General features: G+C 40.3%; 1 protein-coding gene across 1 annotated transcript; it reads left to right on the forward strand.

Moving 5' to 3' along the window:
* Positions 1-64,408: 64,408 nt before the first annotated feature.
* Positions 64,409-120,579, forward strand: HTR2A (5-hydroxytryptamine receptor 2A; the record flags this gene model as incomplete). Its single annotated transcript, XM_079903083.1, has 3 exons — positions 64,409-64,820; positions 67,952-68,152; positions 119,076-120,579. 3 exons carry the CDS (start codon positions 64,409-64,411, stop codon positions 119,873-119,875), a joined length of 1,413 nt encoding a protein of 470 aa, XP_079759209.1. The 3' UTR covers positions 119,876-120,579.
* Positions 120,580-132,932: the final 12,353 nt, after the last annotated feature.

The raw sequence follows: 132,932 nt of genomic DNA on the forward strand, positions 1-132,932 counted from the left end.
GGGTAATGGGAAGGAGAAGTGGCTTCTAAGTTAGAAGAAACTATGTGGCTTTGGAGGGAGAAAAACAACTCTGGCACCTAAGGGGGAAGACAACCTTAGATCCTTACAAGTGTGGGGAGAGAAAAATGCTTACTATTATCCTTGTCTCCTAGATCTAGCGCCACAACTTGGCAAAGCAATCCTGTGATCTGCCTGAGTTAAGCAGCATCTAAGCTGGCAAGCTGGTCCTCTGCTGGGTTTATGGTCCCTGTACACATGCTATGGGAACAGGAAAACTCATGTAGGCATGACTATACACGAATTATTTTTCTGTACTCAATGCTACTGTCAACGGCTCCCATTGGGGACCTCCCCTCCATTTATGACAGACACATAGGCTGTCACAACCTGTGTCAATACGACTGATACAAATGCACATGTGTCCTCTGAAGCCCAAACAACCCAACAACCAGGTATAAGAAGCAAGTCTGTGACTACTTGGGGACACTATCTGTGGTGCTTAACCAAACCCAAGTAATAGTAAGCCAAACCAAGTTCAACGACAAATCCTGAACTGGAGTAACCCGTACCCTCTGGGTTATGTGTTTATATGGGAAGCAGAGTGGGCCATGGAAGGCCTGCCATTGAGATGGACCCTGTTTTCTGGCCCATCTGTTGCCCACTGTAATTATTGGCACTGACACTGGCTTGTTTTCTCTTTGCCGTAAAAGATGCTGTGCCCTTGGCCCCATGTTCCTCTCCTGAAGCACAACCCACTGCACACTGGGTTCGCTGCATTGCTGTGAGACTTGGGGGCAAGGAAATCAGTGCTACCATGTTGGTACTCTTGCTGTGTGCTGTGCTATGAATAATACTAATAACGGTCTCACTCAGATCACTGTCTACTTTGTTATTTATGTAGTTGTTGAATGTTTTAGTCCTTGCTGTTCATTATGGGCCTGAGGCTCTTCCCCAACAATAAATAATTGAGCAGAACATAATTATAATGAGCCAATAATGAATGCTAGAGAAAACAGGAGACTATTTAGAGAAAATATGAACTACATACTTGACAAGTTTAAAGGAAAGAGAAAACAAGTGAGGGAAAGTAAATATAATCCCAGTCCCTAAAAGGAGGTACAGAGGCACACATACTTGAAGCAGAAAAAGAATAGCAATGGCAGTCCAGGTTGACTAATCAATTTTAGAAAAAGGGGTCAAAATCCATAATTAAGAGTAATTTGTTTATAAATAAATCATAACAAACAATAGTAATGAAACCAGTGGTTAAATTAAAAACAGGGGTCTTGGTGAATGTTTTGACTTTATTCTCATAAAATATGAGGTCAATATGAAGATACCATGTCGATTAATGCCAATTAAGTATTCTGGAAAGGTTTTTAAGTATTGGATCAAAAATCATTCAATTTACAAGAAAGCAAAATAGATGGAAAAACAATAGGTCCAGGCATTCTGTATATTAAAAAAATCTAAGAGTTTGGAACAGCAGTATTGCTATACATTTAACAACCAGTTTTACAGAAAAGAAAACTGACCTGTAGTGCTTGCCTATTTCCATGGTGTAAATATCAATGACACGGCAAATTTCAAGCTGCCAACACATCGCTGATCAGATTTGGAAAAAAGATGGGCACAGCTGGCTCTTGTGAACTGGTATAAGCTGTCTCTGGCACACCACTGAATTAGGGGGCAATGGACCACATATCATATGAGTTTCAGTCATAAAAATAGACCCAAGAAGTTACTGTCTGTGGCAACAGTACAGCTTAGTGGCAAAAAGCTAGACTTTGGTGTTGGATATATGTGGGTCATAAACCCTCATCATTTACTATTGTGTGGTCATATGCACACAATAAAATTACAGTAGTCCCCTTGATCCACAGTTTCATTTTTCACAGCTTCCCATTTACGCAGGGTCAACCACAGTGGGAAAACATCAAATGGAAAATCTCAGAAATAATTCATGAGATTTAAATTGTACACTGTTCAGAGTAGCACGATGAAATCTTGCACTGTCCTGCTCTGTCCCGCCGTGGACGTTAATCATCCATTTGCCCTGCTTATCCTACCCAATAGTCACTCAGCAGCCATCCGGTTCTCAGACTGCCTGTCTAGGTATCGCAGCACTTGTGTTCAAGTAACATTTATTTTACTTAATAATGGCCCCAAAGCCCAAGAACGGTGATTCTGCCAATTGACATATGCCAAAGAGAAGCTATAACGTGCTTCCTATAAGTGAAAAGGTGAAAACTCTCAACTTAAAAAGGAAAGAAACAAAATCCTACGCTGAGGTTGCTAAGATCTACAGTAAGAAGCAATCTTCTAACTGTGAAATTGTGAAGGAAAAAAACTCATGCTGCAAAAGTTACGCCTCCAGTGTGTGACAAGTGCTTAGTTATGATGGAAAACGCGATAAACCTGCACAGTAAGATATTTTGAGGGAGAGATAAAGACTACATTCACGTAACTTTTATTATACTAAATATATTGTTATAATTGTTCTATTTATAATCAGTTATAATTGTTCTATTTATAATCAGTTACTGTCGTTAATCTCTTACTGTGCCAAATTTAGAAATTAAACTTTATCACAGGTATGTACATATAGGAAGAAACATAGTGTGTATATATATATATACACACTCACACATATATATGTATACACGTGTGTATATGTACATATACGTGTGTGTTTACAAGTATATATATGTATATATATGTACACATATATACACATTCACATATACCCCCTCATATATACATATATATACACATTCCTATATATACAGGGTTCAGTACTATGCATTGTTTCAGGCATCCACTGGAGGGGTCTTGGAATGTATCCCCTGCGGATAAGGGGGGACTATTGTATTTCAGTGTACTTAGATTTACTTTTTTATATACACAATGGGCATAAGAAGAGTATCCGCTCTAGATTATTATATAAGTATGTAATAATGCATGTAATCACTCGGCACAGGATCCAGCACATAGTATGAGGAGAAAACTTGACATGTTCAGCTATGGTTAGAATATGCCCAAACTCCTTAATACAACCCACAGGGTTCTTTCCAATCTAACTGGAAAACCACAGCCCTCAGCTTTCTTCCCCTTACATCCAGTGGCCAACTACAGTTCCCTGAACAGGCTGAGCAAATCCAGACTCTAGCTTGGCTTGTGCCATTCCCTCTGCCACTTTCCTCCTTAGTAAATATTTACTCATCCTTTAAGTTCCTGCTAAAATCTTTCACTCCTCTGTGAAGCTTTCCTTGACCAGTTCAATCTTTCCTCCTACAAAATTAATCACTCCCTTCTTTATGCTTCCTCATCACTTTGTTTGTACTTTTAATACGCATCACATCGTATCTTAATCATTTGCTTACATATCTGTCAACCCAACAATACCTTGCATATCATAATTATTTTGTACATGATTGTCTAGTACCTTGGGAGTAGGTTAGCATACTAATCTTTATATCCCAAGCCCCTAATACAGTGCTTGGCCTAGTGCCTCACATATTTTTGATGATTTATCGAATGAGTCCGAACAATAACTGAAGGGCTGGAATAAGGGAAGAAACCCAAACTGAGTTCCCTTAAGCAAAACCAGTATTTCTTAGAGAGTAATAAATTCAGACAGCTCGCTATATCCACTGGGGTCTAATTAGAACACAAAAACCGTACCAGTAATTTGAACAAGGACAATATTAATAGCAAGACTTGTTAACGGGGTAAAAGGTAGTTACTCACTGAAAGATGTAAAAGAAAACTTTAAGGTATAATAGGGTAGCAACTTCAGAATGCTGTTGCCACTGTTGTTAGGCTAAAAGAAGTGAATGAGCAACTTAGAAACTTAAAGAAGGGGGCTTCCCCCTGCAAGAGGGAGTTTCTGACATTTGAGAAGAAACTGGCAGCTGCAGAAACACATAGCCACTAATCAAGGTGAAGAAACAGGCTCCAGGCTACCTGCCAGCACCGTGGGAGGTAGACCCACTGAGCTCTGATCTGCATGCCATCACAGAAGAGAGGAAACAGAAAGAAAAAAAACGTCCTCCTTCCCTCTCTCATCTTGTTGTCCCTTCCACAGCACCACCTATTGGCAGAGCTTAACGTCAAGCCAGTTGGTAAAGGATAAATGCAGTCTGCAAAGTCCAGATCCATTACCAAACAGTAGGACAAAAAAGGGTAGGTTTAGAGATGAGAAGTAACCGATAGCCAGCACACTCCCCCAGACTGGAATAAGTGCTATGGAAACCAGGACAGCTCCTCAGATCTCAGGTGCTAGGAGCAGAGACTCAACGCCGGCAGCATTCTGCCTCTCCACCTCCCATCTTGCTCTCCTCTAAGCATCACCTTCATTCTATTGTACCTCTCAACCATGGATGGGCTCTTTCATGAGTCAGATCATGGACACTGTCATCATCCAGAACCATACTTTCCAAACCAAGACCCAAGTGGAGACTGAGAACTGGGGGGAAGGCTTCTCTTCAACTTCATTATAAATAAACTCTGAAGGAGTTTTGAGTCATGGTTGCCCCACCCCTGCTGCCTTCCTGAACGAGTCTCTGTGACCAAGAGGATGTACAACTCTTGTGCCTTATGTGACACACGCTCATTTCTGTAGGGAGGAAATAAGGGGCTATATGATTGTAGCTGCCATCAGAAGCACATGGGTGGCACAGAGAAGAAAGCAGAGCTCCCCCAAAAGAAAGGACAGAAGACAAAACAACAAATACCCACGACAAATACTTCAACAGTATCATTCTATGCCTCATTTTTCGCTCCTCCAGGCCACTGTTTAAGGCCCCGTTACAAAGCCCAGTCTGCAAATCTACTATCCAGTAAGACAATTCTGCTTCTACACAACCAGCTTGTTCACTGTGCTTGATATCTTCTGCTTCCATTTCAGCAATGACAGAAATAGATGACCGAGGGCTGGGGGTGGACACCATGATCAATCACCATGTGGTGGTTCATAATGGTTTAGTTTCATTGCTGCAGCTTCTTAACGCAGAGGGAAAGTAATTTGAAAGGCAAGTTAAAGTTTTAGACACAAGAGAAGATTGGTTTTAAATTTAAAAAGCTCCTTTATAGAGAACCAATAATGATCATGACCAAGGGGTTTTTATTCAAGGAGAGGACTATACACTGATATGGCACTTCATTTAGTGATTCCAATTTATTAATCTCATCTCTGATTAAAAAAACTTTCAAAATTGTTTTATTGAGCACCTGGACACCAGTTAGAAATGTGATTAATTCCCTTAAACTGTAATTATAGATTTAGTATGGTTGATTCCTTTGAATGTATTAAGCATCTAAAACAGCAAATAATAAAATTACAATGATTAAAAAATTTATAATACCTTTACATTAAAGCTAGTTATCAAAATGCTAAAATAAATGTTTAACTTCGTTTCTTATCAGCCTTGATTTGACACATTGCAAGTGCTATCTTTAGATGCTCTTAAGAGTTTCGTTCATCTTACCAGACACAATCAAGAAAAAGATCATAGCCACACAAATCAAGTTTGCAGATTCTAATTGTTGGCTAGGAAACTCTGGCTTGGGACCTTGGGTGTGACTGTAATGGCCACAGTGATTCACACAAGTGACACTGAGCATCATAAGCTGAGTCCTTTTATATAATAAAGGTTTTAAGTTTCATTTTTTAAAGTTGGTGCCTTTTTGGAAAATGATGTATTCTTAAGCTTTCGGATTTATTGGTCCCTAATTTTTGGCCTGTCACTATGATATATGAGCCTAGTCTACTGGCATTATTAAAAGTATATATTTTTACTAGATTTCTAAAAATTTTAATTACTAGAGCTATCTAAGGTTTAATCTCTATGAATACCTCACCTCTTGCACTGTTAGACTCAAGAGATGAGGCTGTTAGAGATTAGGCTACTTTATTGGAAACAAATTTTTGAAATCTCCATCTTCCTGACCAACAGGTCTGATTAACTTCTATACCTAATTTGCTGGTTATTTCATATGACCACAAATGCTAATCACACTACTTCCTGTTCTTCATAGAGCTCCTACTTTACACAGGATTTCTTTCCTGCTTACACAGATAGAAATAAGTGTGTGTGTGTACATGTGCACACACACACACACATATTTAATAGCAAAACCAAAATACCACATAGTAGTAATACTCCTTACTGTAAAACAATAAAATTTTAAAAAATACCCAAGTGTATCTGTGCTCCTTTTATATGACAACTACTTTTTGCACACTTAATGTTAAACTTTTTTATTTGGTGTGTTATAAATTCATGGTTTTTACAGATGCTAATTTCTAAGTATTATTATTGTTATTTTTTGAGTCCTCTTAAGCAGATCTACTCACTCTTTTTACTGCCCCTTACATCTCTCAAAGCATTCTTGCTTTCTGACAACAGGATATTCCATATATATCCTGATTTTTCTCCTGCCTTGAAGCAGCACATCAAGTACCTCCAGTGAGACATGACCCTTTTTATGTAGAGACAAAATTGGACATAGAACAAAATCTTGACACTAAGGATACACTATAGAAATGATCATGGGCAAAAGACAAAATGCTGTTGGACTTCTTTTTGAAGTGTCTAAACTAGGAACATGTATTTATTTTAAAAGTATGACTTCAAGCTAATTTTTCCCATTTACTGTATTATGTTTTTGTTCCCTTCTTTCCTTACAATATGCTATTTCATCAACCACTAGAATTTGCTCCTACAATGACCTAAGATCTCAATAGTTCAACAAAAAAACCCTCAAAAGAGTGAAAGTTTAAGATTCTGCATTGCTTATACATCCAAAGAATATTTACATATAACAAACTAGAAGTTGAGCTCTAAGAGTTTTTTAAGCAAAATATAATAGTGGGAAATCCATGTCTGTGGTCCTAGGTAATTACCACTCTTATTCTTCCTTCTTTGAAAAAAATGTAGGGCAGTAGAGGTTGGAGGACTAACTGAAGAGAAAAACATGAAACGTGGTCACAAAACAACTCAGCCAATTTCCTAAGAGTTCATGGATAATGGTGGTAGATAACTCATTACTACTCAAAGGAAATTTCTATGTACTTATATCACAAAAATATTTATTTCAAAATCATCTATTTGTTTACAGTAATTCCATGACTGTACTACTTCATTTTGTATTCTTGAACATAATAAAATTTGATTCAGGGAAGATGGTATCAGTGGCAGCTTAGTTTTTCAATCTTCTTAAATTTCACCACACAAAGCAGAAAGCAGCCAGGGCAGCAAAGAGATGATCAACATCTCCAACAAACTTAGGTGACAAAGTATCTTCATATGCCTCGCAGTATGGGCACGTGTGAACGAACTTTGAATAGCTACAAGATACACACAGCATCTGCATCAGAGGAAGCGTAAGAAAGAATTAGGTATCCTCTTTAGTCCTAAGGCTCCTAAAAGAGCCAACAGGAACTCACTGGAAATTTCCGAGGGCCAATGTGAGAAGAGCAGCTGGAACTCGTGAATTTTACGTAATCTAGTAGTGCATGAGAGTGAGGGCCCTTGCAGTAAGTTCTGAAGAGACTGGAGTAGTCTGTGCCCCATTGATTCAAAGCCAGCTGCCAAAGCTTCCTCCCAGGACAAAGCCCCACACTGAGTGTTAAGTGCTAGGAATAAAATCCAGGTGAGAAACGCAAGAACAATGGAGAGAGAGGCAAGAGGAGGCTCACATAAAAGCTGGACGTGAGAACAGGGCCATGGAGATCAAGAAGGTAAACCACCATACTTCTGTAACACTACACAAAGGAGTAGAAGAGTCAGCTGTAGACTGTAAAGTTAGAAACTTTATCTTGAACAGTAACTCCTAAAAGTTTAACAAAACTAATTTCATATAAAAATAAGCAATGGAAAAGGAGTGAGGTTAATCTCATAACAAGTTAATATAAGAAAAAGAAAAAATAAACAACATAATCTGTGGAACTGAGGTCAACATGATTATACACCACGAAGCGTTCTCTGAGGAATTTCCAAGTGACCTGAAGGGTATGTTCATTATATGGAAGACAATGAGTTTGTAGACTTTTAAAAAATTGTATATTTAAAAATAATAGAGGATTTGCACTTCCTCATAATTTTAAAGTTCTATCCAGTATTTGGTGTTAGAAAGAAAGAATATTCTCCTTATTTTATAACTGGGAAAACTGAGGCTCACAGAGAATGGACTTTTTCAGTATCATGTTGCTGAACTACCAGAATAAAAGCATGACATAAAGCCATCCTCAAAAACTATCTGAAAATTATGTTTTTCAAGATGAGCCAAATACTTTTAAAAATGATAAGACATAATAGATCAACATAAGTCCAAAGTGGAGAAACTCAAATGACGTGATAGGGGAGAATTTAGAAAAGAACACTAAACTAGAAGGAATAAAAGAAAAAGAAGTGGACGCTAAACACATAGAAGGTAAAAGGGAGAAAAAATTTTTTAAATCAAAAAGGAATTAAAGTAACAATGAGATACCACTACACACTATTAGAATGACGAAAATCCCAAACATGGACAACACCAGGTGCTACCAAGGATGTGGAGTAACAGGAACTCTCATTCTTTGTTGGTAGGAATACAAAATGGTACAGCCACTTTGGAAGAGTTTCTTACCAAGCTAAACATTTCCTACCATATGAGTCCAGCAGCTAAACCCCTCAGTATTTACTGAAACGAGTTAAAACCTTAAGTTCATACAAAAACCTGCATATGGATGTTTACAGCAGCTTTATTCATCATTGCCAAAACTTGGAAGCAACCTAGACGTAAGGCAAGTGGATACATCAACTGTGATATATCCAGACAATGAAATATTATTCGTCACTGAAAAGAATTGGGCTATAAAGCCATGAAAAGACATGGAAGAATCTTCTATGCATATTGCTAAGTGCAGTAAGCCAATCTGTAAAGGCTACGTACCGTGTAACAATCTGGCAAAGGCAAAAACATTGAGACAATACAAAGATCAGTGGTTTCTGGGGGTTAGTGGGGAGAAAGGGATAAATAGAACACAGAGGATTTTTAGGGCGGTATCCAGTGCCCTACAAGCGTATTCTACATGATACTACAAAAGTAGATACACGGCATCGTACATTTGTCAAAACCCATAGAATGTACAACAATGGAGCGAACTCTAACGTAAATGACGGACTTTTGGCGATGATGGTGTGTAAACGTAGGTTTACCGATCGCAATAAATGCATCACTCTGGTGTGGGGTGTTGAAGATTGGGAGAATGTGTGTGGGAGGGGCCGGGTGCTATATGGAACTCTGTCCTTTCTGCTCAGTTTTGCTCTGAACCTAAAACTATTCTAAAAAAATAAAGTCTACTAAACAGAGGTTTGAAGAAATAGGTAAAAAGGATTTGAGAGAGTGACAAATATTGAAAGTAAGCAGAGAAGATTCAATATACATAAATACGAGTGCTCAAAGAGAAAATCAGATTGAGGGAACAGAATATAAAAATTTACTTGATAAAATCAATTTGATTAAAAATATTTTTTCTTTAATTAGAAACATTAAAACCACAAATTGAAACCAAATATTGAAACAAAAGGTGTATCTGAGAAAATAGAAATTAACAACACCCAGAAAAATTCTAGCAAAGTAATGGAATTTAAGGGGAAAAAAACCTATGTCCAAGCAAAAAGACTATCTTATTTATAAAGGAAAGAAAGCAGTTTTTATCAGACTCTTCCAACAGCAATGCTTTATGCCGAAGGAAAATGGGGTGGCATTTAAGATATTAAGGAAAGCAAAAGCAAGTCAAGGATTTTATATCCAGTCTAACTTGCAAATATAATGACCACATCAAACTAATATCAACACACAAGAATTCAGTATTTTTCCCATGATTTTCCTGGGAAATCTACTAAAAAACAAGTTTCAGATAACTAAATATAACCAGTGAAACACTATCACAAAGAGGAGTTATGAACATTAAATATACACTTCACTGTAGAACTAGGGCTGGATGATGGTTAAAAGAGTGATAATACAGTATCTGTGGCTATATTCTGACAAAAATATCATGCAACTATTTTTTTTAATGGGGAAGAATAAGGAGAATGCATACATAAAGAAAGGTTACCTGTTTTTATCTTGGTGATGGTAATATCAGTGTGTAATTCTGAGTCTGCTGTGTAACTAACGTGAAATAAAGTAAATAAGCAATTAAGTGATATTGTAATTCAATCATCCCATGTCCGCGAGAGTCAGAATTCTTGGAAGAAAGAAGAGTCAGGTGTAAGATAGAAACTATTACATAGAAACACCGTACTCATAAATTTGACTTTGAAGTATCATTTCTCAGCATAAAATATTTTTATTGTTGTATCTTTTTTTCCTAACTCCACTGAAAAGGCTTAGAAACAGTGACCAACCCAGGAGCAGTGAGTACCCCCTCACACCAAGGTTATGGGCTTGAAAAACTATTTTCCACTAAGACACCAGGGACTCTTGGGGAATGACTGATTAGAGGTTTGGAACAGGAAATGTACAAGATGGGTCAGAACGTACCACCTACCAGAGAGCAGAGAAGCTGTCCAGGACTACTAGGGGCATGTGCAAAGGACTCGGGAGTAAACCTGAGGAGGCCTCCACAGCCAAAGAGGGCCAATTTGAGATTTAATAAGGATTATAACCGGTAACTACTGGGAAAGAAGTACAGCCACCCTGTCTTTCTAAGTCTAGTTATACTTAAGAATAATCAAATAGTAGAGGAGGGTAAGTTTCTTCTTATAGACGGTTACAACAAATGAAGAATGATAGATGGCATCACCTTGCAATCTCAGTGAAGGGCTGGATCTGAGCAGTGTGCAGCAGCGGCTGCTAACAACAACGGTAAAAATCACACACCACCATGAAATAGTCTTGCGAAAAATTCGTATCTGATTAAGCTTCTATATCCAGATACCGATATACGGGAAACAGAAAGCGCAGAGGAACACGCTAAGCCATATGCTGGGGATGCAATTAGCATAATTCAGAGTGAGAGAAACTCTACAGATCAAAGATCTGAGTTTCTTCAACACATTGCAAGGGAAAGTGGTGGTAGGGAAAGAAGGAAAACATGCACATTTAGGAGACCGTAAAGGGACTACACTATATTACGTAGGCACTATATATAAAAGAAAGAAGAGAGGGAGCGAGAGATGATGGGAGGAAGTTACAGGTTGCACACTTCGGGTGATAAAACAATAAAAGCAAAACAGTGATTGCATTAAAAGTCAGGACACTGGTTACTTTTAGAAGAAACAGAAGGGGCTACGAATGGAATGAGGAACTGCAAATATAGAGGTGCACGAAGCTTCTAAGGCAACCAGCAAAGCTCGATTTCTTCAAATGGGTAACTTACAAAGGTAGTTGCTTTGATTCATTGTTATACGTGTGTTACGCAATTCTTTGTTATATTTTATAATAAAGATGGTTTTTAAAAATTGAAAAAATACTTTAAATACTTTATATTTCAAGCCTGTCTTTGTTTATTAGTCTGAATTAATGAGCACGCATTTTAAATAAGAACTCCCCTTTCTGGAGTTACCCTTTTATTGGAAAACTACATTTACAGCTGTATCCACTCTTAGAACAGAAGAGGGCACAGAGCAGGGACTCAGGGCGTGGTTACAAAGCACAGTAAAATGTGCCCCCATTAGAATAAGAGACCCGGAAGTTGAAGAGCAAACAGGATACCCATGGAAAGATAAATATATCAAACCAATTTTGATTTTATACAAAACTAAAGTGTTTCTGGTGTTTCTCTCCACAGGATTGGAAATGTTCACATGACAGAGATCAGAATCAGAGCAGCCACCCTAACAATGCAGATACAATCATCCCAAGAACGAACAGTATCTTCCGAAGCAGCTGCACAGGGTGTAATTTTTATTTTTGAAATGAAGCGTAGCTTTACACTTGGCACAGAGTTCCATCAGACTAGCTTTGATTACAAGGAAGCTAACCTCTATAGATAAGAGACTTCCTTCCAAGGAGACAGGTGCCTACAAGAGTTGACCATGTTACAGTTATTTCAAGAGATCTGTGAGTCTACATGTTAGCAAGCAATGCTTATAGGCTGAAAGAATGTCATCCACATAAAACATTCTGACTGTTCAAAGATCAGTAATTGATTTTATGTTGAATAAAATTCAAATTATTTCAAAAACATTAATGAACTCAGCTTTCTCTCACATTTAGGAGATTTTCATGTATGTTTGACTCAATAAGCAGATTTTCCCCAGCTTTTAATCTTGAACAGTTTCAAAGCTACAGAGCAGTTGGAAGAACAGCACACGAACAACCATCTGCCCTTCATCTAGATTCACCAATTGTTAACATTACTGGCAATATAGTCCCATTCTCTCTCACTCTCTTGTGTGCTCACCTGTGATGTTGTTTCTAATATTTTCCTGGTCTATTTGAAGTAAATTGCAGACTTCACTTCTTCACCCCTAAGTACTCTAGCATCATTTCCTAAGATTAAAATTAAGGACATTCTCCTACAAAACCACAATATGACTCCCATACCTACTGAAGGGGGGAGGAGGAGAAAAGAGACACTATATTTAAATTTCACCGATACCCCCAAATATTTTTTTAACATCTTTATTGGAGTATAATTGCTTTACAATGGTGTGTTAGTTTCTGCTTTATAACAAAGTGAATCAGTTATCCATATACATAATGTTCCCATATCTCTTCCCTCTTGTGTCTCCCTCCCTCCCACCCTCCCTATCCCACCCCTCTAGGTGGGCACAAAGCACCGAGCTGATCTCCCTGTGCTATGTGGCTGCTTCCCACTAGCTATCTATTTTACATTTGGTAGTGTATATATGTCCATGCCACTCTCTCACTTTGGGTCCCAGCTTACCCTTCCCCCTCCCTGTGTCCTCAAGTCCATTCTCTAGTAGGTCTGTGTCTTTATTCCTGTCCTGCCCCTAGGTTCTTCATAACCATTTTTTAAATATATTCCATATACATGTGTTAGCATACGGTATTTGTTTTTCTCTTTCTGACTTACTTCACTCTGTATGACAGACTCTATGTCTATCCACCTCACTACAAATAACTCAATTTCATTTCTTTTTATGACTGAGTAATATTCCATTGTATATATGTGCCACATCTTCTTTATCCATTCATCTGTCGATGGACACATAGGTTGCTTCCATGTCCTGGCTGCAATGAACACTGTAATATCCTAAAATATTTTAGAAAGTTTAGGGTTTCTCTGACCCAGGGTCTAAACAAGATTCAGAGAATGAATTTAGTTGTTTTTCCTTGAGTCTCTTTTAATACAGAACTGTACCCTCTCTTTTTCTTATGGCATTGAGTTTTTGCCAGAGGCCAGGCCAGTGGTCTTGTAAAATATGTCATGTAATTAATTTGTCTGACTGATGAATCTATCAACTAAAAGATTCAGCTAATATATTTTTTGCAAAAAATGCTACAGGGGTGATATTGTATTATTATTTCATTGAATCAGGACACATAATACTCATTTGTCTCACCATAAGGAACACTAAATCTGATCACTTGGCTAAGTGAATCACAGGCATATGTCTCCATTGCAATAGCACATTAAAAGAATCATTCATCATGATGAAGTAGCATTTATCTCAGGATAGTTCAAATACACAAATCAATCGATATGCTATACCACATTAATAGAACCAAAGATAAAAAGCATATGATCACCTCAACTGATACAAAAAAAACATTTGGCAAAATAGAACATCCCTTCATGTTAAAAACACACAATAAATTGGGTACAGAAGGAACATTCCTCAGCATAATAAAGGCCATACACAACAACTCCACAGCTAACATTGTGTTCAATGGTGAAAAGTTAAAATCCTTTCCTCTAAGGTCAGGAATAGGACAAAGAATCCCACTTTTGCCATTTCTATTCAATATAGTACTGAAAATCCTACTCAGAACAGTTAGGCAAGAGAAAGAAATAAAACCCATTCACATCAGAAAGGAAAAGGTAAACTTACCTGTTTGTATCTGACTTGATATTATACAGAAAACCCTAAAGACTTCACTAAAAATGATATTGCTAGAATAAATGAATTCGGTAAAGTCTCTGGATACCAAATCAACATACAGAAATCAGTTGTGTTTCTATACACTAACAATGAACTATCTGAATGAGAAATTAAGGAAGCAATCCCATTTATAATAGCATCAAAATCAATAAAACACTTAGAAATAAGTTTAACCCAGGAGATGAAAGATCTGGACAACAAAAACTGTAAGCCACTGATGAAAAGAAGATTGAAGACACAAATAAATGGAAATATATCCCATGTTCTTGGATTGGAATGGCTGATACTGCAAAAATGTCCATACTACCCAAAGTTAACTACAGATTCAACACAATCCTTATCAACATCCCAATGGCACTGTCCACAGAAATAGAAAGACTTTTCTAAAATTTATTTGGAACCACAAAAGACGCTGAAGAGTCAAAGCAACTCTGAGAAAGAACAAAGCTGAACACATCACATTACCAGACTTTAAGCCTTATTACAGAGTGATTAAACAGTACTGTACTAGTATAAAACCAGGCACATAAGGCAGTGAAATACAGAGCCCAGACATAAACAATACATATATATGGTCAACTAATATTTGACAAGGGTGCCAGGATCACACCGTGGGGGAAAGGACAGAATCTTCAATAAATGGTGTTGAGAAAACTGGATATCCACATAAAAAAGAATAAAACTGGACCCCTATCTTATACCACTGACAAAAATTAATTCAAAACAGATCATAAACAACAAGGCCCTACTGTATAGCACAGGGAACTATATTCAATATCCTGTGATAAACGATAATGGAAAAGAATATGAAAAAGAATATATATATATGTATAACTGAGTTACTTTGCTGTACAGAAGAAATTAACACATTGTAAATCAACTATACTTCAATAAAATTTTAAAAATTAAAAAAAAAATAGATCAGAAACTTAAATCTAAGACCTGAAACTGCAAAACTGCTAGAAAACATAAGAGAAAATATTCTTGGCATTTGCCTTAGCAAAGATTTCTTGGAAAAGACACCAAAAGAACAAGCAACAAAAACTAAAATAAGTGAGACTAGATTAAACTAAAGAGCTTCTGTACAGCAAAGGAAACAATGAATTGAAAAGGCAACCTACAGACTGGGAGAAAACATTCACAAATCATACATGTGAGAAGGGGTTAATATTCAGAACTATAGAAATAACTCATAACTCAATAACAAAAAAGCAAATAATCCAATTAAAAAATAGGCAAAGAACCTGAACACATTTTTCCAAAGACGATATGCAAATGTCCAATACGTATATGAAAAGATGCTAAACATCACTAATCATCAGGAAAACACATATGGAAACCACAATGAGGGCTTCCCTGGTGGCGCAGTGGTTGAAAGTCCGCCTGCCAATGCAGGGGACAAAGGTTCGCGCCCCGGTCTGGGAAGATCCCACATGCCGCGGAGTGGCTGGGCCCGTGAGCCATGGCCGCTGAGCCTGTGCGTCCAGAGCCTGTGCTCTGCAATGGGAGAGCAATCATATCAGAGTCTATAAGATATAGCTTTCTTATAGCAATCCTACACCCAATAAAAGCTGCATTTAAAAAAAAAACCACAATGAGATATCACCTCATATCTGTTAAGATAGCTATTATCAAAAAGACAAGGGGTAAAAACTGCTAGTGAGGTTGTGGGGAAAAGAGAGCCCTTGTACACTGTTGATGAGAATATAAATTGGTTCAGCCACAGTGGAAACAGTATGGGAGGGTTCCTCAAAAAATTAAAAATTCAACTGTCATATGATCTGCTAATCCCACTCCTGGGTATACATTCAAAAGAATTGAAATCAGTATCTCAAAGAGATATCTGCATTCCCATATTAAATGCAGCATTACTCACAACAGCCAAGATACAAAAACTAAGTGTCCATCAAGAGATGAATGGATAAAGATGTAGTGTGTTTTTAGATATATAATTGAATATGAGTCAGCCATGAGAAAGAAGGAAATCCTGACAGTGGGACCATGTGGATGGTCCTTGAGGGCGTGATGCCAAGTGATGTAAGTCAGACAAGAAAGACAAATACTGTATTATTTCACTTATGTAAGGAATCTATTTTTAAAAAGCTGAACTCATAAAGTCTGTAGAATGGTGGTTACCAGGGGTTGGAGTTTCGGGGAAATACAAGGGATCATTAGGGTACAAACTTGGAACCAGTAAATAAGTTCTGAAGATCTAACACACAGCATCCTCCAAGTAGCAAGACACTACATCTTGTTCTCACCACAAAAGAAGAAATGATCATGTGACATGATAGAGGTGTTAGCATATGCTATGACGGAAATACAAATATATTAAATCAACACATTATACACGTTAAACCTACACGATGCTGTATGTCGATCATATCTCAATTTCTAAAAAATTCAAAATGGAAAAAAATAGTAGGCGATCTAAGGGACTATACTTCAAGACCATGTAAATTTCCTGTTCCCAACAACCCTAGCTCATTAGTTTAAAAATCTATTGATATTATTCTGCTGCAAGTGCCAAGAGAGTGATTTTCTAACTTTATTTTTCTTTATGCATTTATTTACCGACATATCATAATATTTTCTCAATCAATAGCTAGGATAACTACTGTAATGTGAGAGTACAAGTCCTCAGTAAGGTTAGAAGCCACCTTACCTAGGCAGACACTAGACATTAGGCTAGAAATCGTGTAAATGTTCCACTTCCCCCATACACCTCAGTGCACCACTGCAATTATTTTTCCTCTCAGAAGCTCTGCTGACAGCACTGCTGTCTGAATTTTTTGCAAAGATCTCATTATTAGATTTAATAGGGATAAACATAATTTCCTTTAAAAAACTAGAACCTCATTATTCCTGACAATTAGTATTAGGATTCTAGATATCTGTACGAAATACCTGAAAAAGAGGGCTTTGTCCAGACAGCGAAAACACTGAACAAATGATTGTACAAACCCCAACTCCATACATGCTGAGAACAACGAAATTTTAATATTTGCTGCTTAATTTGTCTTTATTTTCTTTAATTTCTGATATATTTAATGCAAAGACTACATGAGGTCATGTTGTTAAACTTTTGTACAAGGCCTGTTACTGTATAATTTGTGATTCCCTGGGCTTTTCTTGAAAATCAGCCACAAGTTGCTACAGGTGCAGAATTCAGCAGCTTGACCACTGCATTTAAGAAGAGAGACCAATTTCATTGCGAACGTAGTATGTAGAGTCTTCAACAGGCTAAGATACAAGGGCCTGACCTACTCATATTCGATGTCAAATCAAGAATTTGACCCAGCAGTTCAGTCTTGACCCTGTGATGTTCACAAAATCATCAGTTCAGACAGGGGTTTCATTCTTTAGAAATGTCTCCACAAAGGTGTATGACAAGGTTTCTGCTGTTGTTAAGATTTCAAGATTTACTACACTATCAAATCTGCCTGCATAAACAATGAGCCTCTCTTTTGCAATCTGGGATCACCTTCTCCAAGGGAGATAGATGGCAGGTATTTAAAATACAGCAGAAGAAGGGGCCTTCAAGATGGCAGAGGAGTAAGACGTGGAGATCACCTTCCTCCCCACAAACACATCAGAAATACATCTACACGTAGAACAACTCCTACACAACACCTGCTGAACACTCGCAGAAGACCTCAGACCTCCCAAAAGGCAAGAAAATCCCCACGTACCTGGGTAAGGCAAAAGCAAAAAGAAAAAAGAGACAAAAGAATAAGGATGGGACCTGCATCTCTGGGAGGGAGCTGTGAAGGAGGAAAACTTTCCACACACCAGGAAGCCCCTTCACTGGTGGAGATGGGGGGTGGGCAGGAGGAGAAGCTTCGGAGCCATGGAGGAGAGCGCAGCAACAGGGGTACGGAGAGCAAAGCAGAGAGACTCCCACACAGAGGATTGGTGCCGACCAGCACTCAACAGCCTGAGAGGCTTGTCTGCTCACCCGCCGGGGCAGACAGGGGCTGGGAGCTGAGGTTCAGGCTTCAGAGGTCAGATCCCAGGGAGAGGACTGGGGTTGGCTGCGTGAACACAGCCTGGAAGGGGCTAGGGCGCCACAGTTAGCCGGCAGGGAGTCCGGGGAAAAGTCTGGAACTGCCAAAGAGGCAAGAGACCATTGTTTCGGGGTGCACGAGGAGAGGGGATTCACAGCACCGCCTAAATGAGCTCCAGAGACAGGCGTGAGCTGCGGCTAACAGCGCCGACACCACAGACGGGCATGAAACACTAAGGCTGCTGCTGCAGCCACCAAGAACCCTGTGTGCAAGCACAGGTCACTGTCCACACCTCCCCTCCCGGGAGCCTGTGCACCCACCACTGCCAGGGTCCCGTGATCCAGGGACAACTTCCCCGGGAGAACGCACGGCACACCTCAGGCTGGTGCAACATCATGCTGGCCTCTGCCGCCACAGGCTCACCCCGCATTCCGTACCCCTCCCTCCCCCAGGCCTGAGTGAGCCAGAGCCCCCTAATCAGCTGCTCCTTTAACTTCCTCCTCTCTGGGCAGGGAACAGACGCCCTCAGGCGCCCTACACGCAGAGGCGGGGCCAAATCCAAAGCTGAACCCCAGGAGCTGTGTGAACAAAGAAGAGAAAGGGAAATCTCTCCCAGCAGCCTCAGAAGCAGCGGATTAAATCTCTACAATCAACTTGATGTACGCTGCATCTGTGGAATAGCTGAATACACAACGAATCATTCCAAAATTGAGGCTGTGGACTTTGGGAGCAACTGTAGACGCATGATTTCCTTCCTGCATCTAATTTGTTTCTGGTTTTATGTTTATCTTAGTTTAGTATTCAGAGCTTATTATCATTGGTAGATTTGTTTATTGATTTGGTTGCTCTCTTCCTTTTTTTATTTTATTGTTTTCATTTTTGTCCTTTTGTGAGTGTGTATGTGTATGCTTCTGTGTGTGATTTTGTCTGTATACCTTTGCTTTTACCATTTGTCCTAGGGTTCTGTCTGTCTTTGTTTTTTAGTATAATTTTTAGTGCTTGATATCATTGGTGGATTTGTTTTTTGGTTTGGCTGTGCTCCTTTCATTATTTTTTCATTTTTTTATTTTTTTATTTTTAATAATATTTATTTTAATAACTTTATTTTATCTTTTTTCTTTCTTTTTTTTCCTCCCTTTTCTTCTGAGCCATGTGGCTGACAAGGTCTCGGTGCTCTGGCCAGGTATCAGGCCTGAGCTTCTGAGGTGGGAGAGCTGAGTTCAGGACATGGGTCCACCAGAGACCTCCCAGCCCCACGTAATATCAAACGGCAACAGCTCTCCCAGAGATCTCCATCTCAACGCGAAGACCCAGCTCCACTCAACAACCAGCAAGCTACAGTGCAGGACACCCTATGCCAAACAACTAGCAAGACAGGAACACAACCCCACCCATTAACAGAGAGGCTGCCAAAATCATAATAAGTTCACAGACACCCCAAAATACACCACCAGATGTGGTCCTGCCCACAAGACAACATCCAGCCTCATCCAACAGAACACAGGCACCAGTCCCCCTCCATCAGGAAGCCTACACAACCCACCAAACAAAACTTACCCAGTGGCGGCAGATACCAAAAACAACGGGAACTACAAACATGCAGCCTACAAAAAAGAGACCCCAAAAACAGTAAGTTAAGCAAAATGAGAAGACAGAGAAGCACACAATAGATGAAGGAGCAAGGCAAAAACCCACGAGACTAAACACATGAAGAGGAAATAAGCAGTCTACCCAAAAAAGAATTCAGTGTAATTATAGTAAAGATGATCCAAAATCGTGGAAATAGAATGGAGAAACTACAAGAAACGTTTAACTAGGACCTAGAAGAACTAAAGAGCAAACAAACAATGATGAGCAACACAATAAATGAAATTAAAAATTCTCTAGAAGGAATCAATAGCAGAATAACTGAGGCAGAAGAACGGATGAGTGACCTGGAAGATAAAACAGTGGAAATAACTACCGCAGAGTAGAATGAAGAAAAAAGAATGAAAAGAATTGAGGACAGTCTCAGAGACCTCTGGGACGACATTAAATGCACCAACAGTTGAATTGAAGACAAAAAGAAAGGGACTGAGGAAATATTTGAAGAGATTACAGTTGAAAACTTGCCTAACATGGGAAAGGAAAGAGTCAAGTCCAGGAAGTGCAGAGAGTCCCATACAGGATAAATCCAAGGAGAAACATGCCAAGACACATAATAATCAAACTATCAAAAATTAAATACAAAGAAAAAATACTAAAAGCAGCAAGGGGAAAGCAACAAATAACATACAAGGGATTCCCCATAAGGTTAAGAGCTGATCTTCCAGCAGAAACTCTGCAAGCCGGAAGGGAGTGGCAGGACATATTTAAAGTGATGAAGGAGAAAAACCTACAACCAAGATTACTCTACCCAGCAAGGATGTCACTGCGATTCAATGGAGAGACTAACACCGTTAAAGGCAAGCAAAAGTTAAGAGAATTCTGCACCACCAAACCAACTCTCCAATAAATACTAAAGGAAGTTCTCTAGGAAGGAGATGAAAAAGAAGGAAAAGACCTACAAAAACAAACCCAAAACAACTCAGAAAATGGTAATAGGAACACACATATCAATAAGTACCTTAAATGTAAAAGAATTAAATGCTCCAACCAAAAGACAAAGACTGGCTGAATGGATACAAAAACAAGACCTCTATATATTCTGTCCATAAGAGACCCACTTCAGACCTATGGACACAGACAGACTGAAAGTGAGGGGATGGAAAAAGATATTCAATGCAAATGGAAATCAAAAGAAAGCTGGAGTAGCAATTCTCATACCAGACAAAATAGACTTTAAAATAAAGACTATTACAAGAGACAAAAATGAAACTACATAATGATCAAGGGGTCAATCCAAGAAGAAGAAGATATAACAATTGTAAATATTTATACACCCAACACAGGAGCACCTCAACACATAAGGCAAATGCTAACAGCCATAAAAGGAGAAATTAACAGTAACACGATCACAGTAGGGGAATTTAACACCCCACTTACACCAATGGACAGATCATCCAAAATGGAAACAAATAAGGAAATACAAGCTTTAAATGATACATTAAACAAGATGGACTTAATTGATATTTATAGGACATTCCATCCAAAAACAACAGAATACACTTTCTTCCCAAGTGCTCATGGAACATTTGCCAGGATAGATCACATCTTGGGTCACAAATCAAGCCTTGGTAAATTTAAGAAAACTGAAATCATATCAAGTATCTTTTCCAACCACAGTGCTATGAGACTAGATATCACTACAGGAAAAAAATCTGTAAAAAGTACAAACACATGGAGGCTAAACAATATGTTACTAAATAACCAAGAGATCACTGAAGAAATCAAAGAGGAAATCAAAAAATACGTAGAAACAAATGACGATGAAAACACGATGACCCAAAACCTGTGGGATGCAGCAAAAGCAGTTCTAAGAGGGAAGTTTAGAGCAATACAATCCTACCTCAAGAAACAAGAAACATCTCAAATAAACAACCTAAACTTACACCTAAAGCAATTAGAAAAAGAACAAAAACCCCCAAAGTTAGCAGAAGGAAAGAAATCATAAAGATCAGATCAGATATAAATGAAAAAAATGAAGGCAACAAGTGCAAAGATCAATAAAATTAAAAGCTGGTTCTTTGAGAAGATAAACAAAATTGATAAACCATTAGCCAGACTCATCAAGAAAAAATGGGAGAAGGCTAAAATCAGTAGAATTAGAAAAGAAAAAGAAGTAACATCTGCACTACAGAAATACAAAGGATCATGAGAGAATACTTCAAGCAACTATATGCCAATAAAATGGACAACCTGGAAGAAATGGACAAATTCTTAGAATAGTGCAACCTTCCAAGACTAAACCAGGAAGAAATGGAAAATATAAACAGACCAATCACAAGCACTGGAATTGAGAATCCGATTAAAAATTTTCCTAGCAACAAAAGCCCAGGACCAGATGGCTTCACAGGCGAATTCTATCAAACATTTAGTGAAGAGCTCACACCTATCCTTCTCAAACTATTCCAAAATAGAGCAGAGGGAGGAACACTCCCAAACTCATTCTACAAGGCCACCATCACCCTGATACCAAAACCAGACAAAAAATCACGAAAAAAGAAAACTACATGCCAATATCACCAATGAACATAGATGCAAAAATCCTCAACAAAATACTAGCAAACAGAATCCAACAGCACATTAAAAGGATCATACACCATGATCAAGTGGGATTTATCCCAGGGATGCAAGGATTCTTCTATATATGCAAACTAATCAGTGCCATACACCATATTAACAAATTGAAGAATAAAAACCATATGATCATCTCAACAGACACAGAAAAAGCTTTTGACAAAATTCAACACCGATTTACGATAAAAACTCTCCAGAAAGTGGGCTTAGAGGGAACCTACCTCAACATAATAAAGGCCATATACGACAAACCCACAGCAAACATCATTCTCAATGGTGAAAAACTGAAAGCATTTCCTCTAAGATCAGGAACAATACAAGGATGTCCACTCTCACCCCTATTATTCAACATAGTTTTGGAAGTCCTAGCCATGGCAATCTGAGAAGAAAAAGAAATAAAAGCAATACAAATTGGAAAAGAAGAAGTAAAACTAGTAAAACTGTCACTGTTTGCAGATAACATAATACTATACATAGAGAATCCTAAAGGTGCCACCAGAAAACTACTAGAGCTCATCAATGAAATTGGTAAAGTTGCAGGATATAAAATTAATGCACAGAAATCTCTTGCATTCCTATACACTAATGATGAAAAATCTGAAAGAGAAATTAAGGAAACACTCTCATTTACCATTGAAACAAAAAGAATAAAATACCTAGGAGTAAACCTACCTAGGGAGACAAAAGACCTATATGCAGAAAACTATAAGACACTGATGAAAGAAATTAAAGATACCATCAGATGGAGAGATATACCATGTTATTGGATTGGAAGAATCAATATTGTGAAAATGACTATATTACCCAGTGCAATCCCTATCAAATTACCAATGGCATTTTTCACAGAACTAGAACAAAAAATCTTAAAATTTGTATGGAGACACAAAAGACCCCAAAGAGCCAAAGCAACCTTGAGGGAAGAAAACAGAGCTGGAGGAATCAGACTCCCTGATTTCAGACTATTATACAAAGCTACAGTAATCAAAACAATATGGTACTGGCACAAAAATAGAAATATAGATCGATGGAACAGGATAGAAAGCCCACAGATAAACCCACACACATATGGTCACCTTATTTTTGATAAAGGGGGCAAGAATATACAATGGAGAAAAGACAGCCTCTTTAATAAGTGGTGCTGGGAAAACTGGACAGCTACATGTGAAAGAATGCAATTAGAACACTCCCTAACACCATACACAAAAATAAACTCAAAATGGATTAAAGACCTAAATGTAAGGCCAGACACTATCAAATTTAGAGAAAAACATAGGTGGAACACTATGACATAAATCACAGCAAGACCTACCTCCTAGAGAAATGGAAATAAAAATAAAAATAAACAAATGGGACCTAATGAAACTTCAAAGCTTTTGCACAGCAAAGGAAACCATAAACAAGACCAAAAGACAACCCTCAGAATGGGAGAAAATATTTGCACATGAAGCAACTGACAAAGGATTAATCTCCAAAATTTACAAGCAGCTCATGCAGCTCAATATCAATCAAACAAACAACCCAGTCCTAAAATGGGCAGAAGACCTAAATAGACATTTCTCCAAAGAAGATGTACAGATTGCCAACACACACATGAAAGAATGCTCAACATCATGAATCATTAGAGAAATGCAAATCAAAACTACAATGAGGTATCATCTCACACGGGTCAGAATGGCCATCATCAAAAAATCTACAAACAATAAATGCTGGAGAGGGTGTGGAGAAAAGGGAACACTCTTGCACTGCTGGTGGGAATGTAAATTGATACAGCCACTATGGAGAACAGTATGGAGGTTCCTTAAAAAACTAAAAATAGAACTACCATACGACCCAGCCATCCCACTACTGGGCATATACCCTGAGAAAACCATAATTCAAAAAGAGACATGTACCAAAATTTTCATTGCAGCTCTCTTTACAATAGCCAGGACATGGAAGCAACCTAAGTGTCCATCAACAGACGAATGGGTAAAGAAGATGTGGCACATATATACAATGGAATATTACTCAGCCATAAAAAGAAACTAAACTGAGTTATCTGTAGTGAGGTGGATGGACCTAGGGATTGTCATACAGAGTGAAGTAAGTCAGAAAGAGTAAAACAAATACTGTATATGCTAACATATATATGGAATCTTAAGAGAACAAAAAAATAGGTTCTGAAGAACGTAGGGGCAGAAGAGGAATAAAGACTCAGATGTAGAGAATGGACTTGAGGACACGGGGAGGGGGAAGGGTAAGCTGGGATGAAGTGAGAGAGTGGCATAGACATATATGCACTACCAAATATAAAACAGATAGCTAGTGGGAAGCAGCCGCATAGCACAGGGAGATCAGCTCAGTGCTTTGTGTCCACCTAGAGGGGTGGGATAGGGAGGGTAGGAGGGAGATACAAGAGGGAGGAGATATGGGGATATATTTTTATATATATATATATATATATATATATATATAGCTGATTCACTTTGTTATAAAGCAGAAACTAACACACCATTGTAAAGCAATTATACTCCGATAAAGCTGTAAATAAATAAATAAAATACAGCAGAAATCCAAGATTATAGTCAATAGGCCATAACAACCTTCTGGATTACACTGTGATTATTTTTATTGTTGTTCTAATCAAATTTGAAGAATAATAATGGAGTAAATGTTTACTTGTAGGAAACATTAATTTATAGGAATTATGAAAAGAAAGCTAATAAAAGCCAATAATCCTTGCAGGAAATTTAGGAATGAATCCTGAAGAAAAGCCAACTCCTAAAACAGGCAATGATTTGCGCTTTTTTCAGAAAATCAAAACAAACACTATCCTGATAGTAGGCTCTATATTTTTAAATAGATTTCCAAGTATGTTTCAACAGAATTCTTCTACATAAAAATCCAACTGTTGGGCTTCCCTGGTGGCACAGTGGTTGAGAGTCCACCTGCTGATGCAGGACACACGGGTTCGTGCCCCGGTCCTGGAAGATCCCACATGCTGCAGAGCAACTGGGCCCGTGAGCCATGGCCAGTGAACCTGTGCGTCCAGAGCCTATGCTCTGCAACGGGAGAGGCCACAACAATGAGAGGCCCGTGTACCACAAAAAAAAAAAAAAAAAAAAAATCCAACTGTTAATTACTAAGTCCACAAAATATGTAGATGTTTGCTTGCTAAAAGCAAAAAGCATTTGTTCTCGAAGTCTATTGCTTGAGTGACTGTAAATAAGTGTCATTCATTCAAGACTCTCTACCTAGCATTCAGCTTGGATTAGCAGGGTTCTTACATGAGGCTGTGTATCAGAATTATCTGGGGGACTTCCCTGGTGGCGCAGTGGTTAAGAATCCGCCTGCCAACGCAGGGGACACAGGTTCGAGCCCTGGTCCAGGAAGATCCCACATGCCGTGGAGCCACTAAGCCCATGCACCACAACTAGTGAGCCTGCGCTCTAGAGCCCGTGAGCCACAACTACTGAGTCTGCACGCCACAACTACTGAAGCCCGCGTGCCTGGAGCCTGTGCTCTGCGACTAGAGAAGCCACCACAATGAGAAGCCAGCTCACCACAAGGAAGATCATCCCCTACTTGCCGCAACTAGAGAAAGTGCATGCGCAGCAATGAAGACCCAGTGCAGCCGAAAATAAATTTTTTAAAATTACTAAAAAAAAAAAGAATTATCGAGGAAGATATTTTAAAGCACATGTGCTGGAACATACCCTCAGACACTCAGATTTACTGGAGATTTACTAGAGCCAAATATGTTCGTATTTTAAAAGCTCCCGCAAGATTCTGGCATGTACTGCCATTTGGAACTAGTCAGTGGAAAGAGTAAACATACATGGGTTCAAACAACTATTGCCTAACTAGTTATACAATGTTGAGAAAGATACTTAAAATCCTGAACATCCCTTCACTTGTATGTAATTGGGCCACACAGGCATGAAATGTAATCAAATATCATATTTCACTGTTTTACTATTTTCGTAGTTGTTTTAATTCTAAAAATCTGTACACATATTTAATGTTTTGTTTTCCTCCAAAACACTACTACTAAAGTCACAGTGAGTCTTAACAGTGAGTAACATCCTAGGGGGAGGAAGTAAAGTTTAGACCCAAAGGCAATGCCCCAAAGTTGATGTTCTATCAATGTTCTATCAGCTGAACTACTGTCTCTGCTACACGTCAGTACCAGGTAAGAAGGGCCTTAGAACCTTAAGAAAATTTTAGCTTTAAAAGTTAGGCCATTTGATCCCTGAGAATATGAATCTCTGTAGGAGTGACAGCTAAATCAGGGTAATCACATCCATTTATTTTGCACCATCCCAGAATGTAAACATGACCTTTCAAATCAAAGTACCCAGAATTTGTCCTAACCAAAATTCCAAGTCTCAAATTTAAGTTCTTATACATGTTCTGCCTCTCTTCATACCATCTTCAAAAGACATGTATGTTCTTGCTTCCTTTTCTTAATTGTCTCTTCTAAGATACCTTTTGGGTAAGCAACTAACCTTCATGTGCTTGGGACCATCACACATCAATACTCTTCATCTCATTTTACTGAGGAGGAAAACCTTTCTAACAGTAAAACTGAACACCTGCTGTAGGGGCTTCACTCCCACAATGTACCACTAGGGATTGTTGAATTATGACCTGTCTCAATATATTAGGCATCTCTAACAAAAACTTTACCTCTTTTCTATCTCCTTTGCATGAGTTATATTAATAAAGGATGTTAATTTTTTTTTTTTTCTTTTTGGCCATGCCGGGTGGCACATGGGATCTTAGTTTCTGACCAGGGATCAAACCCACGCCCCCTGCAGTGGAAGCGTGGAGTCTTAACTACTGGATGGCCAGGGAAGTCCCAAGGATGTTAAGTTTTCACGAAGGACAGAATATCACAAAGTACAGGGTAGGTAGATGATTCCACAGCAGAAATGTCGTTTCTTCTAGAATTTAATCTCCCTCTTATATATCCATGAGAGCTTCTATAATAATATAATAAATTAAAAAAATAAACCAGGGGGAAGGGCAAGATGCCAGCATAGGAAGACCCTGAGCTCACCTCCTCCCATTGACAGACTGAATCTGTACCTACATATAGAGCAACTCCTCCTGAAGACCTGAGGGCTGACTGGACAGCTACTGCACATGAAGGGACCACATAGCAACAGGTAGAAAAGACAGACATGGTATCCATGGGAAACCTACTCCAACCTGCAGTGGGAAGGGATATAACTGAGGGGCTTGAGCACCTGGGATATAGCAAAAAAAACACAAAAAAACAAAAACCCAGCTGTTTAAAAGGCACCTAGACTATATGGGAAGAAAGTCCATTTACTAAGCCTAGAGTTTCTGCCAGAAGATCAGGGAACTGCTGCAGCCCTCTGGAGGGTCAAGGGCACTGAGGAACATCACTGAGTCCCACCAGGACTCCTCCAAGCCCACACATTCTACTGAGTGGTTGTGGAGATTAAATGATATATATATATATATATATATATTTTTTTTTTTTTTTTGCAGTACGCGGGCCTCTCACTGTTGTGGCCTCTCCCGTTGCGGAGCACAGGCTCCAGACGCGCAGGCTCAGCGGCCATGGCTCACGGGCCCAGCTGCTCCGCAGCATGTGGGATCCTCCCGGAGCAGGGCACGAACCCGTGTCCCCTGCATCGGCAGGCGGACTCTCAACCACTGCGCCACCAAGGAAGCCCTAAATGATATACTTTTGTATGAAAGTATTAAGCTATTCTTTTTACAAGAAATTTTGGTTTGATAATTTCCTCTTACTCTTCTTTCCTTCCTTTCTATCCTTTTTGTTCTCCTCATTATCAGCTCCTCAAAGAGGAGAGGATAGCAAAGCCCACTGCTCCTCAAATAAGAGTTGCTGAAAGTAGGGTTAAAGGAGAGGTCCTTTGGACACATCCCCTGAATACAGCCTCCTATCAGCTTCCACTAGATGTGAAATCTTAGGCAGGTGGATGTCTCAGAACCTTTAGGGATGCCCGCTTTGCACAAGATTGACCAGACTTTAATCTAAAACATAAAATTGAAAATTACCGTTATCCTGACAGATCTCCTCTTGAAATCAAGACAGTACAGCTCTGCCAGTTCTCCTTGGTTCTTGGGATCTTACCGAACTGTTTCTCTGTGTTCCCGTGGTGAAAAATGGAGTTACTGGGATAATGCTTAGGCCTGAGAGGCAACCCAAGTAGACCCTCATACACATTTGCTTCCACACTTGAACAGCGGCTGAGTTTCTTTGGTCAAAATATACGTCTAACTGACTTGTGTGGCCTGGAGACAAATGTGAAAGAATGCTTCTGATTAACCAGGACTAATACCAGCAGTCTTTACTATGGTAAATAGTAAATACTGTGCTGATATGTCTACATGAGTTAGTTAGAAATGTCAGTCTTGCGCTATGAAAGTATTACCGTTGCTCGTCTTTCTCTTGGATGACACCTGCAGAGATAGCACCACTCAAGAATGCTTATGCATCCAGCTCAGATAATGAGCCCATTAACTGTCCCACCCTAACCCCATCAAAAATCAACACTGAGCAAAGACATAGGTAATTAACTCTCAGCCAAGAACACCAAATAGCTCAAAAGAACAAAGCCAAGTCATGAGGTCATGAAGGGTGTAAGACTGCAACCTAGCCTACAATCCAACAAGTAAGCCCTTAGCACTTAAATGCCTAGTAAATGGGAGCATCAGAGTTTTTAAATCAATCAAAATAAAATAGCTGGTAACTCTTGAGAGTTCTCAGCATCCATGCTAGATTTTGATAGTGAAATGATAAAACTTTTTACACTTCCTACTACCGTTCCACATCCCTACTAAACATCCTTCACTCGTAAGCATTGCATTCATTATCTAAAACAGAGATTGGCAAACTATGGTCTGCAGGCCAGACACCCATTTTAAAATAAAGTCTTATTGTAACACAGTCCTACCATTCATTTGTGTATTGTTTATGGTTGCTTTTGTGCTGTAACAGCAGAGTTGAGTAGTGGCAACAGAAATTGTATGACCTACCAGCCTAAAATATTTACGACCTGGCCCTTTAGGCAAAAAATTCTCAATCTTTAAATTCTCAGCAAAAGTTTCTGGTTCTGGGTAAGATGAAGTAAACACAGTTCTCACTGTCTCTTCCACTGAATTCAGTTTTAAAGCCTGGACAGAACGCACGAGCAAACTGTTGGGAAACTCTGTAAAGTAATGACAGGTAGATTGGGGTATAGACTACAACTCAAAGTAGTACCAGACCAGTGGTGAGTTTGCCATTTTCTCCCCTCTGTTTGGAATCCCCACCATTTGTCCCATATGTGAATGCAGCTATGGACATCCATGGTAGACCAGGATAACTAAAGCCCCGTATTTCTGGCAAAAAGACTGAAAAAGAAGATTCCCCAGGAAGCTGGAAAATACTGAAGAGCCTGAAGTGGTAAAGAAGCTTATGAAAGTGACCTCACAAAGTTGTTTACCGATTCCTGGGATACCCCCTGACCTGTGTACATATGGATAAGATCTTAATCAGAAAATAAAAGATTTTGAGAACTGAACTAAATGACCACCACCCAGATCCCAGACTGGCCACTGGCTGATGCACACATATATTATAAATACATTCAAATAACGCGGCAAAGGTTTTGAAAACTGAGTTAACGTCGGAACTACAGTGCACTGAAGGTCGTTTTAAACTTTCAACCTGAACCTAATCAGGCTGCTAAAACAAAAATATCAACATTCACCATAGGATTTAACAAGACCCAGAATCTCACAACCTGATATTCAAAATGTGTCAGATTTAATCCAAAATTATTGGGCATATGAAGAACCAGAAAATCCTCCAGCCCCATGTCACATGGGAAAGACAACCCACAGACATCAACACTGAGATGAGGTGGATGTTAGAACTACCTGACAAAGACTTTAAAGCAGCTGTTATAAAAATGCTCCAGCAAGCAATTGTAAACATTCTTGAAACAAGTGAAAAAATAGAACTACTGAACCTGAACGTCTGGAGCCTGTGCTCTGCAACAAGAGAGGCCGCGATAGTGAGAGGCCCATGCACCGCGATGAAGAGTGGCCCCCCCCGGGCTTCCCTTGTGGCGCAGTGGTTGACAGTCCGCCTGCCGATGCAGGAGACACGGGTTCGTGCCCCGCTCCGGGAGGATCCCACGTGCCGCGGAGCGGCTGGGCCCGTGAGCCATAGCCGCTGAGCCTGCGCGTCCGGAGCCTGTGCTCTGCAATGGGAGAGGCCACAACAGTGAGAGGCTGGCGTACTGCAAAAAAAAAAAAAAAAAGGAAAAAAGAAAAAGAGTGGCCCCCGCTTGCCGCAACTAGAGAAAGCCCTCACGTAGAAACGAAGACCCAACACAGCCAAAACAAAATTATTAAAAAAATATATTCTCAAGAAAAGTTGCTACTGATGATATCATAAAGATATTCCAAAGTCTGTCAGCTAAGTTCAAAAAACGTCTCTGAAAAAGAACAAAGGATTTGGGTGCATTTGCACCCTCATTCAAATATGTGGTTGCCCTCCCAAGGTGAATAGTTAGAAGGAGCAAAACTCTTTGAGTTATAAGTTCTAATGCGTTTTCTTTAAAATGCAGTCAATTTTATCTGTAGTCTTAATAAGTCTTACTGTTTACTCCAAGGTAAAATCATCGTATCTCTTACAAAGTATCAAACCCCAGATGCTCCGTTGATAATGGAAAAGAATGTGAGGTGGAAGAGAGAAGCCTGACGCCTGGACCTCATAACCATCCCGTTCACCCAGAGATCTACCTTCGGATTACTTACAGCTGCTTCAAGGAGGACTGCCACTCCTGTTTAATATTCTGGCCTAGGTCACAACATAGGACCCTTTTCTTCTATCCTCAAGCAAAACTGAGTTAATACTGAAACATTTACACAAGATTTTAGTTAAAATTTGGGAATAATTAAAAGGAAATGAGCCCTGGGAGTAACGTAAAACTACATCAGGGCTACTCAAACAGCGGAGCTGCACCAGCGTCACTTGGGTGTCTGTTACGAATGCAAATTCATGGACTCCCCGCCCCAGACTTACTGAGTCAGAAAATCTGGGGCTAGAGCCCAGGAATCCTTGTTTCAAGAAACTTAGATGTGATTCTTTTGTGAGTACAAGTTCAAGAATCACTGAACTTGATCATCTCTCGAGATTCTGATTCAGTTGGTTTATGATAATCCTTCGCAAACTTGGTCGCACAACAGAATCACCTGGGGAGTTTTACAATGCCTAACACCCAGACCTTACCACAAACCAATTAACTCAGAAACTCTGGGGCCTATGCCAGACATCGGTAGCTTTTAAAACTCCCCAGAGAATTCCAGTGTGCAGCCAAGCTCGAGAACCATTGGTCTAGAATATGGCGTGACCCAGACATCAGTATTTTTGTTTTGTTTTGCCACTTGGCTTGCGGGACCTTAGTTCCCCAACCAGGAATTGAACCTGGTTCAACTGAACCAGCAGTGAAAGTGCCAAGTCCTAACCACTGGACTGCCAGGGAATTCCCTGGACATCAGTTTTTTTTAAGAGCTCCCACATGATGCTAAGTGCAGCCTGAGTTGAGAACCAATGAACGATATGGTTTAAATACAAGATATATCATGTTCATTTCCAGAAAGGGGTCTTCTAAGTCATCTCACTGTCTGCCTTCACATGTCATGGGCCATGTTTTCCCCTGCATGCCAGGAATACCCACAAGCATACCTCGATGCTGAAAAATCCAAGGGAATAAGAATGAAGACAGTGATAGATTCCCTCTTCTACCTTTTCATGTGTGCCTTCCAAGTTCTAATGATTTGCCTTCCACAGATGGGTGATGTCAGGAGTATCACCCTCATTTTGAGAGACCCCACTTCTTACTCATAGGGAAGAGAACTTATCCCAAAGATATCAATAGAAATTATATCAGAATCTGCCTCAACGCAGTAACTTCAACATTTCAAAATGAGACACTTAGAATATTAGAAAAAACATTTCATGTTCTCTATATACATCAAACATAATGCAAATAAATATTTGAGCATCCAGGAGTAGAGAGGTAATTAAAGACATGCATCTACTACACATGTGAAAACTACTCTGTAGTTTATACTTTAACTGATTATAGACCCTATGGGAATCAAATACTTTTTTTCTTAGCCTTTTTTTTTTTAACATCTTTATTGAAGTATATTGCTTTACAACGTTGTGTTAGTTTCTGCTGTATAACAAAGTGAATCAGCTATATGTATACATATATTCCCATATCCCCTCCCTCTTACGTCTCCCTCCCCCTCTCCATATCCCACCCCCCTATGTGGTCACAAAGCACCGAGCTGATCTCCCTGTGCTATGCGGCTGCTTCCCACTTGCTATCTATTTTACATTTGGTAGTGTATATGCGTCAGTGCAACTCTCTCACTTCATCCCAGCTTACAATTCCCCCTCCCCATGTCCTCAAGTCCATTCTCTACATCTACGTCTTTATTCCTGTCCTGCCCCTATGTTCATCAGAACTTTTTTTTTTAGATTCCATATATATGTGTTAGCATACGGTACATGTCTTTCTCTTTCTGACTTACTTCACTCTGTATGACAGACTCTAGGTCCATCCACCTCACTACAACTCAATTTAGTTTCTACTGAATTAAATACTTTAAATATCAGTTCCCAAGTTTTCTGAGAGCTTTAGTTTCTAAAGAACAAATCTATCTCTGATGACATTCTGAACTACCAACAGGGAGAGACTACCATTTAATTGGCTTGTGTTTGAGATTTACACAGATCTTCATTTGAACCCAAATCTACCACTTACTAGCTATGTGATCTTGAACAAGTTAAGTCATCTATTTGAACTTTGATCTCATTTATAAAATGGGAATAATAATAATCCCTGTTCTGAAGGACCTTTGTGAGAATTTATGTATGTGATACACTGACAAATTGCTTAGCATATGATTTGTGGTCAACAATGGGTAGCTATTATTGTTTCCAGAATACCTGTGTCATTTCATGCCTCCATGACTTTGCCACACCATTTCCTCTGCCTGGAAAGTCTTTCCCTTTTGTCAACCTGGTTCATTCATTCATCTAGTATTTTTTGGACACTATGTGCTGGACCTTATTAGGCACTGAGGATAAATTAAGCAAACAGTCCATCCTTCATGTAAAGATAACCCAAATTGACAAGTGCTATGAACGAAAAAGTATAGAATAAAATTTAAGTGTATAAAGGGGACTTCTAGTCTGGGGGGTCATCACGAAAGAGTGTAGGGGTTAAAAGCATGGACTGTGAACTCTGCAATTCACTAGTTGTGCGACCTTGGGCAAGTTATTTCAGCCTTTGTGTTTCTGTTTCCGTAGTACTTAACACATAATGTTGTTGGGACAATTAAATGCTGTGCAATCAATGGAATACCTGCCACATAGCAAGTACTTAAGTCTTAATCTGGTGAAAAGCGTCTTAAGTGTTACCTGTTCTATGAGACTTTTCCTACTATTAGTGTATGGCACATAGTATAACCACAATAAATGTTTGTTGAAAGAATAAACTCCACATGTACCGCAAATAAGTCAGATGCTTGCATCCAGTTATATAAATAGTACTTCAGTTTAGCAAGGAAACATTCGTTTTGACATCTAGCTCAAGGTCTTCATTTTAACCTTCATATAATAACTGCTGATATGTTCCACTGGCATCCTCTCTGAGGGTTTCAAAGGGAAGTTAAGTTTCAACAGAAAATTCTTTGAGGATAGCCTTTCTAAGAGAATCTACTTGCAAATTAATTTTGTGCCTGTCCGTATTATCTTTCAATGTATAAAATTATATTTATCAATGCTTACTTAATTTGATTTTCTATGATGGGTATTATTATAATTCCCATTTTATAAAGGAATCAATTACAGCTCAGAGGCTAAGTAACACGTCCATATGCGTGGCTACTAAATGGCACAAACTCCCTCAAACATGTTTCTAAGTTTCATGATCTTTCACCTTCCTCCATTGCAGCTATAGAGCAAAAGACCCTTGTCATATTTAAACCCATGAACTTTTAGCAAATGATTACCAGCATCTCCTAAAAACTCCAAAGCCTACTCTGAAGTCTATCTTTATTGTACACAGATGTCAATGCTCCACTACAACCAAGCCCCCATATCATTAGATTATGTCTAGCAAATCAGCCTTGATATAACTATAATAAATAATTCTTAACATGTAAATTTAGTATGTGCAAGGCACCATGCCAAACACTTTACAGGCATTATCTCCTTTAATTCTCTCAACACCTCTATGAGGTAGCCAGTACCATTACCCTATTTCACAGATGAGTCATTTGGAGCTTACAAAGGTAAATCTAAGTGACAGAATTCAATTTCCACCTTACATTTATATAGTTTCAAACCTCTAATTTTTAGCCATTTTTTCCAGTCTTCTCAGCCTATCTGTGTTCTTGGTTATGGATATAATAGCCTCTTAGCTTTTCTCATTCCCAGTCTTCTCTGTTGCTTGGAATTGTAGTTCCCTGCTTCAAGGTTATTATTCTGTTTGTCATAAATTGCCTGTGAAATTTTTCCTCTAAGAGGGTCCCAGACTGGCTTTGAGAATCTCGGTATTAAATCTGTCAGTTCCCATTCCTAAAAAGTGTGTCTAGCAGGGATCTGGCCACAGGTGACTGAGATATAATTCCTAAGCTATGCCTCATACTCAGACCTCCACGAACCAAAAATACATCCTCACCATGACTGTCAAGCAGATAAACTCAAAATACCCAGAAATCAACTTGAATCGAGTCATGATGCCCCCCCGGGCATCACCTACAAGCTTGATGGAAATTGTACAGCTATTTTATCACCAGCATCACAACTGCTGGGGAAATGTGCTATTAGGTATTGAGTGTTTCAGATGGAGAGCCAGATACATGCATTACTGTGCGAGTTACCATACTGACAGTCTCAGAAGAATTTGCAGGCAGGAAACTATGTGTAACCTAACCTCAACAGAACACAGGTTGCTAAGAAATGGAGACTTTAAGGAAGGAGAGAGGAGGAACATAGCAGATATGTCTTGGCTAATCCAACATCCCCACCCTTTTTCACCTACTGAGACAGGATTGCTTAAAGACAGAACTATTGCTGGGGCCAGTCAGCAAGCAGACAAAGGAGCCACGCCGTGGCAAAGCTACATGTCATCAAAAACCTTCTCAGGAAGAACATAGCCAGGAATAAATAAGATCTGCGTTGTGCGTATCACTGAATTGTTACTGGAGTATTTAGTCTTAACGGTAGCACAAATTCTTGGAAATCGGGTAAATTTTTGCAGAGTAGGACATTAGAAACTACATGTGCTCTCAAATCCACAAAAGCCTCCATTTCTCTGGCAAGACACCAAATGACGCTTGAAGGATTACGCAGTAACAATGTCAAGAGTCTCCTCTGAAACAGCATGAGATAGGTACCATGCAGAAAACCAAAACTGGATCCCTATCTTACATCACTCATAAAAATTAACTGAAATGGATTAGAGACTTAAACACAATACTTGAAACTGTAAAACTCCCGCAAGAAAACATAGGGGAAAATCTCCCTGACATTGGCCTTGGCAATGATTTTTTGGATGTAACACTAAAAAACAGAAAAAGGCAAAGATGAGCAAGTGTGACTACATCGAACTAAAAAGCTTCTGCACAGCAAAAGAGACCATCAACAAAGTGAAAAGGCAACCTATGGAAAGGGAGAAAATATTTGCAAACCATATATATGGATAAGGGGGTAATATTCAAAATACAGAACTCATACAACTCAAAATATGAAATTAAAGTGGGCAAAGGAACTGAATGAAAAACATACAAATAGCCACCAGACATATGAAAAGATGCTCAACATCACTAACCATCAGGGAAATGCAAATCAAAACTGCAATGAGATATCACCTCACACCTATTAGAAGGGTTATCATCATAAAGACGAGATAATGTAACTACTGGCAAGGACACGGGGAAAAGGGAACACTTGTGCACTGTCGGCAAGAATGTAGGCTGGTTTAGCCACTATGGAAAACAGTATGGAGGTTCCTCAAACAATTAAACTAGAACTACCATATGACCTAGCAGTCCCACTTTTGGGTATATACCCAAAGGAAATGAAAACAGGATATCAAAAAGATATCTGCACTTCTCTGTTTATTCCAACATTATTTGCAGTAGCCAACATATGAAAACAACCTAAGTGCCTGTCAATGGATGAATGGACAAAGGTGTGGTACATTATACACAATGGAATATTATTTAATTCATGAGAAAAAAGGACATCCTTCCATTTGCAAAAACATGCAGGGCACTATGCTAAGTGAAAAAAGACAGACAGGAAGACAAATAAATACTGTATGATATCATTTATACGTGGAAGCTAAGAGAGCTGAACTTATAAAAACAGTATAATGGTAGTTACCAGAGGTTGGTGAGGGAGAATTGGGGAGAAGTTGGTCAAAGGGTACAAACATATACTTATAAGATGAATAATTCTGTATATCTAATACCCAGTATTGATTATAGCCAAGACTATTATATACTTTAAAGTTGCTAAGAGCCTAGATTAACTGTTCTCACCCCCAAAAAGAAATGGCAATTATGTGATGTGATGGAGGTGTTAGCTAACAGTGTGGTGATTACATTGCAATATACAAATGTATCAAACACATTATACACCTTAAATTTACACCATGTTCTATGCCAAGTATATCTCAATAATAAAAGAGAGGTACTCCATATAGGGGTTTAATATCCAGAGAACTTTGCAGGAGACCACAAGGAGGACACCTGTAGAATCGAGCACAGCTGAAGCACTCAGAGAACATGCTATTCCTAGGAAAGCTTATATGAAACAACTTGGATTTCAGCGATTGAATTTTTACTATTAGTGGAGCAAATGAGGGAAAAGATGAGCGCAAAATTGGTTGCCCTCAGGGAATAAAACAAGCAGTGTAAGGTCAGCCTTGAAGAACTAGTGATGAGACCAAGATGGCTTAGATCCTTATAAGTCAAATCCTTGGCAAGTGAGGCCCTTGGAAACTGCTTGGGGTCAGGGAGGATGCCAAGCCCCACAGTCTACTTCCACCGCAACAGTGTTGGTAGCAAGCTTCAAAACTATGACAAAGTAGGGACTAACGCCCAGCTCCTTTCAGACACAACTCATGCGGGGCAGATTCTAGATCCACCCTGGGGCTGTCCAGGACATTGGGAGGTGGTAATGCCCACCTACCTGTTTCAAATGTGATGAGAAGGAGTACACTGGAACAGACCAGGAACAAGGTAGTTTTCTTCTTGTGAAAGACATACAAAAGGCAGCCTGGACGGGGATTCTGCCCACCTGCTAATGTGACTGAGTTCAACTTAATACTCACTCATTTCAAAAAAATAAATAAATAAAACTCCATCTCCAGTCCTTCAAGCTCCCCAAGGTACTGGCTTACCCACAGGGCCACACACCTGCCCGGGTTGTAGCAGGAGAGCTGTACCCAAAGGCGAGAGCACAAACCTTCCTAGCATCTTAACTTTCTAGACTGAAGAAGGGCGCCTCATGGAGCTCCTTAGATCAGCCCTGCTCAGCCCTGAAGGAGCTGTGGAGGTACGCGGCAGGGCTTAAGACATGGAGCTGAATTCGGAATTTTCGTCAAAAGGAAAATCATGAAAAAACCAATCTATTTCTTTTAACATCTTTATTGGAGTATAATTGCTTTACAGGAGTGTGTCAGCTTCTGCTGTATAACAAAGTGAATCAGCTATACGTATACATATATCCCCATATCCCCTCCCTCTTGCATCTCCCTCCCCCCTCCCTACCCCACCCCTCTAGGTGGTCACAAAGCACCGAGCTGATCTCCCTGTGCATAGGCCCCTCTTCAAACAAATATATGTCCCTTATTCCCTACTCTGCACCAACGGACATGCTAAGGAGCAAGAGGTATTCTGCTTGGGGCTCGCAGGGGTAAGCAGGCTACGGTGAACAGCTGCAGTCCTCTGGATAATGGGGCAATCTTATACAGATGGAAGGACACATGCATGGCTGAGCACAAACCAAAAGAACAGATTTGTTTACTGGGGAATTCTGATTCATTTCTGTTACATGGTGTATGAGGTAGTTCTCTCCTCCAATTCCCCCGTCCCCCAAAAATACTTCCGGAAAAACTACCGAGTATGGGGTTTGGGGGCTGTTTGTGGAGGAGGGAGCAGGGAAGGTAGAGCACAGGAGGCAGCCACCCCGCAGCTGCGCGAGGTCCTTCCGTGGACCAGTGAGAAAATACCAGACAGGTCGCAGGCAGAGGGCGAGCTCACGTTGGTGCTGCCCTTAAGTTCAGGCATGTGCACAGACCCCGGGGGTGGGGGGCTCTCTACTTGCCTGAAAACCAAGGGGTCTCAGGAGAAAACACTGAGAAAAGTCAGAAGCTATTGTGCTTTTCTAGCTATCGCTGCCTAACAAACTATGCCCCAAACTCAGGGGTTTAAACCAACTGTCTCCATCTCCTAATTTCGTGGGTCAGGAATTTGGAGAAGGCCTGTCTGGGCAACTCTTCTTCACTGCGATGGTACCACTTTGGATCACTCAGTGGTAACTGGCTGGTGGCTGTCCTGGATAAAAGGTCCAAAATGTCTGTGCTCACATGCCTAGCAGGTGAGGGTTCCTCACCTTCTCCGCGTAATCTCAGAGTCTCCCGATGGGCCTTCCAGCAGAGCAGTTTGACGGTGTACACGTGGCCCAGGGCCCCATAAGTGAGCATTTTAAGAGACAATAAATGGAAACTCCGTGGCCAAGCCTGGAACTGCCTAAGTGTCACTTCCCCACGCTCTGCTGGTCAAGCCATCACAGGGCAGCCCACATTCAAGGAAAGAAGATGCACCTCCTAATGGGGCCATCTTTAATCTGCTACCAAAGAAAACAAGTTTAGTCTAAGGACAGTTAGGTGTTTTCCACGGAGAAGGATACTCTGAATACATATAATGTGTGCTACTCAGACTGCCCTACCAGCCAGATGTACACACTGATTTTTACGCAGGGGATCTGCAGAGCAGAATGGGCATGAAAGAACGTCTTCAGGGTGTTTATAGAAAACTGAGGAGACCGACAGCTCCACTTCAAGATAAAACATAACCCAGGTTGAAGGAGAGTGTCTTGTCAATGTCAGACGTGGAAGAAGCTGGGAGCCACCTGTACCCTGAGCCTCCCCTTCTGCATCACAGCCTGAGGCGGGCAGGGGACAGTCACCCCACATGGCCACCACATTCCCTCACACAGGTAAGGTGTCTTGCAACCCCAGGGCCTCAGAGAAAAGGGGATGAATTTGTGGGTGGAGAATGGGTCAGAGAATGCACTTCTAAGCATAGGACCATTGCTTAGAACCCCGTGACCTTGATCATCTCCTGAGCACACAGAAGCCAAGTTAGCACTCATGTGGGCTTGTACACATGGTATGAACAGAAGTAAGCCATTCCTAGAGAATAATGGTTTTCTTCCATATTTTGGCATTATTGCCAGTCTGTCTATTCAAATATCACAGTAAAATGTTGTTAGGGATATGGAGTTTCTTGTTCCAGTCAGGAGATTTTCTTTTATTTTCATGAGAATGTACCCTGGTGGGTTCCCAAGATGAATGTGGGTACCCTCACTAAGCACACACGGCCTGCTTCCATAGCTCCAGACTCAATTACTCTACGTACATCTCAGCATCATGACCGAAATCTGGGCACACGGCAGGCAGCATGACAGTACTGTTTCTTTTAGAGGTGGGTGGAAATAACCATCTGAGGGGAGAAACTAAAGGGAAAAAAAAATGTAACCAACATATTTTTCCACTAATTTCCTTTCTTAGTATATCCACCCCTATTCCACACAGAAATGGAAATCCTGTATGACAACCAGAACATTTTTCTTGATTACCTTTCTGATCTGATGACCTTGGCACTTTTAAAAACATGTCATTAGTTCACTGCATGATATAATATACTGTTAGGACTCCTGCAGATGCAGCTGACAGAAACGAAAATCAAACTACCTTAAGGAAAAAGAGGAAATTATTGGCTGAATTTTAAGGGAGGATACTCTCAAGCACAGATAGATCTGGAGGCTTGAGTGATGATCACACTTTCTCCACCTCTGGGCTTTGTTTGTCTCCACTTCTGTTTGTATATTTATCCCATTCTTTCCTATATGAGGCTTACAGGTTATTCCCGAAAAGCAAGAGACATTCTCTCTCCTATGATCTAGATTTAAAACCTCACAAGAGAGCTTCCCTGGTGGCGCAGTGGTTAAGAATCTGCCTGTCAACGCAGGGGACACGGGTTCGAGCCCTGGTCCGGGAAGATCCCACTTGCCGTGGAGCAACTAAGCCCGTGCGCCACAACTACTGAGCCTGCGCTCTAGAACCCACGAGCCACAACTACTGAGCGTGCGCACCTAGAGCCCACGCTCTGCAACAAGAGAAGCCACCGCAAGGAGAATCTCACGCACCTGCTTGCCGCAGCTAGAGAAAACCCGTGCACAGCAACAAAGACCCAACACAGCCAAAACTAAATAAATAAAATTTTTTTAAAGTAAAAGAAATAGGGCTTCCCTAGTGGCGCAGTGGTTGAGAGTCCGCCTGCCGATGCAGGGGACACGGGTTAGTGCCCCGGTCCGGGAAGATCCCACATGCCGCGGAGCGGCTGGGCCCGTGAGCCATGGCCGCTGAGCCTGCGCGTCCGGAGCCTGTGCTCCGCAACGGGAGAGGCCGTAACAGTGAGAGGCCCGCGTACCGCAAAAAACACGAAAAATAAAAATAAAACCTCACGAGATTCTAATTCAGTGTTCTTGGATCCATGTCACCCTCTAGAGCAAGCATAGAAGTGATAGAGATGGAGTCCCACAACCAGCCTGACTGGGTCCTGAGCTCACCCCAGAGGTCAGCAGGCAGTAAAACAGGTCCATCAGAACCCTAGGGTTAAGAGAGGGCAGTTCCCCCACTGAAAGATGGGTAATGGGCACACAAAAAAACACATGTCCATGTCACGTGATCAGTCCTGTGTTTGGTTAAACTGGAAAGCATGTGTTAAAAGAGATAGTGAAAGAAAACACTTTAAAAAAACTAACAGTTTACAATGCATATAAAATATAAATATTTTATTCTTTTCTATGCCGTTCTAATCTAATTTTATTTTGCTGTATTTTATTTTTATCCTATTCTAATCCCCATCTTATTCTACTATAAGTAAGGTATGTTTAATGCAGCTGCAACTATCTCTTCTCTCTTAGCACTTCCAGTGCCCTTGTTGTAGAATCATTACTATCCTCATACAAACATACTGCAACATTTTCCATCAGAAACAGGTTCCCCTCACCCCTCCTTATGCTCCAGCTATTGCATAGTTTCTCTGCTCCTTTTTATACTCCCCAAGCTTCTTACCACGGCCCACAGAGCCCTACGCAATCTGATCGCTGCCTATTTCTCCAACCTCATGTTTCTTTTTCCCTCACCTCTCATTCTGTTCTCTATCTATGCCAACCACACTTTCATCCCACTGACATCCCTGACACCCTTCTTTGTCAACAAGGCCATAAAACAGTATCTCTTTTGTAATTCTCAACATTGGCTGCTCTCTGGTCATCTTGGAAGACTTTCTTCTATTGGATTTCACAATACTTTTCTGTGCTGAGTTTCCTCCTATCTCAGTGGCCACTCCTCCTCAGTTCCCTTCTCCAGCTAGCCCTCCCCTTCTCTTAGTGACTTCTCTCCTCTGGAGCACCCCAGAGCTCGGTCATATCTCCTCTTCATCTCGATTTATTCCTTAGGCATTTTTTTCCAATCCCATGACTTCAAAGATCACGTAAATGCTGAGGACCCTCACATTTATACAACAGTCCTAATCTCAATTCCAGGCTCACATATTCAATTGCTTACTTACTATCTACGTTTGCGTGTCTAAGAAGCACCTCGACTGAACAAATTTAACTTTTGCCCTCCACCCCAAAATATGCTTCTCCCATAATCTTTCACTTATCAGTAAAAGGCAACTCCATCCTAGTTATTTGGGTCAAAAACGTCAGAGTTGCCCCTGACTCCTCTTTCTCTCACACCTCACATGCATGCCATCAGCAAGTCCCACTGGCTCTACCTACCTTCATAATATGTCCCAAATCCAATGACGCCTGACCATGTCCACCCATACCAGCCGGTTCATGCCTAGATTATTGCAACAACCTCCATCTGGACTTTCTTCTACTACTTTTGCTTCCTTCAGTCAGTTTCCACACAGCTCAAAGCATTCTTGTGTTCTTAAGCTTCAAGCTTCTTACCAGGACCTGCATATCTCCACATGATCTGCCAGTTGCCTATTTCTCCAACCTCATGTCCCACGACTCTTCCCCTCACCCCTCCACACTCTAGCTACACTGGACTTTTCGTTGTTCCCCAAATATCCCAAGTCAATCACACATCAAGGGGCTTCACATTTGCTTTTCCCTCTGCCTGCAAAGCTCTCCTGCCCCAGTTCTCATCAGAGCTGGATTCTCCTTGTTATTCAGCTCTTAACTCTAATATAACCTCCTCAGAAAGATCTTTCCTAAGAATACCATCTACAATACTCCTCACTCTTCACTCTCTATCCTCTAACACTGTACCATTGTTCTTTTGGGCACTTATCGTCACCTGGCCCAACATCACATACTAGCATGTATATGGTGATCTACCTTCCCAAATAAATGGAAGCTCTATACGGGAGAAACATAATTCCACCCTATTCACGTAAGTATACCCAACATCTAGAGCACTACCTGGGAAATGGAAGGCCCTTAAGAAATAGTTAATGGATGAGGAAAATGCCAGAAGCTGTTTAAGAAAAACGGGGGCAGGAGGGTAGGAATGAGGAACTGTCAGGGTAACTGGAACTGGAAAGAGGTTACAGAAAACATCCCTCTGTTCAATTAGAGTTTTTTTTTTTTTTTTTTTTTTTTAGCAGAGACAGAACATCTCTAACCTAATTACATTTGCAGGAATTGAACTGATTTTTAAATACTGTTAAAAATGCACAGCAAACACTGTAGAGAATGTCAAACTTCTGACACGAAAATGACAGTTGAAATTTGTCAGGAATATGTAATGAACATCTTCTGACAGAGTAGGCTATGATTAATAGACTGTATTTTAGAACTAATATGTTGAAGTAATGCATAAGGAACTTGCATTTGCATCAAGTTTCAAAGATTTACTAAGAATGTTATGTGGTAATTCTTCCTCATTTACTATTAAAGATTATTAATATCAATGATTTATTGATAGTTTAAACTTTAGCTCTTACAATCTAAAAGAAATATTCAGTCTATCACCTCGTGTCACTTCATATTTAATTTGTTCATTTATACACAGTTTTCGGACGGCCCAAGTATTGCTAAACTTAGCAACTGGCATCTCTTCTCAAAAATGGAACACATGAGGAGTAAGGTAATAGCTCTTAAAAACCTTAAGAGTCTATATAGTAACCATCTCCCAGAGTATCAGCCTATTCAAATTCCCTTTTCAGAGCCTCTGCTTCCACCATCCCAACTGAGTAGGTAATAAGCCATGGGGCTGCCGACCTCCCTACAGATAAAGAGAACAGAAGTGGACAATTGACCCCAAAATGGGCCATTCAGATGGTCTTTGCCTGTAATTCTGAGATGGTCTTCAAAAATTCCAGCAAGAGAACTTTCATTTCCAGGAATAAAGAATAGATGTATTTCTCCCTATTTCTTCCACTAAGCATAAATAAAAGCCCTAGATGTTACACATAAAATTAACATGAGACTCTGAAAGGTAGAAAGTGGGTGGCAGAATGACTAGGGTCCTTGAGACCCAATAGTGGAACACCACAGTTGTGAGTACCCTGGGTTTTATTTTAGTCTCATATAACCCAAACTGGGTGCTGGAGAATCAGCAACCTGGAAGCACCAACAGGGATAACCAAGAAATGCCTCAACCAGAGCCTCTCTCTAGCCAAAGGATCAGAAAAGCAACAGCCTAGGAAAATAGAAAATTTAGATAATAACCACTCTACTTCGCACACCACAAAATAAACTGTGCTCCCACCCAGCAAAGGCTGAGTGAAGAGACTATACTTCCACCCTAGCCAGGCGGTAGTGAGGCACTCTAAGGTGGTGCTAGAGAAGAATGAGTAGGTCTCTAGGACGTTTATCCTTACCTTAGTGTCAGTGGAAACCACACAGGAACCTGGACTTCTACCACACCTGCAGAAACAAGTTGCCCTCTCTCTCCCCTGATGAGGTGGTATCCTGGGAGGCCTAGCTGGAGAGGCAGGATGCTCACCACTACCTACTAAAAGGCCATCTCTCCCCACAGTAGAGCATATCCTGGCCCATAAAACAAACCTCAAGAGATTGTAAAGAATTAAAGCCATACCAAATCTGTTCTCTGACTACAGGGGATTCAAACTAGAAATAACAGAAAGATACCAAGGAAATCTGAACACTTGGAAACTAAACTGCATGCTTCTAAATAATCCATGGGTCCAAGAGGTTTATTGGATATAAAATGTAATTGAACTTAATTAAAATGAAAATACTGTATATTAAAAATTGAAGGAGGCAGTGAAAACAGCTCTGGGAGAGAAATTTACAGCATTAAAGGCATACGTTAGAAAAGTCTCAAGTCAATAAATGAAGCAAAGAAGTGAGAAATAAACCCAATGCAAAGAATGAAATACGAAATCAAGGGAAATGAAAAGAAAGAGATAAATCAATGAAACAAAGAGCTGATTCTTTGAGAAGAAAAAAACTGACAAACTAGCAAGAAAAAAAAGAGAAATAAGACAAATTACCAACATCAAGGATAAAACCCAGGATATAACTCAAACATTGTAGGTATCAAAAGAATAAATAGCTACCATGAATAATTCTAAACGCATACATTTGACAATTTAGATGAAATGGATCAATTCCTTGAAAAACACAAATTATCACAACTCAGCCAATAGCAAATAGTTAATTTTATAGCCCTATAACTATTAAGTAAATTGAGTTCTTTATTTTAAAACTCCTCAAAAAAGAAATCTTAGGGGCTTCCCTGGTGGCGCAGTGGTTGAGAGTCCACCTGCCAATGCAGGGGACAGGGGTTCATGCCCCGGTCTGGGAAGATCCCACATGCTGCGGAGCGGCTGGGCCCATGAGCCATGGCCGCTGAGCCTGCGCATCCAGAGCCTGTGCTCCGCAACGGGAGAGGCCACAACAGTGAGAGGCCCGTGTACTGGAGAAAAAAAAAAAAAAAAGAAATCAGCCCCAGATGTGTTCACTGCAGAACTCTACCAAACATTTAAATAATTAACATCAATATTATACAATCTACTCCAGAAATAGAAAAACATTTTCCATATTTTATAAAACTAGTATTACCCCAATACCAACACCATACAAAAACAGTACAAAAATGAAAAACTATAGATCAATATCCCTCATGAATATGACACAAATATTCTTAACCAAATATTAGCAAATACAGTCAGCAATATAAAAAGAATTAAACACCATTACCAAGTGGGGATTATTCCACGGCTGAAAGACTGATTTAAAATTAGAAAAAAATCAATGTAATTTCCTTTAACAGGCTAAAGAAGGAAAATCACAAGATCAGACCAGTGGATGCAGAAAAGGCATTTAACAAATTTCATGATTAAAAACTGTCAAAAAGTTGGAATGGAGGGAAATTTCCTCAACTTTATAAAGCACACCTACAAAACACCTACATCTAACATACTTCATGGTGAAAAACAGGATTAAGGCCAAGATGTCCACTTCTACCATCCTAACTCAACATAGTGTTAGAAGATCTACCCAGTGCAATAAGGCAAGAAACAGAAATAAAAGACATACAGATTGGATAGGAAGAAACAAAACTGTTCCAATTTGCAAATGACATGATCATCTATGCAGAAACTCCCAGTGCATCTCCAAAAACCAATCCTAGATAAAGAAATGAGTTTAGCAAGGTCACAGGATATGAAGATGCAAAAATAAGTTGTATTTTATATACTACCAATGAATAAAGGACACCAAATTCTAAAATGCAGTATCATTTACAATCACTCATAAAATATAAAATAATCAGATATAAATCTAACAAAACATGCACAGGACTTGTATGCTGAAATACAAAACACTGATGAAAGAAATCAAAGATCAAAATAAATGGAGAGATCTGACACATAGATAATGGAATAAAGAATTCAAAAGTAGTCCCACACCAACATGCTCAACATTTTTTTTTAACAAAGGTGCAAAATATTTCCATGAAGAAATAACCTTTTCAACAAATAGTAACTAGAGCAACTAGGCATCTATAGAGAAAAAAATAAAAAAGAACCTCTACCTAATCTCACAGCTTTACAAAAATTACTCAAAATTAATCACAGACAAATGTAAAATGTCAGACTATAAAAATTTTAGAAACAAAATAGAAAATCTTTGGGGTTTAGGGTTCAGTAAAGAGTTTTTAAACTAGACACTACAATCACAATCCGTGAAAGGAAATCTTTATAAATTTTATCTCATTAAAATCAAAAGTTTTGCTCTGTTAAAGATCTATTAAACATGAAAAGACAGGCTATGGAGTGAGAAAGTATTTGCAAGCCATGCATATAACAAAGGGACAGTATCTTTAATATACAAAGAACTGTCAAAACTCAATAAGAATTCTATTTGAAAATGGGCAAAAGATGTGAACAGACATTTCACTTAAGAGGGTATACAGTTGACAAGGAAGCACATGAGAAGATCTTCAATATCGTTAGGCATTAGAAATTAAAAACACAATGAGATATCGCTACATACCTATCATAATGGCTAAAATTAAAAAGTGACAGCACCAAGTGCTGGCAAGGATATGGAAAACCCAAACTACTCATGCATAGCTAGTGTGAATGTAGAATACTGCAGATACTTCAGATCATATTTTGGCAGATCTGTGAGACACATACTCCTGTGCCCTTCCAGTTCAAGTTCCTTTGGGCTTAAGCTAGTACAGGGGGGTTCTATTTCCTACTGCCAAACAATTTCTAAAGAAGACAGCCATGTTCACAATTACATCAACACTCAGAACCAAGTGGAATATTTTAAAAATGTGCGGGATACACCACAGGTACATACCTTATTGTTTTAGTTCCACCAGTGTACTAATTTTAAGGCTAATATAGTGTGACGTAGTAAATTTACATAAATGTTTATATTACCAGTATTGATTACAGTTGTAAACATGCACCTGCCCAGATTAATTAACCTATATAGTAACCTGTGATGTAACTATATAATGGCATTGAGATGTTCCATTTCAGTGGGAAAATCGTTTTTCCAGTAGTTGAACCAAGCTGTTTTGATTCTACCTCACTTTTCATCATTAAATTAGTTCATCTTCAATAATTAGAAAAACAAAAGAATATTTAAGAGAAACATGATTGTTTGGAGGATATCTGTTTTTCAAGCTGGATAGCATAAGTGGTAATCAATTTATTTATATTTATGTTACTGGGATGTGTGGACCATGAGTGAAACTTAATTTTTATGCTTGTATGCTTATGGTCATTCTTACGCTCTCCATGTGCCCACAAATAATCGCAAAAGGTGATTCTGATCCTGTCTTAGAAAGAAATGATTCCATTTAAGACGTAATCCTCTCAGAAGTGTTTTTCTCAGGTTTATTTAAAATAGCAATTATCCCTCCCTCTCATAAAATCCAGATTTACAAAAATTAGCCATAACTGTTTCAGAACCTATTTGTTATACATAGCGAGGAGCACTCACCCACCCAGGTATGCATTTATTTAACACGGTCGTGGTCCTCACCGTGTTACACATTGAGCTAGATCTATCAAATACAGCTAGTCCTTAAGACTCTCACAGACAATAAGGGTACCACATCTGCAGTGGGTCTGTGAACTGCACCTCAGGATTGTATCAGTACATGAGTAAGTATTCTGGGATGTGCAAAGGTAAGCAGCAAAAATTACTCCATTCAAAGTGAAACTAGTGTGGTTGTATTGATGAGTTTGTGTGTGAATCTAATCGCATTGACCTATCTCACAGCTTGTGGTATGACAGCTGAAGGTAAGCTGGAGCCTTTAGGGAAGTGTCATGAACTAGTTCTATCGAGATTAAAAACCTCAAACCAAAAAGCAATACAATATTTTAGAAATTAGAGACCTTGTACCATGACACTAGAAGTGCTTTTAAATAGGGAGATATGAACCAAAAATGTGTTATACTCACACAAGCTCTGAATACCAGGATAGAGCTTTGTTATATAGCTGCTGGTAAGAGAAGTCTAAACCCCAGAAATGTTCCCTTCAGGCAGCTTGACATTTTAACTCAGCAAATTACAAAACCATTATCCCTGACATTTTCTGTGAGTGGGACAAGCTTCCAACTTGCTTCTGCTCATGTGCAAATAAGGATTCAAATGGAACAGACATTTTAATAAGATGAACAATGCTATCTGAGAGTATCATACAAAGCACCTTCCTTTCTTACCTCATAAAAGTGCTTTGTTATGAAAGAGGATTAACAACTCTCATAATTATAATCCTAATTGTTCTGTTGACTGAGTGCCCATCACATGCCAGGTCCTCTACTTGGTACTCTCCAGGTGTCATCACATTTAATCCTCACAATAATCCTATGAGGTGGAAGAGGAAACGGAGGCTCAGAACGATTAAACTAGCCTAAGGTCACAACTGCCACCAAGAAAAGTCAAACATCTCATGAATGCTTAGAAAAAGGGAGGAGAAAGACAGTGACTGCCCCGGGAAGTGAGCGTGAGAGGTGATGGGTGAGCAAGTAGAACTTTTATTCTTATTTTCTATATCTACTGCTTTTTTTTTTTAAATGAGAATGGATTATTTTTATAATAAAAAAACTATTGAATTCCTTGATCTGATAAGACACCTGTTGTATGAAAACATCAGATCCCTTGAGTGCGGAAAACACAGTCGGCACTAAGTAATTACTAGACAAAACTGAATTGGGTTAAAATATTTTATTCTTCAAGAAAATGACAGGTAGGTGGGAAGCAGCTGCATCGCATGGGGAAATCAGCTCGGTACTTTGTGACCACCTAGAGGGGTGGTAGGGAGACGCAAGAGGGAGGGGATATGGGGATATATGTATACGTATAGCTGATTCACTTTGTTATACAGCAGAAACTAACACATCATTGTAAAGCAATTATACTCCAATAAAGATGTTAAAAAAAAAGAAAATGACAGCTAAAACCAGAAAATAATTAGCAAAGTATAAATAATGTGCTTGTCTAATATTTATAAAGTATCGTTAGGTTATACAAAAAAGTACATACTGTATAATTCTACTAATAAAATTTAATAAATGATAAAACTCATTTTTGCTGTTAGAAGTCAGGATACGGTTACACTTGGAGTGGATAGAGAGTGACTGAAAGGGAAAATAAAGTGGATTTCTTATATGCTGGAATTTTCTCTTTCTCAACCTAAGTTCTGGCCACATGGGTATGTTCATTTTAGGAAAAATTAATGAAGCTGCAGACTTACAATATGTGAACTTTACTGTAATCTATTATATAGCGATATAATGAGGATAAAATAAAATTAAAGCGTCCATAGCAAAATTAATAGCAGTTACTGCACAGTTTAAAATTTAAAAGCCAAGACATAATAAAATTTAAAATATATAGTCAAAGAAAATATGATGTAATAAAAAAAGAAAGAAAAATGGAGACATGGGTTAAGATTCCAACTCCAGCAGTGGCCTGTGAGATTAAACTTGGGCACATCTCTTGACTTCTGGGGGCATCTGTGTCACAGACTCTTAACTTCACCTCTCTCGCAGTTGTTGCCAGCATCATATAACAGGTATGCAAAGCATAATACTTGGCACATGGTTCCATAAGCATTCATTTCTCTTCCTTGGTTTTAGAACAAGATATGACTATAAGTTTCATACAAAAGCATCTGCTATTATTCTTAAATGTAGCAAGAGTTCATAACCAGTAGTATAACTCAACATCAATGTGGACAAGCATATTACAAAGGAATGCTCATGCCAGCTTAGAATTAGACAATTCCAGAGGATTTTTAAATATTTCCAATTTTACATGCTTTTCTAGGGTGAGAAAGCAAATGGTAGGTGGTGACGAACCTACCATGCCGACAGATATGGGTGTATAATGTGCTGTCTGAAAGAATACTGGCTGTGACACACTGTTTTTAACATACAGGAGCTGGGACCCTGACTCAGTGGGGTGTCACTAAAATAAGGGTCATTGAAGGAAGAAGTGATGAAACTCCAGGACCCAAATTCAAATGCAGCAGGAAAAAAAAAATGACCTGAGTATTGAAAGATTTTGCAATGCATGGCAATCAGTGCTAGCATGTTTCCATTTAAAAGGCAGACCATCGTCAGATTCGGTGAGAGCTGGCATATTGTTTGGCATGGTGCACTGACTGAACAGCTACTGTGTATGGAGTCTCTGGCCTCACCAGCCAGTTCTCATCTGGGCTCCAGAACGGGTGGACTTTGGAGAAGGTTGAGAGGAGCAAAGGTTGAACACAAAGACAAAGGAGCAAAACTTAAAATCACCCAGCATCATTCACGCAAAGAAGAGAAAAGTAGTGGACAATTCAACAACCATCTTTAATTGTCTTTGAGTTAAAAAAAATTAAGGATTTAGGGGGAAAATAACAAGTACATTGTCAACAAAAGCAAACATGCTGCATGTTTTTAGTGCCCTGCCTCTTGGTTCCATTACAGTTCTCCCAGGCAAAAATGATGCCTCCCCTACTGGCTTTATTTTGTTTTCAGAAAAGCACGTACAGTGTATAATCACACTGTAACTTCTGATTACAAAAATGAAAAATGCGCCTGGAAATGGAAGCCAAAAAGTAGAATGGAAAAGAAAGGGATGGTTGGGTGAATACATTTGTTTTATGTCCTCCAATCTCCCATGACATTCCTTGGCCAATAGAGTCCATTGTAAATGGCTCTAAACGTCATGGATCGTGACCAGCTCCCCAAACAGATACTAACAAAATTTGGGGGCAGTTATACAGTCATGAAAGATTGATCTATTACATGGCAGACTTCTGAATATCAAAAAGGATGACCAATAGTAAAATATTCTAACTTTGCTCTTTACCTTCAAACCTTTAAAAGTTTAAAGTCTCCCGAAAAGTGAATTGATGGCTCACAAAAGTGTGGTCAAGTCCATGGCTAAGAAATAACATGAAACGTCTGTTTACATGCCAAATTTTCACATGCTCTCTACTGTGGTGACAGAGGTGAGAAATGGAAGTTTCTGGCTTATTCTTAGAGTCGCTACCACAGAAAAATTAAATGAGACAATTGTGAGGTGATAGAGAATTAGTTATTCTGCAGTAGGAATCAGCAGACTTTTTTTTTTTTTCTGTGAAGGGCCAGATAAATGTGTTAGAATATGCAGGCCAAATGATTTTTTTTCACAACTACTCAACTCTGCCATGTAGCATAAAAGAAGCCATGGACAATATACAAGTTAATGAGCATGGCTGTCTTCTAATAAAACTTTATTGAGAAAATGGGCAGGCAGCAAGTAGTATTTAGCCTGAGGGCCACAGTTTGATGACCCCCTGCTCTAGACAGCATCACTAAGACCACCTTCCTATTGAGTGGAATACATCAAACAACCTTTTAACTGAATCTGGCCAAGAGACAGAGAGCCAGACACAAGCACAGACACACAGAGATAAGAGAGAGAAAGAGAGAGAAAGAGAGAGAAAGAGAGAGAGAAAGAGAGAGAAAGAGAGAGAGAAAGAGAGAGAGAAAGAGAGAGAGAAAGAGAGAGAGAAAGAGAGAGAGAGGGGGGGAGGGAGGGAGGGAGGGAGGGAGAGAGAGAGAGAGAGAGATTCAAGAAGAATTTAATCCACACATTAAAAGAGCACACTATGTTTCAAGAAAAACTGGCACGGAACAAGCAAGAACAATACATTTCCTGATAAACTTAACTAGAAAGAAAGCAAGAAGTAATTTCTTTCTTTCTTTCAGAAACAAAGCAAGAAGTAGTGTGAGCATGATGATTTTCTCTTCCTTTATAGATCTTATGTAATGTTGATAAGTAAAGGTACACATACACTTAAGTCAGAAACGCTGTAAAGACCGTGATCACAGACACAGCTCCGCACAAGTCCTATGTGTTAAAAGCTTAAAAGAAATGAAAAAAGTCCTTTGAGCATCAAGACAGAAAGGGGAAACAATCTCACTAAACTCATACTTCTACACAGCCATATTCAACCCCAGAAGACGGTAGGACAGTATGTACAATGCCCTCTTACAGTAGCCAAAACACGGAAGCAATGGAAGTAAACGCCCATTGATGGGTGAATAAAGAAAATGTGATATACACATGCAATGGAATGTTATTCAACCTCTGAAAGGAAGGAAATCCTGCCATTTGTGCCATGATTAAACTGGAGGACATCATGTTACATGAAAGAAGCCAGATACAGAAGGACAAGTACTAGCTCATACCACTTACATGAGGAATCTAAAATAGTCAAACACAGAAGCAGAAAGAATGGTCTTTGCCAGGAGTTGGGGAGGAGGGGAAAACGGGGAGTATTAGTCAAAGGGTACAAAGTTTCAGTTAGGCAACATGAGGAAGTCCTAGAGATCTGTTATATTGCACAGTACCTACAGTTAACAATTCTGTGTTGCATAGTTAAAAATTTGCTAAGAGGGTAGACCTTAAGTGTCCTTATCACCAAAAAAATGATAAGAAGGCAGGGGGAATCTTTTGAAGGTGATAGATATGTTTATGACATAGATTATGGTGATGGCTTGACAAATGTGTACTTATCTCCAAACTCATCAACTTGTATACATTAAGTATGTACAGTTCTTTTATATGTCAATCGTACCTGAAAATGGTTATATATATATATGTATATATACACACACACACACAGATACACACATATATACGTATATATATATATGCACACAGTGTTCAAGGAAAGAAAATGAGACAAGAATTTTAGACTAAAGACAGAGAAGTGGTTTTGAACTATTAAGCACTCAGGGAATACAGTTCCATGACTCATTTTTAAGAACCCGCTAAAGAACAACCAACCAAGAATAACTAGACAGCAATGGCCAAACAGATGTTGGTAAGCATTCATGCCAGCAAACTGTAGGACTAAGCCTAGAGCAGTTGTGAAGATTATGATCACAAAATGGATTTAACATTATAAGCCCCAGAATTGTTTCGAAATGATATAATTAACAAAACCGGAAGGAAGTATCAGAAAGAAAGCAAGAAGTAATGTCAGCATGAAGATTTTCTCTTCCTTTATAGATCTTATGTAATGCTGATAAGTAAAGGTACACATACACTTAAGTCAGAAACACTGTAAAGACCGTGATCACAGACACAGCTCTGCACAAGTCCTATGTGTTAAAATTTCACAGTGCATTAGTAGGTGAAGTATTTTCTCCAAACACATTACAGCCTTTGACTTTTTTAATGGCAAATCATCCAGAGAAAAGCACTTGATCTTTGTGGAGAAATTACCTGGAACCAAGTTACTAAAATGCAGTTAAAATGAACATTGATGGAAATGACAAAAGCAGAGAATCTCCAAATGAGGGATGAAGATACTCCAAGTGAAAGTCAAGGTTTTTAAGTGGCTACTAAGACAGTGGCTTCCAAAAATTGCTACATTTTTTAGGCCTTGAAAGTTTATACATAAGTGAAAAGAAATTTTTCCTAAGTAACAATACTTCATAAACATTTATATTCATAGGTATCTTCATTAGAATAATTCTGTTTTCTAGTGAGTCAAATTTTATTAGAATAACCAAATGGTGGTTCATAAGATGTGAAAATGTTAGAGCTGCCAATTTAAAGAACCCTGTGTTAGATGTGGGGAAAATATTATTAAATTGTTGGTGGAAATATAAATTAACATTATTTTGAATAGCTATTTGGTGGTATCTTTGAAATTTAGTATTTTCAATCCTAATACATTATTTACCTGTTTATCAAGAAGAGACTGGTCAAATGAATCATGGCATGTCCTTCAGAAGAATTGTATTGCCTATTTTTTAAATTTATATATTTAATTAAAAATTTAATATAATTATATATACATATATCACATGTATGCGTATATATTATATATACGTCTATATATCACATGTATGCATACACTCATGCAAACACACTTGCATATGCAAAGAAAGTATCTGAGAGGATCTAAAATATGGGCAGTATGATTGGAAGGGAGATCCTTTTCTACATGGTTTTTTAATAATATGCGTGTATTTTATCAGTTAAAATAAAAACCAATTTTAAGACATAGTAATACCTAAGTATGACTCGGGCACCAGAGCCTATATGACTGAATAAAAACACATGGCAAAAAAATAGATAAGCCAAGTATGACTTTCCACTAACAGAGTGGATAGTCATCGTTTTACTAGTCTGGGCAGAAATCCTTATTTGGGAAAGGGGTCCATTCCATACAGTCCCAAGGAAGCGGTCAATCACTTTGCCTTGACCTCTCCCCCCGGGAATGAGCAGGTGGCAGGTCCCAGACTGGCCAGTTCGAGGGCTCCATTCCTCCCAGCCACCATGATTGGTTCAGAAACGGGCAAGTGACCCACGCAGGTCCAGTCAGGGTCTTCCCTGCATGTGCTAAAGGAATGTCACAAAGTTAAATCCTGTTTCACAAGCTTATGTAAAATCAGGACTGCCAACAGCTATCTTTCCCAGTCCCGTGAAGAAAGCCATGTGTAGTAGAAGAGAATCAGGTCAACTGAGAGGAAAACAGATTTCAGAGATAGAAATAGAGTCTGCACCTTTTCAGCCATTTAATCCAGCCATGCCTGAAGTACCAGTTCCATTCCTGGACTTGTCAGTTACCTAAGAAGCTCCTTTGACGCTTCTTCGTCTTGGATTTCTACCATTTGCCAATAATTATCCTGAATAATACAACTGCTATGCCTAAAGAGAACAAGCTGTGGGTTTTTTGTCTTTTTAACATCTCACCTTGAACCCCGTGTATCCCAGTCATGGTTAGAACAGAAGATTATCCCTGGCTCTCTTCCTATGACCTTTAATTAGTTTAAATATTTTAAAATTATTTTATGTTTTTAAACATAACACATACATGCTTCAGAAATTTTATAAAATCCAAAATAAACATAAATAAGAAAAGAAATCACCATAACTCCTTGGCCCAGGTGATTACTGTGAAAGCTTCCATGCATTTCCCCTCAGTTGAGGACCACGCACATGTGGTTTTTAAAGTTGAGGTCATACTCTTTGGAGTTTTTATCCTGCTTCTAGTTAATGTTTGAGTAACTTCCCACATAATGAAATGCTCAACTATATGAATCTTAAAGCTTCACGGTATTTCATTTGCCTTCTCTCCTCCTTGAAATATTTTCTTCTAAGACCAAGGGAAGAAAATATTTCTCTGTGTTTCCCCCTTCCTCACCACGCCTACACACCAGTCTCCTCTGCTGGTTCTTCCTCACTTCCAAATGTTGAGGTATCATTGGATTCAGCTCTCCAACTGCTTCTTTCTCTCCTCAGATGTTGGGAAATCTCATCCTATCTCATGGCTTTCAATACCCCCTATACACTGACCATTTCCTAATTTACATCTGCAGCCTGGACTCTCCACTCTACCCTGGATTCAGCATAGTCATTTGTTTGTCATAGACATCTCAAGTTTGACATGCCCGAAACTGATCTGGTATTCACCCTTGCTCCCCAAACTTGCTCCCCACTGAAGCACTTCAATGAAGGGCAATTCCATCCTTCCAGTTACTCAGATCTAAAGTCGTCCTGTCACCACTCTCTTTCTCACACGCCACATCCTGTCTATCCATCAGCAAGTCCTGTTGGCTCTATTTTCAAAATATACACAGAATCTGATCACTTCTCACAAACCCATTAGCACTACCTTAGTCCAAGCCACTGTTCTCTCACCTTGAAACCAACATCCTGTTTCCATCCTACCCGCTACTCACCCCTCATTTCATTCTGTTCTCAAAGCAGCCAGAGTGATCAGTTTAAATGTATGTCAGACACAGATGTAGAGAACAAATTTATGGATACCAAGGGGGAAAGCGGCAGGGAGGATGACTTGGGAGATTGGGATTGACATATATACATTACTATGTATAAAATAACTAATAAGAACCTACTGTAGAGCACAGGGAATGCTGCTCAATGCTCTGTGGTGACCTCAATGGGAAGGAAATCTAAAAACCGGGATATATGTATACATATAACTGATTCACTTTGCTGTACAGCAGACACTAACACAATATTGTAAAGCAACTATACCCCAATAAAAATCATTTTAAAAAAAACGTATGTCAGAGCATGGCGCACTTCCGCCCAAATCAAATGGCTTCCCACGTCACTGTGGCCAAATGCCAAATCCTTTGCCCATAGTGACCCGTGGACTCCCAGCCCACTCATGCGGCTGCAGCCACAGTGACCTCATTGCTCTTTCTTACCCACCCCAGTCATGCCCCTCAAGCCCTTTGCTCAGAGAGAAATTTGCCAAACAACCTTCACCCCACTCCCCCTATATCTGCCTGGATCATTCCCTCTCCTATTTCAAGTCACTGATCAAATACAGCCTTCCCTGACCACCTACTATTACAACCCCTGCTCCAGTGCCTATCCCCTTCCCATGCTTTAGTTTTTTCCACGACACCTATCACTTGGAGACACTATATAATTTATATCCTTCCACCTCACACTCTCGGAACTCACCCTGCTCACCACCACCACGTTGCTCTTGTAGATTTTAACATTTTCGATGAAACTGGTGTTTATCAAGGTCACCAACCAACCCATGTTGCCAAATCCAATGGACTCTTCAATGCCTTCATCTAAATAGGCATCACATTTTATAACTTAAATTACGGTATTTCACTGCCTGAAACCCTAGGTGACTTCCCACTGTACTTGGAATATAATCCAGACTATTCAGCCTGGCCCAAAAAGCCTTAATGATGCCTGACCACCTCTCAGGGTTCATCCCGCACCAATCCCCTCCAATCCCAACCAGTCCTCAGAACCCCGCCTCGCCCCGCCACACCAAGCCTGGTCCAGCCTCAGGGTCTCCCCACGTGCTGCTCCTGCCGAGTCTTCCCCCATCTTCTCATCCTCCTGATCTCACCTCTGATCAGAAGACCACAGGAGACCCTCCCTGATCCCCTTATAAAAAATGTCCCTCGTTCTTTTCTATCGCAACACCACTTCCTCACAGAACTTAAATGACAAATATATTTACTTTCTCCCCTAACTAAAATACAAACCTTATAAAGGACTCTGATCATCATCTGACATCAACACATCTACCAGCTGCCTGTACCTGAGCCGACAATATTCTGTCTTCTCTCTTGTTATGGTGGAGGGACCCCCCCCTTCCACTTGTGTCCTTGACCCATCCCTTTTCATCAAATCAAGGACCTCATTCCAGCAATTATCTCCTGCCTCTATTGCACTGTCAATTTCCCCTTTTCTACTGGACTGTTCCCATCAGCACAAAAACATGTCATAATTTATCCTATCCTGAAAAAACAAAGTCTTTGCCTCTTATCACCCTTCAATTACTACTGCATTATTCTGCTGTGTTGTTTTTTTTTTAATCCTCAAAGTAGTTCTTTACATTCATTGTAACTTCTCCCATTTTTTCTTAAACCCACTTAGTTGGACTTTTACTGTAACCACTCCATTGGAACAGTTCCAGTTAGGGCCACCAAAGGCTTCCATTTTGACAAATTTGATGGTCATTTCTTGGTTCTCATGATACTCACGCTATCACGAGCATTTGATCCAGTTGAGCACTCTCTATTCTTGAGTCTTCACCTGACTTCCAGGATATCACTCTCTTTTTGCACCCCTCCTTACTCACTGGTTGCTTCTTCTCCATCTACTTGACTGGTCCCTCTACAACTCCCTGACTGGAGTAATCCAAGGCTCAGTCCTCAGACCTCTTTCTTTTCATATCCTCATTCACTCTCTGGATGATCTCGCCCAGTTTCAGACTTTAAATACCATCAACAGGCCATTGACAGCCCAGTTTATACCTCAACCCTATACTCACACTTGCTACCGCCAACAATTCCTTAAGTGAATGAATTAAGGCAGAAACACTGTCCATCTTCACGGTATTACTTAGCTCCTAAAACAGTGTCTGACACAGCACTTGGTAATTATCCATTAAATTTATGAATATTGTTAAAACTAGACACCACCGTGGGAAAACTGAAAAGACAGATGACAGTCATTAGCTAATTTCAAGTAGTTGTTTCTTTTCACACATGCCAATGACATTAACAGAAGGCAATGCAAGACACTGCTTTCCAAGCATGCAGTGGTCAAGCGGTCAGGCTTGTTCCAAACCTCAGAACTGGAACACCCAAAGGAAATGATGGATTACATATCATTCAGGAAATCTGGGAAATTCTTTTTCTCATTCTTAGACCGTTAGTAAGATTTGATTAATAGAAGTCTCAGGGACATATTGTCAAGAATGAACATGAAATAAACAAATTCTACATGGCCAATTTAGAAGAAAATCAGGTACAATTGAGTGGAGGTTAAGGTGGCCACTGTCTTTAAAAACAAAGCCTAAAAAGAACAGACAGAAGAAGGATCTAGTCTATGCTTCTTTGAATAAAAATAAGTGATTGACACCCCAAATGTCCAGGCCATTTAAGTTTCCCAGACTGCAATCCATTAAAAAAAAAATTTACTCACAGCAACATGAATGAATCTTACATACATACAGTTAAGCAAAATAAGCCAGACACAAAATGAGCATGTACTACATGTTTCCATTTAAGTGAAGGTCCAAAGAGGGCATAAGGGAACTTTCAGAAATTATGGAAATGGTAGATGTCTTGATTGGGTAACAGTTATATGGGTGTATAATATATTTATCAAAATGCATTGAACCATTTAAGATATTAATATTTTAATGAATGTAAAATATAACTCAATTTTAACAAATAAATTTTCCTGCAATGAGTGTTCTGGGGGCTGGAGGGGGAGTGGGAAAAATAAAAAACAAATGCCTTCACTGCAGGATCTCTCAGAGCCTTGAACATGCTTCTGTGCACTGTAAATCTCTAAGAGAGGCTACAGGATGCTGTATGTTCCAGGTTCAATTGCTCAAGGAACTTTATGTTTTTCTTACATATATTAACATCTCTAAGGCACTAATGTTTCAGAACCCAGTAACTTTAGTCTGGAAAAATTCAAACAGAGGCTATAAATACCACTGCAGTCTCTGAAAAAATAAAATCAACATTTTTTAGTGAATCCCCCAGAATAAACTAGTTGCAAAACGTACCCTTAAAGAAAGTCCAATTAAGTACTGGAGTAATTCTGTCCAAAATAATAAATTTCATTTTGGAGTTGTTGACCTCAAATTCCTTCTCGCAATTATTAGACGGTAAAGCCAGTCGTCTATCAAACAATTCCAAGTTTGTGTCAAGAAAGCATGCAACGATATAGACAATACTTATCTCTCTGTTCTCTGTAGGACATGCAACTCATCCAGAGGTAGCATCAAGTCATTGAAACACAAATTTAAAAATAGAAGTCTTAGATTGGGTTCCCTGGGAACCCTTGTGTACCCGTTTACTGTGGAAAGCTCCAGACCAACACCTATCGGGAAACACGACTAGGCAGGGGGAGGAGTGTAACTGTGACACAACCACAACAAAGGTGGGCAGCTCTGGAACCAGGGCAGCCCTTAAGTGTTGTCCAGCCTTGAGGCAGAGGGGGCCAGACTTTTATATCTTCACAACAGACCAATCACTGTATCCTGGCTGCCCTAGGAAAGGGGCACAACTATGGGCACGGTGGCCTCTTTGAGGGTCATTTCCACAGGGAGGATCAGCTGAGAGCCATCAGCTACCAACACTTCCAGCAGCAGAGAGAGTGAGTGCCTCAGCCTTGAAGGGAGAGAGGCATCACACACCAGTGTCCACTACAGCAGCCAATACGCACCCCTTTCACCAGGCTCAAAGGGGTGTCTGATCTGCAAGAAACCCTCCGGACCAAATCTAATTCTCAGGCTATTAATAGTCAAGCTCTGTTCAAGTACCAGGAGTCAAGGACTGAGATTTTGCCCATATTGCTTTGTCCTTGACAAGCATTCACAAAACCGCAATAGAAAGTGCAAATAATCTTAGATGGTTACTAAAAAAATTCTCTCACAATATAAACTATACACCAAGACACTCATATGACTAGCTTTGCCATGACTGGAAACCTAGCTGTTCTTCAGGAAGAAGAATGGCCTGAGAACATCAGATATCTTTAAGAACTAAAACACAACAATCAGTAAGACAAGATTTAGCATCAAAAAGCTTTAGAATCACCTTCCAACACTGAAGTGTTCTTTTTTCATCATATTTTCCTTTCCTTTTTTTCCACTTTTTTAAACTGAAGTATAGTTGATTTACAATGTTGTGTTGGTTTCTGGTGTACAGCAAAGTGATTCAGTTATATATATACATTCTTTTTCGTATTCTTTTCCATTATGGTTTATTACAGGATATTGAATATAGTTCCTTATGCTACACAGTAGGAACCTGTTGTTTCCTTTGCCTTTTTTTAAAAAAATAAAATTTAGTATCCCATTGGACAAACTACTTAAAAAGTGTTTAGAGGAGTCTCCCTGAGTCTGCTTTTCAATATATGCTAACAATCAATTCATATATTCCTTCAAAATGCATCTACCAAGGACATCCCATTAAAGGACATCATGCTTGGTATTGAGGGTACAGAGATGAATAAGAAGTTCACCATCTAATAAAGATGACAGACATGTAAACAGGTAATGATAAATCATTCATTCATTCACATATACCTAGGCACCATACCTTGAACAACAAAAACATAGCCTTTGCCCTCATGGGGCTTACATACAGTGTGAGAAGTGTTCACACAGAAGACTGTAGAAGGTGCTATAGCCTCTGCCTACACAGGGAAGGAGTGCCACAGAAAACTCTCTAACAGGAAGCTCAACAACAATAACAATTAACCTTTCCTGAGGGTGTAAAAGGTGCCAAGCACATATGTAAGTTTATTTAACCCTCACATCAATCCTGCCAGCAGCCGTTGCGATTCAGCCTAAGACTGACGGAGGTAGGAATTATTATTATTCCCTATTTACAGGTGAGGAAATCACAGCACAGAGAGGTTAAGCAGCTTAATCAAGGTCACACAGGTGGTAAGCGGTGGCCTGGGATTCTCAGAGGACATAACACTGGAACTGAGCCTTGAAAGCTGAGTAGGAATTTGCCAAATGGACACAAAAAGGGGGGTGGTGGGAGTACTCCAGACACAGGAAACTGCAAGTACCAATGCTTAAAAATCCTCAGAAACTTCCAAGTTCATCCGCATGTAGGCTGCTGGTGGGAGAGTTACAGGAGTCCAGGCCTGAAAAGGGGGAGCGGTGGGCTTGGGCAAAGACAGAATCCATGTGCCCTACAGAGACTGAAGGAATGCAAACACAAACTGCAGGGGTTTTTAGTAATATCAATAAGAACATTCGTAAGAATTAACATGGCTAACATTCTTCAAGAGCAGTCAGACACGGGCTATATATTTCTACTCGTTATCACATTTCAGCTTCATTACGATCAAAGGGAGCAACTAGATTGTCCGGGGTTCTGCTGCTTATGAGTTACACAGCTGTGGTTCAAAACTAGGGAACTCTAACCCCAAAGCCTGTGCTCTCTCAGCTGCTGGGTCTACAATACGTGGCAATCACCCCTTACCCTCACCCGCCCAACCCCTACTCGGGAAACAGAGGGGCAGTGAGGAGGGACCTCATGCTCCAGCCCAGGAGACAATGATGCAGCCGCCTTTAACCAAAGAAGTGAGAGCTGGGGGCTGGAGAAGAGATTTGAGAAATACATACACAGAGGTGGCACTGGAGACTTCTTAAGATCGGGCCGTGAGAACGAGGGAATAGGTGTGGAAAGACATGGTGAATCCTTCACCAAGTGAACGGGTGGAAATAAGCACTGAGAGGTGGGCAGCGGGATGGGAAAAAAAAAAGATGCTAAGGTCAAGGTCTACCTAGGCTAGAGATAGAAGGGCCTGCTGGGCAGCTAGATATTTAGGTTGGGAGCTGAGGAAAATAACCCACCGTGAAGGTACAGATTTGGCCAAAAACATGTTGAAGGCATGGGAGGAGGTTCATTTGTCTAGGGAAAATGTAAAGAATAAGAAGATGGACAGAAACCCAGAAAACTATTCAGGAAAAAATCCATTTTCCCACCTGTAAAAATAAGGATACACACACGCACCCACACACACACACACAGCCCCTGACATATCTACCTTCTTGAACAATCTGAGGAGCTTTCTTAGAAGTAAAGCTGGTTGTCCTTTAGTGTTACCTCTGGAGAAACCACCTTATTCTCTTCCACATGTGAGGTATTGAATTACTTCTAGGGGGTATGTTTCTGCCGAAGAAAATAAGCTAGTTGAATGACGTATGTATTTAATAATAAACAGTACTGATAGTTTATCAGCGTTAGCACCAAAAATCTGCTCGGCCACTCTGAGCCCGTCACCGATGTCAGTAATTCCACTTCAGGCACAAGCTCGGTGGGCTCTGCGTGGAAGCACCGATGCTCCTAGGATATACCGTTCTCTGGCTTTATTTACGTTCTCTCTTCACCCTTCACCCTAAAAAACGTCTCAGTGGGGCTTACCTGCCTTAGGAATCTGTACAAAGGGCGATTTCTCCCGTTTCTCTCTTTTTAAAAAACAATGGAAAACTTCCCACTGTTAATATGTAGCAAAAAGAGGGAAGAAAAATAAATAAAGCCCGTCTGGTCCGCCCTCCCTGGCTGTTGCTACCTTGCAGTTTATGACACACAGATAGAGGGAGGGCTGCCGGAGTGAACGAGGCGGCCCGGCAGCAAGTCCATTCCCGGGGAAACCACGAGTGCCCGTGTGCAGGCGCCTCTGCCTACTTTGTGCCCTGCGATGTCTTCTGTGCGACTTTGAGAGGGGCTGGGGACGATGTCTCACCGCGCGCCCGGCCCAGGCGAGCCGCGCGGGAGGGAGGGAGGGAGGGACCCAGCCAGGCGGGGGCAGAGGGAGCCGCCGCGGACCTTGCAGCGCTGGAACTGGCTCGACTCTCCCAGGCAGTTTTTGAAGTCAGCAAAACAGAAATCGAATTACTATGACGCTGGTGGACGACGCTCAGGGAAAAAGGGGCTTTCTGCCGGCTTAATCGCCATGAGAGATGCAGCGAGTCACCGAACAGCCAAGTGTGTCTACCGTGTGGACCCTGAAGACCGACCTATGTAAGTCAGGCTGCTGTATTTTATTGCTGTATAATTTTCTTTCTGGCTTGAAAGGCTGCTTGGCCGAAATGTAATCGTTTCAGTGAGAATCTCTAGAGTGGAAAGTTGTCTGCTGATCTTTGCTGAAGACTTTTTCTTTCTTTGATTAACTAAGCCACATGATACAAGCTGACATTCCTGCCAGCAGCCGTGGCGATTCAGCCTAAGACTGACGGAGACCTATAACCCAAAGTACATCCAATTACTATGGAATTAACCCTGGCTGTATTTTTAATTGACTGTCAGTGTAGAGTACCTCCAGCCCCACTGTTTTGGATTGCTTGCTGTTTTAACGCTGCCGTGGCTCAACTAGTATTATCAGCATAACCAACCGAATGAGACAGAGCTAAGAGAGATTCCCGGTAGTTACAAAACTTTTTTTTTTGGCCAGGATCACATTTTTCTCCCTGACCGCTAAAAACGCAGCAACCTGTATGTTAAAAGTTCATTCTGCTTTTTTGCCCTTGCCTTGGAGAAAAAAATCAAGCCAGACAAAGGATTCTACTGAAATTGTGAAGGAAGGAAACATAAGGAAGCCACCGCAGTTCTTTAACTACTATTGTAATAATGGGAGAAAAAAAGCCAACCAAAGAAGCCCAGCACGTACGCCAGCCTGTGACAGAGCATGGGGACGTAAAGCTGAATGGTGAGCAGAGCCTGTAACTCGGTTTTTCGGTACTTCATCTGCTACAAGTTCCAGCTTAGACATGGATATTCTCTGTGAAGAAAACACTTCTCTGAGCTCAACTACAAACTCCTTAATGCGATTAAATGACGACACAAGGCTCTACAACAACGACTTTAACTCCGGAGAAGCTAACACTTCGGATGCGTTTAACTGGACAGTGGACTCAGAAAATCGAACCAACCTTTCCTGTGAGGGCTGCCTGTCACCACCCTGCTTCTCCTTACTTCATCTCCAGGAAAAGAACTGGTCTGCTTTGTTGACAACTGTAGTGATTATTCTAACCATTGCTGGAAACATACTCGTCATCATGGCAGTGTCCCTAGAGAAAAAGCTGCAGAATGCCACCAACTATTTCCTGATGTCACTTGCCATAGCTGATATGCTGCTGGGTTTCCTTGTCATGCCCGTGTCCACATTAACCATCCTTTATGGTGAGTGGCATTGGTTTCCCAGCTGTACCCACACTGGTAGCAAAGCATGTGCATGTTATTAGCAGATGAGTCAGGGCTCACGGGACAAACTAAGAGCAGGGCTTTGTTTATACAGGAGGGTCTACCATGTTATACTGCTTAACTTTTACTTTTAAAATGAGACCTCACATTTTAAGAGATCAGACAACCTGTTATGTGTGATCACTGGAGAGTTTTGTGCTTTGAAACATGTATATTTTATGCAGGGAGATAAGGTGTTGTGCTGAAAAACGTGTACATTTTATGTAGAATTATAAAGGTCCCAACACAGTCATGAAGCAATGACATCTGTCGTTCTGAATCCACTTGGTTTTCGCTCCTTTATATTCTCAAGCAAATATTACAGCCCTCAAGACAGGACAGTTTTATCTTTGTCACACTGTTTTCAGCACTTCTAATGGAGTAAAACTTTCCCAATTACCTTGGAACATTTGCAGAGAAAATATTAGTGGTGCAGTAGGTTTACTGTTAAAATACGGAGTCTCCATTAGAATAAATGAATTATACCAGTTTTAAATTGTTCCCTGCTCAGAGAAGCTAATTTAGAAGTGTGCCTTTGAATTAGAACCTCAACTCTTTAAAAATGCATAGGCATAAACTCCTCCTGTCTGGTTTGGAGGAGGGTGGGAAACACATGGGAAAAGATTAATCTTGCTTTCTTCTCAATAGAGTTTGAAAGAGTCAGACCTCTCAGCAAGTAGGCAGACACTGGGATGGCTTCAGCGGGAAGCAGAATGTGATATTCTTTACAAATTATGAGTAATACAGCTAGATTTCTGTCTTTAAAAGGGGGCAGAGAATCTTCAGACTGCTGACACAGGCACACCGGCAGTCACGCAGGGCTAGAAACAAGTTATGAGCGCTGTCTTTTAAAAGGGATGTTCTGGCCAAGTCTTAAGTGTTAAGAAAAAAAAAAAAAATCAACCCAGCCCCAAGGAATATGGGGGAGGAAGGAGGTGAGCAATGGAGCGCAGGGGCGCCGGTTTACACAAGGGCGATAGTGCTCTTTGCAAGGCCAGCCTCCGCTTGACCACTCACAATGTCACACCAGGATGATTTGATTAAATTCGCCTGTCATTTCCCAGACATCCTGGAGAGGTTCCCGCTTCCTAAAACCCCGCTGCGTTGAAGGCAAACTCCAGGAGTGGGAGATGACTCTCAGAGGGCCTGTCCGGGAACCAAAAGCCCGGTGGGGGGGTGGGCGGGGGGACCTCCGAGCGGCAGGTGGACCCCCGAGTTGCCCGTGGGGACGAGCAAAGGCCAGCCGGGTTAGAAAGCCGACATCTACCCGGAGCCTCCGGCTCGGGGTGCAACGGCGGCCCCTGGCGGCCACAACTCTGCGCACAGCTGGTTCCTGCCCAGAGATGCCTGGGCAGGCATCTGAACTGTCCCTGAACTGGTCCTGTCCCTGAACTGGTCCTCCGGACACCGCTGGGTGGCTGAGGAAATGCCCCCTCCTTATCCCCACCACGGAAACCCAAACTACGGCCCGCGGCTGCCTCCTTGCAGAGAAAACTCCTCCCAGGGTCAACATCAGTTCCGACCAGGCAAAGCATGGCTTCCCCCCAGGCACTGCTAAGAAAAGTTCTCTCCTTTTAGCTCAAGCTCTCTGCAAATGGTGTGAAAGGCACCAAGTCCAACCTGTATCCTGCACCCTTTACTTTTCTAAATATCGGTGGTGGCATTTTGGTAGAGAGTATGTTTGTGACTAGAGAGTTCGTTCAGCTCTGGATCTAGAACGCCGTGAAAGAAAGGTGGTCTTCATAATTTTCCTTCTCACACGTGCACAGATTTAACACCATTGCTTATATTGTCATCAAAACTAATTAAGGTTTACATAACCATTTGATCTCCCTCTAAAACAAACAGAAACAGGAGACTGTGTCCATAAGGCATACCCTGCCTTCCTAGTGCAGCAGGTGACTTCCTGCAGTGCGTCTCACAGGGGAATCCTCTGGGTAGCTTTAAATCACTTTAATGTTGGGGGGCGCCCTCCACCCACCCTGCTGGGCATCAGGACCTACAGAAAAGCTGTCCAGCTGATTCCAATGTGCAGCCCTGGGTGAGAACCACTGCCCTAGGCAGACGTTACCCAAGTGTGGTCCCTGGACCGGCAGCGTCAGTACTAGATGGGAAATTGTTAGAAATGCAAATCCCCCTGCGTCACTGCACACTTTCAGAATCAGAACCCCCTGGAGATGGGGTCCAGGAGTCCCATTGTAAGAAGCCACCTCAGATTCGGAGGCTTGTTAAAGTTTGAGCACCACTGCCCTGAAACAGTTCTCAAGACAAGAATACCATGCTTTTCTTTACCACTGTCTTCATTTTCACCCCACACCCCCCAAGTTTGAGTTTAACCCCCAAAGTATTATTAGGTAATAATTTTTCGTTTTCACAAAGGAATTCCCAATCTGGCTTTTTAATCATTTCTTCATTCACACCAGTAGCACTTTTGAGAGACCACTAGATGCCATCACTGTGCAAGACTGAGCAGTTGTAATAATGGCTGAGAGACGGCCTAACCTCAGGGAACCCACAATCTGTGAAAGATATGTGAATAAATGACAGCATACTGCAAGAGGTGCTTCAGTAGAGGAACCCATAGTACCTCATAGCTCCTGACCTAAGTCATCAAAAACAAAAAGGAGGGACTTCCCTGGTGGCGCAGTGGTTAGGAATCCACCTGCCAATGCAGGGGACACGGGTTCGAGCCCTGGTCCGGGAAAATCCCACATGCCATGGAGCAACTAAGCCCATGCGCCACCAAAAAAAAAAAAAAAGGAGGTAGATCTTGTTAGGCAGAGGAGACAGAACGAGAGAAACCCCAGGGAGACACACCCTGAGTTTACAACACACCAGCATGATTCCAGCCACAAGAAGTTTTCAAACCTTGTACTCAGCCAGTGCAATCTTATTGTAGTTAAGTACAGTTGCCATCAGGCTGTTTTGAAATATTGAAAATGTTAATATCTTGTGTTGCCCTTTGCTGTTACCTGTGCCTTTTCCCAGGATGGAAACTGTTCAAGCAGGGTAAATTCCACACACCAGAGAAGGTCAAGGTCGCTAACTGATGCTTACCTTCTGCATCTTAGGGTACCGGTGGCCTCTGCCTAGCAAGCTCTGTGCTGTCTGGATTTACCTGGATGTGCTCTTCTCCACGGCCTCCATCATGCACCTCTGTGCCATCTCCCTGGATCGCTATGTTGCCATCCAGAACCCCATCCATCACAGCCGATTCAACTCCAGAACTAAGGCATTTCTGAAAATAATTGCTGTTTGGACTATATCAGTAGGTAAGTAGGAACGGTATTTTGGAATCTCATTTGCAATGACAGTTCATGCCTTCTAAGTAGACCTGTCCTGTTTTGTTGCACTGAACCCTGACATCCTGAATGTGCTGTTTTGCTTGTTGCAAGACGTGTTATAGTAATTATTAGATTTGCTTTAGGAAAGAAAAATCTGTTAATGTCACTGGCTGGCAACATAAATTTGTATTTTTTTGCACAGGTAAAAACATATACACCGATAGAGCCAAACGTGAGAATAACTGTGCCATGGCCACCTCCAAACACTTTCCCATCTCACACTTTCAAATTCACTCAATTCAAGTTTCTAAATTCCTAGATCTTGAGTTTCCCAGAGACCTCAGTGTTTATAATCACTGGACTTGTGGTCAGTATAAGAATACAGAGCCCTATACAGGAGAATACACAGCTTCTGGGGGATAGAGAAGGTACCAGGTGCCGTAACTCAGAGGGAGAAACAAAGTGAGGACAGAGGATGGTGGCAGAAGTACCCAGCACTTACTGTCAACTTCCTCCTCCTCCTCTTATGATAAAACATGCCAGAGGATTTCAACCCACTTCACTCGGGTTGATTACACACCTTCACCTGTTGCCAGTATCGATCTCCTCTCACACACCTAACAGGAAAGCCCAGGTAGGGGAAGCTAAAGGAACAGCTCCCAGGCAGCTAAGTCAATTGCACCTGTCCCTAAGCAGGCTTGGTTCATAACCAAAAATTCCCTGGGATTTGTTTTAAAGTTGCCAAGTGGGAACGATGTGCCTGCTTACGGCCACATGGGTGCCAGTATCTACTAACATGAGAAACGGATTTGGTGGCAGGCTTGACATCAAGGACTCCAAACCCTGCTTGCACTGCTGAACTTAATAAGTTCCTTCCTGGGAAACAGAGGTCGCTCCCAAAATACGCTTGGAGTTTCTGGGCCTGTGCAATCTTGGACTCATCCTACTAGGATCAAGAGAATGAAGGACTAGTGGTTCTCGATCCCAGCTGCACATAAAAGCCCTGGGGAGAGTTCTGATTTCATTGGTCCATGGCAGGGCCTGGTGACTGAGGTGCAGCCAGGGTTGAGGAATGAGACAGACAGTTGCTGAGGGAAATGCAATTAGAGGGGCAAGAATAACGTGAATGAAGAGAGCCAGGCTATTGTCAAGTTTACGTAGCTTTACCCCTGGACACTGTCCCATTGGTGAGACAGACGCTGGGAGAGTCACCCAATCTTTTACCCTCAGCCGCATGCCACCCCTCTCCCTGCCTCAGTCAAGCTTAATAAGAGCGGTAGTAGTAAGGGCCGTTTCTGAGCAACGACCAGAGACACAGTCATGTTCAAAGCACCTTATGGAAAATGAGTTGCAGAGAAATAAGTTGCACAGGATGACACAGCTCATAACCAGGAATCACCCTGGGTCAAACCTATTTGAAAGCCTTACACCCTTACTACTGCTCAGTAAGACAGTCTGCTTCCTCTCCTTCCAGCCAGTCTGCTTCCTCTCCTTCCAGCCATCACCGCAGGAGGCAGGCAGGCTGGAATGAATAGTTGTGGGGTGACGGTCAGGGGTCATAATCCATTTGGCCAAACTTTTACTGCCTAACTACTATGTGCTTGGCACTGAATATACTAAGGTATGCATTCAGAGATCTCTGACCATGTGGTCGGGGAAGGCAGATAAGAAAACATAGGAAACGCTGAAGTTACGTAGGCTGTATACCACAAGTCTGTGAGATGTGTGTCTGAGGAGTTGGTAAAGATAATAATGTCTGTTCTAGTGAAGGGGCTTAGCATAGATAGCCTCCCGAATTGTTTTTCTAGTGTTTCTATTTCCATTGTTGTTTTTTTGTTGTTGTACATTTAAATCCTTAGGGTAGACTTTTTGTATGTGGTCTAACATGTTTTCTTCTACCAATTATTAGAGCCTTTTCAGTATCTATTGATATCAGTTTTTCCCCTTCAATTTCCTGACGTATCTCATTTTCTTTGTAGATTTTAATATTAAACTGCCCTTTCATGCCTGGAATGTATTCATGAATGAAATTGGATTTCTATGACTTTGTTAGTTGGTTTATTATTCTTATAAGGTTTCTTTCTGTAGCCTTATTAAATTTGGGAGGGTTCTGATTTTCCCCTAAGGTCTTGAAATATTTAGTAGGAATGTACTTTAAAGGTTACATAGAATTTAGTTCAAATCGTTCTCGTCCTGGTGCCTTTTCAAATGGTGTCTTAATTATATCACAAACCTCTTCAAAATTTTTCATTTACATTTTCTACATTGTATGCAGCTAATAACCCAAAACAAAGTTTAAGTTATCTTTTGTGTCGATTCTTTTATCATTATTAAGTGTAATGCTATTTGTTTTAAACTCTGCTTCATCTGATACTAGTATAGCTATGCCAGTTTTTTTACGTTGTCATTTTCTGGATATATCCTATTCCATCCTATATACTGTCAAACTCCTTTCTGACTTAATATTAAGTACATTGTAAGAAGCATATAAAGTTGTTTTGTTTCTATCTAGTCAATCTGTCTTTTTCTGTTTAAACTTTTGAAGATTGCCATTTGTTTTAATAAATTTATTTTTGGCTTTGTTGGGTCTTTGTTGCTGTGCGCAGGCTTTTTCTAGTTGTGGCGAGCAGGGGCTGCTCTTCATTGTGGTGCATGGGCTTCGCATTACAGTGGCTTCTCTTGTGCGGAGCACGGACTCTAGGCACGAGAGCTTCAGTAGTTGTGGCTCACAGGCTCTAGAGCCCAGGTTCAGTAGTTGTGGCACATGGGCTTAGTTGCTCCATGGCATGTGGCATCTTCCGGGACCAGGGCTCAAACCCGTGTCCCCTGCATTGGCAGGCGGATTCTTAACCACTACGCCACCAGGGAAGTCCCCAATCTGTCTTTTAATTGGAATATTTAGTTCATTTACATTTAATGTAACCCAGATATATTGGGCTTAAATTTACCCTCTTACAATTTTCTTTTTATTTCCCATTTATTTTATAATTCCAGATTTTCTCCATTCTTGCCTTCTTTTAGACTAATCAAGAAGTGTTAATTCATTATTCCCCTTTATAAGCTTGTTAAGTTATCCCATTCTTTTAAATCCTTTTAGTGATTACAGCATTCATTTTTGACCTAAAGGAGGCTAATACAAATTACTTGTATCACGTTTGTTTGTTTGTTTATGGCTGTGTTGGGTCCTCATTGCTGTACGCAGGCTTTCTTTAGTTGCAGCGAGCGGGGGTTACTCTTCATTGAGGTACGTGGGCTTCTCACTGCAGTGGTTTCTCTTGTTGCGGACCATGGGCTCTAGGTGTGCGGGCTTCAGTAGTTGTGGCACACGGGCTCTAGAGCACAGGCTCAGTAGTTGTGGCACACGGGCTTAGTTGCTCCCCAGCATGTGGGATCTTCCCGGACCAGGGCTCGAACCTGTGTCCCCTGAATTGGCAGGGGGATTCTTAACCACTGTGCCACCAGGGAAGCCCCTTATCTCTTCTTAACTGATGCAAAAACCTTAGAATATTTAACTCAATAGTTATTTTTTTAAAAGAAACTTTTATAACATTTTTATTTTGTTTTCATTTTAAGCATATTTTTGTTCAGTATAGAATTCAAATTTGGCAGTTATCTTTTTTCAGCAATTTATGGGTAACATTCTAAAGTTCTAGCTTATATTGCTTCTTTGTGAGAACTCTGCTGTCAGACTTATTGTTCCTTAGAACAGAGGGGTCCCCAACACCCGGGCCATAGACAAGTACCTGTCTGCAGCCTGTGAGGAACCAAGCTACACAGCAGGAAGTGAGCAGCAAGTGAGCAGCGGGCAGCGAGCGAGCGAAGCTTCATCTGCTGCTCCCTATCGCTCTCATTACCGCCTGAACCATCCCCCCGTCCGTGGAAAAATTGTCTTCCACGAAACTGGTCCCTGGTGCCAAAAAGTTTGGGGACCACTGCCTGAGAAACTACCATCTCTTACCACTCTCTGCTGCTTTGGGATTTTTTCTTTGTATTTTAGCAATTTTACTATAATGTGCCTAGATGTGGGTTAGTTCTGGTCTTAACCTACATGGTGTTTGTACTGGTTCTTAAGTTTGTAGCTCAATGCCTTTTGTCAGTTGGGGAGAACTCTTGACCGTTATCTTTTCAAATATTGCTTCTGCCCCATTCTCCCTTCCCCCACCCACTTCTTAGACTCCAATTTCTTGTATGGTAGAACTTTTACCCATGTTTATGACTCTTAAATGCTTTTCTACATTTTTTACCTTTTTTCAATTCTTACTTGAGTCTGGATAATTTTACTGACTTTTCTTCTCCTGGGTTACTAATCCTCTCACCAGTTATTTCTAATTTGCTATTTAAACCTATATACTTTATTTTTAATTTGGTACTGCATGTTTAGTTTTAGAATTGCCACTTGATTCTTTTGATAGATTCTGGTTCTCTGGAATAACTCTCCATGTTTTCATCTATTTTCTTAAATACTAATCACAGGTATGTGGGTATCTGAGTAACCTGGGAATTTCTATTTTCTGGGGTCTTTTTCTGCTTGGTTCTGTCAGCTGGTAAGCCTGGTAATTTTATTAAACACTGACAATGGGGGAGAAAAATGTGGATACTCCACTGATGTTCTCATTCTTCAGACAGGGGTCCCTTAACTTTAGCAGGCAGTTAGAATAGGTCCCCTAAATCCAATCAGGGATTAAGCTAGGTTTAGGCTGAGTTTTTGTAACCACTGGTCTGTTTTCAGTTTGCCCTTACACCTGGGATATATTCCTCCATGAGCTCAGATGGAGGACCAAGGTGTTCTCCATTTTGAAGAGCCCTCAACTCCAGTTTCTGTCTCCTCAGCCCTATAAGGCTGCTAACTCTTTCTGAAAATTTTTTAATTGGGAGTACAGTTGATTTACAATGTCATGTTAGTTTCTGCTATACAGCAAGGTGAATCAGGGGCTTCCCTGGGGACACAGTGGTTAAGAATCTGCCTGCCAATGCAGAGGACACCGGTTCGAGCCCTGGTCCGGGAAGATCCCACATGCCGCGGAGCAAATAAGCCCGTGCACCACACCTACTGAGCCTGCGCTCTAAAGCCCACAAGCCACAACTACTGAGCCCGTGTGCCACAATTACTGAAGCCCACACACCTAGAGCCCGTGCTCCACAAGAGAAGCCACCACAATGAGAAGCCCACGCACAGTAACGAAGAGTAGCCCCCACTTGCCACAACTAGAGAAAGCCTGCACACAGCAAAGACAACACAGGCAAAAATAAATTAATTAAAAAGTCAATCAGTTATCCATATCCACTCTTTTTTAGATTCTTTACCCATATAGGTCATTACAGAGAATTGAGTAGACTTCCCTTCTCTAGAGTAGTGTGTATATGTCTCTACTCAACCTCTCCATCTGTTCTTCTAACAAGTTGGTAAGCACCTTAAAGGGAAAGGAGGCTCATACTATTACCTTACTTTTTTCCTCTTCCCTTCACTCCAGAATCCTAATCCCTGAAATCCTGACTGCTTAGACAGCCCTAACACCAGTTTTTGATCTCCCAGTCCCCGCTGAGACACAGTTTGGGGCCTTGAATTTTGCTTTGACACTAATATTCCATACTTCCTCCTCGTTTGCAACTTTCCAGGCTATCTTTTCTCACCTCTTCATTTTTAATATCTTTGTTCTTTTGTTTAATAAACATATTTTCACAAGTAACTTACAGATGGATTTTTTAAAATAAAATCTGACAGTCTCTGCCTTTTGCTATTGAAAGTCAGCCTGTCTCCATTTACTGTGACCACTGACATAATTGGTTTTATTCCTCCCGTTTTACATTCATCATGTATCTTTCTTTGTAAGAGTTCATTTTCTTCCCCATTTCATGTTTGCTGACTTACACAATGTTTTCTTCATTTCCCTCGCCCCATCCCGTTAGTTTGAATTTCTACTTGGCTTTTCCACTCCGTGATTATAGTCCCATCCCAAATAATCATTACACTGATATTTCTATTATTATATACAAAATAAATAACCCCACTAAATCGTTTTATTTCCTCATTCACCCCGAGTCCCAATTCATAGGTTTTTCTATAATTTTAAAGTAACCTAGTGGCACAATAGATCTTTTTTAAGTCAAAAAATGCAGAAACCATAAAGATCGATATAGACATAGCTGACTACACTAGAAATAGTACATTTTATGTGGCTAAAATCAATATAAACAAAGTCGAAAGAAAAATTTCAATGTCTGTGAATAACAGACCAAGGGTTGCTACCCTTCACATACAAAGAGCACCCACATTTTGATAAAAAATGAAAAGCAACCCAACAGGGAAATAAGCAAACTATATGAACAGGCAATTCACAGAAAGTTAAAATGGACAAAGTTCATGAGAAACGCTCAGCCTTTTCACAGTCACGGAAATGTAATTTAAGACAACAATGCAGTATTATCACCCATCTGATTGGCAACATTAAAATGAGTGAAAACACCCGCTGCAGTTTTGGATATGGTGCCCTATGTACTCAGATTCTGTCTGTGTGAATTTGAATTGTTTGTTCTTGGACAATCTAGCAAGAGTTATTCAATATTAAAATTTGACCTACCAACCCCACCTGAGAGAATCTGTTCTAACAGAAACACAAAAGTACACTTAAGAATCTATGGGAATTTGGGGAAATAGCAGAAAAGTGGAAAGGCTAGGTCATGGCTGAATGTATTATTTTTGCCTAAATTATGGAATATTTTGCAGCTCTTAAAAATATCGAGTTGGGGTCATTTGATATTCCACCGGAGGAATGTTGAGTGCAAAAAAATAAAACAAGTTGCAGTGTGGTATGCACGGTCTGGGCCCATTCGGGTAAGATAATAGTAATGATATATGGATACATTTACATATTAGCACTGAGGAACTACTGAAAGATTTCACGCTTGTCAAGAAGGTAAAATTAGCCATAAGAATAAAATAATGCCATTTACAGCAACATGGATGGACCTAGAGATCGTCATACTGAGTGAAGTAAGTCAGACAGAGAAAGACAAATACCATATGATATCGCTTACATGTGGAATCTAAAAAAGGGTACCAGTGAACTTATCTACAAAACAGAAACAGTGTTACAAATGTAGAAAATAAACTTACGGTTACCGGGGGTAAAGGATGGGGAGGGATAAATTGGGATTGACATATACACACTACTACGTATAAAATAGATAACTAATAAGGACCTACCATACACCTGAAACTAACACAACATTGTAAGTCAACTACACTCCAATAAAAATTTAAAAGAAATGTATACAACATAAAAAAGGTAAAATTAGAATGATAGGATTGTTATATTTTCCCTTATATATTTCTGTAGAGTTTTGCCACAAGTATGATGATGATGAAAGTGCTTTAGATGATCAAGAATGAAACAGTTACACCTGCATCATGGGAGGGAGGGCTCTATGGAGGAGGTGGCTGACCCTCAAAGTTTGCGAGGATCTAACAGATGGCAACCTTGGTGACCACATCATAGATTACTCAAGTTTTCTTGCACTGAGTATTTCTGAAATTAGCCTCTTCTTTCCCCTCCTTACTGCAACCGGCTTGGTCGTCTTATTTTCGCCAAGGCTTCTATCTAACTCTGAGGAAAATGAACATAATTACAAATCAATTGAGTTTTCTACTTGTGAGCTTCTCTGAATAAAGAAGTGATAAGAGTAAAGATTGAAGCATTAGATTAAGAATGATCCTGAGGTTCTCTGGATTTCATTTTGCCTTCATAAACCCAGTTCCCTTGATCAGGGGAAACCATGACTTCAACTACAACATATAAGATGAGCAAACCTTTTCCTCATGATGATTGCCTTGCTAATGCCATGTGAGAAGAGGAAGTAGATGCTACTTATTCCTTGACCATCCTTAGCAGGTTAAAGTACGTATTAGATAGAAAATGTGAAAATGACTATTTTCACATTGTCATACCCTGACAAGCAAGCAAAGACACCAATTTTTTTCTTGTGCTCATTTCATTGCAGAAATATATTTGCAGCTCATAGAGTAATTTTGAAGTATCATGAGTGTAAATAAGATTTTTTTCCTCAAGGCTAAGCATGACTTTGTATTTTATGCACTATTACTTTTATAATAGAAGAGACAAGCTGTGTCCATTTATTTTGTCCTTTGCCTTCACAAACTGGGACACCACACATAGAACCCTAAACTAAATGCTTAGAACACTGGGTCCAACCTCATGCCTTCAGGCAGGTCAAAAAACCTACCTTCCTAGACAGTGCGGCTGAATAAGGCAGGTTTGAGGGAGAGTGAAAATGATATATGTCACTATAGTTTTAAACTGTATTTATCTGATCATATAGTATTCTGAGGATCTTTTCATGTTTGTGAGCAAATGTATATTATGTTTTCTATGGTTGGCTGCTTAGTTTTTGCTGTAGAATTTGGTGGTTATAAGCAAAAGCCTGGAGCCAAATATCTGGCTCTGTCCCCATAAGCTGTGTAACCTTGGGCAAGTTACTTAACCTCTCTGCACCTTCAGTTCCTGATGAATAAATGATAATAACAGTACATATATTGGTGAGGTTGCTTTAATGATTAAATAAATACAGCATTTGTCTCATAAACGTTAAGAGCTGACAACATCATTTGAACTCCTTTCTGTGAGGTTCTTGGACTTTTCCTAACATAAAGTAGAAGAATTAACTTTGTATTTTCACGATTTGTGTATTCCCAGTGTGTTGTCACTTACCATTGTTTATAGTGGTTTTCTTTTCCCCCACATGGACTTTTATGTAATTTTATCTATAAATGTTCTTTTCTCCTTAACGGCTTCTGAGTTTTGAATCATGACTAACATTGCCTTTCCCACTGCAAAGTTATAAGAGGAATTCTTCCATATTTTCTTCCATTATTTTTATGCTTTTGTTTTATACATTTAAGTCTTTGACCCATTCAGGATTTAACCTGTGGTTCAATCTTATTATTTCTACACAGCTACTCATTACATCACTTATTTCCCCCACTGATTTGATATGTCACCCTTAGTACACTCAGTTCTCATGTATGTATTTAGGTTTATTTCTGGACTTTATATTCTATTGATCAGTCTGCTCATTCACTTGCAGTATATTTTTAATTGAGGATATGTAATAATATGGCTTTTATTATCTCTCAAATCTAGTATTCCTTCATTGCTTTCTTTCAGACTTTTCCTGACCATTTTCATTTGCTTCTTTGAGTTTTTTAGGAACGAGCTTCTATCTAGTCCCAGAAAAGAAAATTTTATTAGAGCTGCGTGTAACTTTTTAAGTCAGCTTTCTAGACCTTTTTCCTGGCATACCTGTGTACTATTTTTGGTCTTGTTTATTTTTTGTGGTTTGTACGCAACCTCAAATTCTATATGGAATAAAGTGAAAGTATATAAACAAATAAAACGTAAATTTTAGCACTTAGATTTAAAAATTTTTGAATGCATGTTTAGGTCCAAAAGGAATAATATTGAAATATGTATGTTGAGTATTCCTATCATACCGTATCTTCTGGGGGAAAAAATGGCTTGGAAAAACACAAAATAAATTAGCTGAATGAAATGGGCTCAAAACCAGATGGTGTTCTGTTGCCCTTTAGAGTGGGGGACATCCCTAACTCCACTGTCAGAAACAAATATATCTGAGGAGCCCACTTTGGAGTCTCTCCTCTAGGACCTTGCAGGTTTAGGCCCGAGTTCCTTACTGCCAGGAGTCAGCCTAGGAACTGAGTTTCAGATACTCATCGTGCAACCAGGACAGGGAAGGACTTGGGTTACCTGTTCTCTCCCCCACTGCTTAGAGCTTACATTGTAGGTGAGCATCTACCGAGATACAAAAGGAACCTTGTGAAGAATTAGTCTAAGTCGCCTTTCCCTCAGTTTCTCTATCTTCTAATTTCTCTCCTGGGTGAAGTAAAATCGCCTCCCCTTTTTCCCCATCTTTTTTGTCCCTGCCACAATGCATTAGCGCATCAGAGGTCCAGGAAGGAGCTCTGGGCACTGCCGCAGCCTGCAGGTGAGCAGGTTGGTGTCCAGGAGCAGGGATGCTCACAGCCGTGGTGAGAGGGGGCTGCTGGCCTTCCCTAGGGTGCTTCAGCACCAGAGAGCTGCGAAGGAGCCAGCTGTCACTGTCACTGCCCTGAAGCAAAGCCTCTGCAGGGTCGCCACTCAGCCCATCTCCTTCTCTTAAACCCTGAGTGCAGCAGTCCTGTCCCTTTCTGTACACGGGTGCAGGGAATTTAGGGACATCTCCCCCACCAGACCACCTCTTCTCATACTTAAGCACATAACATCACAAAAAAGACTGTGCTCTTGGAGGATGTGTCCTTGGTTGTCCTTCAGGACACCATCCCATGGGTAAGAGGAGACTTACTGGCCTGGGCAGCTCAGAGCCTTCCAGAGTGACAGCTGACTTCTCTCTGCATGGCCGACTCTAGCCATAGTCGTGGGACTACGTGCTGAATAAAACAGCACTTAGTAGCATACACTCTCCATGGCCACGGGAAACTGGTGGGCAAAAGTAAGAAATGACCCAATGAAAAAGAACCGCTTTATCCTTTGTTAATTTGACCTTCGTCATAGACTGAGTTTCTTGGCTTTTAGCTCATCCTTCTTCCAAGGAGAAGAAATTAGAGGAGGAAGCAAAGGACTGGGACTCCTGTTGCTTCTGGCCACTTAAAGCAGAGGATCACCATCCACATATGGCCCCCTCCTGCCCTTGGACCGTGTCAGGGACTCACAGGCTAGAGAGGCATACACTTGCTCCAAATCTACCCATCCTTTTTGGGCCGCAGGTAAGAATCTTCACTAAGTCCTGAGCGACAGCAGATCATCTGATCCATTTGTTATCACCTGCACCCTTTGTGCCCTGGTACCTGTTCTTTCAGTGGCCTAACAAAACGCCAACCCTGCACAACCAGACTTGACTGTTGCTGTGTTCTGTAACCAAGCGCTCCTGGAGAAAAAGTCACATGCTGTGAATCGGACACCACCTATCTGTGGTTTCCAACCTTGCCTCGACTCTCATTGCTATCAATCCTTTTGCTTTGTCCTTAGTGGATTTTTTTTCGTAGTCTTTTTCCTATTCAAGGCTTCTCAGCAACCCTAGGTGCCATTCTCTAAGCAGACAATCTTACTCCCTTTTGCCCTAAGGGGCCGTCAGGCGCAATTCGTTTTCTGTTTCTACTCCCACGTGCCAATTCCACTTTCAGTTCTCAATTTCCAAATGGGTATCCCAAGAAGACGCAGGTTCTTCCGTACTTTGTCTCGACCTCCTATCCCTCCCAGAAGAATCTTTCCTGACTTCTCTCCATGTCCCTCCCTGATTTATTTTAATTCCCTGAAGATTCTACTCATTTGCTCCATTTTGTCCCCTCTCGTTTGTACCTCCAAGCACCATCCAGCTTTGACCTTCCTCCTTTTTACTGTTCAAGGTCACCAAAACCTTCCTGATTCCCAATTAAATCCAAAAGATTGTTTCTATTTTAATAATGTACTCAAGTAATACATGAATACATCCTCAAAGGGAGAAAGTCAAACGGCTCCCACTACAGGGAATAGAAGTGAACTTGCCCTTCATCGCTCCCTGTGTCTCCAGACCAGCACCCACAGGTACTATGCTGACCTTGAACTTCTGTGACCGTTCAATGTGGAGCATAGCAGGAGAGGAGGGAGTCTTGCCAAGCAAAGCCCCCTCAGTCCCCTTCTACTGGTATATCCTTCGACTCTGGGCTTGCATGTCAAGCTATGCCCTCCAGACCCTGCTGACCTCTGGGGCAGTTTTTTTCTTTCGTTTTGGCCCTTTCTTCAACTTCTACTTCTCTCTAAACCAGGTCCCATCTGCTGTCTTCCAGAGATTCCTCCATCATTTGTGAAATACTAACGAGATGACATTTTCATGGGTTATAATTTATTCTGATCAATGTGCTTTATCTTCTCTAATCATTAAATGGAATTTTAGGAGGGAGTAGAGACACATGGACACTGCTTGGCTACTACCTTGATCCAAATTTTACTTATACATGTCATACCGTATCTACTATTCTTTTATGCATTTATTTGTGTGTATTGACGTCTCCTCTTTGAAACTGTCTCCTTCCTCATCACCCTCTCCTCCCTCTCTGATCAGTTGCTTTTGTAAGCTCCTTTTTCTCTTATCCCTTATATGGTAGTGTTCCCTAGAGATCCATTCTCTACCTTCTCATTTTTTCTCCTCCTTGCTTTTGCTGGGTCCTTTCCATTTCCATGGATTCAGCTATTAGCAGAACACTGACGAACTAACAAATCTGTATTTCAGCCCACAGTGCTCCCCAGGGCTTCAGACTCCTGCATCCAACTATGTGCTTCTAGCCAGAAGGCCCACAGGAACCCGTCTTACCAGATCAAAAGCTGTGCTCATCGTCTGCCATTCCTCCTCCTGAAATCCCCATCTTAGAACACGGCATTAATATCTGCTCAGTCACTCGATACCCAAAATTCCTCCCCTTGCTTTCCTCCACATCTAAGCAATTGACTAGTCCTTTGGTTTTTTGGGCGTCACTTGCTAGTTGTTGCATACATCAGCCTTCTCTCCTTTCATTCAGCCCCATCATCTGTCCTGTGTCACTGCACACATTTCCCTGTCCACAGGGTTTGAGGTTTTCCGGTTTTTTGTTTTGTTTTTGCCATCAGTCTCCACCTTGTCACCAAAGTCACCATATGAAATAAAGGTTTAACTAAATCACTCTCTTGTTGGAAACCGTTGAATGCCTTTGCTGCCAACAGATTATAGATTCTTCAGTGAGAGACACAAGGCCCTGTAAGTATGGTCCCTGTCCACTCTTCCATTTCATCTCCCACCATACTTTGCCTCACATTTTCTTCTCCAGTTACAATACACTGCCCCTAATTCCCACGTCATTTCACCCTAATTTTTGCATCTTCTGCTTCCAATGCCTTCTCATCTCCTTGCTTGGCTAATTTCTACTATTCTTTTGGCACCACCTCCTCCAGGAAGCCTTCTTGGTTTTTTTTTTTATTTGGAAACAACCAACATTTTATTATCTTTCCAGCTCTGTGGGTTGACTTGGCCTCCACTGGGTGCTTTTCTGCTCCATGTGCTGTTGGCTGGGCCTCTAGTGGACAATCTGAACTGGACATCTGCCATGGAGAACTCACATGGCTGGTGGTTGACGCCAGCTGTCGGCTGGGAGCTGAGCTGGGGCCAGACACTGAGTGTCTCGGTTCTCCTCTCCTCCAAGGAGCCTTGGGCCCCTCAGAGCATGGTGACTGTGTTCCAAGGAGTGGAAGCTGCCAGGCTCGGGAAGCCTTCTTGATTTCTCCCTTTTCTCCAAGGATTAGGTACTTGCCCTGCTTGGAGTCTTCCACAACCTCTACATGTATTATCTTTTCACATATTATAATCATCTGTTTATTCCCTCACCAGATGAGTTCCCAGAGAAAACAAAAAATATATATACTTCCTCTTAAGCCCAAGTTATATAACAGATAATGCCTATCCAAAACTTAATTTCTAGAGTCAGAGGCTGAAAGCATCTTTAAGAAACTTATTTCCTTGTGCACTTGGTTTAAAAACCTATTTTTAGATTGCTTTCCCCATAATCTAACTACTATTTATTTTTCTACTTAATACCAATCATGTTGTGGTTATTGTAAATGCCTAATTAGTAGGGTCTGTAAGAAAGATGTCGAATTTTTTCCCCACCAGATGGTGAGTTTGAGATTTTAAGACCTATTTGGAAAGTGTAGGACAATCGTCCCACTCCTAAGCCCAGTTCTCTCAAGTCAGAATCTACATAGCATCTCAGGGTAGTTTGCCATTGGCTGCTTTTTTTTTTTTTTAACTCATTATGAGAAGGCAGGTAATGTGTCTCTTAGAGGCCTCATGGGTCTCCCAGGAAGAATCTCACTGTTGCAGCTGGACATCAGTGGGGTCTCCACATTCTACAGTCCAGACATCAACTTTGCAAGTTCAGATTTTTCCCCTGCTTTGCCCAGGAATAATCACACTCTGGGAAGTTGACTTACAAGAGTCAAATTCCAATAAGCTGACTTATTTAATACATAGGTAATATATACCCATTTTCCTGGACCCATACACCGGGAGTCTCCTTCCTGGCAGGGCAATCCTTTCAGATGGCTGTACAAAATAGCAACGTGAAGTAAGGGAGGATCCGTAATGGGCCAGAGGCAGTACAAGCATGTGAGGGACACAGTGAGAACTGAACAAATATACAAGCATGTAGCAAAGGGTTTGACGCATACATTTAAGTTTTAAAATGTGAATCAAAATATAAGTACACAGCAAAGGGCTTTACAGTCTAATGGAGGAAGATCTATAACAGAAACCAGAATTTGCCATTATAATAAAAATGAAAAGAACTCAGCAGAATTGGCGATGAGTGAAGGTTGTATGAAAACAGACATTTGAGTTGAGCTTTGAAAAAGGGGAAGAAGTTGGGAAAATGGAGAATGAGACAGAACTCTCCAGAAAGAGAATAATGCAGGCAAAAGCCATGATATAGCTTGATAAACAAAGGATTGAGATATCAAAATATCCTTTAAAGGATGTCTAAATTCATCTAACTCTAACTGATGAGTTGGATGCCCTTTTCCACTCTAGGGATATTTGTCTTTAAATAAGCAAGACCGGTCATCAAGTATCAGAACATCTTTCCCCTGGACAGCACTGAAAGAATGCTGAAGATTTCTTAGCTCTCGGACTCTTTCAATATTTCATCTCAGTCATCAAAATAGTCCATTATATATAAACGTTATGGCTCTAAGATTGCTTGCATTAGTCATGTTACAGGTGCTGGCTAAGAGGCACCTTGGAGTCTCAGATAAACAGGAAGTTATGTTTTTATCAGAAACATTTTCAAAACTTTCTTCTACAGAGTTGCTTCTAGGAAGAATTCTGCAGATGAAGAGTTTCATCCATTTTATTATGATCCTTCTTGATTTTAATTCTAGAAGGTGGTACCTTCTGGTCTTGCCCTGTATTCTGCTCTCTTGCTTAGTGGGGGGTAACAGCCTTTAGTTTTGGCCACAGAGTCCGGAAGTATGAAGTATGCTGGTACTTTAAAATGTCTTCCTAAATTTAGTTTCTAATCTAGCCTCATATTTCTTATGTTTTAAATTAAAGCTTGATTTCAGGAGTTAGGACTGTTGGCTATGGTGGGGTGTAGAGGTGGATAGAAACTTTTGCTCAATTCCTATTAGAATATGCCCATGAGAACCTTTATGATAAGTTATCAATGCTTGCCATTATCTTAGATTTTTAAAACATTTCCAAAATTAGTTACATTTCTCTATATTCCATAGGATGGATTCTTTTTCATATTCCTATTCCTTTTTAACTCCCAGATGAACCATTGTAAAGGTTTATATGGGTGACCTTGTTTACAGGCTGTACTCAGATGGTTAAAACATAACCAAGCTAATGCCCACTGTGTGTTTTATTCAAAGAAACCACCCAGTTTTTCCATTTGATATAGGAACTTTAGAAACCACCCAGTTGATATAGAAACCAAAAGTCTGTCTACTCAGGGGTTCTCTTTTTTCCTCTAATACAGCAATTAACCCACCTATTGGGTAAGGGCTGTTGCTTATTCAACTTTTTGTTTCATCCCATGAAAGATATTCAAGTCTGTCTGGAAGAAAGCTGATCTCCGTTTATTGTCTTGTCTTCGGCACACTGGTTATTGTGTCTATTTCTGCTTTAGGCCCTGGCTTCTGAACCCCTGGTAGATGTCCATGATGTACCACAAACCGCGTACCTGTGGTTTCTCTACTTAAAGGGAAAGGAGAGATGCCTTTTATGTTTCTCAGCTACCCCAACTCGCCAACATCTTCCCATACAAGAGTCTGCCAGCATTCTGTTGTGGCTGCAACCATTCTATTCAGGCATCAGCATTCTTGCATGTGCACTGAGCCATCATGCTTTGGACGGTTGGGATGCAGAGACAACAACCCTGCCCTTCTATCAGTGTGTTTAACTGACATGCTCCCCAGATATACTTGAAGACAGTATCCCGGTTGGTTTTGTCTCCTAAAGACATCTATCTGACCCATATAAGATGGGAAAAATGTCTAGATTTAACCACATATAGGCGCTCAATTATGCTTGTTGATTGAATAAATAAAAGGAATGAACAAAGAAAGGAGGGAAGAAAGAAGAAGAGGATAGGAAAATAAAGGGAGGAGGAGAAACAGGGTTTCCTAGAAGCCCTTGTAATTTTTCCCTGATAGCAAGTCATCTTTAGAATGTCCACCTGCGCCCATTTTGCATCTGGGGGCGTCACCTGGCAAAGGACAGCAAATAAAAATTTACAAGAACATCTCGATTGTAGCTTCTCTAGTATTTTCACAGATTTAATGTGTTTCCATAGAAACAGGTTTGGCAAGGCTTGTCATAGAAGCTAAGAATGCGAGACACATACCATGAAAATTTCACATTCTAACTTCAAGCAAAGCTAACTCACGGTTTTATCTTCTCAGTAACTTAGTGCTTTAAACTCAGCATCAGAGAGCCTTATTAAATAGTTTCATTACATTAGCGAGGGTTTCATTTTTAACTGTTTATGTATATCATAAAAGTGAAAGCCATTACAGGAGCAGTGTTACTAGGGAATGTCCTTGGGGGAGTGGAGAACTTTGGGATACCGGGTATGGCCTTCAGAACGAAGTCTCCACCAGCCACCCTTTCCTCAGTGAATGGTCTTAGCCGGCACTTGCTCACCTGCCTGTGTTGTTTTCTTCACATTTGGCTAAACCGTTTATAAGTGTTAGAGAAAACTGAGTGAGACTCAAAGATAAACAGTGAACTAGTTCTCTAAGCATCCCTCATAACCACTCTCAGACCAGTTTCTGAAACAATGTGAAAGACACAGAAACAATGACCCATCACTGAAGACCGTTTCACCCCTGGATGAGAAACTTGCTGTGAAGGATGACTTTTCTCTAAGGAAACAATGGAAGTGTGTTAGAATCACAGGAAAGTGCATATTCTTAGGGCCCACTCCCAGATAATCTGATTCGGGAGAAAGCAAAGGGAAGCCCAAGAATTGGTGTGTACCAAGCAGCACTGTCTGAACTATCAGTTTAGAATTGGGATGGACTTTTTAATATCTATTCTCGGAGATTGCCTCACATATGCACTTTCTAAAATTTCAGATAAGTACATTGCACGTACCCTTGTTTGCAACGAACCAATGATAGTGTTGCACAGAGCTATCAACCCGTGCAGTAGAGCATACTGGGTTTTTAACCTCTCAGGTGCAGGGAGGAGTCATGTCTTATTGTCTTTGAGTCACTCATCACTAGCACAGTAGGCACTTGATAAATGCTGGCAAAACTGACCCTTAATGAGCCAATTCTGATTTCCTCAACCAGGTGCATTGGCCTTGGATTCTTTATAATCTTTTATCTTTGATTTAAAATCTAAATTTAAGAACGGTTTTCATTCCAAACTGGTCAAGGTAACAAGGTACCTTCTCACATTTCAAAGAGCACCATGATATTTTAAAGCTATCATTGCACATCATGAACATGACCTGAATTGAAGAGGAAGAAATAAAAGATACGACTGAAGTGATTTCCCTGGAGGTCTTTTGAAATCATAAGACTTATGTGGGATTTGTCTAGAATTAAATCACATTTTGATAATCCTTTCCGGCTCTATAATATTTTCTACTGTTAGGTCTCAATACCTAAGATTGTCAGCAAGCCATTGAACAAACAGGCTTTTGTTCTGGTACAGAGGGATTCTATTCGACCTTCAGAACTACGCTTAGAGCAAGTTGGGTGCCAAGACACAGAGAAAGGCACCGAAACCTCTCACTGGCCTGACCAAGACAGGTGGCGTTATCTCCAACTCCCATCCATTTGCCTACCTGGAGAGTCTGCTAACACTTTGTAATTATTGATATTTTGAAATAGAGTTGGTTTGGGTCAATAAATCACAGACCCTATCGAGAGAATAACGCTAAAAAGTCTATTTTCAGAATATTTGCTTGTTTTTTTTTCCATAATGGTTGAATGCAGAGCAGACAATTGATTATTTAGCAACCCAGTCAGTGGCTCAGCAGCCTGAATTAGGCCAGGAGGGGACTGATGGACCAGAAGGGGTTCTCTTTTAATCCAGCTTCAAGTGATAAAAGACAGGGTTTTGCGATTGATTTCCTTTTTTGTTTTTCAGATCAAAAATGGACCTGTTTAGTTTATGGGCTTTTAACAGATTTTTCACAAGATATGAAATATGAATCAGATTGCATTTATATTTCTTTAGAAAGCTTTTTCTGCATTAAGCTTCTAGCATGCTGAAAAGTCTAATTACTGATAAGCTGAAATAATTCTCACAATGTAAAATATCCTAAAAGTTGAAGGAGGAGAGAAGGGATGACAGGTTTGGTTAATTTAGTATTAACAGCAATACGCTAACAACATTTTGAAGATGAATCTTCCAGCACTAAGCTCCTCTGGCTATAATACATTGTCATGCACGTACAGCACTGGATATGAGCAAAGTATGAAGACCCAGGCAACCTGGGCTACTATCCGGCTTTCTTCAGAATACAGGCTGTGTATATGTTTCCTTGCTTGTAAAATGAGTTTGGACTACCAATTTCCTAACTCTATAGTCCTAGAGTTATATAAAAGGAACCCTGAAGTCTTGGCATTAAATGAGAATATTTCATGAGATCCCAAGCACCACTTAACTGGAGTTTAACTTATAACACCTTTAAACCACTGATTTAACTCTGCTGTCGTTAATTGTAGCCCAATTTAGACATGTCTTCAGACTAAAATTGAATATAATTGATACACCTCCAGGATAAAGGGAATCTAGTTCAAAACACCAGCATTACTTTGCACAATAGGTAATTACTAGAGAGAAAGTACTGAGCCCACCAATATGTTTCACTGTTCCTTTTTTGAAAAAATTAAAGCAAAAGCATTAGAAATATTTTTTCCTAGAACTGTTTTTGTTTTGACTCCCACATAAAATGTATTTTAGCAAAGGTATTATATATGCTATTCTATATTCTGATACATCATGTAATGTTGTATTAATGTGCTTTTATTTTTCCACATGGGCTTCATAATTATGATGTTAATGGCTACAAGTTATTCCCTCATGTTGATATAGTCTATTAGCCATTTTCCCAATTCCCAACTATTTTCCCAACTAGTTTTGACTAATAAAGTAGTGTATTCAAAACAGTAGTTTGGCATATAATTTGATCTTATTCTATCCCTACAGTAGTCTATTTGTCCTTTTAGTTTCACTCACCTATAATTACCTCAGATATATTTACTTTGGTCCCAATAATTTTACTTTTTCAGTTTTAAAACTCCCTTGACCAATTTAGAAGCTAAATTATTTAAAAGTCACAAATGAAAGGTATGTACATTTAAACAAATTATGGTTAAATAACAAATTTGCCATTTTCAGTATACAATTTAGGAGTATTATATTCATAATCTTATGCAACCCTTACCATTATCTATTTCTAGACTTATCACCCCAAACAGAAACCCTGACCGTTAAGCAATTATTCCCCATTCCCTCCTTCCCCAGCCCCTGGTAACCTCCAATCTATTTTGGATATGAATTTATCCATTCTAGATATTTCATGTAAGTGAAACTTTGTCCTTTTTTGTCTGGTTTATTTCACTTGTCATGTTTTCAAGGTTCATCTATATTATAGCACGTTATCAGAACTTTATTCCTTTTTACAGCTGAATAGTCCATTGCATGTACATTTTCTGTTGGACAGTTGGGTTGTTTCCATCCTTCAGCTATTGTGAATGATGCTGTAATGAATATTGGCATACAAGGATCTGTGAGTCCCATTTTCAATTTTGGGCATCTACTGAGGAATGTAGTTGCTGGGTCATATGGTAATTTTATGTTTAGTTTTTGAGGAACTGCCCAACTATTTTCCACAGTAACTGTGCATTTTTCCATTCCCACCAGTAATGTACAAGGATTCCAATTTCTCTGCATCATCGCCAAAGCTTGTTATTGTCTGTTATAGGCATCCTAGTAGGTGTAAAGTGTTCTCTCACTGTGGCTTTGATTTGCATTTCCCTAATGATTAGTGTTATTTCATATGCTTATTGACCTTTGCATATCTTCTTTGAAGAAATATCTATTCAAGTCCTTTGTCCGTTTTAATTAGAATGTTTGAGTTTTAGGAATTCTTTATATATCCTGGATATTCAACCTTTGTCAGATACAATTTGCAAATATTTTCTCCCATTCTATGGATTGTCATTTTACTTTCTTGATAGTGTTCTTTGATGCACAAAAGTTTAATTTTGATGAAGTCTAATTTTTTCTTCTGTTGCTTGTGCTTTTGGTGTCACTGTTCTTTCAATCTAGTTTCCCATTTTACTCCCTTCCAATTCCTTAAAGTGACTTTATCACCTCAAGTATTATAATCCAACAAGTTATCTGAGAATAAAAAAGTAGACTTGCAAAAAATGTTTTTCCTATAATTATTTTAAAGTATTGACATTTCTATGTGACAATGTTAAAAGCTGAGAATAATTTTTCCATCTTTACAAATGGCAATCTTCCAGTTGTTAGGGAATGTAGATTACTTTATAAGCCCTTTTGGTATTTCAAGGATGAATAGCCACCCTAGACCTCCTTGGGGAAGTGCCTGAAGATAAATGATGTAAATTCTGTGTAAAGGATAAAATAGAAACTCAGTCAAATATAGGCAATTTAAGGTATACCCCCTGTGAGTAGTCTCTCTCAAACAACTAGGTATAATAGTTATACATCTTTAAAGGTGCAGTTCCCTAATTTAAGGGGAAAAAATCCAATGATATTTTAGGGAAGTGTTAGTTTGTAATTCCTTGAGTAGGAGTTTGCTTTTGGTCATATGGTCAATTCCTCCAAATACATCATCTTCTGAATAGTTTTGTTCTCAGCCATGCCTTCACCCTCAAAGACCTTGTACAAACGTTAAATCTCAATACCAAGCTGTCAGAGTTTTGCCTTCCATTTCATCTTCAAGTTGCATTTCCAGCCACACAAACACGTTCAGTAACTCCATTCAGCTTGACTCTGCCCTGGCTCTGGTAGCATCGCACATCCAAGAATACTGAGCATTCAGATTACTCAAATGTTATGCGCTCCCTGAAATCTGACCTCTTTTAGGGAAAACACATCCCCATACCTTTAGAGAGATGGGGGAAAAAATGTGCTTGAATATGGAAACAGAATTTCCACTGATAATATAAACTTGTGAACTTAACTGACTAGGTTCCCAGTTGCCTAAGGAAACCAGCTACTTAAGAATTGACCCCCTCTTTGCAGCAGTGCTGAGACAGTTGATGAACTATTTCCTACATTATCTGGGTATTTTGTACTCAATCAGGACAAAGTTCACATTTAGACTTCAGGAAATTCTTCAATAACTTGTTTATAAGGTGTATCATCATTTCTTACATTCCTTTAACTATTCCCTTGGTCTAACAAAATTGCCAATTCATTCCAAAAGTGCACATGAAGATTGAAGGGTGCATCTTAGATTTTACTTTACTTGCAAGCTAACAGGTTAGCCTGCCACAGTTTCATGGATGCTGGCAGATGACGTGAGACTCTTGGACCAGAGATTCCCGGCAGTAACAGCCAGCGTATCATCCTTTTCTTGTGCTGGTTGCCTGAGCCCCGTTTCACACAGGGCAACGCCAAGGGAGCCGCAGTAGATTGCGCAGAGAAAAGGAATCTGAGTGTCACGAACCCAAATCCTTTATGATAAGCAGTAAGCAACCTCCCCCTTTGCTTCAGATGGATACACTATACCATCCAAGGCTGTTCACTATTCAGACATCTTCGAAAAGATACTCTGGAGAAATAGCAACTCAACGTTCCAGGAAGAATTGTCTCCACAATTTTATAATACATTGTATTCACATTAGTACCAGGCTCTGTCATAATGTTGATATAAATTCATAAATGGTAGATTGTAGAATACGACATTCAAATTGAAAATGGCCCCTTCCCCGAGACTGGGAATTTGTTAACATCTGGGGGTTAGCCTTCACTTTCCGGGATGAAGGTCAGCTGTAACCAGCTTGCAGAATAGATATTTTAGATATAAGATATATGCCAGATAACTCATGTCTACTACATGATTAGCATCCAGTAAGCATTTTAAGAATATGCTGTTGTCGTTATTAGTTCCAGGCAAGGGTCAACAACTAGGTTTTACTTTCCTATTTTCCTGTTTCTGGACTCAATTGGGAAAGCTCTTCCCAAGATAGGTACATGTTCTATTGCCTCATTTGCTTTAAGCCTTTGCTCAAATGTTTATTTCTTGTGAGGCCTACCCTGATCTCCCCAGAGAAGTTATCACATTCTCTCCCATCTATTCCCCATCCATTTTCCCCCTCTACCATATTTTATTAGCTTCTATTATATATTTACTGATGTTTTATCTTCAGCTGAAATGAAAGTTCCATGAGGGTAGGGGTTTGTAGTCTACTTCTCTGATGAATCTCCAGCCCCACATACTATACCAAGCCCAATAGTTGGTGCTCAACAAATTTGTTAAATGAGAACTAGCTCAAGGAGACTCAGTAGCTAGTCAGGATTTCATAATTAAGAAGGCAGAATTGGTCCAATGCACGTCTTCTGACTTGAAGTCCATGACTATTTCCACTGTGCACCACTGTCTTTCCTCAGCCTCTCCCTACCCTAAGGCCTTTAGGCAGGTCTAGGGTGGATCTGCCCAAGAGCTGAGAGACCCCAGGAAAAAGAAGGAAGCAGAGAAGGGAGAACTGTGAGGCCAGGCTAAGGCTGAAGGATGGGTCAGCTTCACAGATAAGCACATCAGGAAGCGGATCACCTGATCCAACTGTCTGTGCGAGCCAGCCTCCTGGGTTAATAACACAGATGCATTTCTCTGGAAATGTCAACTGTCAGACGTCTAATCTCTCCAAGTCAGGACTGCTCAGAGTAATAAACACTTTATAGAGAATTTTAATCTACAAAGCAATTTATAAAACTCTTACAAATGAATCCTCTTAGGATTCCCAGGATGTAGGCAAGATAAAGACAGCAGAACTTGAAAATAAGACAGCAAAAAGGTCTCATGAGATGGCTGGAGGGAGCCCAGAAAAGCTTACCTTGTTCTGAGCATCCACACGTTCCCATTGCTGCTAACAACTTTTAGGAGTGCTTCACCTTCAGTCTGTGTATCCTCCAGTCAGTGTAAGTGTTGCTGAGCATTCCATACTTCAGATTCATCCTCCCCCTGCCCCCAATAGCACAGGCGTGTATATACATACACGTACCCATATATACATATACGCTAAGTAAATGACCCCAAAAATGTTTTTGCCTTGAATCCAATAGTTCTGAACTGTAGCCTCTAGACCTGTCTATTGCTATTTAAAGGTCCTATCTCCCTTGATGGCATTTCAAAGAGTTAGCTCCCTGGTCCTTGGGAAAGACATTCCTAGTTGTAAGACTTGAAAGAGGCTTTTTAAAAGATTTAAAGCCCAAAGCCAAAGAAAGAATTTACAACTTTACAAAAGAAAATGCTCTAAGAGAAGGGAAGGGATAAGAAGAAGAAATAAGGCCTCTTCCCTTATTTGTAATAAGGAGTATTTATCCTCGTTTTTAATTTGTATTTGCCCTTAAAGTCTATACAAGGAATATGCTAACTCAAAGTTGTATAACCATTTATAATGTGACTGACTAATTGCCGGGAAAATAAGTCTGAGTTAAAGAACCTAAGTTACAGATTTTAAAAGAAACTTTTACTCTCAAACGTACATGGTAAAACGGTTATACCAAAGAGACTGTCAGTATAGAGGCCCTTGATATTTTCTTTGAGGATTAAATTGAAAACTTGTATAATTAGTGATTTAAGTCATTTACACGGAAATGACCAACAAGTGCTTAAAAGCATTCTACTCTTTTAATATTTCCACCAATAACTTGTTTTATTTGTAGAACAAATGTCATTTTATAAGTAGTACCAGTATTTTTCTACATAGTCCAAAATAGGGTTATTCAAATAAAGTGTTAAAATGAACCAAGCAAAGAACTTAATTTTCCTTGGGTGTATTGCCTTACTATAGTTCTTTGCCTCACGTGTTGTGTTATTGAAAATGTTGCATATAACAATCATATGCTCTCACCAACTTCCATTATAACTTAGGAAAACTAACCCCCTATACTACTTTATTAAAAAGTTGGATTTCAGTACTTGATAAGATTCACAATCAAGAAAGTCCTACCATTATTTACGTCAAGGAAAAGTCAGCTGTGGTCCCTGTACTCTGTATATTTCATTCTCATAAAAGCCTTCATAGTAATCAACTGGTCACAAACGTGCCAAAATTGTTTATATACTCATTAATACATACACCTATTAACCCAGTTAATTTGTAGATGAACACTTGAGTGTTTAAACCACCACGGGTTTGATTCATTATTCAACAGAATTCAGAGGTCTGAGCTATGTAAATAAAGACCTTTTAATAACTTTTCAATGGCTTCCCTTCTCCCTTAGGAAGACTGAAATGCTTTTGTTAAGCTTAAATGCTAAATAAGCCCTTCTGCCCTCAAGCACCTGCCTATTTCTCCACCCTCACTTCACCTCACTTGCACCTTATCTCGCTTAGGACCTGCCTACTCTTCCCCCAGTTACTAGATTCTTTGGCTTCAGGGTTGAAATATCATTTCCGATCCCACCCACCCCTCACTTCTTACTCTTCCTGTAGGTCTTGCCTCCAAGTTCTGTAAAGTGGAGTATTTTACCAGCGAAGTTCTTACCAATTAGAGGACACCCTTAGAGTTAACTGCCCCAACAGATGTTGTAAGTTGTCTTACAAAGACTTCATTTAATAGGAGTCACTAACAGCTGCATCTCCCAATCAAGGGTCAGCCAGTTTTATTTCCCCATTCCTCTTTCCTATTAGGGTGGTTTCTCTTTGGGGGCCTCTATATCCCTCAGAGCCACCCTGGATCTATCCCAAAGTTCTACAGTACCTTTTTCCCTGCTAATTTTCCTTGTCCTGCTTATATTTTATTAAACTTGATAGTATAGTTTGCCTTCCCTATACATTAATTTGCATAGGACATATCTTATACAGTGCTTACCTCTATTCTTAGATTGTGGTACCTGCAGAATAGGCCCTTACTGACTGAACACATAGGGGAAAAAACTTTTTTCAAGGAGCTACTCTCTGTGAGTCACCTCCTCTAAAGGGTGAAATGCTTAAATTGATTGGTTCAAAACCGTACGCTTTGCCTATATACTGCGCACCAACTGCTGGGTTGAAGTACACTTACAGAAGGTACAATAATTTGATTCATTGTAAGAGTCAAATCTGACAAGGAACTTCTTCCCTGTCGTCTGGTTCTCTATCTTGCATGCTCGCACAGAGGTCATTTTCAAGTCCGCAGCTAATTTCTTATGTCAGAAATTAGTAGGATCCTGCCCCATCTCCCAGGAACTAAAGGGCAGGCAACAGCAAGACCGTCTCTTTTTGTCTTCTAAAGGGGGGTTGTCCCCACATAGATCCAGTATTCCTCATTACCTTGGGCTCTTTGGCAATAGGTAAAAAGCATAAAAGAAACTGACTTCAGTTCGGTAATTAGTGATCCAGGAAGTCTGGGCAATAGAGATTAAGCCAGAAAAGGAACCTCCCATCCAGAGTTGTAAGAGAGGCGCAAATAGGCTTTTCCACCTCTGCAAAGTAGCACTTGGAGGAGGGGAAATTTCTCCAAAATAATTAATTCCATCTGCTTCAGCCCCTTCAGGGCTTCTATTTGCGATAAGGTTTTAGTTGATAAGAGCTAATGGGTTCTAAGTTATCGCGCCTTCCAGAAATGGGTGCATTTTAAGTAGAGAGTGCCAGAAAGATCAAGACGTGCGATATAAAGAAATGAATCTGTGATGGGAAAATCTGGGGAAGGTGGGAGAGACAATTTGAAAACAGACCTTTCTATGTCTCCCAAACTATATCAGAAGCGCAAGTTTACTCCTTGGCCCACAGCTGATTGGGGTGGGGGAGGGGTGGGGGAAGGAGCTGTGTTGGTATTTGCTGCTGGGTCATGTGTCTAGAGGTGCTGAAAATTTAATAATGGTTTTGGGGATAAGGAGAGGACATTTTTCACAATCTAAAAGTATGTCAGTGAGAAGGAAGCTGCTTAGGAGAAAAAATAAAATAAAATCATATCCTTTGGAATCCCAAACTCCAAGTTTCAGAAATGCTAACACTCAATAGGTTTCATCTTATTCTCCTTTTCTTGCTGCTAAGCTTTTCTCCTCCATTTGGCTCTGAACCTGGTTGCTTTCTTCATTTTATCATTTTGGTTCAGTTTCCTACTAGCTATTATGAAATGACTAGGACCTTCTAAAGGGATACATTCCTATTTTCCCATTTCTGCCTACAACAAAAACATCTGGTGATTTTAATATTAAGTAATCAACCTTTCAACATGGTGATTAAAAGATCTATATCTGAATTTGCATTCATTTGTAGAAATTCTTCCTGGGAGCCATTCATTTTTCATCAAGCTCCCTGTGCTTTTCATTACTTCCTTCCATCTCCCTGGGGTCAACCTGCCTGAGTAAGCAGCTCTATTTCACTCCAATCTCTTGCTCGGCAAATGTAAAACGATTAGCAAATGTTAATAGTAACCCATCAGACTTCATTATTTCAGTAATGGAATCTGTCAAGGTCAGCCACTGATAGCTGTTAATAACCACTTTGTTAATAAATAGGGGGTAACTGCAACAATATTCATTTTAAGCAAATAAAATATGTTCTGATTAAGAATTCATTCTGCCTGGTTGGAATCCAATTAAGCCAGCTTCTGGAGAAAGGCTCACTCAGGATCTCTCTGCTTAAGAATATAGTCATAGAGACAACATAGTATAAGTTGGACTTCTTTCCATAAAGCTCTTCCTCTCTGGGTTTTTTTTTATTTTTCGGTACGCGGGCCTCTCACTGTTGTGGCCTCTCCCGTTGCGGAGCACAGGCTCCGGACGCGCAGGCTCAGCGGCCATGGCTCACGGGCCCAGCCGCTCTGCGGCATGTGGGATCTTCCCGCACCGGGGCACGAACCCGTGTCCCCCACATCAGCAGGCGGACTCTCAACCACTGTGCCACCAGGGAAGCCCTAAAACTTGTTTTCTATTTCAGGCTCCACTCTACAAAGCTAAAAACCTTCAGTCTTCATTTTTCTTCCTGTACCCACACCTAATCACGAAGTTCTACCACTTCTCTTAATGTCTTATGAATCCTCCACTTTTCTCTGTCCCCACTGCTGTCTGTCACTTTCTCACCTTGTGTACTGCGTCAGCCTCTTTACCGGTCTAGTTCCCTTCTAATCCATTTTCCACACTGCCCGACCTTTCATCCGATCATTTCCATTCTCTGCCTTAAATCATTTAATGGCTGCCCATGGCCCTCAGGATAAAGTTAAAACTGCTCCAAATGGCTCACAAGGCCCTCCAAGATATAGCTGTTGCATATCTCCTCAGGCTCATCTCTCTCTGGAGGATCCTTACCTCATATTGAATTACCTTCAGTTCTTATTATGTGCTGTGCTTTCTTGTCTCTAGGGAATGTATCCAATTTGTCTGGATAAAGCCTTAATTTTGAGGTCTCAGTTTTTGATCCCTTTCTACAGAAAGTTTTCTTGATCTGTCCCCAAATCCAAGTGCCCTTCTGTGCCCCTCATTGTAGCCTGAAACTGCTGCTATCCTAGGATGTATTACCCTGTTAGCAATGCCTTCTACTGAACTGTAAACTCTGACGTCAGGGGCTGTTTCGGCCAAGGTTGTATCCTTGGTGTTCGGCACCATGCCTGACACTTAGGAGACATTCAAAAATTATTTTCCCCATGAATGATAAGTAGTTAATGATATCCCTTTAACCTAAGTTATAAGCCTTTTCATAAGAAACCCTGATCCCAGGATGAAAGTACTGTGAGAGAGCAATATATAAGAACCACCATACTAGATACACAAGTAGTCCCGTTCGCCTTAGTATTTTGTACTAAGAGTTGAAAAGGCTCCACTAGAGAAATGCAAGCTGAAGTTACCTTTCACGAACTTTAAGGTATATATGACTCGTACTGACTTAACAGATCGATATTCCATAAGGTAGAGGGCTAGCCAAGCCCCATATCCATTTAAAAGACTCATTTCTATTCCAAACCCTGCTGCAATTTTTATCTCTTGAGTTTCATAAGCTCATAGCGAGTGAAGTAACATTCCTACGTCTTTACTTCCCGTCCGTCTTGGTTGGGAAAAACAGAGGTTAAGTAATGAGGTTTATTGAGAATTCACTGCAGAGATAAAGTTGTACCTAGTGTTTGCATTTATTTCAAGTCTTTTCTAAATTGCCTATTAGGTTGATTAGAAAGCCATGAGGGATTACTGTTTTGCTTTATTTTAATGAGGGATTTTTACAGAGAAAAACTATTCAAATTGGGTACTCTTATAAGGAGAATGAGAATCATATTAGCAGGACACAAATGCCTGAATCTTGTTCTTAACCCACTGCTTAGAACAGTCAGTTTTCCAAGCGAAACGTATAACCAGAGGATGAAGCAGGACAAAGGCTTGCTTTGTTCTACCCCTTTTGTCCTAAATCCAGTCTCTTATCTTGAATGTCAAGAATATACCAGCAAGGAAGAGTTGTAAGTATCAGATGGTGGTAGCCAGAGGAAAGACCATTTGCCCCAATGTCCAGGGTTGTTTAAGACCTTTGGTAACTCTTATTTCTAGACCCTCCACCCACATCATCTTAAACATGTTCAATGTGGCATATTAACGTAGCCAGGTCAGCCCTGTTAGATGTTACATTGTATTGACACTTAGACGTTTCTTTTGAAAAGGTTACACACACGTGTTTTGCTTTTCCAGATCTTAACATTTTCATAGGCCCTTCAGAACACCAAAAGGTCCCCACCTGCCACCCCACCTCAGACCTTTTGAGGGAAAGCAGTTTGGAGTTCCGTCTCTGTTACGGTTTGGCTACACGTCATAAAGAGCATCTACAGACGCATAAGCAAAGGCCAGAGAAAACGCGGCCAGGATATCTCCCAGCTGGGAGCCCCTTCACACTCCAGACGAGGGAAGAAGTGGAAATGAGAGACAGGACCCCCATCCCACCCTAATGAGATTTATTTAGGATCTCACACAAGAAAAATGTTAGGTTGCATCACGTGAAACTGTACTTTCTGAAGGCCAAAGGTAGCTAACTATCAACCTTCTCATGTTTCAGCCTAATAATTCAATGAGTGTCCTTGAATCTGACCCATCCATAGCGTCGCTTCTCCGAGGAGGCAGAGTGAAGGGAAGAGGGTGTACTAGTTTCCTAGGGTGACTCAAACAGAAACGTATTGTTTCACAGTTCTGGAAGCCAGAAGGCCGAAATAAAAGCATCGGCAGGGTCGGTTCCTTCTGAAGGCCGTGAGGGAGAGTCTGCTCCATGCCTGTCTCCCAACTTCTGGTGTTTTGCTGACAATCCTTTGCATTCCTCGTCTTGATAGATGCACCACCCAATTTCTACCTTAATCTTCATGTGATGTGATCCCTGTGTGTTTCTCTCTGCACCCTAATTTCCCCTTTTTATAAGGTCACCAGTCATACTGGATTAGGGCTCATTCTCATGACCTTATTTTAACTCGATCATCAACAAAAACTAATTTCAATTAAGGTCACATTCACAGATACTGGGAATTAGGACTTCAACATCTTTTCCAGGAATACTCTTCAACTAAAGCCAGGGGTTGCGGATGGGTGGCGGGGAGAGTGGGATGTAATCTGTGATCTTAACCAAATGCTGTGCTGTTTTTCCCTTAATCAAATGTTAATTATATGATCACAGCCCTGAACCTAGGGAGTCTCTGCTGACTTCTTTTATTAGTGACGTACACCATAAAATCCCTGGGAAAATTTCAGCCTAGAAAGAGTTGAAGTCAGGTAGGGCCAGACCTGGAATAGTGATGTTTTATTCTAATAGAGGCTAAAAAAAAAAAATAGAAAAGAAAAACAGACCATCACTGGAATTCCTGACAATAAAAGTCAATTCTAGCAGCTTCTACCTCAAGCCAGTACAAGCCTGAAATGAGCTAAATTGTATGAGCTCATTATGTGTCCCTCTTACAGGCTAACAGAGGAGTCTAATTAACTGTTAACAGAGTCTAAAAGCAATCGTAACAAGAGTACTAAAGGTATGGCTCACAGCCACGGAAAAATACCTAAGCCTTTGATATTTGTAACACCACCTGCTAGATGATTCTCTTACTCTCAGAGCATTGATCCTCCCGTCACACATCAGTTAATGAATGTTTCTGTCCTATTCACACCACAAGAGTTCAAGTTCGGCTAACATCTGTGAGCATCTCCTAAAAGATGCCACTGGGGGCCTTGCCACTTTCTCTCATTTAATCCTCACAACTCTGAGGGATAAACTTTGTTAGGAAAGACTCAAATCCCAGACTTGACACTGTGTCCAGAGCCCTCCCCCTACAATTTGATAACGTTCTGGAGGAAAATATACGTGCTACTGATGACCAGGCCCTTCTGGCTTAGTTTCTCAGGCTGGTTTCCCTTTAGTCTTCCAGGTTTAAAAGAAGGACCTCCAGGTGCTATTACAAAGGCAGATTCACTGGGACTGCAGACTACTTCTTCTAAACCTAACAGAAGAGGGGAATTGGGGAATCATAGAACTAGCATAAAAGCTATGAAAAAGCTCTAGGAAAACAGAAGGTGATCAGGTCCACACGTGGGACACACACAACCCAGAGGGGAAAAGCGCCGAGAGCCACAGACAGTGGAGTGGGCTCCCCTTAGAGCCACTGCCCTTGGCAGGCACTGCTTGCCTGGTGACCAAACAGAGAAACAGCAACCTTGGCTGGTACCTCCTCCAGCCAGTGGGCTAAGTTCAGGCCAGGGCTGCAGCCTTCACAGCACATAAGAATCACCTGTGGAGTTTTAAAAACCTTCTGTCCTAGGCCTCCCCTGGGGCTCAAAGTCAGACTATAGGTTCAGGCCAGGTGTCAGTATTTTAAAGCTCCGAGGTGGTTCCAATGTGCTCCAAGGTCAAGAACCGCCGAATCAGAGCCCAGGGAAAGGGGAGCAGCGGCCAGCTGGCCCCCCGACCTTTCTTTCCTCCTGCCCCTCCCAGCCCAAGGGATAGGGGACTGGGGGCTGGAGCAGCAGCCCACGCAGGTGCCGTGGAGGCATTCAGGCAGGATGTGGGCAAGTGGGGGATCTTCGAGCCCACATTTTAATGCTAGAGGTCCTCCGCCCTAAGGTCCATCCTCCCCCCACACACCGAATAGAATCACCAGGAGGCACACAGGCTAGGGCATGAGCTGTAAAACCCCTTCTCCTGCTGTACACAATCAGCTGTGGCAGCTTAAATCCTCAGAACAAACTCCAGAAAAAAATACTTAGGCCTATGAAAAGCAAATCTATAAAGGAAATACTAGTAGCCCAACCTTTACCTGACAATTCAGAAGTAACACACCATACAAGGGAACAATAACAACCACACAGATGGACACAGGCAGCAATACTGGATGCAAAACAGATGACATAAGAATTCCCAAGACCTTTATGACAAAAAAGCCTTAAATTATTATAGACAAAATATGACTTAGCCAGTTAGAAAGATATAACATGCTCATATTGGGATAATTTGACATCGTAAATTGCAGAAGATGTTAGTTTCCCCCCAAATTAAACCCACAGTTTCAATTCAAGTATCAAAAGGATTTGAGGAACTTGACAAAGTTATTGTAAATGTTTATGGGAGAACAAGTCCATCACATCCGTAGCTTGTATGAGGAAGAGGAAGGGCCAAGGACAAAAGGCAGGGCTTCGGTCCCCCAGTCTCATTCTCATTTCACCCCAGGTGGCTACAGCTGTGAATTGCACGTTAATAACAATAAAGGTGAAAAGCAAGGCTGCTTTTCATATTGTGGAACAGTTTTCTTCCGCACAGGAAGGTTTAAAAGTTCATACACGAGCTTGGATGGCATCGACACTCATCAAGTTTTGACGAGTTTGCCGGGTGAATCTCACTCCAAATGAACAAAGGCAGTACCATCAAAACAGTGGGAGCAGAGGGCGCTGTGGACAAGCAAAGGCTGGAAAGGCCCCACTCTCTGGCTGAACCCCTGAATGTGCCTACTTACAGCAACACCCAAGTATCAGAGAAGGAACCGGTCCAGGCAATGTGTGTTCCCTTCCTGTTGCTGCAGTAACAATTATCACAAACTTACGCAACACTTCTGCCAACTTTAAAAAAAAAAAAGTGTTACCTTCAAGTCTAGTTAGAAGTCCAAAATAGGTCTTACCGGGCCAAGTCAAGACGTCAGCAGGGCTGCGTTCCTTCCAGGGGCTGCGGGAAAGCGTCACCTCGCCACCTTACTCCAGCTTCCAGAGTCCGCCGGCCGCCATCTTCCAAGACTGAATCACTCTGACCTGGCTCTCCCGCCTCCCTCTTCCTCCTTAAGAACGCTTGTGATTACAGTGAGCTCACCTGGAGGATCCAGGATCCCCGCCCTGTTTGAAGGTCAACTGATTGGCATCCTTAATTCTCATCTGCAACCTTAAGTACCCTTTGCTGTGAAATACAACGTATCCAGGTTCCCGGAGTTAGATGTGAGCATTTCAGGGGATCATTATTCTGTCCCCCACAAAATGTATCAGTTTAAGAATTTAGTGGGCTGGAGCTGATTAAACAGTACCTTTGCTACTATTGCTACCTTGCTCACTGTTTAGAAAAGCAGTGAGCGTATCATCAAGAAGTTCACAGTTTACTTAACCGGATCCACCACTACCCCCATGCCCAAAATGTTGTTAAAAAGGAGAGTCTCTCTCTCTCCCACTTGCTCTAAAACCATCCTACCCTTGTAAACTGGACAACTGAGCAATTTTTCAGAAGTTCCTGTTTCCTTTGTATGAAAGTTGTCTTTTGTCTATGTGAAAGTATTCTTTTGGTCTGACTTACTGTAAGAATTGCTTCAATTTTAACACGTATGTAGCTAGCAAATTACCTTCTCCCCAGAATACTAATGTGTTTTGTGGTGTGTGTGTGCACGTGCGTGTGTGTGCATGTGTTTTAACCTGAATACACAATTCATCAAAAAGTTCATCCTTTTATCATTTTCCTGCCTTTCCTTAAAATTAACTGGCTCATTAAATTTTTGACTGTGACTTGTGTCTCGATGTGTTTTTAAAGTATAAACTGCTTCCATGTTCTAAGAAACGCACTCTCCAGGAGATATGGAACTATGAAGCTGTGAAGCTGTGATTTTATCAGGAGGCACATACACACTCTCTCTCTCTCTCTCTCTCTCTCACACACACACACACACACACACACACACAAATGTAGCCTTTGTAGATCCAGGTTCAATGGTCCAGAATCATTTTTGTGTTACAGAGTTTTGCGAGATTACCTTTCCCCTGAAAGTTTTACATAGTCAGAAGGGCATAAACTTTTGCATTCATTTTCAGAGGGTTTCTGCCCCACCCCCACCCATGAAATCATCTAAAGGTTAACTTGGAAGGAAAGCATTCAACCTCAGCGCAGGTGCAGGATATCAATCAGCTGAGAACCAGGGAAAGAGAATGAGTGTAAAAAAATAGTGGAGGTAATTTTAAAAATGTTAAAATTGTTCATGTTAATGTAAAAATGTCAAATTAAAAAAACTGGGAGATGTGCATTAAAGACTTATAGTAGATAATTCCTCCTTAACTTTAAGCTCCTGAACGACCGGTTCCATATCGTCTCTCTTCATTTTTGTTTCTCTCTTATGGAAAGCCATGACTGGCCTTCCCGTGAATAGCATCTAAATGGCTCTCGATGTGAAACTGATATACAAAGAAAGAAGGAGGCTTGCACTCATCAGCATGTTTCATAGCTAGGGCCCAGCATGAATTTCAGGATCCAGACCTGATGATGCAGAATCCGGGAGTGATGTGATTTGTTAAGTAGCAGATTTGCTGAAATGAGGTAGTTTGACCCCTCGAGCCTGCATGCCTGACGGCTGAACTGTGCTGAAACCACAGAGCAAAGAAACATACACACTCTGGAGCCAGACTGGCTGCATCTCAAAATCCTAGTTCCTCCACTTACTGTGTGACCTTAGGCAAGTTACTTAACCTCTCAGTGCCTCAAGTTTTTCATCAGCAAATGGAGATAATAATAGTACGTATCTCACAGGGTTGCTGTGAAAATTAAGCGAGCTAATTTGTGTAAAGCACTTAGGACAGTGCTTAGAACATAGAAAATATCATACAACTATTTGCTACTACTATTACATTATTATTATTATTACCATCCCTACCACCACTACATAGTGTCCCTAAAGAAGCGTTAGGCTGTAAAGATGACGGATCTTACTAACTGCAGGGTATTAGAGAAAGGCTCCTATCTCTTGGAAGCCTTCATATTTAATAGCTTTGCCTTTATCACCTACAAAGACCTAATTTGACTAGAATTTCTAGTGCCCCAAATGACCTATATTTGGGCAACCTCTTGCCCTTACCCCTATAACCGAGGTAATGAGAAACTCTATTATCTAATCATAATTGCTTTCTGCTCTTCTTCATATGTCCCAAAGGCCTCTGAATTTGCTTGTTCATTTATTCCACGAATCTTTCTTTATTTTTTAATGCTTAGATACTGTGTGGCAGGCACTATCTTGGGAGAAGTCCCTGATTTTTATGGCGTTTACATTCATGGAAAAAGACAAACAATAAACAAGCAAATAAATAGACCAATAGAAAAATTCATATAATGACAAGTGCTATAAAGAAAACAAATCAGGGAAATGTGCTCTAGAGTGACTCAGGCAGGGTGAACAAGGGCTAATTGAGGTTAAGGTGTCAGGAAAGGGCTCACTAAGGAGAGGGAATTAAAACTGATGCTGAATGATAAAGAAGGAGCCAGTCATGGGAACATGGAGGACACGTTCCTGGCAGTGGGAACAGCAAGTCCTAAGTCCTCTGTGGAAACCAGCTGATGGGGTTGAAGGATCAGAAAGAAGCCAGTGCAGCTCAGGCAATTCATCAAGAAGCGATGAGATGAGTGTTGGGAGACGAGGAAAGAGAGGGAGGCTGGGCTGATAAGAGAAGGCCTTGCAGCCAAGGTAAGGAGGTAGACGTCATTCTAAGTGCAATGGGTGATCTCTGAAGGGTTCAAGCAAAGGGTTACATGGGTAAGGGTGGACACAGTGAGAGCAGTGGGGAAGCTCTTGCAGTAATCCAGGTGTGAATCTTAATGGCTTGGAGTGTAGAGATGGATGGTAGCGCCATTAACTAGGACGGGGAAAGTGGAGAAAGTTGGCGGAGCGGTGAGGGATGCAATCCAGAGCTCTGTTGTGGCCGTGTAAAGTTAGGATGCCTATTAGAGACATCCACGTTGCAAGACCAAGTAGGCAACTACATATTTGTTTATTGCTTATTAAAGAATTATTTGTGACCTTGAATAGGATACTTGTATTGAAGAGCCCTGAGAGTGAAGTCTCGTTATATCAGTGGCAATGCACAACCCTTTTGTTTGTTTTCCACTTCTATCTCCTGTTTCTATTCCTACCTCCAGTGTATAAGATCCCACATAATATTCATTTGCGTCTCAAGGCTCTTGACCCATGAACATTCTTAATCCCTAAAACCCAAAAAAGTATTAGTTATAAAGTGAAAGCAGTGAAGGAGCTAACCAAACATTCTGATGTAGTCAAAGGACTACTAGCCTAGGGACCACGAGGCCAAGGTCACGACAAAAAGTGAGGCATAGGGGGTGCCGGGTGGTGGTGGGATGAATTGGGAGATTGGGATTGACATATATACACTAATATGTATTAAATATGTAACTAATAAGAACCTGCTATATAAAAAAAATTTAATTAAAAAAAAACCCGTATAACCCCAGACTAACCATGAGAAGGACATCAGACAAATACCAATTGAGATTCACTCTACAAAATATTTGACCAGTACTCCGCAAACTGTCAAGGTCATCAAATATAAGGAACGTCTGACAAACTGCCACAGCTGTGAGAAGCCAAAGAGATATGACCCCAAAATGTAGTGTGGGGTGCTGGATGGGATCCTGGAACAGGAAGAGGGCAGTGGGTAAAAACTGAAAAGATGGGAATCAGGCATGAACTTACAATAATGTATCCATATTGATTCCCTAATTGTAATAAACATACCACAGTAATGTAGTGTCTGTAACAGGGGAAACTGGGTGTGGGTATATGAGAACTCTCTGTACTATCAGCACATTTTTTCTGTAAATCTAAAGTTCTTAAGAAGTAAAACTTAAAAAAAAAAAAGGTACAGAAGAAAACAAATGATTCCTAGGCTTGACTCCTGGCTCATTCCTTTACTAACTGAAAAACCTAGAGCCAATTATAGAATCTTTTGGAACCTCAGTTTTCTTCCCCTGTAAAATGGGGATAATAATTCCTGGCTCATTTGTGCCTTGTGAGGATGAAATTTGCTAACATCTGTGAACATCTACACAGTGCCTATACTATCTATGGTGGACATCTGTAAATATAGGTTTTTTTCTCACTCTTTTTACTTACTATCTCTCTACCTTGGTTCATCAAATGTAAAAAGAAGATGCTTCACTAGATGATCATTAAGCTCTATTTCAGCTCTTTAAAAACCAGTAAACCATCCTCTTGATAACAACTGGATAAACTTCTTGGTTAAAGCTACTTTTTAACCCAATATTAGTACATCTTTCTGCAAGCTTTGGTCACATTTAGATTAGGGAAGATGCAGCGTTCAGAAGCAGGCATTAGACCAGAGAAATGTCTCTCCAAATGTTGCAAAAAAAATTTTTTTAACACCTTTATTGGAGTATAATTGCTTTACAATGTTGTGTTAGTTTCTGCTGTATAACAAAGTGAATCAGCTATACGTATAGCTATATCCCCATATCCCCTCCCTCTTGCGTCTCCCTCCCACCTTCCCTATCCCACCCCTCTAGGTGGTCACAAAGCACCGAGCTGATCTCCCTGTGCTATGCGGCTGCTTCCCACTAGCTATCTATTTTACATTTGGTAGTGTATACATGTCAATGCTACTCTCTCACTTCATCCCAGGTTACCCTTCCCCCTCCCCATGTCCTCAAGTCCATTATCTATGTCTGTCTCTTTATTCCTATCCTGCCCCCAGGTTCATCAGAACCACTTTTTTTAGATTCCATATATATATGTTAGCATACGGTATTTGTTTTTCTCTTTCTGACTTACTTCACTCTGTATGACAGACATGAGGTCCATCCACCTCACTACAAATAACTCAACTTCATTTCTTTTTATGGCTGAGTAATATTCCACTGTATATATGTGCCACATCTTCTTTATCCATTCATCTGTCGATGGACACTTAGGTTGCTTCCATGTCCTGGCTATGGTAAATAGAGCTGCAATGAACATTGTAGTAAATGACTCTTTTTGAATTATGGTTTTCTCAGGGTATATGCCCAGTAGTGGGATTGCTGGGTCGTATGGTAGCTCTATTTTTAGTTTTTTATGGAACCTCCATACTGTTCTCCATAGTGGCTGTATCAATTTACATTCCCACCAACAGTTGTTACAAAAATTTTATCTCCCCCAACATCAGTAAAATTTCAGGGTAGGAATAACCTTGTAGAAGTTAGAGTAAATGAAATCGCACAGAGTGGTACTTTTAGTAGCACTTGCTGAAAACACAGTCTAGGAGAATCAAAACCCAAAGCTCTTCATCTCAGACTCCCTTAAACTGGATGGGAAGTTTGGAGGTCTGGGCCAACCAGATGGATGGGGGATAAGAGTGGGAAGCTGTGAAGAAGCTTCTAGTATCCTACCAGCTCAAAGAGAGAGGGGCTAAGACAGGAGGGCCATACAGAAGACCAGCTCAGGTTAAAAATGGGAGTCACTAGTTAGGGACTTTCTGTGTCCCCCTCCTCCAGGGACACCTGTCAGAACAAGAGCTTATCCACCTGTGTGGCAGCAGCACTGATCTGAGTCCAAGGGGAGTGCATCTGCAACCCACGCTGAGAAAGACGCTGCTTGATCAAAGGACTTAGGAACAAAAATTAAAATGTGTTTGAGCCTTACGGTAGAAACAGTGTCGGTTTATCAGGACAGGGACAGTGACCCCAAGGACGAGGCCAAGATGAGAAGCCTATAAGAGATGTGAATATAGAAGAATCCACCGCAAAACACTTTTTAAAGCTTCAAACCTATGCCAAGCTAATTGAAAAATGAAAACTCGGTCTGGCCCAGAGATCTGCTTGGTTTGACTTGCACAATGTGTTTTTTCTTAATTGAACCCAATTGTCCTGTTCAGTTTTCCAAGCACCACTCTCCTGTCATCTTATACCCCAACCCATATGACCTATATGACTACATTAGTCCCGTATGCATTCAGGTTCACAGCTACTGGTCTGTAATTTCCAGACTGATTTACTTTTAAGTATTAGATACTTGAACATATGCCGACTGCAGGGATGACGGAGAAAGAGAACAATCATAGGGAAAAGAGGAAAATAGGAAAAGGCTAGAAATTCCAGCCTTGCCATCTTTGGACGAGGCATCTCCCCACACCCAGCCCAATTAAAACAGCTGCAAATCGGCCGTACCTAGGTCCAGTGACATGGGTACCCGCCGTAGTCATAGCTGCCTGTCTCTTTTAACTAGCCTTTCTATATTTGGAGAAATTCCCGAGAGGCAGAACTCAAATTCCCAGCCTTCCTGGTAGCTAGGACATTGGCTCATGGTCTAGGTTCCTCCAAAGACCATGGCAAAACTGTGGTTCCTGGCAAAACTGTGATGTGGAAAAGGGCAAAGTGAACAAATATGATGTCTTTGCCAGCATGGAGGCGGCTGGGCCATCAGGTTCCCAGGGGCTGCATGATTGACTCCCTAGTAAAGAAGTGACACTGACGAGGCAGGAGGCTCTGATGCTCAGTGGACAAAGAAAAGAGCAGAAGTTTCCACATCAGACCAGGTCGGCAATGCAATTTTACTCCTGGAATTTTAGCCTGGAGCCCAGCCCTCTCAAGAATTCTTTGAACTACTCAGTATCATTTTATTAAACTCATTTTCTGCTAAATCAGCCCAATCAGCTTCTATGGCTTGAAACCAAAATCCATGACTGATAAAGCAAGCAGTGGTAGATCCATCTTTGAGAACCTTTCACTGGGGCTGCCTTGGGAGAAAGCCATTCGTGCTGATTTCCACGAATCCCAGCACCTGTGAAAGAAGCCCCAGACGTCATCAGGCCGCCCTTGTTCCCGCAGAGGAAGTGCACAGGAGAAAACTCTTTTATATCCTTGCTCTGTGAATCCTAACATGTACTTTCTGAAGTCATATCACATTGCACACCCATTACTCAGTACTCGTGGCAGTTGACTTAATTGTCACCATCTGCAGAAGAGGTCATTAAATTTTCACCACTTGCTACTTAGTTGTGGAAAATGTCAGAGCAGAGGAGTCTGTTCTCAGCCAGTCTAGGAGATGGTCTTGCTTTACATGGCCCTTGTAGTGACTAGAGAACTGGTTCCCTCTTCTCAGACCTCTGTGCAAAAGAGGCAAGCAAGACAGATTTTAAGCTAAGCTGCAAGGATGACAGCAAGCTGGTCTGCACACTAAGAAAGGCTGTCGAACATTCTTCTCTGTTATTTCTGTCTGCTAGGCAATTCTGTATTTACTATAACCAGTAGAGCAATTCTCATTTATAGTCCTCATGAGAATCCTTTAATGGGGATACTATTAAATCCTCCTTTTTTTTTTTTCTTGCGGTACGCGGGCCTCTCACTGTTGTGGCCTCTCCCGCTGCGGAGCACAGGCTCCGGACGCGCAGGCTCAGCGGCCATGGCGCAAGGGCCCAGCCGCTCGGCGGCATGTGGGATCTTCCCGGACCGGGGCACAAACCCGCGTCCCCTGCATCGACAGGCGGACTCTCAACCACTGCGCCACTAGGGATAGCCCAAATCCCCCATTTTATGGGAGAAAAAGCTCAGATACATTAGGTGGCTTGCTTAAGGTCATAGGGGATCCAAACGTGAGTTTTCTGATTCGAAGCTGGTGGCTTTTTCTTCTACACGTCAGTGGCTTGCAATGTGGGTTCCAGGGATCTCCGGGATGCTTTCGGGAAGCCAGGGAGGTCAATACTATTTTAATAATAATAATAGTAATAATAATATCCAAAGTAAAGGAGATCACTATCTCAAAGAGCTATCTACACCCCCATGTTCTTCACAGCATTATTCACAATAGCCAAGATATGGAAACACCTGAGTGTCCACTGATGAATGGATAAAGAAAATATGGTGTATATATATTTGTGTCCTGCCTTTTGTGACAACATGGATGGACCTTGAAGGCACTATCCTAAGTGAATAAATCAGACAGAGAAGGACAAATACTGTATGATTTCACTTATATGTGGAATCTATACAAACAGAGTAAAATGATGGTTAGCAACCCCAGGGTTGGGGGAAATGAGGGTGCAAAGTTCTAAGACGAATAAGTCCTGGACTCTAAGGTACAGCGTGGTGACTATAGGTAACAATACTTACTGTATACTTGAGTGTTTCTGTGAGCGTAGAGCTTTAATGTTCTCACTGTAACAACAACAAAATGGTAATTATGTGAGGTAAAGGATGTGTTAACTAACCTTATTGTGGTAAACATTTCGCAAAATATATGTGCATCAAATCGTCACATTGTACACCTTAAACATACACAACGGTATATGTCAAATATATCTCAGTAAAGCTGGGAAAATATAAAGTGTCATTTGCCCTCTTCCGTTTCATCCTTTTATGAGGGTGCAGGGGAATTTTCCAGACGATACCTGACATGCAATATAACAGACTAAAGCAGAAGCATATGTGAGAATCCAGCTGTCTTCTATTAAGCCAAACATTAAAGAGATTTTCAAAACTGCAAAACAGTGCCACTCTTCTCACTGTTTTGTTCTGGAAAACATAAGTATTCTTCATAAAAAATATTATTTATGTTAATATATGATGGGTTTATTCGTTTCATTTTAAAATCGATTGATAACTTATCTTCAGTGTTCACAGCTTTCATTTCTAATACGGCAAATATTTATAGATGTAACCCACAGAAACAAAAACGCTTTGGAGTCCCCAGTAATTTTTCAATGTGTGAAAGAGTCTTGAGACCAAAATGTTTGAGAACTGCTATCCTGCATTATAGCTGCCTTAAAAAAAAAATATCCAGGGTAGGTACAGATTTACCTTGATTGCATTTTAACAATTTGATGCCAGTGCTAAACCTAGATTTTCTGTTTACACCTCATATGTTCTTCCTCCTAGTCTTGCTTTGGATTGATGAGTTTGTGAACGACAGCCGAAAATCTTGAACTGTAGTGATTATAGACTCAAGCAGCTTCTTCCTCTCAATTCCTAAAGTACCTAGTTCACTGTACGTTCGATTAATATTTGATCACTGGATGAATGACTAAAACAGATTGCTGTCACAGACAGAGGACCTTCTTGAGGCCTCTGATGAGCGTGTGCGCTTACTCCTGAGTTCAGCTGCCTGCCAAACCCAGCTCAACTCAGCCCCGGCAACGCCAAGTGCACTTCGGCCCCGGATGTACAGCGATCGTATACCTGTCTCCGTGCCTTTGGACCTGACCCCTGTCCAGAGTCTATTCACCCAAAAGACCCAGCTTAGCCATCCTGTCCCCTACACAACTCTTTCCTGGAGACACTAACCCACAATGATCATCACATTCTGACATCGTGTAGGAGTGTTTATCCCTGTCACCTGTTTTGCCTCTTGATCTCATTCTATCCTGCACTGCTGTCTTTCTAAATCACCTGTGTCTATTTCATTTTCCCTACAAGATCTTAGACTTCATGAAGGTTCTCAAAGGTCTTCTGTGGTACCCACAGAATCAAGCATAGTGCCAAGTTAATAATAATCACTTTGAACTTAAGAGTTTACAAAATAATTGACACATCACCTCACTGTTTTCTCACCAAAGCCCTGTAGGTAAATTAGGGAAGGCCTCTTTTTATTATCTCCACCTTCCAGAGGGAGGCTTTAAAATTCAGCAGCCTAAGGTCACTCAGCTAGTGATGCTGCAAACCTGTGTCTTGTGATGCCCTAGTCTGTGCTTTCCCCACTGTATCATGCTCTAGTTTCCTAATACATACCTATTTAATTTATTTGAAAGAGAGCTTTGAGAAAAACAACAGCTCTAGATCTATGAGTTAGGACAGTTAGGAATAAACCCAGGTCTCCTGATTCTCTCTCAGGTGCTGCATTTCATAGCCATCTTTTCCCTTGTGATTTTAGCTGTTAAGGTAGTCGGCACAGCACATGTGCTGGTTAATCCTATACATAGTTCTCTCACAAGGTATACACGTTAAGTGCCACATAAATATCAGTTTTCCCTCTTTCTGCCCTATGTGGCTAATTGGTAACCTCATTTACTCATTTGGTTTTTGGGCAAAAATGAAGGAAAATATTCTGAGATGATCCAGAAATGCAAGTTGTGTCTATAAAATTGATTATACTTTACCTTTATAATTCCTTACCTTTTCTCTTCTTCTCATTCATATGCTCACTAACCCCACAAGCATTTACTAAGTTCCAAGTATGAACAGAGCTGCATGATGCTGGAGGGACCTGCCATAAGTAAAAGAAATGATATCCCTGCCATTAATGAGATTATCATCACATGGTTGAAATGACATTTCTAGAGAAAAATTCTAAGGCATTAGAAGTGTGAGTTAGCTCAGTGTAAATTATTTATGGAGGTGATGAAGGACTAGAGAGTAAGAAAAAAGGAGTTCTTATTACAGAGAGAAATAATTTGGGGAACGCTTCATACAAGGGATGTCTTGAAAGAAGGAGGTCATGAGATATGTCTCAAAAGAAACGTAGAGTATGGTCTGGGAACATGATCTCCATCTACAGCCTCCAGACCACCCCCAAATAATCAAACAGTCAAATTAAAAACAAATGTAGCCACAAAATAGGTTGCCTGGCTCCCCACACCCAGCCAGCTGCCACCCCTAGGTCCTTGCTACAGAGAAATTCTGGAGTTCACCATGGGCTGGTAGAGCATTTCAGGGGAATGGTTGGCATCAGAACTGGTCCAGGGCAAAATGAAAAAGTGAGTCCATACCTCCCAGATACTATGTACAGTGCATCTTCCCTCCCCCATGGTGCTCAAGTCTTTTAGGAACAATTCAACATGCCATGGACACCACATTCCTCTCTGACCTGCATCCCAAGCTATTCTCTGTGTCTCTCTCCTATGATGGGCTTCTTTCCGATGCCCATGCCCTCAGGAGTCTCCCCTGCTGTGCATCTCTGTGCCTCTACAGCTCAAGTTTGGATTAATAGTTGACCCACCGAGGTACTATAGGTACGCAAAATGGGACCCTTCACTCTAGCAGCGGGACACTGCAGTATACCAAGCCCGCCACTGGGGGAAGACACAGTGGGGACAGAGGGATCTCGGGAGCTACCCAGACCACGCTATGTGATTAGCTGGAAAGTCAAGCTATGTGTAATACCTTCCTGAATAGTTCAAGATATAACATAAAGAAGAGAGAGCACACCACATGGCTATGTCAAAATCGAGAAGGTTGAATAATGACATTAGGACCAGATCACAGAGACCTTGTAGGGTAGGGTGGGCTCCGTCGCTGGTAATGGCTTGAGCATTAGGGACACTGTAGTTCTTCATAACGTAATGTGATAAATGTGGTGCTTTGTGAAGCCGTGGATGAGAGAGGTTGGGGGAATAACGGACTCCCCATAGGCCTGGATTATGAAGGCACCTGCTACAAGCTCACTTTTCAGACGCTGTAACCATTTCTACACACACCTTCTAGATCAGAGTCTCTGAAATGAGGTGTCGCGTGTGAGTTTCATTCTCCAAGCTTTCAGAAGGAATCACTCCAAAATCTACCCCCTTTTAAACAAATGGAAGGATGTAGTTCTTTAAAGATGAGGTTCCATCATGTGGGTCAGAGATGAATTTCTTTGGCAAATAAACCTTTGCTCATGAGCACGTCGCTAAATATGCAGTCTAGAAAAGAACACTTTTCTGTTGGTGGATAGGATGATATCCACTTATTACAGATGACAAGTTGAATGGAAGAATTTGAAAAGTAGTGTTACTGTGATTCCAACAACAAAATGAGGCTCTGATAATTTTTTCAAATTCCGTTGTATCATTCAGATTCTGTTTGGGTTTCATGACATATTGTTAGGGGAAGAAGGTGGTGGGTGGTCGCCAAGCTGCCTGGGATGAGAGATGTGGATGGACTTTCAGGTGTCCCAGTGACAGCTGACAATCCATGTTTGACGAGTCAGAATTCAATCTCTTTACCTTTCAGTGCAAGATCGTCGCATTAAAGGCCCAGCTTCTGGGGGGGGGGGGGAGGGACGGGGAAGAATAAATCGGCAGATTGGGATTAATGTATACACACTACTATATATAAAATAGGTAATCAACAAGGACCTGCTGTATAGCACAGGGACCTCTACTCAATATTCTGTAATAACCTACATGAGAAAAGCATCTGAAAGGAATGGATATATGTATATTATAACTAAAGCCCTTCAGCTATACACCTGAAACTAACACAACATTGTAGATCAACTATACTCCAATATAAAATAAAAATTACATTTTAAAAAAGCACAATTTCTGGGCTATGAAACACAATGGGAAAGGAGCGTGGGTCAGAAGAGCAAGAAATCGCCTTTCTAGGAAGCAAGGACCGGGAACCAAGGCCACCAGCTCCGGCAGTGAGTGCACGACTGCTTGTACCACAAGGAGACTTTGAGCATTTCTTCCAAGTATCATGTATGGACTAGGGCAGAACACAAACTTTAAAAGCTTTTTGGAGATGCAGTCATAACAGTCAAAGAATTGAAACAAGGACTTGGGGCTTAACATAATAACCTCACTCAACACTCCCCCCCCACCCCCCCGGACAACTCCTGCCCAGGAAGGGGGAGGGATAAAGGGCAGGTTTCTTTTCCTCTCCATCAATTCCCCATGTTCCTTTGCTGTTTGCTGCGGGAAGTTAGCCTGAGCCCCTTGGAAAATTCATAGATGTGTTTAATGAAGGCAAAGGGCAGAATTGTAAAACTTTACTTGATTTGGTTTTATTTTAAAATAAACACATTTTTACTACACTTTTAATCCTATACCTCTTAGGTTCTCGACACTGGTTGTAGATTAGCATCAGCTGGGTGTTCTTTTGTGTTGATAATAATGTCCCTGTGGGACCTGAACATTAGTATGGTTTAAGGTACTAATGTCAGAACTTCTGGGAATGGAGCCCAGGCAAAGTAATTTTCAAAAGCTCCCCAGGTAAATCTAATATGCAGCCATAGTTGAGAATAACTGCTATATTGAAAAAAGAAAAAAAACAGGTGTTGGTTATAAGGATTTCAGTTTTAAAGTATCTGTCTGGCCTCAAAAATAATGTCTCACTGGAGGAAATTTCGCCTTTGAGATGAAAGAATGAAAAAGAAAGTATCAAGATGTAGAGAATCATTGGTGTGTGTGTGTGTGTGTGTGTGTGTGTGTGTGTGTGTGTGTGAGTGTGTGTATGTTCTATAGTTAGGGTGTTGATATAATTCAGTAGTTATTAACAGCCTTGGGAGCAGAAGCTTTTCTGACAATCTGATGAGGGCTCTATCTTCTCCAAAACAGTGTACATAATGCAAATTTTGCAGATTTTAGGACTATCCCTCTCTTCCTAAAACCGATGTTAAGGACCTCTGATATAATCATAGACTTTTATAACCACCATTAAAGAAACAAATAAGCAGATAAAAATAATCAGCCGTAAGAATTGAGAAACCTAAGACTGAGTCTCGATTTTTCCCCCTAAGTTGCTGTGTGATTCTAAATAAATTACTTAAGCTGGCTAAGCCTCAGTTTTTCTATATAATGAAATGTTTATCTGCCTATAGGGCAATGTGGTTAGTATTTTTACAATTTTGTAAAAAAAAAAATCAATTCAGAGTCGATGAATGCAAGTAAAAGTACTTTGAAAAGTTACGATTTATTGTCAGAGATATTCAGAATTAGTCTAAGAAGAAATATACAATTTCTTGGGTAACTGAGATGTATGTCTCGCTTTCACTGCTATGTACACCTGCCCCGTCAGCAGACCATCAATTATAAGGAATTCAGCAACTCTTGAGCTAACTCAGAGCTAACTCTGTATTAGATGGATGGTGAGTCCCAGCCCCAGTTGGCCTATATACTCAATCTCTCTCTCCCTGTGGTATGATGACCAGCCTTTAGTATTCATTTTCTGTCAAACTGCTAGTAAATCCGTACTTATAACTTGAAAAAATTCAGCGTGTGTTAAAATACAAAGGGAAAGTAGTAGTTTCAGGGGAAATTAAACCTATGAACCAAAATTTGGTCTTTTTCACGGGAATCCTGAGTATTTGTTTCTTTCCTCTCCACCTCCTACCTGACCTGAGGACCTGGGGATTCCCACTGGTTCCCTATCGGAGGATCTCTCCCCAGTAAATCAACCTTCTTATTTCCCAAGGAAACACTGTCTCAGAAGTACCTTCAGTCCCAAAATATTAAAGTGTAAAAATCTAGGATTAAGAATAAAGCTTGCTTTTCACAGCCAGTGCTACAGAGTTAGAGCCATTTATCCTGACTGTGGTAACATGTTAACCAGAAGTGCAAACCTTATACACAAAGACTAGGTAGGGCTACCCTAAAAGAAAGACACCAGCCAAAGCCTTCATGTTCCTGGGTGTCAATGTTTCCCATTATTTCATTGTCTTAGTCTGAATTAAAACAAATAAAAATGAGCAAGGAGTATCCAATACTCATATTGAATTTTGATTGCTGTTTTCCACTCCTCAGAAAAATATGTTGAACAAAATGCAGAGTCACGTAGCTCAAGCTACTGTCTGTTTGTTCATAAAGGAAAATGCTTTATATGCAGAAATTTCAAGTGAGAGGAGATCTCAGGTCTCCAAAGGCAGCTATTATCAAACAAAGCAATCAGAAAGTTAATGCACTGGAGATGGCTGTGACCACAATCTTGGCTATCAGGGAGTATCTTCGTCTCTCTTGGTAGGAGCTTGTTTTTGAATTGCTTATTGTACCCACAAAGTCTATCTAAATGTTCTTTGCCATAAATCCCTCCCCCTCTTTTATAGAGTATTGCTTTAACTGTCTAGGTATTCTTTCCCTAAACCCTTGCTTACCATCTACTATGAGTAAGACACTGAAAAGAACGGTATTTGAGAGCATTCAAGATATTTTTGTTACATATAAAGAGGAATGGGCCACTGAAAGACCTAATCAGTTTGATTCTGCCCCTCCAAACCAAGGTCTCCCTAGTAGATGACCTATCTGTGTCCTCTTGCCCCAGCTGCTTTGAAACGGCTCTTCATCCCAGGGAGCTAATGGAGGAATCTGCACTTCAGTGAAATGGCTCCATCATCCCTTTCCCTCCCTGACCACAGAAGTTGGGCCATTCTGGAGGGGGGTGTGTGTGTGTGTGTGTGTGTGAAAGAGAGAGAGAGAGAAAGTATGTCTTCTCCTCAAACAAGGGCACGGTACATATATGAATTCCAAATGACTGAAATTTGGTGTTTTAGGTAATCCTATCTTCTGGTAATTGAGAATTGCCACTTATATAAATTACCAGGTCACAAACAAATAGGGCAAAAGGCTCTCAAGGTGGTGACTTCCTTTGTATTAATCAGGAAAATGCACACCCAAGAGTTGAATAACAAAATCATATACTTTTTTCTTGGACAGTTGATATTTTGTTTCTGTATATCATGACTAATCATAATGGCTATAATTCATCACTTTAGAAAAGCAATCTACAGTTGTAGCTGTACAAAACTAAAATTGATTGAGACCCTTTGTCACCCTGGCAGAAGATAATAATTACATCATTATTTATTAACTATAGAGACAATAGCCAAAAGTCTTTTTAACTTCGTTTGATTTAAGATCTGTTATACATTATAGTCCAGCATACACAAGCCAAGCAAAATAGAACAAAATTAGAGAAAAATCAAGTTAGTGTATTTAATCTGAATAATCCTGCAAAGAAAGCTACCCTCATGTTTACCTACCATTGGTAGAACATCTACTCTGCACTAAGCACTGTCCTAGGTGTTCCGCATATTTCATTCATTTTATCCTCACCACATCCAGGGAGGCATGCTGGTTGCATCCGTTCTAATTAGTGAATAACTACACTAACAAAGATCCTGTAGATTAGTACAGGCAACACCTTTCACAGATACTATGTTCAAACATTAGAACAACAAAACACTCTTCTTGGAAACCGTGTCTTAACTTTTACAATCAAGCGTTTTTTGAAGGATAAGCAAAACTGAATCTCAGAGGATGTCCCTCTTGGAGCCACATTTCTTCCGTCTCTCCTTGGCCCACAGAATGTTCCCAGAAACAGGCCAGGGACAGAGAAGAATGAAGGAAATGAAGAGTCATCAACCACACTGAGTTCCCTTAAGAACGGCTCTGACGTCATTTGCCTGCACCTTCCACGAATCCTGGGATGGCCCTGCACAGACAAGTGACAGATATTGACAACTCAGTCTGTGAAGATAGTGGCGAATGTCACTGAGGGAGATTTGTGTTAAGCATTACATTAACTCAAGCTAATGTACCCTCCTTGCAAGGATGGCCAGTGTGAGGTGACGCGAGGTTAGGACAGTCCGATCCATAGTTGGATGGTGATAAGCTCTGTTCTGAGTATGCAGAAGTTAGATTATAGATCCTCAAAGGAAGTTTTTCCACGGATAGCAAGAGTCAAGCAAGCGGTAGCTCCCACCTCTGGAATGAACCTGTGTTCCTGGCTGGATTGTGACCACTTACTAGACTCTAAAGGGTGGTCAGAAGCAGGGACCAGGACACTCCCTATTATACAGTTCTGAAGGAGCTGAAAACATGGGCAAGAGTTAGGAAGACAATTTTGCTGCCTCTCCCAGGGTGCCCCTGTGGTATCTACCCTTCACAAAGGAAGCAACCTTAAACTAAGTTATAAAGAGTATTTGATTCATGTTTCCTCTCCTTTCTCCATCATCCTGATTCTTCCTTTATGACAAACACATGATTGCCTGGCCTGACCAGTCCCAGGCCAGTAGAGGAAGACATTCCCACTTCCCCCAAACTGTACAATGGTGGTTGTGGCCAGCTGGTCCTATCATCATGGGGGAGAAATTAGCATGATTAGAGGCCAACTGTTGCCTTCATTCCCTCTGCTCCCTCCTCTGCCTGAGCCTAAGACCTTTACAGGTTCCCCAAATGGGAGTGACAAAGCAACTGACCACGGCTCACGTGCCCATATATTTGTCTCATTACGTACCCAAATTTGTATCTGTCAATAAGAAAAGTCTCTGGCTGCTTATCTGTTGTAATCCACCCTTTGGAATGTGCTACTTATAAAAATACTATTAAAATATATAATGACTTTTATGGGACATTGGAAATGTGAACACCAACTCTATATTTAATGATATCAAGGAAATATTAAATTTCTACTTAGAAGTAGGAATGGTATTGTGATAGTATTAGGATTTTTAAGAGTGAATAGCTTATATATATGTATATATATATATATATACTAAAATGTTTACAGATTGAATGATATGATGTCTGGGATTTGTTTCAAAATAACATGGGAGGGTTGCAGCAAGTAGGGATATGGGTGAAACAAGATTGGCCTTGAGTTGATCATTGTTGAAGCTGGGCAATAGGTTCATTGTGCTGGATTTTGTTTTGTGTTGTTTGTATATGTTACAATTTTTCCATAATAAAAATTTTTTAAAAAGAATCAAAATTGGTTAAAGTTAATTTAAATTCACATTAGAAAACATGTTTTTCAAAAATACTTTAAGATATGTGCAATTTTATGATTTAATGTTAAATGGAATAAGAAGATATAAAACTGCACATAAAATATTGCATGCACATATATATATATATGCATGGAAATGGAAGAATAAAACTACACAAAAAGTAAATTATGGTTGCCCCTGACTGGCAGGAATACATGTTATTATTCTTTACTTGTTGTTACTTTTTTGCATTTTCCAAATTTTCTAGAAAGAAAATATATTTTGTTTTTGATTTTATGAAGTTATTTGTATAAGCCATGCTCATGATACGTAAGGTGAAAAAAAGTGTTATAGAATTGTATATGAAATAGAATCTGAATTTGTTTTTAAATGTGCATGCATGGTGTGTGTGTGTGTGTGTGTGTGTGTGTACCTAAAATAAACATCATCAAATTGTTAATGATGATTATCTCTGGGTGGTGGCATCATTTGGTCATTTTTATGTTTCTTCTTCAGTTAATAAGTATAATGTTATAATCAAATAAATATAGCATGAAAAAAATTAAACTTAGATTTATTGCATTTCTTTATAAGTAAAGGATTGTCTATATAGGGCAATGTAAATATAAGGAACCATGTAATATATATTTATAAAACAGATAAGTAAGTCCAAGGGAATTTTAATTCTCTTTGAAAGCATATGTTAAGCGGTTTTTTTAGATTTTTTTTTTTTAATGTGGACCATTTTTAAAGTCTTCATTGAATTTATTACAATACTGCTTCTGTTTTATGTTTTGATTTTTTGGCCACGAGGCATGTGGGATGTGAGCTCCCCCACCAGGGATCAAACCTGCACCCCTTGCATTGGAAGGCAAAGTCTTAACCACTGGACTGCCAGGGAAGTCCCTGTGTTAAGTTTTGAACAATGCTAATATAAAATCCTGTGAACAGCCATTATGTGGTGATGCTCCTGCCTTCATATACTCAATTCCTTAATAATCATGTTTCATTTTCTGTCCAACTCCAGGTATATCTATGCCAATACCAGTCTTTGGGCTCCAGGATGATTCGAAGGTCTTTAAGGAAGGGAGTTGCTTACTCGCCGATGATAACTTTGTCCTGATTGGCTCTTTCGTGTCCTTTTTCATTCCCTTAACCATCATGGTGATCACCTACTTTCTAACCATCAAGTCGCTCCAGAAAGAAGCTACTCTGTGTGTGAGTGATCTTGGAACACGGGCCAAATTAGCTTCTTTCAGCTTCCTGCCTCAGGGCTCCCTGTCTTCAGAAAAGCTCTTCCAGCGGTCCATCCACAGGGAGCCAGGCTCCTACGGCAGGAGGACTATGCAGTCCATCAGCAACGAACAGAAGGCTTGCAAGGTGCTGGGCATCGTCTTCTTTCTGTTTGTGGTGATGTGGTGCCCCTTCTTCATCACCAACATAATGGCCGTCATCTGCAAAGAGTCCTGCAACGAGGATGTCATCGGAGCCCTGCTCAACGTGTTCGTTTGGATCGGTTACCTCTCCTCAGCGGTCAACCCTCTAGTGTACACACTGTTCAATAAGACCTACAGGTCGGCCTTTTCCAGGTATATTCAGTGTCAGTACAAGGAAAATAAAAAACCATTGCAGTTAATTTTAGTGAACACTATCCCGGCCTTGGCCTACAAGTCTAGTCAACTCCAAATGGGACAAAGAAAGAATTCAAAGGAAGATGACAAGACGACAGATAACGACTGCACTATGGTTGCTCTAGGAAAACAACATTCAGAAGATGCTCCTACAGATAATATCAACACAGTGAATGAAAAGGTTAGCTGTGTGTGATGGACTGGTTGCCATGGCAACTGCGGAGGGCACACTGAGCAATTTTCCCCTTATCTGGGAGGAAAAGGGAAAAAGAAAAGAAAATAGGGAGACTGGAAAAGATTAGGCCAGTCTAATGGAACCAACAATAATATCTATATGCCTCATTTTATTATGTCAGTGAAAAGCAGGGTTCAATGCCACAAAACGTGCACTTCAAAAATATTCTGACAGCATTTCAGCTGTGAGCTTTATGATATTATTTTTAACATTGTAAATTATATGTCTTTAAAATAATTAGCTTTTATTGTATAACTACAATGAGGCCATAAATAAATCTAAATTTTCTTCTATTTGCAAGTGAAAAACTTGCAACTATGTTGTTAATTGATGGCATGAGTTGGTTACCTGTCGCTGTAAACAAAAATAGCTCTAAATAGTGAAACATTGGATGAATATAATGGCTTCTTACACAAAGAAAAAATTCTCTTTAAAACTTACCATAATACACGTTTTGGATGACAATAACAAAAAGACACTAAAGACAGTGTTATGAAATCTGTATTGCTAAGATACTTAAAAGAAATACTTGACAACTTTTTCAATCCTGCTTTTTCATAGATGCCATTTTGCAATATTCACAAAGTTGCTGGCATTTGCTGCACTTCAAATTAATTCTTCTCAGAAGTGAACAAGATTTTAAGTGTTATTTAATAACTATTGCTGCTTTCTCTTCTACTACTTGTGCTTTATTCTGAATTTCCAGTGTGGTCTTGTTTAAGTGTTTGCTCTATTAGGTAAACTATCAAAAGGATAATCAAACATTACCAGATACATTTCTAGAAACTGCTTCTCCTAAGAGCACCACAGAAGCGTTTGGTAACTTGCTCTTTAATGACTGCATCATGCCTGCGCTCCTCTGAGCAGTAAGAGGTATTGATGTAACTGTGTCAGGATTGAGGAATAAAGTCAGGTTTTTGGCTACTGACAGCAGTAGAGTCTTAGGACATCTCTGTAAAACGCAGGTGACCCACCTGTTGGCACCCATCAGATAAATCGATGCTTTCAGATCAATCTATATTATTTACTAAAACTGTTCAGCTTTGGATTCACAATCATTGATTGAGTGTACACCATCTGTGAAGAAATTTCCTAGGTACTAAGGATATAAAAATAATTAAAACAAGATCTTTGCCTTTAAAGAAAAGGACCTACTTTGAATGGCACTTATCAAAACAGTAATTAACAGACATTTGGAAAATCTGTTCAATTTATTTCCTTCTCACCTGGCTTAGAAACAAGTTTATTTCAACCCCAAGGGTAGTTTTCTCAGTAAGTTTCCTGACTGGTTGCCAACCAATACCAACCAAACAAAGGAGGGGGAAAATACCACTTGAGGTCAAAATCTGCAATTAATTTAGGAATATGAGCTTCAACTTGGACCCCAACTATGACTACCATAGTTTTGAGCAAAATATTATTCCACTTTCCTGAAAACAAACTCATTTATTACTCACTGACACTGGACATCCTACCCCCCAAAAAGCAGTAATATAATGTTTCATAGAAAAGTTTGTTAAGGAGACAGAGATTAACAGCAGTTAATTCACCTTGATATTATTACTCTAGGTTAAATTGCACATTCTTATTGGAACGGATGTTAGATATGTGATGACAATACTGAAGCATTTCTATTGAATGAGGAATAGTTTTTGCTGTATGCCATTAGAAAAAACTATGTATTTGAAAACTAAAGAATGTGGGAGGTTCTGTTGTGTAATTTGGAAATGCATTAGGTCTGTCCTAATTATGTCCTTTTAGGTACACTGAAAGGGTTTTTTTTCAAAGCTAGAATTTATAATAAGCTGCTAGTATCTAGGCTGCATTTGAACTAAACTATTTTCATGATTATACCATACTAACTGATACAAATGTTAAAAAGTCTCTACTCTAATGTATTTTGCCTTAGTTTATAACTCTGCCCATCTCATTACATATTAGAGAAAAGACTACAGATTCTACACCCATATACTCAATCTTGATGAGAATGAACATAAATACTGCCTGATAAGTCTTTTGACTACATATATATTACAAATGTGTTATGTTTTTTCTCTCCATAATTATCTATTCAAGTGTATATAGACAAACATGTATCTGTATTCTTGTACAGACATGTTCCCATGCACTTTATTCAGTATTTATATATTTATATGGAGGAAAAGCAAGTCATTAATGAAAACACAGTATATACACGTGTGCATGTTTGTATCATGTCAATTTAAATGTGAATTTCATGTTCTAATGTTTCTATGACCTTCCATTGCTGTCAAAGCAGATTGTAACAGAAATGTCAGCTCTTTAAATAAACTGGATGTTGACATAATTTTGTGGGAAGACTTTTAACACAATTCTATGAGGGTGGTGAAGACAATGCTCCTTTTACATAGTTGATTGATCCTAAATAAAATGGTACCTCTGGGCCCTTTGTTTAGTCTGGGGACGTTCTGATTACTAAGGCTTTTGTTTTTGTTTTTTTCTTTTCTTTTCTTCTTGGGCCAGGCCATGCAGATTGCAGGATCTTAATTCCCCAGTCAGGGATTGAACCCGCTCCCTGGGCCATGAAAGCAGGGAGTCCAAATCACAGGACCACCAGGGAAGTCCCACTAAGGCTTTTTAACACACCCCTCACTCCAGGGAAACAGCCTTGAATTATTCATGGATCTGTGATCAAAGGACTCACTCCTAGTCAATATTGTTAAAGCGACCAACCTTATTCTACTTTAAGTTGAATGTAGATTCTCCTAAGTTTAAAGAGTAGAATTAAATGCCATAATTAGGGAAAACTTTCACGTTAAAGCATACACTTAATCTACTTGGGCACAGCACCATCTCATGGTCACTTTTTAAAATGCTACCATAGCCAAATTGAACTAAGTTACTGTACTAATTTTGCACAAGGTGCTTCTTCCATTTGTGCATCAATGAAACATATTATAAAGTGTTAAATTATTCTGTGCCATACATAACAAATACAGCGAAGATTTTTATGTCATGATTTTAATCAAGGCTATTTTAAAAGATTTCACGAAAGAATGAATAATTGTAAATAAAGTATACTCAAAAATAAATGCAACTTTTTGAGTCTATAGCTGTGTCCGCTAAAAGAAAGTTGCCCGAAACCTCCCATGTCATCAGGCTGGGAACTCCAGGTACCATCCAGGTGTTCTGAGAGTACAAAGCCTGTGCTTCTGGGGCTTGGTCATAGAGCTAGGACCCACCTGGTTGAGTTAGATTTATAGTAATGATCCCGTTTCTAGTTATCTGTAGCAGACAAATGTTCCATGTTTGATCACTATGTCTGGTTCCACCTGTGGAACAGGTGTACAGGTGCCTGAAGACATTCACAGATACATTTATACATTTATACACACAGACACACACACACACACACACACACACACACACTTTTGCAGGAGCTAGCTTTAAGAATTCAAGTAAACCAAGGAGACGCTATATCATTGAATAAACAGGAAAGTTGCTCTGATTCATCATCTCACCTCTAAATGTAGGGAAAGGGAAATAGGGACAGTATGTATCTTTTCCAGGTGTTTACAGCTCCATGTATTGAGTACCTATCATGTGCCAGGCGTTAAGCTGGCTGCTTTGCTTACTTTACCTGATGGAATCCTCACAAGTCTACAAGGTAGGTATTATTATTCACTCTTTTTCATAGATGGAGAGACTGAGATTCAGAGCAGTTAGTAACATGCCTGAGGTCACACAGCTGGCAAGAAAAGTGACAAGTGCAAGCCTGACTCTGAAGCATAAACTCTTTCCCCTGCTCAGTTCGGTACAGGAGGAAGAACACTGGGCTCAGAACCAAAAGATGCAAGTTCCCATCTTAGCTTCCCTGTACACTGGTTACATGAACTTGGACAAGTCATTGAATAACCCTGTGCCTCAATTTCACTGTCTCTGAAATGGAACTACTAGCACCTGTCCTGGCTAACTAACAATGTTGCTTAAATGAGATCATGGCTATGGCTGTGCTTGATAATCTGTAAAACACTGTATAAATGTTGTAAATGTGTTGTTATTAAAAAGAAAAAAAAGCCTCTATACATTATTAACCATCAGAGCAAATTCTAAACAAAACTGTGGGATAAGCAACATTATTATTCAACAGCTTCTATCCTTTCTCTGAATGCTTCTCATTTTTTACAGCTATTTGCTTCTGCTTTGTTCTCACCATAGAGTTCCCTTCATTGGTTCTCTGCTGCTTACATCAAAACCTATTTACTTTATGTGCCATTCCCCCAGGTGTTTCCTCTTTGCTAGATCACTAATAAGTAATTCAAGCTGGTAATCCATTGTCTCTCACTGAGATCCCTTTAGCTGTCCACCATGAAGATAAACCAAAAGGCAGGAACAAAAGGCAAAAATTTTAGGCAGCAGAGACACAAGTGAGAAAGAAATCGGGGGGCAAGAAACATCCTCCTGGTATTGCTCAAATGACCTGCAAAAAAACAGGTGCCTTCAGACACTTCATAATTTATATAAAGTTTTATAACTTAACATTGAATTTTAATCCACAATAATAACGATGATTTTGAAATATTTGTGACTTTAAAGATTTCATTCTAAACTGAGGACAATAATAATATTACTAAGCTTTGTTTCAATGGATATTTGCCCCAGTAAATATGCAGTAAGACATAACTTCTTTGTTAATTTTTGATTATCTTTGCAGGCAGTTTGCAAAAACAAATAGCTTCCTTATTTTCCCTGAATAGTATTCATGTCAATCTTAGCTCTGTTCTTCCTTTTTGATATTTAACACCAGTATGTCCACCTGAGCCAACACATTATGGGAAGTTTTCACATCCAGTTGGAGCCTCAGGATTTGATGGGATCCCACTGGAGCAGAAGATTGAGGCAAGAAACCTAGGTCTGCTGTTACTGTCTGACACTGGACAAGTCAAAACCTGTTTTCCCTCAAGGGTATTATGAAGGACTGAGAGTTAATGATCGTTGCAGGGTCTAAGTCTATGCTTCTTTGAGTGCTAGGGAGTCCAGTCAAGACAGCTTTGATGAACCTTGCACATGAAGACAGCTTCATGGGCAAGGAATATTCTGGAACCCACAATTCTCACATTTTCTTAAATTCTTTAGATGAATTTCAAATAAACGACAGCTTTAATTTTATATGGGAATCTTATGAGAAAAATCAAGTTGTTAGTGATTTAAGGAGTTTCTAAGATACGAGACTAAGAGTCAGATATTAACAGGTAGGATTCCTGCTGTGGCGTTTTTCTCCAAGTCAACCTTCCGTTTGTAGTTTCTAGCTGCTCCAAGATATCGGGTTACTCTTTTTTTTTTTTTTACATCTTTATTGGAGTATAATTGCTTTACAATGGTGTGTTAGTTTCTGCTTTATAACAAAGTGAATCAGCTATACATATACATATGTTCCCATATCTCTTCACTCTTGCGTCTCCCTCCCTCCCACCCTCCCTATCCCACCTCTCCAGGCAGTCACAAAGCACCGAGCTGATCTCAGGCTACTCTTTTTAATAGCCTCTAGGCTTGCTGTAGAACAAATGTTCCCACTATCTGAGTCCTTGAGCAGTTAAAATTTAAAAGCCCAAATAGATTTAGAATGCACACTGCAGAGAAAATCTTTTTCAAAAGCTAAATTTTTGTTGAAAGTGAGCCAAGGTTATTTAAGTTTTTATTTATAATTAAGATTATGAGTTCTTAAAGGGGGTGTTTATTCTGGCTTCTAGAGAACAGTACAATTTGTACTTCCTATCCCACATTTATTTCGGATGTTGAAAGGTAATAATATGTTATTATTCAGATGATCTTGTCTTAGTTGGGGTGACCCCAAGTGCAGAGCTGAGACAAGAACTTGACAGCAGACTGTTTTATGTGGGAAGTGCTCCCAGGAAGCAGACAGAAGTAAAGAAGATGTAAAATCCTAATTAAGGGTGTGGTATCAAGGTTACTGCAGACAGTTAGGACCCAATTCCACCAGCAGTAGGAGATGACCTGGAACTCTGCACCATGGGTACAACTAAAATCAAAGGTGAGCTAACAGCACCTGGCCAAGATCTTGCATGAATGTTTTATCCAGTTGGTAATTAATCATGGTCTCAAAAATCATTATGCTTCCTTAATAGCAAGTGGTATTATTATGGTTAGTAACAATTTTTAAATAAACATATGTTCGTATCACACAATCACATCTAAACTTATTTCTCTGACCAGCATACATGTTTCATACAGAATCAAACTCAGAAGCATGATGCAGATAATTCTTTTCAGCTCTGCTAAGATGGTTATGGTCAGCCAATATCATTCCTACCGGAGCTGTAGAAGACCTAAAAAAAGCACTGTATAGTCTGAACAGGCAAATGATCAATTCTTTGTATGAGTTCTATTTATTTAGCCCCATTTTTTGTATGAGTTCTATACAAAAATGGCCTAGTAGCATCCAAGTCAGCTATGGGATTCAGACGTCCCTCATGGTACCCAATCTCTACTTTTCTCCTCTTATATGAAAAATGGATCTAAGAAGGGCCCATTGGTTTATGGACCATATGGTTTACCTGGTCATATCACCAAATATATATTTAAATCAGGTTGAGAAACCAGGATTGCAAATTCACTTATTCTCTCAACAGGTTTATTAGCAAGGGTCTACTATGTGCATGTTATACCTAAGACATTATTAAATGTGGGAAGTCTGGGGATGTGGGAAGTCTTTTTTTAAAGAATAGAAATAAGATGTTTCATGAGGAATTATCCTGTCTTCTTTATAAATTAAAAATTAGATAAAATGATCAATATCACCATCTCCAGGCTCCACTACTAAAGTTCTGCATTCTAAGACCCAGGGTTCACAATGGGGTATATAAAAAAGAATATCCAAAAGACGGGAATTAAGTCAACATAGAAAAGTAAACCAAGAAGAATTTTTTAAATAGGAGAAAAAAGAAATTAAAAAACAATGATAACAAAACTAATTTGCTCAGCATGCACACATTTAATAATATGCCTCTCTGACCTCTAAAAATGGGATATATCTACAAGTATTTAATTTCTAAATATGATGTTTTTTATTCTGAATTAGCAGGAAAATAGGAAGTAGTTATTCATGAGTGATTTTGAGTATGACAAATTTAGGAAAACTAAACATTTTTAATACTGAAGAGAAAGAAGAGTGATTTGCATGAAAATGTCACGTTATAGTCAGCCCTTAAATATAATCACCAGAGAACTCGACTATGATTAATTCATCCCTGCACTTGTCTGCAGTAGAAAGTGGAACCTATGACCACATTTGTTCCTCTACCCGTTCACCAGGTGGATCGGACCAAGTCCAGTAACCCATTAGGACTACTCAAAAGGAGCAAGTCTTGTCAACCTTAGAATTCTAATCATAACCATGATGCAAATATCAAGTTATCTCAATTTATATTAAGCATAATAAATAAATATTGAAGCTATGGGTGCATTTATCTAACGTTCCTTAAGAAATTTGTTTTAATGACTTTGAAAGACAAATTATTTTCCCCTTGGAGAAGAATATTTTTAATTTAAATTTAGTAACAGCTAATGTTGTTCATGGCTTTGAGCAATCCTACTTGGTTCTAAGAATTCAGATGAAGAACAACTACCCACTTATAGGTAAATGATAATGTGTACATAAAGCATAAATTAGCAATGTTTTGACCTTTTTTTGGAAACAAATTAAACCCAGAACCATCAGCCTACCTTCCTTACTATAGGAGAGAAATGCAGAAGGAATGTAAAAGGAAGATACGGATGTAAATATTTGTATACATTCCAACAACCATATGTAATCACAGTAACATCTATTTATGTCTCATTGTAACCAATGAGGAAACTGAGTCTCAGAGGGAAACTTGCCCAATTTCGCCAAACTAAGGGGTAGAATCAGAACTCAAGAGCAGATCTGTATGACTGTTAAGTTTTTACTGTTTCCTGTTTCTACTACGCCAAAGGTCAGGAAACATTTTCAGTAAAGAGCCAAACAGTATATATTTCAGGTTTTGTGGGCCATGTGATCTATCACAACCATTCAACTCTGCTGTTGTAGGGTGAAAGCAGTCACAGACAATAAGCAAATAAGAGGATGCCACTGTCTCCCAGTAAGACAGTATTTATAGAAACAGGCCAGACAAATCCCATGGGCCATAGTTAGCCAATCTCTGGACTACACTAATAATGACAACTAATACAACACTATAACACATACAACTACTGCCTTCACAACTATGTATCTGAGTCCTTACTGGATGCCAATTCTTGTGTTAGGTCCTTTTATACATCATTTTATTTAATTCTCACAAAGCAATACTACATGCTTAATACTACTATCATCTTCATTTTGTATATAAGGACAGTAGAGATTAAGTGATGTGCCCAAGCTCACACGTAGTAAGTTTTAGAGCCGGGTTTTGAATCAACATTCATATTCTCTGTTCCTTGCCCTATTTCTTGCCTAATTCAGAAATGCAAGAGCACATCACCATCAGGCATGCATTATGTCTGAGTCTGCTTTGCCTCAGTTAAACTGAAGAACAAGCTCAACAGAACTCTAACCTTGTGAAGGTACAGTTTCTCCCAAAGTCGCTAACTTACAACACAGGTTAAATTAGACTTTGTTGAATAAACACAATTTCAACCCATAAATATAGTTCACCGTCAACATGATTCATTCTTTCTATAAAGGAGCATTCCTGATCTTATAACATACAGTCATGATAGATCGATTGCTGTCTTTTCTCTTGATTCACCTTCTTGCCCAGAGAATATAACTAACATTAAGTTCCTCTTAAATGAAGGGAAAAATGAGTAAACTCTATGCCCTTCATCCAGTAGAATTATGTTCAAAAGTAAATTTCTATATATCCTTTCTATTTCTTGCACTAACAAATAAAAGAATAAATTTGGGCTGAGGGTACAAAGTACCATTTAAAATGAGTGTTGACCTGCTGATTTGTTGAAAAATCTCCATCAAGTTCCTCCATCGATAAATGGAGTTTATTGTCAGGATACACATAGGAACGAGCAAACAGGAATCACTGATGTCAAAGAGGTCCCACAGAAGCCCAGAAAGAAAAACACAATCAGCTCTGTACCAAACCTACGGCTGCCTGAGGTTACACAGGCCCAAGTTCCCCACTTCTCCATGGGATTCAGCTACTCTCTCCAGCCCGTTCCTCTCGGTGCCCCTCTCTCCTCCTCTGCTCCTACCCATCGGCTTCCTTCATTTTCTCCTTACTTTTCACATCCTCACTCATGGTCCACCATGATCTCATTCATCTTCTATACCTGCCACTCATTACTTGATCTTTTCTATACTCCTCTGTTCAGAGTTCTAAGAGAGGGTAATCAGGTCGGTCCAGGTTCTCTCGGTTTGGGCAGAGATTTTGTTCTGAGCCCCTCTAATAGTCTTCTCACCAGATTATGGCCAGTTGCTGCAATCCAACCAGCTGTGGTGAGTGGGGCAGAATGTTCCCCCTGCTGGATCCCTGGACAGAAAGAGTTTTCACACAAGGGGCTAAGAAGGGTCAGCACTGTGTCTAGTCAACACCTTCTCAAAAAAAGAGAGAATCTATTGACTCACTCTTCTGGTAAGTGTTGCTGTCTCTTTCAAATAGCACTCCCATTTCTTACTTTACATTATTTTCCTTCCGGTACAACTATTTCCAGTTTCCTATCTGTCACCTAATCTATAAAACAGAAGATTCACACTTTAAAGAATGTCACCAACAAGTGAGCCAGCCAGTTTTCTTTTACGGGGCAATCTGCAAAAGAGTCATTGCTTTAAAATACAGAAACTTAAATATGAAATCCGGGAAATACAATGGACGGGAAATAAACCAAACTCAGGTGACGCTTTTCCAACACTTGCCCTGGGAATCGTGATTCGATGACCTCAACAAGCAATCACAGTGCACTGTGATTAAAGTAGCCATGTTACAATCTAAAGAAAATTAGATAAATCAGGAGGAAAAATCTGCCAAGCCTGAGAGAGAAGAAAATCATTTAGTATTTGAATCAGAAACATTTATGCCATGGGATCGACATAGGCCTCCAACCACCTGATCCCCCAATGTTATGAAGATATACCTAGGAGAAGAAAGGCACAGAATGATACATGGACCTGCAGCTCTCAGGAAGATGCTCAATTTACACCTGTAAGTAGAAAAGAGCATGGATTTAATTATCTACAAACCAAAACTCTAAGAAGAAATGAGAGAATTAACTATAGGACATAAGTAAAAATAATCTAATAAAATACTTCCCCCTGCAGTGCAGCAAGAATTGTTTGAGTTGTTCCATACTCCTTAGGTTCACAAAAACAAGAAGTTACATAACAGAGCTTGGGAACTTTATCTTAGTGAATTTTGCAATGAGTTAAAGTTCATGGTAAGCCCATTAAGGGAAGGTTGTATTTTAAATCTCATGCTAAAAGATTTAGGAACATGCTTGGAATTTCATGGGCTTTCAAGAGTTACATAGACATTACTTCAAATTCTGCCTCTGCAGGACATTCCTGGTGGTCCAGTGGTTAAGAATCTGTCTTCCAATGCAGGGGACGCAGGTTCAATCCTTAGTCAGGGAACTAAGATCCCACATGCTGTGGGGCAACTAAGCCTGCATGCCACAACTACTGAACCCCTGTGCCACAATTACAGAGCCCATGGGCTCTGGAGTGCCACAACTAGAGAGAAGCCCATGTGCCACAACGAAGAGCCCACACGTAGCAAGGAAAGATCCCGTATGCCACAACTAAAACCCAACACAGCCATAAATAAATATATTTCTTTAAAAAGAACAAATTCTTCCTCTGCTATTTACTGGAAATATTAAAATGAAAAACTTACTTAAACTTTTTGAGCCTCATCTGTTAAACGGAGACAATAATATCTTGTGGAGTTGTGAGAATTAGAGGTAGATCCTTGAACAGGATTTGGCCAATTATAGAACACGTGACAAATATTAACATTATTAGCTAAAGAGCAAAGAGGTAACTGCTTGTTAGGAGGAACTGCGTGACTATATCCCACAGAAAGGGGGAGAAAAATGTAGGCAAAGGAACCTCCAGAGTTAAAAACCATAGGCAGGACTTCTCTGGTGGCGCAGTGGTTAAGAATCTGCCTGTCAATGCAGGGGACACAGGTTCGAGCCCCAGTCCGGGAAGATCCCACATGCCGCGGAGAAACTAAGCCCGTGTGCCACAGCTGCTGAGCCTGCGCTCTAGAGCCCACGAGCCACAACTACTGAGCCCATGTGCCACAACTACTGAGCCTGCACTCTAGAGCCTGCGAGCCACAACTACTGAAGCCCGTGCACCTAGAGCCTGTGCTCCACAGAAAGAGAAGGCACTGCAATGAGAAGCCCACGCACCACAACAAAGAGCAGCCCCCACTCGCTGCAACTAGAGAAAGCCCGTGTACAGCAACGAAGACCCAACGCAGCCAAAAATAAATAAATTAAAAAAAAATAGGCAAAATTTACATGTGAGGTCTGGCAGCCTGTCAAACTAATCTATCCCCATCTTGGTTTTCCCTTGGTGTTCATATAATAGGAAAAAAACAAGAACAATCTACTATCGTTTGGGACTCTTTTACCAATATGGACTTAAAAAGGAGGCATCTCCTTTCCTTACCTGCACCTGTCTCTAAAGGTCTGAGGTTCCTTCCAAAAGGGGCTGGTCCACAGGCCTGTTTCAGGCGCACTGAGGGTGTGTCACGTCACATGCAGAGAGGCTGGGAACGAATGCTTTAAACTGCAGTTGGGAGTGATGGCTTATGCCAAGGTTTTCCTGAGACTCAGAAAGTAAAGGGGTGAGTACTTCTACAAGTGCGAAAGATCTGCCAGTTAGTAAGGCCTCTGTTAGGCGCCTTGCCAAGGGCACTCCAAGCCTGATGCTGGCATAGAGCGAGTGAGCTTCCCAGCCTCCCTCCACTGCACAGCCGTAGACACGAGCATCTCAAAGTTTCTGGACTAGGACCTGGATTCTTCTAAAGTAGGGGGATTGTTGCTTCCTGGCATCAGTGACAAAACTGGACTTTTACCAACTTCTGACAGGGGAAATCAGGCCCAGATTTATTTTTATTTAGAAAAATAGGTGATATTTTTCTCTCAAATGTTATTGTATAGAGCGGTAATAAGAAGGAAGAATGAGGGAAAGTTACATTTCCTTTTCAGATCTGCCTTTTGATGATAGACTATCAGTCCTGCATGCCCGTGCAGAAGGCAGCCTCATTCTGTTCTAGGTAAGCCTTCCCTGGGCAGAATGATCCTGTTCTAACAAGGAAATTCTTACACCATGGCTGACACTTTCTTAGCATCGGCTGTCCAGCAATCTCATCATTCTAGAACAGGGCTATGAATAGAAATGACTAAGAAGAACTTCTGAGTAGCCATAGACCAACTCTGTCCTTTATTCCATAGAAAATGCCCTCAAACACCGAAGCAGAGTCACTCGATCGAGACAATGAGCAAAATTCTCTCACCCACAACTTTTATAAACTTGAAGTCCCAGGCACCTCGAGACTGTTGTGAAGATCAGGGGATAATCACAGTCCACTGGTCCCTTGTTACAAAATAGGTAAGAAACAAGAGATTGGGAAATAGAGAGGAAGTCGGATCTAAAGAACAGTTGATGAATTGGGAGACTGGGATTGACATATATACACTAATATGTATAAAATGGATAACTAATAAGAACCTGCTGTATACAAAAATAAATAAAATAAAATTCAAAGAAAAATTTAAAAATAATAATAATAAAGAACAGTTGAGGTATGGGACTGCCATTGAAAAAAGTAGGCAGAGAAACTACACATTGGTGTCAGTGGAAAGCCGTCTGTGGAAGGTGGAGTTGATGATGGTTACAACTGAACAGCCCAGTTTTATCAAAAACGATGGTAGCAGAAGTGAAGAAGCACAAAATGTGGAAATTGTTTGCTAATATAAGGGATGAATCGGAGATGGGAGAACTGTAGCATCAAGCCCTTCAGAAACCATTACA

Source organism: Stenella coeruleoalba, assembly GCF_951394435.1.
Source record: "Stenella coeruleoalba genome assembly, chromosome: 18".
Lineage (NCBI taxonomy): Eukaryota > Metazoa > Chordata > Mammalia > Artiodactyla > Delphinidae > Stenella > Stenella coeruleoalba.